Source organism: Martes martes (genome assembly GCF_963455335.1).
Source record: "Martes martes genome assembly, chromosome: 6".
Taxonomy (NCBI): Eukaryota; Metazoa; Chordata; class Mammalia; order Carnivora; family Mustelidae; genus Martes; species Martes martes.
The window spans coordinates 92,927,827-93,072,005 of record NC_137893.1 but is presented as its reverse complement, the minus strand read 5'-3'; the positions used below and the strand labels follow the sequence as shown (position 1 = coordinate 93,072,005).

General features: G+C 42.7%; 1 protein-coding gene across 1 annotated transcript; it reads left to right on the top strand.

Moving 5' to 3' along the window:
* Window positions 1-41,556: 41,556 nt before the first annotated feature.
* TNFRSF21 (TNF receptor superfamily member 21) lies at window positions 41,557-107,908 on the top strand. Its single transcript, XM_080807101.1, has 6 exons — window positions 41,557-41,988; window positions 60,935-61,583; window positions 63,116-63,610; window positions 85,815-86,080; window positions 104,922-105,150; window positions 106,476-107,908. The coding sequence occupies exons 1-6, from the start codon at window positions 41,902-41,904 to the stop codon at window positions 106,703-106,705; spliced, it is 1,956 nt and encodes a 651-aa protein (XP_080663227.1). The 5' UTR covers window positions 41,557-41,901; the 3' UTR covers window positions 106,706-107,908.
* The last annotated feature ends 36,271 nt before the right edge of the window (window positions 107,909-144,179 follow it).

Sequence of the window (144,179 nt, the reverse complement as noted above, 5' to 3'; positions counted from 1 at the left end):
TTCAGGTGCATGGTGGTGGATTGAATTAACTCGGGGAATGGGTAGAAATATTAGGTGGTACTTGCCTAAGTATGCAGATTTAGAATTTAAAACAAATTAACAAGATAACTGCTTGGCAGCCAAGTATGAGAAACCCCAGACATCTGTCAAAAAAAAAAAAAAAAAAGACACTTTGTTAAACTTTACTTCAACAGTCTTGTAAAAGGCTGTGTTATGGTGTTTGCTTGATTTTGGTCCCAAGGACAAATTGCCTCAAACAGTAACTGTATCTGTTAATATGTGAAACAGGTTGCTAGGCCTAATCTTGTCATCAGAGGGAAAAAAAACAGTATTTACATGACCAATAAACTCTTTTTTAAAAAAAGATTTTATTTATTCATTTGAGAGAGAGAGAGAGAGAGAGCGCCTGAACGGGAGGGGGGCGGCAGGAGAGGGACAAGCAGACTCCACATTGAGCATGGAGCCCAGTGCAGGGCTCTTAATGGCATCTAGAAACCAAGATGAGAAGTCATTTGATCCTTTCCAAGGTGGCACACTGTCAGGAAATCCGTGGAAAGGGAAGGTAACCTAATCTCTTCTGTGCCCGAGTGTCTTGTACTTCTGTGTACCATGTGCCTGTTAGCTTTTTAGCTTCCATCATGAAAAGGAAAACAAAGAAAGATCTAAGAGAGAGTCACAGAAGAGAGGCAATGTCTATTTTATTTTAGTTTTTAGTATTATTAACATATAATGTATTATTTGTTTCAGGGGACAATTCTGTGATTCATCTCTCTTACACAATACACAGCCCTCCCCAAAACACATACCCTCCCCAATGTCCATCACCCAGCCACCCCATCCTTCTTACCCCCTTCCACTCCAGCAATGAGAGGCAATATCTTTATCCCAGCGAATCTACTGCCAGGAAGGGAGGGAGAAACTGAGGGCTAGCTCATTGCAAAGGCTCTGGAGAATCTGAGTCTTTACTCCCCAGAATTCCACAGAGTTGAGTAATGAACTGAGAAAAATTCTGAGAATCAAGTCAAATGAGGGAGAACAAAGGGTTAATTGTTTCTCTTTGGAATCTAAGAAGAAAAGTGGACCAAAGGAAGATGATTTAGGATCACCAGAATTTAGTAAGAATGTGTGAAGAAAAGACAAAATATTTATTTCTATTCTTAATCCCTTGTTGACAGACTTAGTATAGTTTAGTAACACTTGATGGAGTTAGCTATTTTTACATGCAGTTCTGTTTTTATTTTATTTATGCCAAAATTTCCAACTCGAGCAAACCATGTCCATGGCAAAAAGATTCCTGTTTCTCCAGGAGCTTAACCAAACCCATGACTGTTTTCCTGGTGTCTAGAAACCTTCAGTAAGCAACATAGCTCAAGAGGAAATAACCTTTCTGGCATTAAGTTAACAACCTAAAAATATGGCATAATGGCATGCTGTACTCCCACTCTCAGACATCTTTGCTCTTCCTGTTATTCTAGCAACTTCTTTTTCTTAAATTCAGGTGGATAGCAGTGTGGGAAGCTGGAGTCTAGAATAACCATAGTGACTTTGATTTCTCGCTGTGAGGAAGAACATGCTCTTGTGGCCATCCCTCCAGCATCTTGATGTCTGTGGGGACAGGAGAAAACTACAGAGATCATGGAGGCAGGACATGGCAAGCAACCAAGCGGACAGCTGGACACTTTCTGTCAGTGCATTCTAGGGAGAGCTGGCCTCTGACATTCTCTGCGGTGGCCAACAGAAACGAATGGGGTCAACTCTGAAGAACAGTCACTTCTCAATTCGGAAGGGGGACAGGTTCACTGTTAAATGAATGTGGGCATTTTCAAGACTGAAGTGTCATAAATAAAGGCAGCAGAGTGGAGTAGAGAGGGCATGAATGGGCTTTGGAATCAGACAGCCCTGAGTTTAAAGCTAGACTTCCAATAACTAGCAGAATCATATATAATTTGTCACAAAACTACGAGACACAAATTTTGAGACACAAAATTTTCATCAAGTGAAATCCCTAAGAATTCATTCTTCTGTCAATTTCTAAAATGTCATAGCTCTTCCTGTGCCCACCAACCCATTGTTAATATTTTCAACCTTTAAATCATTTTTGTATTTAGCCTCTACACAAACCATTTGACTCTTCATACAAATTAGTAAGGATTCTCTAGAGAGACAGAACCATCCTAGATATATATAGGAAGAGATTTATTTATAAGGTAATTGGCTGAGAAGTTCCACAATCTGTACTCTGCAAACCAGAGGCCTAGGAAAGCCAGTGGTGAAATTTAGTTTGACGACCAAGGCCTGAAAACCAAGGGAACCAAGGACCAAAGAAGACTGATGTTGTCGCTCAAGCAATCAGGCAGGAAAAACCAGATTTTTCCTTCCTCTGCCTTTTTGTTCTGTTCATGTTCTCAACAGATTGTGTGATGCCCACTCGCCCTGAGGAGGGGACTAGCTTTTTGAGTCTGCGGATTCAGATACTGATTGAAATAATTTGATCTGGAAATACCCTCACAGACATATCCAGAAATAATATGTAACCAAATATCTGGCCTCCTTGTGATCCAGCCAAATTGACCATAAAATTAATCATCACATAATGTATATATCGATGGTATACTTACCATATTTTCCTTTTTTCCATGATGAAAAAATAGGCCCCATAGGGGCTAATAGAAAAGACTATATCTTATAACTCTTTATGTCCTCTTTGGCAGAGAAGATTTGTCCACTGTCGGGACTGTTTTCATCATTCCTGGACATTTAGCATCCCTGAAACTCAACCCTAAATACCAGTAGCATCTGTAAGTCATGGTGACCACAAAAATTGCTCTTATAAATTTCCAAGGCTCCTCATAAGGATGGTACAGCCTTTGACTGAAAATCACTACTGTGTCTAATACACTGTAAATGTATGTTCAACATTTTGATTGTTTCATTTGTTGAAGTAGGGAGATCCCAGTCTAAAATCCATTACTTCTTAGCAAAAAAAGAACTTGAGAAATCAGTTCATTTGATATTCTTTCAATCCTGGCTCTACCCACTAATCTTTGTGTATCATTTATGCCTGTGATGCAGCTGGCATTCTCTGAAGTTCTGATCTAAGACGCTGTACAGTTCTGTGTGTGTGTCTTTCTTCCTTCTTCTTTCTCCCCACCCCCTCCTCCTTCTTCTACTTCTTTTTACTTAGGGAGTTCTTTGGGGATCAATAATTGTTGAGAGAAAGGAAGAAAGGAGGATTAAGCAGAGGGAGAAGTTGGCAGAGTGTGATTCAGATTCAAGAAAGGCCAGAGCCCATTCCACAGGGCTCCAAATTCAGATGACCCTTCAGAGTTCTCCATGCTGGAGGAAGGGAGCCAGACCTTAAATCCTATGCCAATCTGCCCTTGACCGTAGACTGTAGAAATGCTGTGAGCTGGGTTGAGGTAGCTCTTTTCAACAGAGGGCTGGTATCAGAGACAGCTGAGAGCTGAGGGCTCTTGGTGTGTCTTCATGATTCTAGAGACCAGAAGTCCAAAACTGACGTGTCGACAAGACTATGTTTCCTCTAAAGGCTCTGAGGTTGAATCCTTCTTTACCCCTTCCAGGCTTCTGGTGGGTCTACATATTTCTTGGCTTAGGGTAGCATAACTCCAATCTCTGCCTGTTATTACATGGCCTTTTTCTTCTTAATTGTGTCTTCTCTTTTTTCTCTTATGAGAACATTTGTTATTGGATGTGGGGTCCCACTTTTTATGATCCAGAATGATCTTGGCTCAAATTCTTTAACTTAATTGGATCTGCAAAGATCCTTTTTCCAAATAAGCTCACAACAATACCAGGAAAATGACCATTAAACAAATCAGAAGATAACAGAAACAAACAAACAAAAGAGAGAGAGAGAGAGAGGTGAAACCAGAAGGAGAACAGAACACAACAATATACTGGATCCTGGGTGTATTTTGGTCTGTTGATTCTACAAGAAACTAGATCCCAAAATAGGAAAGAAAGAAAAACATGTATATACAAAAATAACATTGAATACAATGAAAGGCTACCCAAAATGAAAAATATATATATAACATATATGTAAAAATAAAAATTTAAAAAGAATTAAAATTAGAATTGATAAAATAAGAAAACAGCTTGCAAAAAGTGGTTGGTTTTCTATTTGTAGAACTGCAGCAGTTCTTTTCTCAAATCTCGGGTTAATTTTGCAGGTGTTCAGAATGATTTGCTAACTCTCTAGCTGAATTCCAGGGACCAGAAGAAATTACGGTCCCCTACTCCTCTGCCATCTTGAGTTCTCCCCAAAAAAGCTCACATTCACAGGTTCTAGAGGAAGGGAGCCAGATGTTTATTTTGGGGAGCAACAATTAACCCCTTACAAGGGGTTAAAGGTAAACGATCCAGCTTCCTTCTGTAGATCAAATATGCTAATTTTCAAAAGGAAAGAACTTCGATGTGAAATGCACTGTCACCTTGGGGGTCAGTTTTGAAAATTTGAGAGTGACCACGATTGTGGCACTACTGGTATAATGGCAAGGGTTTGGCAATCTTAGTGCCTTGCCACGTATGGGACACTCTGGCATAAAGGACTGACCCATGTTCTATATAACTTTTCAAAATCCTACCCAACTTGCATAAGTCCCCTAGGTCACTGATGTAGGTGAAAAACCTATTTACCGTCATCTGGGTCGAGCACATAACTCCATCTTACGAACAACAAGAAGGTTAGATCATCTGTGGATTTGACTTCAGAGTAGTGAAAGGGGCATTACAAAATATTTGTTGTAAAAGGGAGTTGTTGGGTCTGATAGGCCTGAAAGTCACTTACAGAAAAAAAAAAAATCCCCCTAAGGTGTTGTTCTCAAATCTTTTAGGTGAATTTTCTAGTTGGGAGTATTTTATTAGCATTTCCTAAAGTAATTACAACTGTCAGCCTCTCCTTGACTGAGGCATACTTGGATCCAACCACAGTTCATGGCAGTGTCTTGGAAACCATCTAGAGCTCCTAGCATGGGAAGTGGAGTACTATGTAGCGAGACCTCTTCTCCAGTTCTGTTGGGTGACCCAGAAACATGGTGACCAGCCTCTCTGACACTTAACTTTATTATCTTTCATGCAGAAATATCATACATCCAGTGATCGTTGTCTAAAGATAAATCTGATTAATCAAATTATCCCCAAATAAATTGTGAGGATTTAAATACTAATGAGATACCGAGAATTAGAAATCCTCTGAATGGAAGGAAAGCTCATCAAGGCTTATATGTTTCTCTGTCCCACAGCCTACCGGTGCAGACATTTGGAGATAAGAAAGTGGGGGAGGATAATAGTCCATACTTCAAAACCAAACTCTCCAGTGGTGCCCCTATAATTAACTCCATTAATGGTAGACTATGACCTATGTTTTTAAAATCTGTTCTCCTACTCTCACATTGAGTGTCAAAACAATATCTTTTGAAAGAGTTGGAAAAGGAGTGCCAGGGAACCCAAGACCTGAAAGATGCAGCTCCTCATGGATGGTGGCCTTCAAATGGAATCTCTACCATGGCCTAAAAGACTCTACCAGATCTGGCTTCCTGACATATCCTCCCCCATCCTGCTTCTCTGTCTCCCTCTGTCCTCAGTGTCTTTGTCTTGCTTTTTGAAAGTCAACCATGGTTTATGGTCCGTATCTCCCCTTGGAACTCTCTTCTCCCAGACATTTCCTCATGCCCCATATTTTATGTCATGTACCCTTTTTTTCTGATTTCTTTATATAAAATAGCCCTCCCAATCAATCAGATTCCTTTACCTTACTTTATTTTTCATCTTAACAGCTGACATCTCATTACACATTTATTCGATAATTGGTTTATTGCTCTTGTCTCCCACTGGAATGGAAGATACACAAGGGCAAGGACATTGCCTACTTCACTGCTTTATCCTTCATGCCCAGAACAGAATGGCATATAGTGAGCTCCCAGTAAATATTTGATCTTTCTTTCTTATGTTTTTTACCAGATCTATATTTAATTCCAGGTTGATACTTATTCAGAAGTCCCTTCTGCATGTTTTCTTTGTGATTTAAGTGATATTCTTCTCTAGGGGCAAGAGATTTGGTCTTCATTTTTGTTATTTATGGATTTCCTTTTGATAATTAATAAATAGCTTTGTCTGATCAGCTTTTATTTCCACTCAACCAATTTGTTGGTTATGGTTTAAAGAACTAGTCAGAAATCTGGCTACAGAGGTAAGCTAGGTTACATGACTCAGCTAATTCATTATGTAGATTTTGCAACCAGAGACCATTGAACATGGGCAAGATTAATAGAATATTGTAAGGGGATTTACTGCAGATGATGGGAATGTGGACTGCCTGAATTGTTTATTATTTATGCTGTACTGGGAAAAACAGTGGTTACTGGTTATCATAGTATAATTACTGGTTATTAGACTGTAGACTATAAGTCCATGAGGATAGAGATCTTGTCTCTCTTGATCACCTCTGTGTATTCAGGATCTAGAATAGTGTCTAGTATATGAGTTGGGGTTCAACAGATGTTTTGAATAAATCACTGAATGAAAGAAGGAATACTGCCATTGGGGGGGGACAAGAAGATACTCTGGAAAGTAATGGTGGTAATATTTCTTCTCTTCTCTTCTCTTCTCTTCTCTTCTCTTCTCTTCTCTTCTCTTCTCTTCTCTTTTCTTTTCCTTTCCTTTCTTTTCTTTTCTTCTTTAAGTAGGCTTCACGGCCAGCATGGAGCCCAACATGGGGCTTGAACTTAGGACCCTGAATTCAAGACCTGAGCTGAGATCAAGAGTCAGACACTTAACCAACTGAGCCACCCAGGTGCCCCAATACAGGTAATATTTCTTATGTATATGCCTTTCTTTCATACTTCTATTATCAGTAGAATAATTCAGAGCCCTATCGTCACATTCTTAGATTCACTGATGTATTTTATCTTAGTTTTGGAAAAACTTAGCTAACAGTATCAATCATCTCAGAATAAGAAGGGTTGAACTCTTCAAGTGTTACTTTTGAAATTCTTTCCTCACAAGATTTTGTGCTAGAACAATAAAAGTATTTTTTACTACGTGATCAAGTTTTGTACCATGATCACTGTAATAGGTTGAATGGTGGACCCCAAAATATATTTCTCTGTCCTAATCCCTAGAACCTGTGATTATTATCTTTTGCAGCAAAAGATGTGATTAAGTTAATGCTTATCATGCATTATCCAAGTGAACTCTAAATACACTCCCATACACTCCTCGTAAGAGAGAAACACAGAGGAGACACCTAGGAGAGGAGGAGACAGTGAGTGGCAGGACCACAAGTCATGAAATGCCAACAGTGACTCAAAACTAGAAGAGGCGAAGAATGAATTCTCTCCTGGAGCCCCTGCAGGGAGTGTGGCCTTGCTGACACCTTGATTTTGGATTTTTGCCTATAAAACTGTAGGAAAATACATCTCTGTAGTTTTAAGACACCTCACATGTGAAGATTGGATAGAGCAGCCATAGGAAGTGAATGCATGCACCAGAGGCTCTTTTTAAAAAAACTGAGGGGAGCCTGGGAGGCTAGGTTGTTTAAGCATCTGCCTTTGGCTCAGGTCATGATCTCAGGGTCCTAGGATCGAGTCCTGCATCCGGCCTTATTGCTCGGGCGGGGAGCCTGCTTCTCCCTCCCCCTCTGCTGCTCCCCAACTTGTGCTCTCTCTCTCTCTCTCTCTGACAAATAAATAAATAAAATCTTAAAAATAAAATTGAGTTGCCATCAATTTTCCTAAGAGTCTTTCCTAATCCTTTGGCATTCTGATCAATCTCTTTGGACAGGCTGATCCTGTCATTAGTGTTGGTCTTTTTTTCTCCCACTGTAAACCAGTAGCGCCCTGCCAGGGCCCGTTCACCAAGGGCTTTGGCTTGGGATGTGAGCAGTTTCCTATCAGTGAGATGGGGTAATCAGGTGAAGATTAATTTTATATAACAATTTATGTTTATATAACAATCCACTCTTCAGTAAGTGCTGCCAAATTATAACCCCTTTTGCTTCCCTGGCTCAACTCCTAAGTGGAGACTCAGAATGAAGGACCCGCTTGAACTCACTGTAAGGAAAGTTAATTCAGAGAGATCAGTGTGGCCTCCATAGAACAGTTGGAAAAGTCTTATCAAGAAATACTTGACCTGTGTCCCAAATGATGGACCAGGGGTTGGATTAGGGAGAGAAGGCATTGGAAAAGGGCATTCTAGGGCATTCTAGGCCTTAGGTGGCTTCTGATCTGAGCTGCATCCCCTGCCAATTGTACTTGGTAGGTTGCCATTAAATGCCTTACTCAATCAAGCTATGTCTGAGGTTAGGAGGCTCACTTGGGGCTTTGGTTATGCAGACAGAATCAAAAGCAGAAGAAGCAGGTCTGGGTGGAGCTTCCAGCCCACATTTTCACTCTGTTTACCCATCTCTTTCTGAGCACCTGGAGGGTGGCAGATGGGCGCCACTTAATTACCTTCCCAGAAAGGAAGTGAGAAGGACAAACCCAGTTTTGATCTGCAGTCAGGCTAAGTGGCATGTTCTGTTCCCTCCACCTACTGATCTCAGCTGTGCCCTGCTACCCCGAGCAGGCACTGGGATCCTGACCCAACATAACAAATTAATAGTGTGACCCTTTCGTTTATTTTGTAGGTACATTCCTAGTGCAGCCTGTCGATTAAGTTGACATAAATTGGACCCGATTTCCCCACATTTGGACACGGCATTGGATACAAAATTCCAAAAATCTGGGTCAGGTCCTGGTCAATTCGATTTTCTAGCCTTGTGACTCAGAACTTCCTTGAGTCTCAGTTTTTTGATCTCTAAAAGGATTACTCTCCCTTTCCCAGTGAGATCACGTGTGGCTATCTTTAGCAAACTTAGTATTCCAGGGGCTGCTTGAATAATATCGGGCCTCTCCCTTGGACCGTAAACTCCGCAGGGGCAGACGTTGTCTGCCTTGTTCTCTCTTGAATCCTCAGATTAATGGAGTGTGTTGTACACAGCAGAGACTCAACAAACACTTGTTTCAATGAATAAGTGAAACAGGTATCACTTCATATTCTCAAGGAGGTTGAAGTCAAAATGGGTGAAAACACACATCTTTGGTCTCCTGGACACAGAAGTACAGGACTGCTCTTAACACCAAAGTCAGAGAAAGCTCATACTCTGATGTCATACCATTCTTTATGTCATAGGCTTTGTCACCACTACATCATGCAAACTGTTCTATGCATCCTTACGGACCCCGGCGTGTTTTGTGAATGTTTTTCTTTTTCCCTGGGAAGGGTTTTTTCTCATCTGCCTTCATAAGTTTTCCAGTGCCACTGCTATCTTCAGGTTTCTTTGCAAAAAAGTGCGTATCTGAAGTCCCCTTTGTACATAAATAAACCATTCTCTGCCATGAAAGGGAACACTGAATCATATCAGCGAGGTCTTGGACAGTCTGGGCAAAAAGCATTCATCTAGCCGAGATAATCTGTCCCTCAGGAAAAGTTCTGAAATGTACCTCTAGATATCAAGCTTTAGAATAATGACATTATCTCAAAGGTAATCTATGTGAACAGGTACTCATGTAATGATGAGGCAATGGGAAAAAGTGGTAGGCTTTTCTCCACCTGTTTGTTTTGAGTGTGTCTGGTTCTTTCCCTAGTCCTCTGTTTGCCTGATCTATGAAATGGGTGTGTGAACACCACACCTTCCAGAAGGACTATAACTTTGACGTCAGCAAGCTTCATTAGTGGCTGTTTGCCTAACCAGAGAGAACATAGGAGAGGTGGAAAGTGTTTTTTAATTATCTGTCTCCTCACACGCCAGATGCCATGCATCCAGCTTTCAGACGGAGATTGGCATCAAATAGACCACCCAAGGAAAGAAACATGGGACAATAGAAACAAAAAGCAGAAAAAGGAGCCCCAGAGAGGCTGCTGAGTATCAGCCCTTTGGTCTGGGTTCTGTGTCTCAGGAGAGTGTGATTGAGACATCATGTCTCTGGAGACTAGGCAGGCTGAGCTTCAAATCCCAGATGAGGGCCTTTCTGTAAGTTACCTAAAGGTCTGAGCACTCTTTCCAAGACTAAAATGGGGATTGTCACCCAAAGGTTCTGGGGTTGTCATGAGAATCAAAGATACGTATGTAAACCACACACTCCATTGTATCATTCATAATTACCAGCTGATACTGTTTCTGACACTCGGGGAGAGAGAAGATATGGTTTGATGACTCCCTTTGTACAGCTCAGGTGGAAGAAAGTAGCCAATTGTTCTCTTAAATGCTAGGAGAAACTATGATCTACTAGTTACCGGTAGCTAGATTTTGAAGATGAAATTTTGCTTCAAAAATAGTCTGTTGTCTCCCTTACCCATCAGTTTTGTTTGGTTTTGGTTTTCTCTTGAAACGTCTCTCATAAACTCACCCTCGATTGTGGCTAAAGTCACTGAGCAGGAATGAACAATGAAATGTAAACTTGTCTCATCCTGATGAGTTTCTTCTTCCATTCCAAGTACCTTGGTGATGTTGTCGTCTTCTGCATGTCCCTGCTCACGCAGACACTAAATATGGACTCAAGGCTGCAGAAGGACGTTCTAGAGCCCGATCGACCACACAGGCTCTTCTATTTGCCTGCCTTGAGGGCTCCTTACCCCCAGTGTCTGTGAGCCTTCTGTTCTGTGGAAACGCTAAAATATTTTACAAGAACTCATGAAGTTTCCTGGGGCAAGAACTGCAGCTGTCAGAATCTTTTGTGAGACAAACTGCTCTTGGGCAGAGCCTTGAGGGAGCTAACGTAGAAATGAAGTCCTTTTACAAAGGTCAGGAATGGAGAACCCAAAGATGTAAGGGGCGAGTTGAAAAGACAAGGAGAAGTGGGGGGGGTTACAATTGGTTTAGCCCAGATATCACCCCATATATTAACAAGTAACCTTGGGCATGTTACCTAACCTAAGTCTTATTTTCCACAGCTTTGAGATGGGGATAATGAATATCTATCTTAAATGTTTATTACTGTGATTAAATAAGATAATGTTAGTAAAGTGCCTTGTAGATTACCCAGCACTTAACAGGCACTAAAAAATATCAACTGCCACATGCTTTCCACTGACCCTCTTTCTTGTATGGTGATGTGTTGCAGTTGGCTCACACTAGAGCTAGGGCCCGTTGCATGAATTTCTGCCCCACTTTCATTTCAGGGACATCATGTTTGTAGCTGGAAATTTGCTTTGGTCACATTATTTACACCATGGAAAGTGGCAAATGCCATCAGGCAGGGCTTTCTTATCCACTCCCCTCCCTGGAAAGCTTGCTGGTAGATATTTACCAGCCTATCACTGGGTACTGACCAGGTAACCGGATATTCCTGAGTCTCAGTTCCTTCACCTTTAGGTGAAGGAGAATAAATGCATTCTACCCATCTCACAGGGATTTTGTGTCACATAACAATGAAAACCCAAAAATGACTGAGAGTAGTAATGGTTAATATTAATGTCAGCCAGAGAAGGTGGTAATGGCATTTCCTCCACGGAAGTGCTCTCAAGTCCCAGTTTTTCTGAGTACCCCGAGGAGGTAGAAGGACCACAGGGTGAAAATCTCAAGTAGAATAAGGTTGGCATACCTACCTTCTAACCAAATACGGTCAACAAACATGTAAACCCTATACCAAATGCCAAGGATATAACAGCGGTGAAGATAGTCTCTGCCTTCAGAGGGATTATGGACCAAGCCAAGCTACGCTAGGAAAGCAGAATAACAATCCTGTGTAATAAGTGTTATGGCAAGGGTGAACATGGATGCTTCTCGAAATAACTGTGTGGGCTAATGCAGCATCCACTAGCCATATGTGGCTATTGAGTATTTGAGTTGTGGTTATCCCAGTTGAGATGTGCTGTAAGTGTAACACACCAAATTTTGAAGACTTAGTAAAAAGAAAAAAAAAGTAAGCCAACTCATAAATAATTTTATTATATTACTGACATGTCAAAATATTAATATTTTGGACATATTGAGTTAAATGAAATATATTATTAAAATGAATCTCACAAGTTTCTTTCTATCTTTTTTAATGCTACTGCTAGAAAATTTAAAACAGCATCTGTGCTTGCATTATATTTTTATTGGCCATTCCTATATCTTTGGAGAAATGTTTATTCAAATTTTCTGCCTATGTTTAAATTGGGTTGTCTGTCTTTTTGTTGTTAAATTATAAGTATTCTACTAGACTCTTATCACATAAATGATTTGAAAATATTTTCTCTGTGCCTTTGGCAGCCTCCCTGCTGAGCATGGAGTCCCACTTGGGCTCAATCTCATAACCCTGAGATCATGACCTGAGCTAAAATCAAGAGTCAGACGCTTAACCAACTAAGCCGTGCAGGAACCCCAAAGCTCCTTTCAAGATTGTTTTGGCTATTCTGGGTCCCTTGCATTTCCATGTGAATTTTAAGACCAGCTTGTCCATTTCTGCGAAAAAGGCAGTTGAAATTCTTATAGGGATCAACATTGAATCTGTAGATTAGAATATTGGGCCCTACTGCTATCTTAACAATATTCAGTCTTCCAATTCTCGAAGATTTATTTAGGTCTTCTTTGACTTCATTCTTGCAATGTTGTGTAGCTTTCAATGTACACACAAACTTGGTTGTATCTTTTCCTAAGAATTTTTGTTTATTTTATCGATACTATCGTTCATGGAATTGTCACACTGGGAATAGTGATTTCATCAGGACTGGCTTGGACCCCTTCCTCTAATCTCCCTGTTAAGGTGTCTGCCTCCGGGAGTTTCACACCCAGCTTCTGTGCTCCTCCAATTGCTGGCTGATTGCTCTATCGCTTAGACAATGTCCGGGTGGTCAACTAGCCCTCCCTCTGATCCAGCTAAATTTGAGTCTTTTACAGAGGTGGTTTCTGAGGCAAGTCTTTGAGGTTTATTTTGACCCCTGGAGGGCTCTCCTTCGTCGTTGTGTGTTTTCCTGGTTCTTTTTGATAAACCGCTGATCGATGGTTTAACTTGTCACTCTAATGGAACTACCAGCCTCCTCTTAATTGCTACCCCCCAAATCTCCGCCATTTTTAAGAGTGATCTTAGGCTTGAGATTCTCCATATTCTGTTTCAAAGAAAGTCAGTTCCTCTGGGAATAGCTTTGGAACTTTCTCTTCTTATGGATTGCCTCTCCTCCTGGGCAAAATCTCTGAGCTGCTGCTCGGGATGTAGAAACAGTGGCTCCCTTCTCCTGTAGTGATACTGCTGCTTAACAAGCAGGGCACTGAAAAAACAAAACAAAACAAAACCAAAAATGAGCAGGAGACTGGATGAGGGTAAGAGCTTCTGGTCTTTTTAGTTTTTCTCTCCCAGCATGGAGTCTCCGCCCTGTGAGTGAGCTAGGGCAAGGGTGGTCAGGGCCCCAGTGTTTTCCACCTTCTACTTCTGGGGCCAAGCCTGTGGCCCTGTAAGTGTGCGATGGATGGAGGAAGGGAGTCCCTTATCTTTGGGTCACACTCACCAGGAATTTAACTTCAGCACCTTGGAGATGGAGAGGATGAAAAATGCTGATGCTTTGCCCCTTCTGGTAAAGGGAGCCTTGTCTTCTGGGCCACACCCATCTGGACTGGAGCTTCTGTCATGGCACCGAGATAGAGATGAGGGAAGAAAGGAGAGGTGTTGGCTCAAGCAGACCCTCGGTGTTACTACAACACTGCAGACCCTTGGTGTTACTACTGAGACTACTGAGATTTAGTCGATTTTCTTGAATAAATGTTTCATTTGTTGTATGCCATTAGTGCAACTTTCAGAAACCATAAGTGGTTGTTTATATGCAATTTTCACCAAAATCAGAGGTGTTTCCTGTGGAATGAATCCACAGAGTTCCTCATGGTGCCCTTCTGGAAGTGGACATACTAATAATTTCTTTAAACAAAACTCCAAAACCTAAACGGTACAATTTATTGATACTATATTAGAATAAAAGGTTTTTCTTCAAGAATGGGTAGCCTATAGGAAGTGAATGGGTCACTACCAGGTGGCAGACTGTGATAAAATATTTACCAAAGACATCAATAAATAAAATATTGCACATTTTTAGTGGAAAAACAGAATATGTAGGCATTCCTGTAGATCTTCAAGGAAATGATGGGGAAACTAAAAATGGACTATGGATGGGAATAACCGGCTCACAGGAGGAGGAAACTCATAGAGCTAATAGGTTCATGAGGAGAGAAAGCCTCATTAGTAGTCATAAAAAATGCGGTTAAAATAAGATTCCACTTTAATCCCAACAACGGGAAAATTAAGTTATTTGCTGTCAAATACTGATGAGGGGTGCCTGGATGGCTCAGTTGGTTAAGCGTCTGCCTTTGACTCAGGTCACGATCTCAGGGTCCTGGGATCGAGTCCCGCCTCGGGCTCCCTGCCCATCGGGGAGCCTCCTTCTCCCTCTTCCACTGCTGCTCCCCCTGATTGTGCTCTCTCTCTCTCTCTCTCTCTCACTGTCAAATAAATAAATAAAATCTTTGAAACAAATAAACAAAAAATACTGATGAAAAATGGGGAACGAGAACCTCACATACCGTTGGTGAGATTGTAAGCTTTTGGAGAGCAATTTGGTGGCATTTAATACAATTGATTTTGCATTTAGCCTATGACCCAGGAAATTTCATGAAATGAAATTTCAAATTTCATTTGGTAAATTTTAAGTATTTACCAAAAGCATTTGGTAAATACTTTAGAAAATCTTCACAAAGAAACTGGGGGAAGGTGATTCATGGCAAGATTGTTATTGTTTATCAGAGTGAAGATCTGAAATCTGCCTCAAAGTCATTAACAGAGAATGGATGGACATGTGTGGTATAGGCATATTATCAAATACAGTGTATTAGTCAAAAAGAATGAACTAGATATATCAATAATGACAGTTCACTGATGCAATATTGAGTATAAAAAGTGAAAGCAAAGCAAAATGAAATGTCTAGCCTAATACAATTGATGTGGAACATGAAATAACACTTTATGTTGTTCATTGTTACACAGATTTGTGAATAAAGATAAGGATGGTGGAATGATATTCCTGATATACAGGAGCATGGGTACGCATGGTGGGAGATCAGATGGTAAATGGCAGTGGGTAGGGGAGGTGAAGATGACAAAAAAAATGTGTAAAAATTAAGTTAAAAATGGACCATATAAGGACACAGGGAAAAAAAAAAAGACTATGCAGATAGTGCTGTCAGTAATATGTCCCAAACTAAGAAGCATGATTAGTCCCATTAATGCAATTCTGTGTGCCCATGAGTCCAGTATTGTTTTTTGATGACAATAAAATGAGATGATATATGTATAAGTGACTAGCTGTGCTACCATCTTTGCTAGTTCTCCTTCCCTTTCTGAATACCTCACAGGTAGAGCAGCAGAATCAGGGAGATAAACACTCAAGATAGACTTTGCAGATTCCTGCAAAAATTATAGTTTGAATTACCTTAGTAAAAATTAGGCATGAATTACTGCTATAAAAATGACTATTCATTCCTCTAAGCTGGCCAGTGGTTGAGTCAAGTAGAGACCAACTGGGAGGACAGAGTTAAAAAAAAAATATTTCAACAAGGAAAGCGGTCAAGGCACATATGAATTAGACACAGAAAATGAAAACAAAAAATTCCTGGACAAAATCTGTAAACCTGGAAATATGGTCCAAATAGTGCCATCTGCTCATAAAATCATGGAGAGGCTGTTGGAACGTTCCAGCACTGGGTTGGATGGTCTCCACAAAATTCTGTGGCACCAGATCTTCAGGAGCATTTCCAAGGGAAGAAGGCCACTGGGATGCTTTCACTCTTCTTGTCTTGTTTCTGCACAGCAATTCTGAAAGTAAAGAAAGTGAGGGTTTTCCCTCATAAAACACCAGCCCAAACTAAACTTACTTTTACTGAACTAAATCCAGGAGTGTCCCTACTTGATTACCACCACCCATCCAAATCATAATCACTCTTCAAACTTCATCTCAGGTCCAAGAGAGAGTGGAATAAGAAAGGGCATTGGATACAGACAAACTTGGGTTCAAATTTAGATCAACTTATTGGCTGCATAAACTTGGGGCATAAGTTTATTTTATTTTTTGAGGTTTTTTTTTGTTTTTTGAGTTTTTTTTTCTTTTTTTTTTTGTTGTTTTTTTAAAGAGGGGCAGGGGGTTTGCAGAGGGAGAGGGAGAGAGAGAACCTCAAGCAGGCTTCACACCTAGCCTAGAACCTGACACAGGGCTCAATCTCACAACCCTGAGATCATGACCTGAGCTGAAATCAAGAGTCAGACACTTAATAGACTGACCCACCCAGGTGCCCCACTTGGGCATAGTTTTAAATATTACTGTGCTGTGATTTCCTGAATAAAATGGCAGGGGTGTAGCGAATACCTAACTTTCAAGTTGTGAGAATGAAAAAATCTGAGCAGATGCTTGAGCTAATATTTACACATTATTTCCTCTTTTCCTGCCTTGATTACTCTTGTCCCTGTCCATCTCTCCCTTTTTGGAACTTCCCCAAAACATGCAGGTGCAACTCAAAAACTTCCTTTTTTTTTTTTTTTTTTTTTGAAGATTTATTTATTTATTTGACAGAGAGAGTGAGAGAGCACAAAGAGGGCGAGCAGCAGAGGGACAGAGAAAAGCAGGCTCCTTGTGGAGCAGGAAACCTGACATGGTGCTTGATCTCAGGACTCTGGAATATGACCTGGGTAGAAGGCAGATGCTTAACCCACTGAGCCACCCAGGCACCCCTCAATAACTTCCTATTTGACTATAATCTCATTTCATGGTGTAAGTCTTATCTCACCAGGAAAATCTTGGCATGAACTTTCTTTCCCTTCTTTTCACCTTACCTGCTGCCTCCTCAACCCATTTCCCCCTTCCTGTGCTTAGCAGACCTGATATTATTAAAAACTTGTGGGCATCATGATAAGGATGCTCTCAGCCTTCCTAGAAGCCTCCAGGAAAACATCTCAGTCAGGTGCAAAATGTCTGGATGAGTGTGGGGGGAAAGCTCATTATCAGAAAGTGAAGAGAAATGTCACTGGTTGGACTGACAATCTTAATGCTGAGGTAGTACCAAGTGAGTCAACTTTGTCCTTATAGTGCCAACCTCAGGCAACCAAAGAAACCAACTGGTTTCTCTTTTCTCATCTCTTAAGACCCCAACTTCTCCTTATCCTGCTGCCATGAAGGGAGGTGGGCAATTTCTTCTATGATAAATCTAAAGTAAGTAATCACTTTTTTCTCCAGATAACAAGGCAACACTTGTAGTCAAAAGGGTTCTCTTTTTCTAGTTCATTTATTTTTTAAATTTTTTCCCATTTATTTTAAAAAGATTTATTTATTTATTTGACAGAGAGAAAGAGAGAGAGAGAGAGGTAACAAGCAGGGGGAACAGCAGAGAGAGAAAGAGAAGCAAGCTCCCTGATGAGCAAGGATCCCAATGCGGGACTTGATCCCAGGACCCTGGGACCATGACCCAAGCCAAAGGCAGACGCTCAATCGACTGAGCCTCCCAGGTGTCCCTCTAGTTCATTTAAACTCATATGATGATACACTAAATTACAGAAGTAGGTCAGTTTTATCCTACTGCTCCCAACCAGGAAAATAGAGTTTAATTGGTAAGGGAGGGTAGTGATAGCTAAATTTCCTATAAAATCTTTAAGCCAGGGGCACTAGGGTGGCTCAGGTCATGATTTCAGGGTAGTGAGGTCAAGCTTGTGTTGGGCTCCTCGCTCAGCGGGAAGTCTGCTTGAGATTCTCCTTTTGCTTCTTTCTCTACTTGTTCACGCAAACACACCCTCTCTTTCTCAAATAAATACATTTTAAAACAAAATCTTTAAGCCATATGAATGATTTCGTGACTTTCCATCTTCCCAGTGAATTTTTCCAGTGAATCCTTAAGATTCACTGGGAAAAGAGATGCTCCCTATTTTTCAGGTACAGAAAGCCAGGTGCTCTCCTTGTTGGGAATGCACATGGGATGCCATTTCAGTTTCCCTCTTCCCAGAGAGCTAGTGGTTCCCAGAGGACCAGTCACTCAGCCAGCTCCACATGTCCTATTGCCAAGGCTCTCCGGTCAAGGTCTTACCCCTCTGCATGTAATACAAATTTCTATGACAAGCTTATAACTCTCAAAGGAACTTAAAGTAATTATATTTTGGCTTTAATATGGATGCCATTTGTCCCACACATTTACATCAATCCAGTTATATTTCAATTTACACTATTGGTATTTGTGGAGTAGATACTGTGAATAAAGCATTATATAAATGCTTAGGAAAAGCAGTTCTCACTCGTGGAGGGAATAGAAGAAGGCTTGGAGAGCTTTTCTTTTCCTTTCTTTAAACATTTTTTGTTGAGGCTTAATTTACATACTTATAAAATTTACCCATTTTAAAGGTATAATTCAATGACTTATAGATGTTTGCAGATTTGTGTGAACATTATCACAATCCAATTTTGGAACATTCCCATCATGTCTGGAGTCTTAAAAAAATATGGATGCCCAGGACACCCAGACCCATGTAGTCAGACTTTTTAAATTTTTTTTAAAGATTTTATTTATTTATTTGACAGACAGAGATCACAAGTAGGCAGAGAGGCAGACAGAGAGAGAGAGAGAGGAGAAAGCAGGCTCCCCACGGAGCAGAGAGCCCAATGTGGGCCTCAATCCCAGGACCCGGGATCATGACCTGAGCAGAAGGCAGAGGCTTTAACCCACTGAGCCACCCAGGCGCCCCTGTAGTCAGACTTTTTGATGGTGATTTATGCAGCTTCCCAAGTGGTTGTGGAATGCAGAATGTGGAGGACTGCCACAGAGGATACAAATACAGGTGTTTCCTAGTTCCCACTCTTACGGAACTTATAGTCTACAACTGACCCAACCTAGGCACTAGTGACATTTTGAGCTGGATAATTCTTTCTTGTGAAGGGCTCTCCTGTGCACTGTCTGGTGTTTAGCAGCATCGTTGTTCTCTATGTACTAGTAACACTCTCTCCCCCTATTCCCAAATTGAAACCACCAAAAAATATCTCTAGACTTTGTCAAATGTCCCCAGGAGGAAATTGGCCCCAACTGAGAACCAATGGTTTACAAAGGCAACAAGACATAACTGGAAATATGCTGAAAGCTTGACAGAAACAGTAATACCATGAAAGATACAAAAACAAAGCTATAGCAATTTAAAGAAGAAAAGATCTCCTGTGTGCCTCAGTGTGCTACAGTGTCAAGATGGTGGGCTTTCAAGCAACACATGTTTAGACTGATATCCCGGCTCTGCCAGTGACTGGCTTTATGATCTTGGATAAGGTAGCCAAATTTTATGAACCTATTTTCTCATGGTAACCATTCAGGATATATGTAGCTTAATATTATCTGCAAAATGAGGATAATTTGATACCTTGGCAGGAAGTGCAGAGGTAGTGCACCAAGAGTTTGTACACAGTAGGCAGTTGGTAGAGTCTTACATTAATTGGGCATCTACCCTGCCAGGCAGTGTGGTAAATACATTACATAATATTGCATTTCATCTTTACTACAATCTTATTAATTCTGCATAATGATCATCCCTAGTTTACAGATCTGGATACATCTTTAAGCTGAAACTCTGAGTCGAAATTGATGAACTTATCGAGGTCTTGGTGTTTGGTAAAGAGGGAGGTTAAAGAAACAGATGGGTCTGAGTGTTTGTGAGCTCTGCTCTATGACAGTGCTTCTGAAACCTGCTCATCAGAAGAGCACCTGGTACATCATTAAAAATGCACAGCTACAGATTCAGAAGTTTTGTGACTCTGTATCCTCTACAAGTGCCACAAGTGATTTCTATGAACATCCCAGTTTGGGGGTCGTTGTTACGGTACTTCTCATAAATACTAAATAAGCGTTAAATAAGAAATAAGCCAGCCAAAAATTCTGGCTTGGAAAGTTAGGAAAATGGGTAGGATTTCAATAGAAATAGTAAGGAAGGAATAGCATAAACAAAGGTAAGAGGCTTACATGTGGAGGCTGTGCCTAGGTATTATAGTAACAAGAGCTAATGTTGTTTTACATTGATAGACATTGTCCTAAGCATATTACATATATCATCTTATTTAATTTTCTCAAACCACCTTGTGAGATAGGTGCAATTATTTTCTCATTTATAGATGAAAAAACTCAAGTGCAAAGAGGTGGAGTAACTTGTATAAGATCCTGTAGCTGGCAAGTGGTAAAGTTGGGATTTGAAAACAGACTTGCGTCCCATCCTCTTACCAACCGAATCAAAGTATCTGAGGCTCCAAGATGTATGGAACTTGCCCAACATAGCTGCTCATTCTCAAAGACTAGATGGACACCTGAATTTGTCTATTCCCAAATCTTGATTCTTCCACTACATCACAATTGTTTCACTCTAAATTACAGGGAGCTTTGGATACTGGAGCTTCCAAATTACTTAAAAAATACTTATTTCATGCCCATTCTTGACTCAATGAATAGTCACAGAGTGCATACAGTGGACCAGAGCCACAGAGCTGCACAGGCCTAAGGCATGGTCGTGTCCTGGGGGGATCACAATCTCATATGGAAGCAGATGCAGAAGCAATTAATTCTAACAGTAGGGAAGTGTGAAAAGCACTCTGTCTAGAGAACAGAAAGGACTAAACTCTGCCCAAGGTAGTAGAGACTTGAAGAACAAGCCCAGGAGACACGCCGAGGGCAGAGTCGAATCTTAATTCTTCAAATAATAGAGCACAGGTGAAAGCAGAGTCAAGATGGCATTTTAAGATTCATTGATGGTAGGATGGAAATCAGTTGTGAGGAGATAAATTGTTAGTCCAGTCGGGAAGTTATGATAGCATTCTGAGAATCAGACGGGAGACACTGGGGTCTTAAATTTGGGCCATGTGGGAAAGAGAAGGTGGGGGGAGATGGTGGAGAATATGTGCACTGTGAGCATGCAGTTAGTTACAAAGTCCTCCTATGTGCTCTCTACTGGGCAGGAGGACTTACAGCGGGAAAGGGTATGAATAATCATCCATCAGTCTATCCGTCCATCCATCCATCTGTCCATCCAGCCATGCAGCCATGCAGCCATGCAGCCATCCAACACTGACTGAGAGCCAGCTATGTGCCAGACACAGTCTAGCCATTGGGCATATAGTCATGAACAAGACAGCAAGGGCTGAGTCTGGTGGTGGGTATTACAGAGGGCACGTATTGCATGGAGCACTGAGTATGGGGCATAAACAATGAATCTTGGAACATTGGAAAAATAAAATTAAATTAAAAAAAAAAGACAGCAAGGGCTGTGCCCTACCAGGGTTTATATTCTAGTAGGGAGATATGAATTTTGACTGATGTCTTGCCGGAAGGATAGGGGTTCACTGTGTAGGTAAGGGAGTCAAGACTTTTCCAGTAGAGACGATAGGACATACAAAGGCCCAAATGTAAGAAATAGCATAAAATATAATTAAAGTCCTAAGAAACTTGATATGGTTGGCTCATAGGATATGTGGTGGTATGGCAAAGGTGGAAGGACATGAGGAAGGGCCCGTCAGGCACAGAACTGGGGGCTTGGGTATTATCCTGTGGTGAGGGGAAGGTTTAATTAATCGTGCAATGTCTCTGCCTTCCTCTTCCCCCTGCTGCTGTGCCCTCTCCTCCCCTGTATTCCAGTTAGCATGCATGCTTGTCGTTCCTGCCAAATGAGTCAGTGGAGATGGGAGCATTAATTTATTTGAGCAGACATGTGTCAACATCATTTGGAGAAAAGGCACCAGACCCATTACACACACTCAAATAACATGATTAGGACTACTTTGAAAGCAGCAAACCTCGGGCCTTTCTAATTCAGTCCTGATTGGTTCAGCCCACTCTGCTGCTCAGTCTGTCTCTTCACCAAATTTCTACTATCTTATCTTCCCACCCCTCATCCCTTTTTCCCCTACATGAGTGCGCGCGCACGCGCACACACACACACACACTTTGCCCAACTCTGTCTCTCTCCTGTTATCTTAATTCTTGTTAGGGCAGGTCGTAATACTCACTGGATTACCATAGCAAGGTGGGAGTAAATTCTTAGGACCTATCTCCCTCAATGTAGGGGAAGGTACTAAAATAAAAAATATAGCCTGATCCTAATCTCCTTACATCTCTATTAAGTTCTTGAAATTGTAAAGGCAAGATCTGGACAGGCTCTTAGAGACTGTCTAGTGAAATCTATCCCTTTCATTTTAGGAAAAAAAAAAAAAAGGTCTCAGAGAAATTTATCCAAAGTTAAGAAGGCTCTGGAGTTGAAAGCAACACAAGCACTTTCTAGTTTCTTAATTAATGGGGGATATGGGTGAGTGTGTATGAGTGAGTATGAGTGTGTGTGTGTGTGTGTGTGTGTGGAAGAGGAGTGTGTGGTAGAAAGCCTTGGGGCTATGTGGGAAAGTGGGAAAGGTGAGACACAATCTCAACAGCCACACAGCTAGGCTTTATAGATGCTGGAACATTCTTTAAGTTCTGCAGGAGTCGAATGAGCATGAAATCTAGGCCATCTGGCCATGCCCTCCACATCAGAAACTCTTAATTCCTCCTTAAGGGTTACACCGTGTGATATCCCCATTCTTCTAGATCTCTGTTTCTACTGTTCCAGCTGCTTCTTCTATCTCAGGATAATGACTTGAGAAAAACCTTATTTGTCTTCTTCATGGCTTATGCTGACTCTTGGCTTCTCCTGATTGTGGTTTCTGCTTGTTGGTTCTCTCTGTGGATAATTCAGTTCGAGCCCATTGCTAACTCTCTCTCCTTCTGTCTAGCCTTCAAACTCGCTAGGAGAGAGGGACTGATTGGTTCATTTAGTCTCATAGTTATTCTTTGTAGACAAAATTCTTGTGCCAGTGCATCTTGGAGACAGCCACCTGGCCTATGGATCCACTGTCCTTGGCCCTTCACCTGTGACCAGGGAGGCAGGAGTTCGCTTTTGTAAGATGGGACTGCGCAGGTGGCAGTGTTGAAACTCCTCTCCAAGTAGACTCTCCATAACCTTTAGTGACTAATGTAGGGCTTGAGTCCAGGTTCAGACTCCTACTTTAGTGCCCTTTCCATTATGCCAAACTGGCCTGGGTTCTCGATGGTTCTGTGTATTTCTTCCTCACCATCTGCCTGTCCCTTAGCTTCTCAAGCTATAGCATCCCATTGCATTCACTCTCCCATAGAGCAAGGTCCACGCTTAGATCCCAGAATCATTGAAAAGGACCTGATAGAGTAATTATAACTAAGAATGGCTTGGTCTCCTTCCTTGGGTATTTACATTTTAATAATGTCTTAAGCTGAGCAAATTACCCTCTAATGTGGCATTTCAGACTGCTCAAGTAGGAAAGAAGAATTTGGGAAGGAGCAAATTTTCCAGGGCTGCTCCAATTACCATATAAACAGCAACTTACTCTGTGTGCCAATAAACAGACCTTCCAGCCTTTCTGCATACATCATCTCCTCTGTCACCACCACCTTTATTTCACTGATGAAGATTAAGAAGTTAATAAATTTTCTGGGCACAACCCAGATGAAGGATGTTGAGACTGGCACAGATAACCACTTTTTATGCTCCAAAAGAAGCTTATGCAACACAAGGTGAAGGATGAAAAGTCCCAGTAGAAGGGAAAATTTTTCTAATTTAAAGAATTCTCAAACTTTCTATTACCCATTGCTTTCTCCTGCAAGGCAGAGGTACAGTCATTCATAGACCTGGAAGTAGTTGTCTTGTGTTTCAGGATACAGTTATTAATCAACAGCATTATCCTCATGGCTTCTACGGACTGGGTAAGATTTAAGAAGAGCCCATTATCACCCAGTACAGAGTGAGTAGTCCCCATGGAGAATCCACTGTAAATATATTTTTAAAAGATTTTACTTATTTGAAAGAGAAAGAATGAGAGAGAGAGCACACAAGAAGGGGGAGGGTCAGAGGGAGAAGCAGAGTCCCTGCTGAGCAGGGAGCCTGATGCAGGACTCAATGCTGGGACTCTAGGGTCATGACCTGAGTTGAATGCAGTCGCTTAACCAACTGAGACAACCAGGCGTCCTCCACTGTAAATATTTTTATTTTTACATTTATTTTATACATGTTTCAAATAAAATTGAGAATAGGTACATGTATATATATACATATGTGTGTATTAATATTCTATTTATCTAATTTCATGTTATATTACAGGAATTTTTATATAACTGGACATGTGAAAGATGTTATTTTCAAAAGATGTTATCCTAATAAACTACATAATATTTTACCATTTTGATACACTGTATAAGTTAAATATTTCCCTCTTGGTGGATATTTAGGTCATTTTCAAATTTTCACTATTACAATGATGCTGTAAAACATCCTTATTTGCATTGATTATTATTCCTTAAGATAGATTCTCTGATCTAGAAATAGTGAGCTGAAGAGCATGATGATCTTTTAAGCAAAAAATGTTGTCTTTGGGACGCCTGGGTGGCTTAGTCGGTTAAGTAGCTGCCTTCAGCTTGGGTCATGATCCCAAGGTCCTAGGATTGAATCCCACATCGGGCTCTTTGTTCAGCTCAGCCTTCTTATCGCTCTGTGTGCTGCTCCCCCTGTTTGTGCTCCCTCTCTCTGACAAATAAAATCTTTTTTAAAAAAGTTATCTTTGAGGCTGAGTTGTAAAGAAGATGCAGAGGCTGATCTAGGAACAATGCCAGGACCCTCATCTCAAGTATAGAGAAAACTTAACGAGTCAATACTCTTGTTTTCTCTATCATGGGAAGGGAGCTCACTTGAGGTGTGACTTCCATTTTGTCTACCTTTTTGTTGGAGAAATATGTGACCAGAGTTTGGAAAATAAGTCAGTCCTCTAACATCATTGGCCACCTCCCATTCTCTGCTTAAACCATACTCTCCCTTCAATAGCCTTCAGACTACTGTTAGAATACCATCCAGGGCCCACAAGATCCACACCGCCTGGCTCTAACTGCCTTTACCACCACCTTGTGACACTTTTCCCTTCCTTAGCTTCCTTCAGTGGCATGAACATGCCAAGCTCTCTTAAAAAACCTTAGTTCAGCTTTTTCTCTCTGTCTGGAAGATTCTTCCCCACACTATATATTTGACTTAGATCTCTCTTTTTCTTTAGGAATTCAGTTTAAGCATCCCCTCTCAGAGATTTCTTACCTGACCATGGCACTCAATCTTTGTCTACTTTTCAGAACTTACTAAAATGTGCAATTATTTTACTTATTTCTCTGTTACTGTTTTTTCCCCCCTCTGCTTCCTATGCATGATGGGAGAGCAGGTTCTGAGCATGCCATGTAAAATCTGGAGAAAACCTGGAGCTTAACAGAGTGACTGGCATGTAGTAGGCATTGCTTGACTATTTATTGTTGAATTTCTGATGCATTTGGCCAGTTGCAGCAGTGAGACAGATATAAGATACAAGTGAGCAGATATAAGAAAGAAATATGCTAAGGAATAAAATCCATTTCCCCATCCCTCCCCTAACTACTGCCAACCTTAAACCCTGTTTAGCCCGATTTGGCAAACCATGAAATAGGAAATGTGTATTTCTCTACCTGGCAGAAAACCCATGAAACTTCCACACAGAAAGTTAACTCTCAACTTTATTTTATTCATTTTTTATTTATTTAATTTAAAAAAAAGATTTATTTTATTTATTTGAGAGAGAGGGAGAGAGAGCATAAGAGGAGAGAGGTCACAGGGAGAAGCAGACTCCCTGCCCAGCAGGGAGCCCGATGCGGCCTCGATCCCCGGACTTGAGGATCATGACCTGAGCTGAAGGCAGATGCTTAACCAACTGAGCTACCCAGGTGCCCTATTTTATTCATTTTATTTTATTAAGGGTTTTATTTATTTTTAATTTTTAAAATTTTCTTCATTAAAAAATAATTACTTTTTAATTTTTTTAAAGATTTATTTATTTATTTGACAGAGAAAGCACAGCGAGAAAGGGAATATAAGCAGGGGGAGTGGGAGAAAGAGAAGCAGGCTTCCCGCCAAGCAGAGAGCCCAATGCGGGGCTCAATCCCAGAACCCTGGGATCAAGACCTGAGCCAAAAGCAGGTGCTTAATGACTCAGCCACTACGCGCCCCTTCATTTTTTTTTTTAAAGGCTTATTTATTTATTTGAGAGAGGAAAAGGGAGTGAAAGAGAGAGTGGAGGGGAGAGGCAGAAGAAGAGAGAGAATCTCAAGCAGACTCTGCACTGAGTGGGGAACCCTATGTGGAGCTCCATCTCATAACCCTGAGATCATGAGCTGAGCTGAAGTCAAGAGTCAGACTCTCAACTGACTGAGCCACCCAGGTGCCCCTCATTTTCTTCATCTTTAAGAGAAGCATAATTATAGTACCTGCCATACAAGGTTATTCTCAATATGAAATTAGATAACACATGTCAAATACTTACTTATCAAGGAACCTGGTATTAGGTAAGTGCTTGATAAACCTAAGCACTGTGGACATGTGGTGTTGGCGCTGGTGAGCCTGAAGATGCTAGTGATGAGGATGGTGATGATGAAGATGATGATTCAAGAAGACTGGCTTCCTGGTTGAACTCAGGGAACATCCTTGGAGTTAACAGTTCTCATACAGCCTTAAGGGAGAATTCTTTATTTTTTTTGGTGGGGGTGGGATTCAAGCAACACAAATTTCTTCTCTTACAATTCTGGAGTCAGAATTTTGAAATCAATCTCACTGAGCTAAAAGTCAAGGTGTCAGCAGGACTCGTTCCTCTTGAAGCTTGTAAGGGGGCAATCTGTTCCTTGGCTCTTCAGCTTCTAGAAGCAATCTTCATTCCTGGGCTCATGACATTGTTCCATTTTCAAAGTGCATCACTCTAATCTCTGCTTCTTTCATCACATTGCCTTCTTGTTCCTTTGCCCTCTTGCTTCCCTCTTATAAGAATGCTGGTGGTTACACTTATGACCTATTGGATAAGCTGGGATAATATCCCCAACTCAAGAACGTTATGTCTGCAGAGTCTCTTTTACAATATAAGGGAACATTCACGGGTTCTGGGAGTTAGGATGTGGATATTTTTTGGGGGGGATTATTCAGCCTACCACAACCACCCATCATATCCTCATTTCCCACTTCCCCAATGTAGATTTAGGATGATCTGTGAGGCCTCCATTGCATACAAGCTCAACACCCTTGTTCTCACTTTTGTTGTGAGCCTCATCCCTGGGTAACTGAACCTTCCACTGACTATGTGCCTGCATCCAAGCAGCTCAATGAGTCTGGAGAAAAATGCAATTGAGCCAGCAGATCCCACCTTAGTTTCTTTTTCTTTCTCTCCCTCCCTCCCTGCCTCTCTCTTTCTCTTTCTTTTCTTTTCTTTTCTTCTTTCTTTCCCACTTTCTTTTCCTTTCTTCCTTCCTCCCTCCCTCCCTTCCTTCCTTTCTTGTTCTTTCTTTCTCTTTCTTTCTTTCTTTCTTTCTTTCCCTCAGATCTGAGGCGGGCCCCCGCATTATGGCAGAGCTCTTGACATAGACCAGGGCATAGACAGACAAGGGAGAGAATCATTCACTTTGAGACAATTGGTAAAATAGAAGGGGAAAAAAAGGTAGAGCAGTTTAAATGGGGAAAAGATGATCCACATGGATTAAAAATCAATTGTGAGGAACGTTTGTCCTGACCGTGAGGAGGATAAAAAATACCAGTTGGAGAAAAATGCTGATAAAAACAAAACAGGGAGGAGGATGGGCCATAGCAGGAATTGCTATTTTATTTTATTTTTATTTTTTAAAAGATTTTATTTTTTTATTTGAGAGAGAGAGAGAGAGAGAGGGAAAGAAAGATCATGAGCAGGGGGGAAGGGCAAGGGGAGAAACAGACTCCCCACTGAGCAGAAACCCCAATGCAGGGTTCGATCCCACGACTCTGGGACATGACCCAAGCCAAAGGCAGATGCCTAACCAACTGACGCACCCAGGTGCCCCAAGGGATTGCTACTTTAGAAAGAGGAGTTCGAGAAGACTTCTCTGAGGAGGTGGCATGTGAGTCCAGGATGCAGTGAGGGAGTTCACAAAGAGATTGGTAGGCAAGAAGAACAGCAAGTGTAAAGCCCCTGAGGCAGGATTTGCTTGGTGAGGTTGAGGAATAGCATGGAAGTGAGTGTGACATGGGAAGGAGTGGTGTCTGGAGTTGGAAGGGTATCCAAGGAAGGTCTTCTTGGAGGACTTGATGTCTTTTTGCTGCTGCTCCTCTGGTCAGGGAGACAGATGCCCCATCTCCTCCTCTCAACTAGAGAGCCGTGCTACCTTCAGCCATGCCTGGTTCTCTGTCCTGCCTGCCGGGAAGCTCTCTTGGATGCCCTGGAAACATAACTAATCACAGCCTCCTGCCTTGTCCCTTGGCTCTGGAGTACCTCCCTATGGGTAAGTCATTGCTTCTCAAGATCTCAGCATCTGCACTGGACCAGCTCTACCTTTCTGTGAGAGTCAAAATGACACACATCTCTTCCCAAGTACCAACATATGAGTCAGCATCACATGTCAGATTTTTTAGAGGATTTACTTCTTTCTGTTATATTTGAAAAGAAATTCTTCTATTTCCTCCATTGTCTAGTTTTGTTTACTTCTCATATTTTTTCCTTTGTAATATGATTTGCGTTTTTCGCCTATAGGTTGAAGACAGACTCAAAAGTGTAGAAGGTACCAGGGAGAGGTGAGAGAAGAGGTTGGAACTTAGAAGGACAAGTGAGAGCATATAACTAAAGAAAGGGTAAAGAAACAAAATAGAGCAGAGGAGGATTCTGATCACCCCTGAGAAATAAGCTTCCACACCATTGCTGCTAATGCCTTCTTCCTGATCCAGGGGATAGAGGGGATGTCATGGACTATCTCCAGTAGGGGTGGCTTGGCATGGCCTGCCTCCTGCTGCTGAAATGTCAGAGGGCTGCGGGGCTTACCTTCAAGGATGTGGATGAGAAATGGACCTTATAGTTTTGCTTTTTGCTTGTTTGCTTGAAGAATCTTTATTGATTTTATGTTGTTCCTATGTTCTTATGTTTCATAGGAACTAGGGCCATAGCTCTATAAAGAAAGACATTCTGGGGACTCCTGGGTGGCTCAGTTGGTTGAGTGTCTGACTCTTGATTTGGCTCAGGTCATGATCTTGGGGTCGTGGGATTGAACCCCATGTTAGGCTCTGAGGTGAATGGAGAACTGCCAAAGGAATATTTTAAACTCCTGATAATTTCAAATCTCTTCCAATATTAAAATAATCCACAAATGATGAGGGGGCAACGAGTGTTTGACACCATGACCTTGTCCCTTATGTTTTCCTGACAATTTTGGAGCCTTGTGACATAGGTCTGTTTTTAATTCTTTCAGGAACCTCCATACTGGCTTTCTGTAGTGGCTGTACCAATTTACATTGTCACCAACAGTGCACAAGGCTTCCCCTTGTCTCCACATCCTCGCTAGCACATGTTTCTTGTGTTGTTGATTTTAGCCATTCTGAAAGGTGTGAAGTAGTATCTCATTGTGGTTTTGATTTGCATTTCCCTGATAGTGAGTGATGTTGAGCATTTTTTCATGTGCCTGTAGGCCATTTGTCGATCATCTTTGGAAAAATATCTATTCGAATCCTCTGCCCATTTCTTTTTATTGGATTGTTTTTATTTTTGTTTTTACTATTGAGTTGCATAGTTCTCTATACATTTTGGATATTAGCCCCTTATCAGATATATCATTTGCAAATATTGTCCCGCATTTGGTAGGCTGCATTTTCATTTTGTTGATGGTTTTCTTCCCCGTGGAGAAGATTTACCTTTGATGTAGTTCCACTTGCTTATTTTTGCTTTTGTTGCCTTTGTTGTTTGGTGTCAAATCCAAAAAATCATCACCAAAACCAATGTCAAGGAGCTTCCTACCTTTTTTGTTCCAGATGTTTTATGTTTTCATGACTTACATTCAAGTGTTTAATCCATTTTGAGTTCATTTTTGTGTATGTGTAAGACAGTGGTCCAGTTTCATTCTTTTGGATGTGGCTATCCAATTTTCCCAACACTATTTACTGAAAAGACTGTCCTTTCCCCATTGTCAATTCTTGGCTTTTTTATTGTCAATTAGTTGACTATATATGTATGGGTCTATTTCTGGACTCTATTCTGTTCTGTTCATCAATGTATCTTTTTTAATGCCAACACTCTACTGTTTTTCTTTTGATTACTATAGCTTTGTAATATAGTTTGGAATATATATTCTTATGAATTATATATATTCATAAGAATATATATATTCTTATGAATATATATTCATATATATATTTATAATTCATAAGAATATATTCTTATGAATTATATCATTGAAATTTTGATAGGAATTTCATTGAATCTGTAGATTGCTTTGGGTAGTATAGACATTTTAGTAATAATAATTCTTCCAATCCATGAGCATGAATATCTTTCTACTTATTTGTGTCTTCAATTTCTTTCATCACTGTCTTATAGTTTCCAGTGTACAGGTCTTTCACCTCCTTTGTTGGATTTATTCCTAGATATTTTATTATTTTTGATATAATTATAAATGGGATTTTTTTTCTTAATTTCTCCTTGATAGTTTGTTACAGAAATGCAACAGATGTTTGTTTATTTGTGCCTTCGGTTTTAAATTTGGCCATCAAGCTGGTCAAAATTGAGGACTTGAAGATAAAACTCAGTAGTAACAATAACATTTGTAATGAAAACAAAATGTAATTTTTGTTTGTTTATTTCTGACAGATCTCATCACCTAAAAAGAGTGCAAAGAGTAGTCCTGCTGGGCGGGCCTGGGTTCAAGTTCTAATTCTGGTACTTAAAAAATGTATAACTTTAGGTACATGGTTATATTTCTTCATGTCAGAGTTTTTCTTGTGTGTAAATATGGATAGAATATTTGGCTTATAAATGTGTGGATGAACCAAGGGGATCTATCTAGCAAGTTACCTAACCTGTAGGGAAGGCTCACTCTCCCTTCTTCTTAACTTTCCTTCCTCCTCTCCTCTCTCCCCCTCTTCCTTCTGATTGTTTAAAGAGCTGTATGGCATCCCAGAGAAGCTTACAAAGTACGAATGTACAAAAATAATTTTAATAAAAATGTGAAAGTTTTTCTCAGGAAACATGTCAGTGTTTATAGCAGGTGTCATACGAAACTCATAGCAATGATAAGATGAGGGAGAAGGAAAGGAAGGAAAACCTACATAATTTCCTCTCTCTCTTCCCCACGCCCGCCCCCTGTCTTTCCCTCTGTCTCTTTCTCTCAGAATATACATTCCCAGAGGGCAAGTTTTCCAAACGTATTTTTATATCAACACAAGTAATGTATTCTAGAAAAAAATTAGATTTACTGTTAATCTTAAATTAAGTAAGCAAAAGTTCTTCAAGCATCTGTATGGACAGCATTGTTCCAGGTGCTGTGAGGTGATACAAGCATGAATAAGAACGTTCTCTCCTTTCAAGGGGTCAGTACTCTAGCTATAGTCACATACAATCTTACGGAAGTACAGTAACTATAACGCAATGCAGACGGCCATGCATAAAAAGAGCATGTGTTAGAACCGAATAACCTAATTGTCCTTTCTACAAGTGTTTGAGGTTTTTATATCTACGGAGGGTATGAAGACGTGGGGCAAAGTTGGCACTCTTGACACCAGCTCTGGTCCAAGCCACCAGCCTTTCTAGTCTGGGTTATTTCAGTAACCTCTTAACTGGCATGCCAACTCCCCCACAGTCTCTCAACACAACAGCCAGACCGATCCAGACAAACACACTTCAGATCATGAAACTCTGCCTGATGTCTTCCTGATTCACTGAGAAAAAGCCAACATTTTATCCATGGTCCACAAAGCCCTGTGGGATCCTGTTCCCATTGTCACTCTGTCCTCTCTCCTACCACTTTCTAGCACTTGGCTTCCTTCCTTCCCTCCTTCCACCTTTCCTCCCACCCCCTCTCCTTCCCTTCCTTTCTTCCTCCCTAAAGATTTTATTTACTTATGTATTTGAGAGAGAGAGTGAGAGTGTGAAACAGGGGAGAGGGTCAGAGGGAGAAGAAGACTCCTGGCTGAGCAGGGAGCCCAACTCGGAGCTCAGTCCTGGGACTCAAGGATCACGACCCAAGCCGAAAGCAAACGCTCAACAAACTGAGCCACCCAGGCACCCCAGCACTTGGCTTTCTTAGGGTTCCTCCAGAATAATGGGAACACTCTTGCCAAGGCTTTGGCAGGTGTTGCTTCTCCCAGACACCTGCTTGGCTCCCTCCCTCTCCTTTCTCAGCTGTTTATGCAAATATGGTCTTCCTTGATGATCTTATTCAGAAACTGCAATCTTTCTCTCTCTGTGTTTTGTCTTGTCACCATCATCCTGTAGAACTCTATCAGTTTGCTGGAGTGGCCATAACAAAGTACCACACACTGGGGGACTTAACAACAGAAATTTATTTTCTCACAGTCCTAGGGCCCAAAGAAAGAGAGCAAGGTGTCTACGGGAATGGCTGCTGTCTCCCCGTGTCCTTATTTGGTCTTCTTTCTGTACATGTCTGTGTCGTCATCTCTTCTTATGATGACAACAGTCATATTGGAGAAGGGCCCACCCCAATGCCCTCATTTTACCTTAAGTATCTCTTTTAAGACCCCATATCCGAATACAGTCACATTCTGAGGTACTGGGGGGCCGGACTTTAACATATAAGTTTTGTTGGGGTTCAGTCATAAAAATAACTTAAGTATTTGTTTTCATCTGTTTCTTGGTAAGTTCTAAGACGCCAAGGGTTATCATGAGTTTTGTTTGTTACCATGTACCCAGAACTCGGAAAAATGGCTGGCGCATCAGGGATGATTAACCAACGTTTGAAATGACTAGGTGGTAAAGGAAAAGACAAGAAAGCAAAAATAATCTTTTAATAGTTTGGCAATGGAATGGCTGGGGGCAATGCAATTTAGAGAGCCATCTTCAGCGAGGGTCAACTGGTGAGGGGGAGACAGATCTCATCTTCTTCTCTGATCCTAGCTGATTCTTGGCTGGATAGCACTGCATTTCCAAAAATGTGTCATTTGTTCCTGCCACCAACAGGTGTCCTCCCCAAGGGTCTGGGAAAGAGTCTGGCTTGATCCCTTGACCACGTGAGCTTGGACTAGTTGCTTGCCTCTCTGAAAATCTGTTTCTTCATCTGCAAAATATGGCTTAGGATTCTTGTCTCACAGGATGAATAGAAGATATCTGTGAAAATGTCTGGCATATAGTATTCCCTCAAGCTAAAGTTTCTGACCCATGAAATTTCAAGTTATACCCTTCTCAGAGCTCCTCAGAGATAACACTCCGCCCCTTAACCCTGCCTTCCCCATTCTTAAGTCTTGTTCTCTGCCTTCCAAATCCTTCTATCTCAGCCCACTGACAGAAGAATTTGAGAAAGAAGCAATAGAAATGAGGGTGTGTTTTTCTTTCATGGCTTGTAAATAGATAAATTACTGTGTTAGGGAAATGGTAATTTAATGCCATAAGGTGAAACTCATTTTACAATTACTTTGAAGAGAAAAATTGCATAAAATACCAATTAAGAACCAACAAAATCATGTACAACCTTTGCATTTTAAAATAGTAAACAGCTTTATATTAAGGACAGAGTTTAACTGATTTGTGGAGTAGGCATGTAAGTAGGATAGCTTTTCAAACAACACTGTTCATGAGTCATTTCTAGAAATGACTCCTTTAAGATAAAATGCCTACAGTGTTCATCATTATGAATTCTTTATGTAGCATTAGTTTTAGTGCTGTGAAGAGGGAGGGCTAAAACAACATTTTTGTTTAAACTAAGCTTTTTAAATATTTTATTCTAGTTTTTATTATTTTTAAAGATTCTATTTGACAGAGACAGCAAGAGCACAAGCTGGGAGACAGAGAGAGAGGGAGAAGCAAGTTCCCAAGTGGGGCTCCATCCCAGAACCCCAGGATTATGACCTGAGCCCAAGGCAGCCACTTAACTGACTGAGCCACTCAGGCGCCCCAGCCTTTTAAATATTTTAAATATTTCAGTAAAATGATTCTTTTCCAAGCCAACTGTGGTTGTCCATGTTGCTGGAGAACTGACTTTAGATTCAAACAAATTACTTCAACTGAACCTAAGGCATGATACGGGCAGGATGTCCTAAAATCTTAACACAGTTTTAAGCTTTAATTACTGGAAAAGTGTATATGTTACAAACAACAATAACAAATCATTTGAAAATGTTATTTCAATTTTTTTGCCTTTCTGAAGTTTGAATAATCAATGTTTTATTTTAAGTTTCTCTTTTGTTTTGGTCAATGTTCGCCATCTTCAGTTAGAGGGACAAAAATTATAATTAAATGTGTATTATCCCCAAAAAACAAAAAAAAATCGTGACTATACAAAAAAAGTTTAAAAATTAAACTTTCAGTGTTTCTTGGTAGGTTTGTAACATGTAAACTTCTGCAAGTACTGACGTTTGAAACCGCGTTAAGACCTCTGGGGCACCGCTTGGAAAAGGGTCTCTGTACAGTAAGTGCTGTGAAGAATAAAAGTGGAAGATTTAATCAGAAGGGTTAATTTCCTCCCAAGAAAAAAAGAATCCCCTTTTCCTCAGATCGGTTGCTGCAGGCAGGGTACCAAAGACCAATCATCTAGAAAACCACAAAGGCCTTTGAAGGGGTGAGGCAGGGTGTGTGGGGGGTGGGGAATTGGAATATGGGATCATATTACTGACATTTCCATTGCTTAAATGACCCTGGACCCAGTTTTCTCTGGATGAAGTTAATGCTGCCCTTATCATTTATAGAAGCTGAAAGAATAGCCCAAGAGACGTGCTACAGTGTCTGTTTATCCAAGCGATTTTCTACAACCAACAACCTGTTCTGGTGAGATAATCTATGTATTGGCTAAGTGGGTGAGCTATGAAGCCATAAGACCTGGGTTCAAATCCTGTGTCCACCAATGTCTGAGTAGGTGACCACAGGCAATTACAAAAGCTCTATAAGACTCAATTTGCCAATTGGTACAGATGGATGATGAGGGGCTCCTGGGTGGCTCAGGTGGTTAAGCATCTGCCTTTAGCTCAGATCATGATCCCAGGGTCCTGGAATAGAGCCCTGAGGGTCAGGCTCCCTCCTCAGTGTAGAGTCTGTTTCTCCCTCTGCCCCTCCCTGTTGCTTGTACTGTCTCACTTTCTCACTTTGCTCTCTTCAAATAGATAAATAAAATCTTAAAACAACAACGACAACAACAACAAGGGGATAATGATATCAGTAGTACATACCCCAGAAGTCTGCTGTATGGATCAAAGGAAATAATGCATGGGAAGGGCTCCTGTGGCATCTGATATATGCGAAGTGTTCAATACACGTTGCTGACTGTTAGTGTCACTCTGATTACAGTGCCCAAACCCTGTCTCTGGTCCCATCATAAATGGAATCATGTTTCTCCATTTGAAGTTGGCAAAAGGAGAAAACTGCTCCGTCGTTTTGCAAAATGCCCAATTGAAAGGCAAGGTTCTCAGTGTCAACGCAAAGGAAACTAAAGGGCTGTACATAAAAAGTGAAAGAGGGACGCCTGGGTGGCTCAGTTGGTTAAGCAGCTGCCTTCGGCTCAGGTCATGATCCCAGCGTCCTGGGATCGAGTCCCACATCGGGCTCCTTGCTTGGTGGGGAGCCTGCTTCTCCCTCTGCCTCTGCCTGTGCTCGCTCTCTCTCTCCCTCTCTCTCTCTGACAAATAAATAAATAAAATCTTTAAAAAAAAAAATAAAAAAAAAATAAAAAGTGAAAGATTTCTTCCTTAGGATGTATAGATTTTTCCATGCAAAATAATTTGGGGTTCTCTTAAGATAGACCTTAGAAAGGTTTGGGGAAGTTCAGGGAGGCTAGGAAGATGTAAGATGCTATAAAGGCCTCTATAAAGAGGGCTGGTCCAAGAAGCAAGGTGGGAATCTTCAGGGGAGAGAAGGCCGCTTTGCTCAGGCTCCCTTGAACAGGCAAATGGACCTCAGGACAAAAGCACGTAATCTAACCTTGTGTTGGATGGTAACCACTACATTGCAGGGTCTCCCTCTGCCGGAAATCTGACTCTCTTTAGGCCTTCCCAGATGGGCTCCCACTTGAAATGAAACTTTCTTATACTTTTCTGTCACTCTACATTTGCATCTAATATAACAATTATTTAGTCATTCAGCGAACGTGCATTGCATAATCTGTGTGCCCGGCTCTGGCTAGGTATTTAAGGCAGAGTGTCAAAATCTGAATGTATTCATATGCTTCCAGTAACACGTCTTTCAATAATAGTGTCACCCCTTGAAGGCAGAAGTCACTTTTATTGTATGACTTACTTTGTCATACATTGTATGACTTACTTTGCCTAGCATAATGCATTGAACATAGTCCTCAATAGATGTTTGCTGAATTGAATGGAATTAAATAACAGAGACAAAACATTAAGATGAGTCTTGATTGATGATTTCAAATGGTAGAGATTCCAGGCAGAGAAAATGCACTCCACAAAATTACTTAGGAAAATGCATGGTGCGTGCTAGGAACATGAGAAGTTCTTATTCTCTATAACTAAGGGAGTGCTGGAGGATGATGCAGAAAAGGAAGGTTGAGGCCATACTGTAGAGAGCTTAAAGCCAAAACAAAAATTTTATACTTAATTTTTCAATCAATGGGGAGCCATTGATTGTTCTTCAGCAGATGTGAGGAGTAACGAAACCCGTGATTTAAGAAGCAGACTTTGGCCATGGTGTCTAAGAGTGTTAGGGCAGATGAGCTAAAGAGAAATAGGCCAGTAATCAAACGAATTAGTTCATCTAAGCCAAGATGTTAAAACTTCGATTAGACTGTTTATAGAGAGAAATGGAAATAGATGCAAAGACAAAAGAGACTTTGGTAAAGTACAGGTCGTAGGAGCACAGCAGATGGGAAAGTTGGGAGGTGGGAGAGAGAAGGCAAAGAGGAGGAGGAGTGAGGGATGGTTTGGGAATCCAGGCCTGTGGATGAGAAAAATGTGGTGCGAGTAACAAAAACAGGGATTGCACAAAGAGGCATTGGTTTATTTAGGAAAGAAATGGAGAAATGAAAGGGTTTTTTTTATTTGTTTGTACATTTACTTACTTTACTTATGTACTTAAGGATGAAAATCCTTGGATATTATAGGGATGGGGAAAACCAGAAAAGAGAGATTTTTGAGATGCAGGGTGAGAAAGAGTGATGACTTAAGAGGCCAAAGAGGGGAACTCAAGACCATGAAAGGAGGCATCAGCCTTGGCAAGGACAGGTGCTTCAAGCGCTGAAAAGGAAGTAAGGAAAGAAAAAGAGGTGAAGTCGGAGGACAATTCAGGCTCATGGAGAAAGGAGCAGAGAAAGCTCACCCTGCAGAACCATCATCAGCAAGAGGGTCAGAGGAAGGTGAAGGGGCCAAGGTGGAGTGAGAGGATTTGAGGGAAAGAGAAGAAAAGAAAGAAGCCTCGTCGCCGCCACAGAGCCTGCTCACCCTAACTACTTGGTCACTGAGTGGGTGAAAGTTCAGGCAGAGAGAGAGCAAGTGAGGAAAGGTGAGAAGCCGGTGACTTGATAAATCCCAAAATGGACGAGCAACTCTTGAACAGAAGTGAATTGTGCTCGAACGTGATCCCCCCACACCTCCCCACATCGGATCGGACGACCTCCTCCCCAAATACTTTCTTCTTCAATTTTCGATGTCCTCAGATTTTAAACAACGTGAACCCGTCTGGGCCAGGAGAAAGTATGTTGTTGGAGCCAATTAGAATCCCAGGACTTTGGGGCACCTGGGTGGCTCAGTGAGTTAAAGCCTCTGCCTTCTGCTCAGGTCATGATCTCAGGGTCCTGGGGTCGAACCCCACATCAGGCTCTCTGCTCAGCAGGGAGCCTGCTTCTTCCTCTCTCTCTGCCTGCTTCTCTGTCTTCTTGTGATCTCCGTCTGTCAAATAAATAATAAAATCTTAAATAAATAAATAAATAAATAAATAAATAAAAATCTTAAAAAAGAATCCTAGGACTTTGGTAGTCGAGAGAACCACAAATGATGACTTAGTCCACTTTATCATTTTGTACATCAGGAAGCTTGAACAAACCCAAACAGACACAGAACAGTGCAGTGCCTTGTCCAAATTTGCACAGCTGGCTAATGCCAGAACCAAGACCAGGGGTCAGATTGCCTATTGTTCCTTTCTCGACACTACATTGCATTATATCAGAATAAGCAATTTTTAAAAATTCTGTTCTAACCCCAAATTCTAATGTGTCTGTGAAGAAATAGTACACTTCCCCACCTTTCTGTAATTAGAATAGTTTGTGAAAGATTATCCTCTCAAAAGGGGACTGGAGAAGGGGAGTTGATTTATTGAGTACATACTAAAGGAAAAGCACTGTGCTAGGAATTTTACATATTTTATTCCATTTATTCCTCATATCACCACTGTGAGATAGTTTTTATATCTTACTACTGGAAAAGCTCAAAAAGATTGAAGTACTTTCTCATACCCACCCAATTAGTAAGTGGTATAACAGATTTGATCCCATATCTGGTGACTCCTCAAACCCATTGTCTTTCGATTAAACTAGTAAATGTTAAATATAAAAATATACATATATTTAACAGATATGTAATATATATCTAAAATTATATAATAATATAAGTATATAAATACAAAAATTAGATATAAAACTATTAAACTTTCTTAGCGACTCTCACATGAACTGAAAAATTATTTTTTAAAAAAGCTATGGCAAAATGAAGATATTATAGGCATGGACTCCTAAGGTGCATGGACAATGGGCAATTCAAGGTGAGTCCCATTTTCCCAGCGCCGACGTTCTCTCCTTTAGGGTCATGAACTAGCTTAATCACTTCACTGTTCTTGGGAGTAAGACTAAGTTGCCATACCTTCAAAGGATTGTCTATTTTATTTTTCAAATCATCCCTTTCTTATCATCCAAGAGAGAAGGAAGCTTCTGGAACAGTGTCTATTTTGCAAGTCTATTCCCATTTGATCTTATCCAAGAGTGCCTTCTTTGTAGAATGTCACCATGGAGACCTGATCAAACTCATGCTCATGCACTTAATCTTGTAATCTGTTGCTGAATGGCTGAAATGCCTTCTTAGGCCAAAGAACGGCAAGCTCGTAAATGAACTTTTGAAGGAAACAGAGCTGCGGACAAAATATTTAACCTAACTATGGGACATGGTATTTTGATAATATACGAGATTATACCTATTGTTGCATCAAACAACTCAGGATGTTTAAATTAAGGCTTGGAAAAGGAAAATGTACAATCAGGTGTGTTAGCTATTCTGCTGCTTGTCAACTTCTCCAAGATTGTTTCACTGAGCCAATATTTACTGAGTTAGGTAAATATCTTGAATCTTGATCATGGCTATGGAGATTTGAAGATGATTAAGATAAAGACTTTGGCCACAAAGAGCTCAAGATTTGGATAGGGACATGGAGAGGTAAGAGAACTATAGTATAATGTCATACATGCTGTAACAGAGCGATCTGGGAAAAAAACGAGAGGTACAAGCAACTAAGTCTTTCCAAGTGAGGGTAGAGAAGGTGAAAAGAGGGCATCACGGAAGCTCCTAGGTGAAGTAGTGCTTGAGCTTGGTCTAAAAGGGTGGATTCATTGGAATTCCAAAGCAGAGGAGGGGAAATGAAAAGAAAACACCTCGCAAAGGTCTGGACGAATCACAGGGACGACGTAGTCAAGAAATACAGTGATCTAAGGGGATTGCTATGCCCACCTTGGGGTCTGTAAGGCTTGGCAGCAATGGGGATAGAAAACTGAGCTGGATATAGGAAGTAAAGGCTCTGTGTGTCATATTTGTGATGTTTACTCAACCTTGTGGCAGCGGCGAGGGTTGAGTCATAACCAGAGTTCAGAATATGAATAGTTTTATTAGGACTTTGAACTTCAAATTGGGTATAATGAGGGTTCTTTGTTGGGCTTTCGGCAAGGGAATGACATGATCAGACGGGTTGTAAAAAGCTCCTTTTCCTTAGGGTGTGAAGAAGAGATTTACTGCAGAACTGAGAGGTCCAGGCAAAACCAGAGGCAGGGATACCAATCATGAGGCTCATGTATAGGTAAGAGGTGGAAGGGATATAGAAGAGGAGCAACGGGGAGAATTTTTGGTATATTATGGCTATCACCAACCTCCAATATTTATGGATAATCATTTTCTATACTAATAGATGTTTGAAATAAAAGATTGGAATAAATTTTCATATTTTTATTATCTTCAAAGCATGCACAGAACAAAGACCAAAGCAAATATATTCATCAGAAAATGAATAGTTTACACTTGTATTTAATAGAAGGTTATCTTCAGGAGTACTGGGTAGTGAGTCTTGAAACAGGTAACTGAGAAAGTGTGTTTATCTTGAAACAGGGTCGAGAAAGCTGGAATAAGCCCAGCACCACCAAGGCTCACGAAGGACTGGGGAACCGACATGGTGAAAGCGGTAATTTCAATATAGCTTACTCTGAACGGTCAGAAGCTAGATGATAGACACCACTGTCCCAAACATGGTGGTCACAGTCAGGGGACTGACTCCCCTGCAGGTGAAACAAAGAAAGGGATGTCAGGTCCTAGCTCACATTCAGAAATGTAGGAGATGTCAACCAGCCAGGATAATGTTCTGGTTGTTCTTACTTCGGAAGCAGGGTGCTAAAGTAGTTTCCACCCGCCCACAACCCACAAAGGCATTTGAAACTCAACTCAAAAATTTTTAACACTGTTTGGGGAGAAGAATCTTTTTTTTTAAATCTCTGTGGTAATCAGATTCAAAACACTGGATACTTAATTAGAAAGATGCACCTGCCCATACATTTCAAGGATTTCCAAGGCCTCTTGAAGACCACCCACGGACCCAGTTCCAGGGCCTCTGAGTTTGGAACTCTCAATCTGGATTTCCTTAACTACATTTATTAGCCTAGAAGTTTTCAAATTTCGCCCTATATTAAAAACCACCCCGAGAACCTTTAAAAATCCCGATGCTCAGACCACAACCCATTTTCGATTAAATCAGAATCTCTGGTGTGGGTCTATTCATACACACATATGTTTTCAACCCTCTAGGTTATTCAAAAGGGCAGCCAGGTTTGAGAACTAAGTCACTGGTATAATTTTGGCACGCCTCTGATCTAGGTGTTCCATGGTCGTTGGCTGTTTTTAATCACTGTCATCAAAAACAGCAGAACGGTGCCTGTCGCAGAAATAATTTACTAAGGATCACGTTAGAAAAAATAAGTAAATTTGGGTCAGGGGCGTGCATACCTCCGCAGCGGCTTCCCTGGGTCAAAAAGCAGCTGCAATTTCTTCAGCCAACGCCAAGGGGCACCCTCTCCCTCCTCGCTCTACCTGGAACGCCTTCCCAGTCCGATCGCACAAAGAGCCCGGCCTCCTCCCGGGTGACATCACAAAGGGCCGATCCCCCGCCCCTTCGGCGCCACCACGTGTGTCCCCGCGCCCGGCGGCCACCCGACTCAGTCCCTCGCCGGCCGGTCTGGGCAGCGGTGGAGGGTGGTTGGCAGTGGCTGGAGGCTTCGCTATGGGAAGTTGTTCCTTTGCTCTCCCGCGCCCAGCCCTCCTCCCTGGTTCTCCGCAGCCGCTGTCGGAGGAGAGCACGGGGAGGCGCGGGCTGCAGCGGCCGCTGCCTCTCCCCGCCCGGGCGGCCGCACCGCTGGGCAGGTGCTGAGCGCCCCCGGAGCCTCCCTCGCCGCCTCCCTCCTCTGCCCGGCCGCCCGGCTGCCGCAGTGCACATGGGGTGTTGGAGGTAGATGGGCTCCCGGCCCGGGAGGCGGCGGTGGATGCGGCGCTGGGCAGAAGCAGCCGCCGACTCCAGCTGCCGGGGGGCCACGCGCCCCGGGCGCCCCTGCGAGCCCCGGGCTCAGCCATGGGGACCTCCGCGAGCAGCAGCACCGCCCTCGCCTCCTGCAGCCGCGTCGCCGGAGCTACGATGATCGCGGGCTCGCTTTTCCTGGTGAGCGCGCTGGGGGACCGGGGACGGCGGCCGCGCCGGAGCCGAAGGCGCCGCTCTCTGGGAGCGGGGCGGGTCCCCGGGCCCGGCTGCGGGAGGCGCGGGGTCGACCCGGCTGGGGTGGGGGGTGGGTGGGCTTGCAAGCCGGGAAGGTATCCGGGTCGTTTGGGGGAGCCACCGGACTCAGCCGGGACTCTGGAACGAAGGCGAACTGTTTTCCTCGCAGTCTGGCTGCGCTGGAGGAGGCGCTAGAGGTGGCCACCCGGCTTCCTGCGCATTTCAGGGCTTTCCCCCCTACTCGGACCCCTGGTGCCCCCACCCCCTCCACACAACCCCACAGCCACCGGCCGCTGCCCACTCCGCGTGGTGCGGGGCCGGAGCTGCTGTGCGGGGCTGCGAGGGCTGGCGGCGGCCGCCGCTTTGTTGCAGCTGCAGTGTCATGTCGGGATGCTACCGCAGTGGGAGAGTGGTACCGGTGCGCGCCAGCCGCCGGGGACCCGGGGGCGCCGGCGCGGTGCATTCCCGAGCAGGGCGCACAGCCCCTCCCCCACCTCGCCTCCTTGGCTCGGGTGGGTCCCAGTTTCTGCACGCCAAGAAAAGAACCCTTAGACCCACTCTCAGGCGCCTCCAAAGCGCCGGCTGCCAGCCAGCCAGCACGCGGGCCCTTGAGTGGGGGGAGGGGGAGAGGGCTCTGCATAAAGGAAGATGAATTTTTCCAGTCTGTCCTATCCCTTCTTTACCTGTGGCCAGGCAGGTGACCCTGCAAAGTGGAGCAGGTTCCTTCTTAAGCACCCAAGGTGCATTTAGTTACAAGGCGTGCCCTCTGCCTCGTCCTCCCTCACTTACCTACCTGGTCAAAGCCTGAAACCACCCTTGACCCAGAACTTATCCCCAACTTCCCCCAGATCCCTTCCCCTTTCTAAAAGTTAGAGGGGAGGGGCCGGGTTAAGTGGAAGAAAATTTATATGAGATCAAACCCTTGAGCCACCATAAGCTTCCCATGCCTATCTTTTTGTCTACGCAGGGAGAACAGAGATTCTTAGCTGAAACTCACACAAAAACAAAAGACAAGAGCCTATTTTCACGGCAGGGCTGTGTAAGGGAAAGGCAGGCTTGCTGTCTCCTTCCCAAAAAGGGCTTAATGTCTGGTCAGCCAAGATCTCTTAGATCCCAAGGCATTGCAGTTGCTATGGCCTGGGAATTCATCCTACAGACGCTCTGGTTCCCTGTGTGAGTGTGGGTTTTAAGGGGGTAAGAGAGACTAAAGAAAAGTTTGGTGCTGTTAGCATTTATAATGAGGCAAGTCCCAGTCGCCTTTCAGAGACTTCCCTGCCCATTTATAGTAATGTCAAAGTCAAGATCTGTATCCTTGAAACAAGTGTGGGGGGCTGCTGAACAGTAAGTGGGGAGTCTTCCAGAAATGCATCTGGATTGACAATGTTGGTGTGTAGAGAAACCCATTTCAGTCCATGACCCTAACATCAGTGGAGTTAAATCAATCCTTGAGTTTCCTCCTTCCATCTACTACTCTACCTGCACCCCGCCAGCCCCCACCCATGCCTATCCAGTTCCTCTAAATATCTGATTATTACATGCCCTACAGAGTGCACTCCTAGATTAAATCCTAAGTCAGTGTGATATTTCATTCATTTTACAATTGAGCATGAGATAGATAGATGTTCCAAAGTAAAGTCTCCATGTAAGAAAGTGTAGGTTGCTTTAACCAACTGAGAAAGAGCTCAGTTCCTTTTCTTAAATCATTAAACTCAGTTTATCTAAAAATTGTGCACTGGATTTGCAGCTAAAGACCTGAGAATTTAAGTTTGGCTGTCTTTTTTAAAAAATGAAATTTGTAACGGAGCTTAGAGGCAATCTCATGTTGTTAACTAAAATAAGAGTCCCTCTTCTCCTGCTAACTAATAGAAAGGCTCTACTTCAGTCCATGGAATGGTTTGGGGTTGACCCTGTTGTCCTGAAGGGTGATGGAGAGGGTGTACCAGGGATCACCAGGGATTTTGCTGTAACCTTGATGTAAACAGGATGGGGAGGCAATGTCTTTTCTTTTTTCCATCCCCAGTCTACAAGCTCCAGTCCTCAGGATAGACATTGTTCATGTATAAAACAATGCTGTCATGATATTGGTATAAGGATTATTTATCCCACTGGGATTCTTAGCCATGTGAAAATGACAGACACCAGGCACTGGAGCCCAGCTAAATATGGCAAGTACTCAGAACACCGCGGGATAGCAGGGAAGTTAGTGCCCTACCCATCCATTGCAGTTAGATTAAAAAAACAAAAACAAAAACAAAAACAAAACAAAAAAAACCCCTCAATAATATGTCCTGTTTATTATGGCTTCCAGTTACCATTGCTTTTCAAGTATCTCCTTTTTTGTGACAATATTTGTTATCGTCATCATTTTTGACACTTTTTTCTCGTGACAACCAGCTAACTGTATGAAAGAGAACTTTCATATGGCTTTAATAAGCTTTAAAAAAACACATGCTATCTAGCATATAACGCCACACACACACACACACACACATATATATACATATTACTATGTGTCAGCATATAACTATGCTTTATATACAGTATCTCATTTACTCCCAACATCTCTGTGAAGCAGGAAACTGTTGTCTCCATTTCACAGATGAGAAGATGTAGGCTGGGCAAACTTCATTGGTTTGTTCCTGGCCACACAGCTCACCAGTGATGACGCTCAGGCCGGGAGCCGAGAGCACCTGACTCTTCAGCTCATGCCCTTGCTCCCTCCTGTGCCACATTGCCTATTTCACAACTCCGAATTGCTAGACGATGAAATGTAGGGGCAGAGAAGGCTTACTGGAGCAAAGTTGAGACTGGTGGTTTGGTTTGTTGCAGAATATTAATGAGAATTACATGAGTGCTTTTGGAAGAAAGTGTTCTTGCTCCTCGTACTTCTGTTTCCGATGAGTTGGGGTGTCTGCATGATACTGGGAAGTAAACCACAAATGGAAAGATAAAAACTTATGTGTTCCAGGCCAAAAGTCTGGAGGGGAGATAAGGGAAGCCTCTAAGTTTGTGTCAGTGCTCAGAAATGCCCTAGAAAGGCTGTCCAGAATGACAGGACACTCTCAGATGCCTCTTGCCCTTAGGGGGCTTGCTTTGCCTGGACCCACAGAGTGTTGGCAGTGAGGCAGTCAGAAGAGAAGGGAACCATATGGATAAAGTCCCATGTTCGCAAACCTACACTGAGCACCCACTCCAACAGGGGCACTGTACTAGGCAGTGGGAACCCAGGGATGAATTAGGATTTGGATCTCGCCCCACAGGCACAGTTTTTATGGTATGTAAAATGTACCTGGCTATCACGGGGGACGGTTGGGTTTCATGAGCTGATATGGAATCAGTGGATGAATGTATTCAAAGTAATATACAATATGTGGTTGATGTTAAAATCTTTAAACTACTTACAGTAGATCTGGGCTAGTTTAGTTAATATGAAAGCTGGCAGAAGAAAAACCTTCCCGAATCTCAGGATAACATGCATTAGCATTGGTAGGGAAAGCCACTTATACGCAGAATAGGGAGGGCTGACATGTACTGGAATGCAGGGTTTCTGACTTATGCCATGAAGCTGCCATCCCTGTTGCCAAAACGTGGAGGATCAAGCTTTCAAATTAACTAAACTAGCCCAGAGCTAGCCCCAAACCCACAGACCTCCAGTATAAGTCAAATACACAATCAAACCAAATCAGCATGAAAAAAAAAAAAATTCCTTGTGATGGAATGTATACTATACTACTTTACATTGAAGAAAAAACCCGAGACTGAATAGATGTAGATCCACCAACCAGCTAAAGGACATATTTTAGTATGACCACATTTGCACAAAGGCAACCAAGCTTGATGTGGTCCAAAGGGTTAATGCCCTGTTTTCAGGACTGGGCGCAGAAGGTGCCTCCAGGTGTGCCTGATTGGATAGAGGCAAGGTGTCATGGCCTAAGTAACAGGTGGTCTGTGTACTTAGTGCATCGTAGATCAGAATATGGAGACATCACACTTGAACTGTACCTTTGATTTCCATCTGCCAAGATGAAGGGTGAAGCTTCTTTGGTGACTCCATAGACAAGCTGCAAATTGGTTTTGTACTCTGCTGGCCCTTTATAAAGCATAATTGACCTAAGGAAACTTGACTGATTGACTGATTGATGCTGGGAAATGGTCAGAAGCGTCGCCAGGCTATTCAGGAGCCCACATGAATTGAGTGACTTTTTACTGCGTAAGTGGCGGTGTCTGTTTTCCAGTAAGCCCTCAACGCTGTTGGCTTTCTTCCCCCAAACAGGCCTGGCAAATTCTGCGGAGGCCGGGTCACCGGCAACTTCCTGGAAAACTCAGATGCTTGCTCTTCTGTGACAGAAGGAGCCCTGAGTATGTCATCGCCTTTGGGCATGTGCCCGATGACCATTTGAAGCTGATTCAGTCTGGACCATCAGGCGCAGATTCGTGTGTTTGATGGAATGAAACCTGAAGCCTTAATAGGAGTCAACTTGTTCCCCAAAATTGAATCCCCATTTGGTGTGAGGACGCTGGGTTTTGGTGCTGCTGGGATAGTGGCTATTGAGCTTTGATTTTTTTTTTTTTTTTTTTTTTTTTTTTTTTTTGTTAGGAAGGGGGTTGCAAATCATGAATAAATACGGGCCTTACCCTAGTGTTTGTATTTGTCAAATACCAAAAAATAAACAAAGAATCCTAAATTGGCTTGTATGCTGCCATCTGGCTTTCCCACCAGCTCCCATTTCCAGGCCGAGTCCAGGGGCGAGGAGCCGGGTAGAGGTTAGAAGCAGGGAGGACCTGGCAGATGTCAGGGAACGTGTGCTCACCTTGGCCCGGTAGGGAGGTGGAGCGCACTCGTATTCAGGCTGTTGATTCAAAGCTGTGGTTTCACTGATACGAGGCTGTTGACCTCATTCTTCAGAGGGGGAAAGGCCGCCAGGAATGGTCCAGTCTTCCTGGATTCTGGCTATCCGGTTTCCTCCCCCTCCCCAACAGATGACAGCACATGGAAGGTAGAGACTGACGCTTGCAGTGGTGGGAAGGTTTGCTCAGAGGGACCTCAGGCAGGGGGAAGCTGGGCCTGGTTGGGGGGAGGAGTCAGGCCACTGAGCTAAATGGAGCCCCATCCCCTCTTTAGAAGATTTGAGAAATTTGTGTCGAAGGCTTTATTCTAAACTAAAGAACAAAACCAAACCCACAGAAAAGGAGCAGGGGCTTGGTAAGTGAAGTCCTAGCAAAGCTCATTCTCTGATCTTTACAGAATTTTCCCATTGCTCTTCTGCCAACGGATGGGCTTGGCGGATCCACGGCTTGGAGCTGTATGCAGATCCGTTTTGGGAGAAGAAACACGAATTTAATGGCTTTAGGAGGAATGGGAGGAGTGAGTCTATGAGTCCTGGGATCACAGGAGAGCCACTGTGGATTCAAGAGGGCTTTGAAACAGAAGCCAGAGGGGAGGAATATTAATGGCTGTTAATATTAATCATTTATATTGAATTACCGAGCTCTTATTTATTGAGTACTTACCACTGACATTGTGTCGAATACCTTCTACAAAGTATCTCTGTAAATCTTTCAAGTCCATGATGCAATGGTATTCGCCCCATTTTGTAGATGAGGGTTTGAGGCGTAAGAGGAGTCAGTTAAGAGGAGTCAGTTAAGCAATCGGCAGCTTCCAGAGAGAGGATTCACATCTAGGTCCCAGGGGCTTGATACACATTGCTTTGTTTTCTGCCAAGTTGTGGGAGGAGACAAATAACCTTAATTTACTGGAATTTTTTTTCCTTTTTCTTTTTTTTTTTTAGATTTTATTTATTTGTTTGAGAGAGAGAGGGAGAGAGCGCGAGTGCGAGAGCCAGAGAGAGCGCAAGTGGGGGGAGGGGCAGGAGAGGGAGAAACAGACTTCCTGCTGAGCAGGGAGCCCAGTGCAGAGCTCCATCCCTGGACCCCAGGATCATGACCTGAGCTGAAGGCAGATGCTTAACCGACTGAGCCACCCACGCGCCCCTGGAATTTTGTTTCTTGTTAAGGGACTGATTTTACCTGAGAGCTGAACATTCCTTTTCTCCCTGGGAAGCAGTTTGCCTCCATGATGGCGCCTGGAAGTTTAGCCAGAGGAGCCGATTCTGTAAGGGAGAGCAACCTGCGGGTGTGGATTGAAAGCCGAGGGTGTGGAGCCACTGGCAAACATTTTCCTATGGTGTGACTCTGACAGGCAGTGGTGCCATGGTGAAGATGGAAAGATACTCTTGCAAATTGAAAGGTTAAAAATAGGGAATGGATGCTTTGCTTGCCTGCTAGTTGGGTCATTTTGAAAAATATTTGCTTAGTGAGTAACAGTGGGCCATGGGTTCTGCTTAGCAAGGAGTTTTCCCTCACTTCTCCTGAGAATTTGACGACCAGGGCAGGGCTTTCTTTGCTGCCAGCCTGATTATTTGTGTAGGACTAGAGCATACGTTTGTCTCATCTGCTACTAGTATTTACTTTGTTAACTTTTTGGGTCTCATAGAAACTGGTCTGATGTCCCGATGTGCATGGGCTCATAAGTCACGTTTTTGTGCATGGTTTATCCCATGCACTTTTTAGCGTTCTCGTCAGCAGGCTTTTAAACTTGTCTCTTCCTAGGTTGCAGATGCTGAGCAGACTAAAGAAAGGCAAAGAGTGAGAAGAAACTTAATCATTGGTTCTGGGAAAGAGGATGGAATTCTGCTTTCCCAAGTAACTCATGAGACCAGACTATTATTTGACTTCATCCTAGGTATGGCCAGATCAGCGTAACCAGGGTTAAGAGAAATGGGGGGCAGGAGGTGGAGAAGATTTAAAGACACATGATGATAGGTTTCCAGGATAATTTAACTGGTTATTATTCACTCCTTGCTCTTTCTTTACTTCTGGGAGTCCATGGCTCCTCTCTCCTTTTTGGTTTGAATCTTGTGTATCTGCTCTAGGAGAAAAATACCAAATTAGACAAGGTTTGGATGTGCTTCATTCCTCATTTGGAATGCTCAAGGCCAATATTGTTATCCCCATTTCAGCTTCTTAAAGACAACATACAATGTGCTATTCCTCTTCGTGTTTTTGGCTTGATGCCGTGAAACATACTAGTTAAGCAATAAATGATTGTTGAATGAATTCCAGAAGGATCTTGCTCTAAACTAACTGTTCATTCATTCTAGACAGGTTAAAGGTAGTTGGATCTTGAGCTACATCTCAATACTTTGAGCTACAGCTGAAGGGTACTTGAGTTATTAACAAAGAACATTTTAAACTCAAGCAAATTGGCAACTAGAAGAACCTAGTGGATATGGATTTCTCTTCCCAATTCATTTTTATTCTTTGACACTACACAAACATTTGTGTATGGTAAAAACTAATGTCTACATGCTTGCTTGTATGCTGCTTTTCTTTATGTAGCTATTTTATCTTACAGAGATATATTTATATTTTTCATTCAGTTTAATAAGTATTTCTGGTGCATTGCTAAATTACTTTGCAAAATGTCAGGCATTGCTAGACTTTGGGTATATGATAGTAAAAGGCCACTTGTGGTCCTTCCCTTTTGGAGTTAATAATCGGAGATGAGAGAAAGGGTGATGTTCTAGAAGAGCAGAAGGAAGAGTACGCCAGTGAGAAGGAACAGCATGTACAGTGGGCCAGAGGTAGGAAAGAACCTACGTGCTCAGAGAGTAGAAAGAAGGCCACTGCAGTTGGAGCTCAGCAAATAGGGGCAAAGGGACTGTGTATTGAAGTTGCACAGCAGGCAGGGGCCAGATAGGACAAGCCTTTTAGAGGTTTGAACATGTCAGGATGTTGTTGGGTGTACAATTGTAGGCAAGGTTATAATATGATTTTTTTAAAATTTTAATTTTATTTTTTTCAAGTTTTTTTTTTTTAAAGAGATTTTATTTATTTATTTGGCAGGGAGAGAGAGATCACAAGTAGGCAGAAAGGCAGACAGAGGGGGAGGGGGGAGCAGGTTCCCTACAGAGCAGAGAGCCCGATGCAGGGCTTTATCCAGGACCTTGGGATCATGACCTGAGCCAAAGGCAGATGCTTCACCGACTGAGCCACCCAGGCACCCATATAATATGGTTTTAATGTTTTTTGTTTTTTTTTTTAAGATCACTCTGGCAGTTCTGTGGAGAATGGATTTGAAAGGGGAAGTGGAGATGCAGGAGGCCAATTGGATTCTTGTACAGTTAGCTCAGAGTAGGGGGAGGATGATGGTTCTGTGGGGGGAGTGGCAGGGAAGGTGAGGATTACTAGATAGATTTTAAAGGTTTTGAACAAGGTCTACTGCTGGTGAGACGTGAGAGGGCAGGAGTCGAGGGAAAGCATGACCACTTTCACTTGGTAGTCAAGGCTGGCTCCCTGGTTCCTGAGCTGGTGGTCTGATTACTCTGAAGGGCAAAGCTGAGGAAAGGGTGGGCGGGCTTGGGGACCCCAGAGTTTGCATGCGTGTTAGTAACTTGAGGTGCCTATGATTCCTGCAGTTCAAGCTTCAGGCCTGCCATGCCCTCTTCCCCGGGTTGGCGGTGTGTGGAGCCATCCTGCTCTTGTTGGACACTTGGGTTATTGTCATTGTTCTGCAGGCTGGCAGCACTGATGAAGTTGTCTCTGTACAGATCAGTCGCTCTTTTGCCTTTTGGGTTGTTCCCAGAAGTGAGGTATTTTGGGGTATATTGCCCAAAATGGATTGCTGGGTCACGGGAAATGAATGAATGGTTTTATGGCTCTAGCAGCACATTGCCAGATTGTTTTTAGAAAGACTGAATTAATTTAGACTGCCACCAGGAACCATAAATGTGCCTTCTAACCCACAAGGCTGCCAGCATTGGACTTTATCATTTTCATTTATTTAGGCTGCTTTAATATAGATAGGTAAGGGTCCTTGGTTGTGCCCATGTACATTTCAGGAGTCTAGGGATGTCCTAAGTTTATCCATATGATAATTACCTTTGTGATTACTCATGTCGCCCTCTGTCTCAACTATTGAGTGGAATTTATGTTAACCTCCTGAATATTTTTGGTAATAAGCTTTTATTAGCTGTGTAGGACATACATTTTTTTAAAGTAGGTCCTGATCTTTTTAATGTTGGGTTCGTTGACTTTTCTGGACGTCCCCATCATGTTGGTGGTGGAAGCTGGGTCTGCGTGTTCTGCAGGATGTTCATACCTCTTGCACGAGTAGAGGATGGCATGGCCAAATACTCTGGGGAGATGCCAGATTCAACAAAGTCACTGTTTTCTGCCTCCTGGAGCCTCCTGGAGCTATCAGCCCATTAATAGCTAATGTTTCCTCAACTTGTAGGCCAGGGCTTGGTAGAATTTATCTGTAAAGAGTTAGGTAGTATTTTTGACTTTGCCGGCGGTGTGATCTCTGTGGAAACTGCTCACCTCCGCCTTTGTACTTTGAACGCAGCGCTGGGCAGTACCTAAAAGAAGGGGCGTGGCTGTGTTCTAATAAAACTTTATTTGTGGAGCCCGGAATCTGAATTTCAGATTGCCACGTGTCCCCAGATTTTATTCTCCATTTGATTCCCACACCCTGCTGCAACTGTTTAAAATGTAAAAGTCATTCTTCGCTTGTGGGCTATAAAAACGCAGGCACGTGGGGGAAGTGTGTTCTCTGGTGTTTGTACCCGGGGTCCTCAGCATCCTGTGGGACTCGGTCAGGAAAACTCACTCCGGAAAGTGCTTGCTGAGATTCTGCTCCATTTGTCTCAAGTGTACTTTGTCAGTAGGAAATCCTTTCTTCTCTCTTGTTCTTTCTCATTTGCTACATGTTGTTTATATGTTAAGCCTTTCTTGAAGGTTTTACTCATTTATTTTTTTGAGAGAGAGAGAGAGATCCAGAGAGCAGAACCAAAGGGAGAAAGACAAGCGCACACCACGCTGAGCACAGAGCTGGGCGCTGGGCTTGATCCCATGACCCTGAGATCCTGATCAGACCTGAAATCCAGAGTCAGTAGCTTGATTGCTCCACCCTTGTTAAGCCTTTTTTTGAAGTGTTGGTTGGCCCTTGTTTGTCTTTTAACTCATCACCATGCAGTCTATACTTTGTTTTTGTTTTTGTTTTGTAGAATGCTCCAAGTCTAGTACGGGATGTTTTAGGGCAACAGCTTCATAAATTTGGAGTCTCTGATACAATTCTCAGGAATTGGACATTTGCATTTTAATTGGGGTGTTTTAAAAGATTGCCCAATTCCCGGCACCTGTGTGGCTCAGTCAGTGAAGGGTCTGCTTTGGGCTCAGGTCATGACCCCAGGGTCCTGGCATCAAGACAGAGTTGGGGTCCCTGTTCAGTGGAGAGTCTGCTTCTCCCTCTCTCTCTCACACTCTCTCTCAAACAAAAACACTAATCTAAAAAAAAAAAAAAAAAAAATAAAGATTGCCTAATCCCAAGGGAATGAAGCTATATTACAGTAATACCCTAAGTAAGAAGGAGTGATCATTGAAATAACTAAACTATATGGGGGACTTGTGTCACGCATGTCCCACGTGCTTTACCTATCTTAATAATTCTGAAAACAGTCTTAGGAGGGTGGGTATTACCATTGTCTGTACTCTACTGATGAGGAAACGGAGACACGGGTTGGGTCACTCCCCGACATCGCCCAGCTAGGACCTGGTAGGCAGAGCCTGCTGAGCACATGCCAGGCTAAAATAGGTTTTGTTGATGCTTTCTTGGCGGAACTGCTGCGCTGGCTGGTGGTGGTAGTTTTGCCTTGGTTTATAGAAGGATTCTATAAATTCTTAGTGAGCACAGAAGAGTATTTCCCCCTAAACCTTTATCACTGTCTTGTTTATAACGTGACTTCTCCAGGTAAGTGGGGGTTTTAGCTTACAGAAGTAGCCATGGGCATGGACGGAAGGACGAAGTCTGTGGTCCCAGGACTCCGTGCCGGGTGCGCATGCTCCTCTGCATTGCAGGTTCCCGGGAAGATAGCATCTGGGTTAAGTTGTGCCTGTTTTTTTCCTTTTCCCAGTGTGCCCTGAGCTTGCCTCCTTCCAGTCCTGGAGTCAGCACATTCTAGCCGTGGTGTTCTTTATATTCTCTGGCATTAACAGCAGTCCCTGCTTTTGCCTTAGCAACAGAAGACTTTTTTTTAAGTCAGGGAAGATAATAGGAAATGCAAGATCTGACCAAATTTATATAACATACCTAGGAACAGTGTGGTCTGTGTTTTGGGGAAGCTTTTACCCTTGGAGTTTTCCTTTTTGTACCCTTCTCTTTCCCCTTCGAATCTGGAGAACTCCTAGCAGTCAGGGTCTTGTTATTGTAAATTTAATGTGATTCTCATAATAAAATGGCCAGATATTCTAGGGGTGCCTCGCTCTGCCTGGCTTTTGCCTTTTCATCATCAGTGGGCATATTTTATGGTCACGTCTCAGGAATAATTTGCTTGCCTTATCTTTGTCATAATATCGCAGTAACTGAGATCCCTCTTAAAGTATTAGTTTTATGCACCATTAAACATTTTCTGTAGCAAACTCACAGTCTGTCTTCCTGCCTTTATAGCTGGTCATTCGAGAACTACCTCTTCTTTCTTTTGAAATTTGCTTTGTCCCAGTGTGTACCTTTTGGTTGCTGAACAAGTATTTATAGCCCTCCTATATCCTGTACAGTTTGGGATGGCACACTGATACTTGGTGGTTTATCCATTGTTGTCCATGAAATCAGTTGTCCTGGATAAATGACATTTTCCAAATAACTGAAGTTTAAACCAGGACGGAACATAAATGACTTCTGAAGAATAATCTCATTATATTTCTCACAATTACAAGTAACAAGTTAGTGTCATTTCTTACAGGATGAGGGGGGATGTTTTAAATTCTTCATTACATGTGCTTGTCATCGAAAGCACCCTGCTGAGTGTAATTCTTGTACACCAGTTATGGTTCTATTAAAACAGTGATGTGGCCTTAGGGTGTTTGAAGGTGAAACACACTGTTTGGCCTTCTACTGAAGGGTGCCAGACAGCTTTACCCCTTGAATTATTATGGTTACACTGTGGAGGCATTTTGGTTTTCTCACACTTGCCTCTTATACCTGTGCTCTGGCAACCTCTTCTGCCATCACCCTTTAATTTGTTGCTTCTGATTATTTATGGTCTGAAAATCTGTTCATTCAGTCAAGAAAGACTTGTCAGGTAGATCATGAGTTGGGTACTGGCTGTGGGGGCTTGGATAGCATCAGTACGTAAAATAGACTCCTTGCCCTCACAGAGTTTGCAGTCCAGAGGGGAATACACAGCACACCGGTAATGTACAACTACAAAATGATGGTAGATGTAGGGGAAGAAAAGGGAGGGGAGAATGGGAAACCTGTTTCAAGTTAGGAAGAAGAGGGCAGGGAGGATCTTTCCCTGGAAGAGTTTGCATTTCATCTTAAGTCCTATATAAAGCCAGTGAGTTTTAAGCAGGGAATAAAAGGATCAGATTTGGTGTGTGAGTTGGAATGCCAATAAAGGAAGCCAAGAACTCAATACTCGTTGCTAGACTCTAGAGGAGGGCTGAGGGTTCCTGTGAATGAATGGGCTCCTGGTCCTGGTCCTTTTTGACATTTCTTTGGACCGCTCAGAGCAGGTATTGGCTGGCTTTTTTTTTTTTTTTTTTCTGTAAAGGGCCAGATAATAAATATTTTAGATCTGTGGGCCATATGGTCTCTTTTGCAACTAGTCAGCTCTGCCATTGTAGTGTGAAAGCGGCTATAGGTGATTCTTAAATGAATGGCTGCATTCCAATAAAACTTATTTACAAGAATAAGGGCACCTGGGATTTCATTTGGTGACCCCAGGCTGCTTTGTTTATGATTTCCATGGTCTTCATTATTGAGGTGGTTGGGCAAGAAAGGAAATGCAATCTACCTGGTTGTCCCTGGCCTTGAGCTGCTTATAATCATTATGGGAAGATAAATACATGCACCTGTGAGGCCATCAACAAACATTACCAGCAAGATGTAATTAGGCACCAAAATGAAGAACAGAAACAGGAAATGTGAGAAAGAGTTTACTCATCTGCTTGGAATCTGGGTGTCTAGGATGAATTGTAAAGCCTTTGTGGAGAAGGTGGAACTGTACCAATAGTCATAGATACCTTGAAGGTTCGAGTTCAGTATGACCTAGTCCAACATACTAATTTTACACGCAAGTAAGACAAGGTCCAACTGATCTTAAGGCAGAGCCTGGACCAAAACACATCTTCTGTTTTCTAAATCTTTGCCCAAGTGTTCTTTCTTATTCAGGTCTGGTCCTCCCAGAGGCTGTGGACACTAATATAGTAGACTCATCTTAATAGGGAGGAGGGGTGTCAGTGAGAGCTTCCAAGGTATGGATTATATGGAGGTTTCTTTTGTCCTTGAAGGAAGTGATTCTTGAAAGACTGAGAGCAGTGTGTCGGTATCTGTTGCTTGGGATGGGAAAGACAGAGAAAGGAAATTGGGGTGTGGAGTGGGAAGGCAAAGAGAGGAATATGGAATGCAGAAGAATGCATGGATACCCTGACATATGGATAAGGAGGCTACTCACATGTTCTCAGTCGGAAAAAATCTCTACATTAAGATGCAGCCATCCTGTTGAAGAGAACTTGGCCCATTAATAAGGAATAAAATAGACTTTGTGTTCTGATAGGGAAAGATTCCAGTGATGAACAATAGCAAATCACAGAACAGTTTGTATGGCCTGTTCCTTTTCGGTATGTGAGACAAAGCAAACCCAAAAGTAATAGAAACGGCCAGCTTGAAGTTCAGGGGTATGTATTATGTGTGAAAGCTCAGATAAAGGTCTGAGAAGATACGCACTTAAATTACCTGTGAGTTTCTCTGAGGAGGAGTGGGTTTAGGTAGAGACTTAAGCATTTTACTCAATTTTATAATTGTTGAAATTGTTCCAAGAAGGTTGATTTTTTTGTTGTTAAAACAATAAAAAGTATAGCAGGTTGGGTAGGAGGCAAAGAAAAGGACTCTGGCATTGGAACTGGGGGTTCTCCAGAGGAGTTCTCAGAATCAGGGAAGATTAGAGAGCCAGAGGGGTCCTGCCTTAGTACATGGAGGCCAAAACTTGGCCAGGGCATCAGAATCACTTAGAAAGCTTAGAAACAAAATACAGTCCCAGTTCTATTGCAGACTCACAGTAGTCTCAGATGGTGGGACTGGGGATACGGATTTTTTTTAAAAAGTTTCCCAGGTAACTGCTTTGATATTGTGTTTGAAGCCTGAGGCTTTGGGGGTGAATCTCTGATTTAGTTTGTCTGCCTATGTACAAATGAGAGAATTAAAGATCTTCATCTGGTGGAACCAGCCTCAAGTACTCTGTTTCCCTCTCTTGAAGTTTTCAATGACTGTGTCTCCTGATTCAGGAGTCTTCCTAACATTCGCTTTTAGGTATCATCTAAATTTGTTTTTACATTTTGTAGGGAACATTTTTTTTTTTAAGATTTTATTTATTTATTTTACAGAGAGAGAGAGATCACAAGCAGGCAGAGAGGCAGGCAGAGAGAGAGAGGAGGAAGCAGGTCCCCCACCGAGCAGAGAGCCCGATGTGGGGCTCGATTGCAGGACCCCGGGATCATGACCCGAGACGAAGGCAGAGGCTTCAACCCACTGAGCCACCCAGGCGCCCCTGTAGGGAGCATTTTTTTAAAAAGATTTTTATTTATTTGAGAGAGAGAGAGAGTGAGAGCTGGGCGAGGAGCAGAGGGAGAGGGACAAGCAGATTCCGTGCTGAGTTCAGAGCCCAATGTGGGGCTCGATCTCAGAACTCTGAGATCATGACCTGAGCCGAAATCAAGAGTTGGACACTTAACCAACTGAGCCACTCAGGCACCTGGAAACATTCTTAAATATTGTTTTTTTGAACTTGATTTACCCCCTCTCCACTGCCCATTGCTTCAGCCCCAGAACTGTCTTTGGGAATGATGTTTACATCATTTTTACAAAGTTGAGGACCTGCTAGTGGGAAAAGTTCTAGTTGTAGACCAGCCTTCAGGCAACTAAAAGGGTTTAGGGCAGTAACTTCTCAGGGGCCACCCGTGTCTCTCTTAAGAGAAAGGGATGTTGCCACCTCTTCCCTACAGGAGGGTTTTCGGTGATCATGAAGAACCCAAGGAGCAGGACCTCCAGCTTTGTAGCTCAAATGGGTTTTGCCATTTACTTTGGAATTGGAGATTTTAGAGGCCCCTCAAGTGCCATGATTTTCAAACTTCTTTAAGGAGTCATCCTTCCTTCAAAGGAATTCTTACTTGTCTGCCTCACCCCTCTTTAGCAAATTGGTGAATTGGAGCTCTTGTGTTTGAGGCAGAAATGGGGAGTTCAGAGCCCTACCTCCGGACCCTGCCATGGGCCCACAGGTGCACCCTCCCGGCTCAAGAATGGTGTCCCATCCTGGGGTCTCCTGAGTCCAATTTGAAGATTATTGATTTTTTCCCTCTTTTTCCTTCCATAGGTAATCATTCACCAAATCTAGCTGCCCTGACCTCTCAAATCTGTTGCGGTCTTCTCTTTCCATGGACCCCCTTAACCCAAGCCACCCCTGAATTTCACCTTCTGAGTGGGGTTTTTCCATGCACTCTCACCCCAATCACTTTTACCTTCTGCTCTCCTGCCAGTTAACTTTTTTATTCACAAATGTGTTTATATGTCTCTTCCTCTCCACCCCCCGATATAAACGAAGAGTGACTTCTCATTGCATTTTGGATTAGGATCAAAACGCGGAGCCTCTCCAGATTTAACTATGGCTGCTGTGTTTCATTTGAGGGAGAGCTTCATTCTGCTTCAGATTTTTGGCTCCCTCTGCCTAATCTGCCATCCCTTCTCCCTGCCCAGAATTAAATTCTGCCTCTCTGTCCTTCAGAATGAGTCTACACACTTCTGCAGCATCCCTCAGCTGGGAAATACCTGCTCACCTGCCCCTCACAGGACTCTTGTGTTTCTCCTCAGCAGTAATCTCAGTTCTAATTAAGTAATTCCTGATGTAATTAGGTGTTTCCGTCTGTCCTGCTTTAGAAGATGTACTCCGTGGGGCTGGAATAGAGTTTGCAAGGTTCTGTTGTCAGCCTGTGGCATAGTGCCTCGTACACATGTAGTAGGTCTTCAACAAATACCTGTCCAGTGCATTCGTCATGCCTGGTGTTTGCCCAGATCTCATTTCTAGTGTTCAGTCCAGGTGAGATCCTGAGGCATCATTGTTAACTCTGTGTATAGGAGCTGGAATTGCCGCCTGTGAGCTAGGGTAATGAAAGGTCCGTTTACAGAGCCACCTTGTCTAAAGTGGGTTACTTCACATGATGCCGTTAAAGAGCCCCGGGCTTTGCTTTAGTTAGAAACTTGATTGGTTATTTTTAAATGAAGCAGGAACTGAAAAATCTTGCTTAATGATTGGGGAAGAGTGTGGGTGCTGTGGGATTTGGAGGTGGGTTTTGTGTGCTGCTGGAGGGGCCTCTGGTAATTTGGTAGTCGGGGGGGCTGATGGATCCCCAACAAGTATGTGCCCTGGGGAAAGAAATGAAGCTGTAGAAAGACAAGCCCCAACCTTATGCCTGGGCATGTGCACTCACACATGCACACACACAAGAACACACACACACAAGCGCACACATGGTGCTGTTCACCACCACCCTGTGCTCGGGGTATGTGCTTGGCTGACTGCCCAGCCTCCAGCACAGATAGGGGGCCAGACTCAGAGCCCACAGCACAGCAGGATGATGTTTGTCCCCGACCTCCGCCCTCTGACCAGATCTCCTGTTACTTTCTCTGCTTTTAACTCGCTTGCACAAGTGTAATAACCTGCCATTTGTGTTATTTATACATCTTTCAAATTCTAGAACCCTGTGGCCATCTAAAAGTGCTTTTGCACTTAGAAACTAGATGGGAAAGAATTCGGAGAAATACGGAACAGGGGCACTTTTGCGACCTCCTGGGGGGTCCTTAGCATCAAGGAGACCGGGAGGAGATTTTCCTTAGGTGCTTGCCAAATGGAACCCAGGCTCCACATGATGGCGGTGGCTTTCTGCCCTCCATCTAGTACACCTGCCAGATGCAGAAGAGGGTGGCTGGGCTCATTTTGCAAATTGAGGGGCCAAGAACAGGAAAGAAAGCCAGAAAGCAGAAAGGGGAGATAGTACAAAATTTACCATTATCAAACAAGAGATTTTTTTTTCCTTCAGTCCAAAATGCCATTAAGTTTCTCACTGAGAAAAATTGACCACTAGCCCTTTTTTGTGTGTCACACATTAAGGAAAGGGTGAATAGATTCTCACAAGCCAGAAATTTGTTTTCGGTATTATTGTTTAACTGGAGGCAGGTCTGGGACAGGATAAGGGACTTCAAGGGAGATACTTTTGACTCAAATCGTTAAATTTTGAGGTGGAGGGGAACTGAATCTTGGGTTAACTTTCAAGGTGCTAACAAGACGGGAACTCTGATCAATTTTGGAAGAGATTCTTGTTTTATTCTGTTAGTTCCTGGTACTAATTTGAAAGGAGCTTGCCCTGATGGACATCTGATCGTATGGGGTGGCCACTATTTTCTTTCTTTCTTTTTTTTTTTTTAAAGATTTTATTTATTTATTTGACAGACAGAGATCACAAGTAGGCGGGGGTGGGGGGGTGGGGGGGGTGGACAGGCTCCCTGCTGAGCAGAGAGCCCTATGCAGGGCTCCATCCCAGGATCCTGGGTTCATGACCTGGGCCGAAGGCAGAGGCTTTAACCCACTGAGCCACCCAGGCACCCCACGGCCACTATTTTCTTGACACAAAATCATTCTCCATTTTGTAGAAGACCATGGAAACTTCCCCGTTGGAACCTCTCAATCTTCATTCATGCAGAAAAACTCTCTCTCAATATTCATTCTTAAACATTTCCCCCCCGGCCCTCAGAAGGACCTCCGGATTTACTACCACAAATATAATTTCCTATCTCCCAACTTTTCACCTGGGAAGGTACTATAAAATCCTGTCTAGCTGGGAGAAGTTTCTGTCCTGTGAATTAAATTTACTTGGGTGGAGTCCCTGCTGGGCCCAGCTTTGTGCCCGGGCCTCCTAGGTGTCTGCAGGGTGACCATGGCCTTTAGGGGCTGAGCGGACAGGATATACCTCTAAAAGCAACAACACTGTTGTTTAAAGAAAATTAAGAATGCCAAGGGCCTGCCTCTGTTTTGCAAGTAAAACAAAACCAAAACCAAAAGATGTTTGGCTTTGCATAGACAAAACCTTTGAAAAACTCCAACATTATCAGTGAACTCCACGTGCATAATCTGGTGCTCTAGCAGAAGCAGCCTGACTGGATTCCATCCCGCTTCTCCATTGCTTCATCCCGGTACTAAGAAATGACAGCATTTGCGCCATGGGAAGGAAGACAGCTATTCAGCAATTTATTTTCTTCTTGCATTAGAATTTTTCTCTTCTATGCAGCAATTTAAAAAAAAAATTTAACTTTGAAAAAAAAATTTTTTTTTAAGTAAACTCTATGTCCCCAACATGGGGCTTAAACTCATGACCCTGAGATCAAGGGTTGTCTGCTCTACCAACTGATCCAGCCAGCACCCTCTGTATAGCATTTTGAAAATAAAGAAAAGTGCTTACATGTTCATATTCTCAGTTGAATTTTATAATCGATTTGAGCAGTTTTGTCGGCTTCATTGAACAGACAGAAAAGAAGGAAGTTGAGGCAAAGGTCATGGAAGAAAACCAAAGCTTTGTAGCTAGTAGGTCAGGCCCCAGGATGGAATTGGAGTATTTCTCTCCTTCTACTGTGTCGCTCTAGTAGTGTTAGGAGGTTGCAGGACCGGTTAGATCTTTAATGGGAATGATGGTGGTGGTGTTGGGATTGTTCCATCCTTTCTTCTGCTCTGTTCCTGTGTAACCCCTTCTCGGTTTTTGTTCCTTTTCCCTCCCCTTTTCTTTCTTTCAGCTCGGATTCCTTAGCACCACCACTGCTCAGCCAGACCCGAAGGCCCCAAATCTCGTTGGCAAATACCGCCACGTCGACCATGCCACCGGCCAGGTGCTAACCTGTGACAAGTGTCCGGCAGGAACCTATGTGTCTGAGCACTGTACCAACACGAGCCTGCGTGTCTGTAGCAGTTGCCCTGTGGGGACCTTTACCAGGCATGAGAATGGCATAGAGAAATGCCATGACTGTAGTCAGCCATGCCCACGGCCAATGGTTGAGAAATTACCTTGTGCTGCCTTGACTGACCGAGAATGTGCTTGCCCACCTGGCATGTTCCAGTTTAATGGTACCTGCGCCCCCCACACGGTGTGTCCCGTGGGTTGGGGTGTGCGGAAGAAAGGGACGGAGACCGAGGATGTGCGGTGTAAGCAGTGTGCTCGGGGTACCTTCTCTGATGTGCCTTCTAGTGTGATGAAATGCAAAGCATACACAGACTGTCTGAGTCAGAACATGGTGGTGATCAAGCCGGGGACCAAGGAAGCAGACAATGTCTGTGGCCCACTTCTGTCCTCCAGCACGACCTCACCTTCCCCTGGCACAGCCATCTTTTCACACCCGGAGCACATGGAATCCCATGAAGTCCCTTCCTCCACTTATGTTCCCAAAGGTAACTTAACCTTATGCGTTAATTATTTGAAAAAGTCTTTGAGCCCAATGAAACTACTCAACATTGGCTTGTATCAAGGATGTTTTCTCCATTTTGTATATTCCAAAGTCACCCCTTGTAGAATGGGCCTCCATTTTGTGGCTAATTTAATCTGTCTTCTTTGGATGTATTAGAAACATTTAGACTCAGATTTTCTGTTCGGGGGGATCAGATACCTAAAAACTAGGTCACATCAAGCTTTAAAAAAAAAATAACTGAGAGAAATAAGGACAGTGTGTGACCTTATGTAAGTCACTTCTTCAGGCCTTGGTTTTAAACTTGTCAAATACATGAATGATTTAGATGTTCAAGGTTCCTTCCAGATTCAAAGCTTTCCAACATGGAATCAATCCTGGATAGGCATAGCCAGAAGGAAAGAAGGAAGAAGAGGTGAAAATACCATGATGCCTGGAAGGGAGGGATAAATATTGGAACTAAGGTGGGGCAAAAAAGGGGAAAGGAAGTTAGAAGCTTTGGGAAACAAACACGTTTGTAGCCTGCTGAATATAACTAGCATTCACATCTGGAAAATAATAAGTTTAATTTTTTTGAACGATTTCAATTTTATGCCCTTCATCGAGTATCCTAGCTGTCTTCAGGATTTTGGGTCTCAGGCAGAATATAAAATTTATTCTTTTTTTCCCAAATCCTTTTTGGTTAATTTTCTTGAGGTGATTGCCAACTTGAGTTGTGCTTTCTAGCATACTCTTCATGTGTGATTACATTGGACCTTCATGATAACTCTGTAAGGAGGGCCTTATGACCGCCATTTTGAAGTGAAGAAACAGGCTCAGAGAGCTCGAATGACCTGTGCAGGTTTTCTCACAGACTGATGCAATCCAGGTCATGTGTCTTGGGACTTGAAATACTTGGCTTTCACACTCCTTAGTGAAGACTACTGTGGAAGCTTCTCTGAAGGAAGTCCACTAAGCTGTCAGCCCAAAACTTATCTCTTAATAATAGATCCTAAGAAAGTCCTGCCTTGTTTTATTCACTGATTGGTCTCATCAGAGCTTTCACTGGTCAGATTTGGATTTAAGTTTGAGCTCTTTCCCCTAGCTTAGTCATATTCTCAGTCTTACCATTGTGTCTTGAAATGGCCAAAAAGCGGTTAAGGAAGAGTAAAGGGATTAAATTGGAACTAGTTTTGTGCATAATCGACCCAATTTTAAGAGCTGACTAGAGCCCTGAGCATACATGAGTCTGCTCTGTATGTGAAGCACCGGGGAAGCTTCTGTGAAGTTCAGATGGTGGATCCCTGAGATGCTGTTGACTTTGCCATGAGGAAGCAAGTTTAGCTGTGAAGTTCAGTTCTTACCTTCCACATAAATGTGCTGTTAGAGTCTTTATGAAAATGTGCAGTATAATTTATTCTTAATCTCCAAAGTTCATCTTTTCTTTCATTATCTGGCCTGGCTTGGCGATGAGCAGGAAGAGGAGGCATATACAGATCCCCAGATATAGAAAAGCTCTCCCCCCTCCTTTTTTTCTAGGCATGAACTCAACAGAATCCAACTCTTCTGCCTCTGTTAGACCAAAGGTACCGAGTGGCATCCAGGAAGGGACAGTCCCCGACAACACAAGCTCAGCGAGGGGTGAGGAAGGCGTGAACAAGACCCTCCCAAACCTCCAGGTAGTCAGCCACCAGCAAGGCCCCCACCATAGACACATCCTGAAGCTGCTGCCGTCCATGGAGGCCACTGGGGGTGAGAAGTCCAGCACGCCCATCAAAGGTCTCAAGAGGGGTCACCCCAGACAGAACTTACACAAGCATTTTGACATCAATGAACACTTGCCCTGGATGATTGTGCTTTTCCTGCTGCTGGTGCTTGTGGTGATAGTGGTATGCAGTATCCGGAAAAGCTCAAGGACTCTGAAGAAGGGGCCCCGGCAGGATCCCAGCGCCATTGTGGAAAAGGCAGGGCTGAAGAAATCCACGACCCCAACTCAGAACCGGGAGAAGTGGATCTACTACTGCAATGGCCACGGTGAGCCTTTTCTCCTTGCTCACACATCCCCCTGCCTTTCCTTTCTCAGTCCTTGCTGCCAGAAAGAGGGGGAAATGCTAAGCTTCCAGGTGTTCCTATCCACCAAGGGCCATTTGATCTAGTTGTGTTATGAAAAGTGACGTGGTCAGCATTGGCTATAATATGTTCAGAGAGAATAACTACTCTGCCCTTTTCTCCCCTTGACACATTTAAAGGAGACTGTTGACACACCAGAGACCTAGGGACTTTGTTCAACCGTGTCATTTAACGAGCGAGGAGGTAGTGTTCGTGGAGGTTTGGCAGTGTCCTTGACCCAGGCTGGTGGTTTGTTCAGGACGGACGGGCCTGACTCCACGTCTCCTCTTACTGTTGGGTGGCTTCCTTCTACAATACCAGACTACTGAAAAGTTAGAGGGCAGAAAACCCAACTTGTTTTAATTAAGTCTGCCTTTTTGAATCGGAACCTTGCTTAGAGATTCCTATTACTTTCTCACATGTGCTTTTCCCCTCCTTGAATTTTTAGGATCCCATTTCTATCAGGAGGATAGAAAGTTCTTTTAGATTTTAGAGACCCTAAGCTTAATATACGGGTTATCATCTGAGGCCGGACCCTACGTCTTCTGCCTAGCAGCCAGCCTTGATACAGGCCAGGACATTTCAGTTTTTCCTTTTCTGAAGACAAGCAACAACTTACAGAACTTGTCCTATAGCGAAATTTGGTCTGAAGACTGCAGGTTTGAGCTTGACTCAGTAACTTCCCTTTCTTTAAATCCTCCCTGAGCTATCAGCCCCAAGTTTTGATAATCCCCTTCGGGTGTCTCCTTTTTCCTTAAAGACAAAGGCATAGGCCACATATTTTTTAAAAAGTCGTTTGACCTTTTTTTTGCACTGAACCTTAACAATGTTTATACCCTTTGCCCCAGTAACTTAATTTTGTGACTCTGTCATAAAGGTATAAACCAGAAATAGTAAAAAAAGATTTAAGCACAAAGGTCTTATGCATTTAACTCAGCATTATGTGTAATAAGTAAAAATTGAAAATAATCAATTGTCCAGCTTTAGGGAAGTGAATAAGTAAATTATGGCATATCCATATAGTGGAAAACTCTTGCCATTGAAGAGTGAATCAAGTTTTTTTTTTTTTTTTTTATTTTTTACCCATGACATAGGAAAATGTTAATACTAGGTTAAAGGAAAACAATAAAACCAAAACAGGCTACACACTTCATACAATATAATCCCAATTCTGAAAACTTTGGGAAAAAGACTGAAGAGAAATACACCAAAATAGAAATAATGTTTCTTCCAGTTTGGTCGGATATGGTGGAATTTATGTATGTTCCGTTTTCTTTATTAGTTTTCTGTTCTTTTCCCCAAATTTTCTATAATAAGCACATGGAATTTTTATAATCAGGTATTTAGAGAAAGTTAAAAAAAAAAACAAAACAAACCTTCATTTTGCTTCCTTTTGCTAGTCTGTGTGAATGACCAAACCAAGAGAAAATCAGACTGAGGCCAACATCCTACCTGGGATAGAGCCTGCATAGACTTGAGTAAGACATCTCTTTGCTGGCAACCCAGCTGGGGAAGGAAGGCTTCAATTCTCCCCTCCTTTTTAATAAAATATATTTTTGACTGGATGTAATTTCAGACTTCAGAAAAATTTGCAGTATCTCTGTGCCTAGATTGAACTATTGTTAAATTCTGCCCTTTTGCTTTATTATTTGTACTTTTTACATAAAAATACAGACTTTATATTATGACATATATATATATAATATAGACTAATATGTTACATATAATGTTAGTTACATATAATGTTATATAGTATGTATAATATAATTTTTTTTAAGATTTTATTTCTTTATTTGAGAGAGAGCATGAGTGAAGGAAAGGGCAGAGGAAGAGGGAGAGACAGCCTTCCTACACAGTGTGGAGCCCAATGTGGGGCTGGATCCCAGGACCCTGGAATCATGACCTGAGCCGAAGGCAAACTCTTAACAGACAGAGCCACCCAGGCGTGCCTGATGTTTTATGATACATGAAATACAGTATATGTGTGTAGACTGTCCCCGACTTAATGATGGTTCAACTTAAGATTTGTTAATATTATGATGATGCCAAAATGATATGCCTTCAGTAGAAATCAATTGTACTTCAGATCATGAATTTTGATCTTTTCCTGGGCTAGTGATACACAGTATGATCCTCTTTCATGATGCTGGACGATAGCAGCTCCCAGTCAGCCATCAGATCCCATGGGTGAACAACCAGTACACTTATAACCATTCTGGACCCAAATAACCCTTCTATTTTTCACTTTCAGTTGAGCATTCAGTAAATTACCTGAGAGAATCAACGCTTTATTTCAAAATAGGCTTTGTGTTCGATGATTTTGCCCGGTGGAGGTTAATAGGAGTGTTCTGAGCATGGTTAGGGTAGGCTAGGCTAAGCTGTGATGTTTGGTAGATGAGGTGTATTTTTTTTAATTGAGCATAATGGGTTAGATGTATTAAATGCACTCACGACTTACTGTATTAAATGATGTTTTCAGCCTGTGCTGCGTTTATCAGGATGCTGCCCCATCGTAAGTCATTATTGTACATATGTACAGTAATTTTTCTAAATCATTGCATGGCACTTTATGCCTAGAAACTTTGGTATGTATTTCCTAACAATAAGGACAGTCTCTTTAAAAAAAAAGTGGTCATTTTCATCTCAATCGATTTAATATGGATATGATATTTTAATTCACTGTCCACATTCCAGTGTTGCTGGTTGACCCAGTAAAGCCCTTGATGGATAGCATCTCTTCTTCCTCTGGTCTAGGATCCATTCAGGATCAGGTATTTCATTGAATTGCCCTTTAAGTGGCTAGTCAGAGCACTCATTCTGATCTACCTCATTAGGAGAAAATTAGCAGAGAACATCCTGCTAGATTTGTAAATGTCTGGAACTCTCCTCCCACTTTATTAAAGAAGTGACTCTGTTGTTCTAGTGGTTGCACTTACGGATTAGATCTCGATCAGCTGTATTTCTAAATGCTCTTTTGCAGCCTAGTTGTCTGAATTCTTGAGAACACCAAGAGTTGTAGAAGTAAAACTGGGTCCAGCAGCAAAAAGCAGCCTAATGCAGGAACTTAGATGTTCCTATGACCACTGTCACCTTGTAAACTTCCGTGCCTGTGTCCTTGAAACAATATCCTGTTTCGTAAAAAGAATACCAGTGCCAAATCAAACAAAGCCGGACCATGCCTCCTAGGATAGCAGGACCTGGGTGAGATGCTTTTCCAGCTAAATCACAGTAGTCTCATTCAGGGGCAACCCCCTCTTCCCATAGATTAACCTTTCCCCCAGGTTTTTGCGTCACGATGTTTATATTTAAGGTGTTTTTTTTGTTTTGTTTTGGTTTGTTTTTTTTCCTGAGGAAGGTCTCCTCTTTCCAAATTGCTATTCTCGAAGGTACAACCAGGTAAAATCCCATTACAAAGAGAGGTTCTGTTTCATAAAAACTGTCCCAGGGGCTCAGAGAGGCCTCTAGAAACTCTACCTGTTTGATCTGATCGCTGTGAGTTCTGGGCAGCCGATGATCCTGTATAATAAGGTCTTAATGTGGTCCTCATCCATTTTCCACTGAATTGTTCATGAGGATGAGAATGGGGATACGATCACCTAGCTCTGGGGCGTGCCCTATAGGAGGGTGCCCTATAGCAGGCCTGTCCAAGATCCTGAACGCCTTATAGACCATCTGCACTCTGAAACAGGGGTCTTGGTTCCCATCTTTGTCACCAATGACAGCCTCTTCTCTGTTAGGCCCCACTCACCCCTCTCTACCTCCTGTGGACTTAGGGTTTTTAAAAGTTGAACTCTAGAAAACTGCAGTCCCACTTTCACAGAATTCTAGTGTTGGAAATAGTGGGTGAGACACTATGTAGCCCGGAGGATCGAGGAGCGAACGTGCTGTGGTACCTTGTGTGCTTCCTTCCTTTCTGAAGTCATTGCAGTGTTGCATCTGGTAGGTTGGGACTGTTCTGTGGTTCCCTGTAATAGGTCTCCAGCAGCAACAGAATTAGAAGTCCCTTCAGAATTTTTAGACACAAGAGTCTGTGTGAGAGTTCATTGCCGGGTCCGAGTGTCATCAAGATGTACGTCTATTGTTAACGCTCCATTGCCATGTTTCTGTCACTTTTAAAGAACTTTAGTTCTTTCTGTAGTATAAGCCCAACACAATGAGGCAAGTGGTGCATCCAAAATAGTCCATTTGAAGTTAAGAACGAGTGTGGGTTCACATTAATTGGGAGGTTACATGGGAAATAGTAGCTTTTGTTTTGTTTGTTTTGTCACAAAAGGCACAAAAGTGAAGATAGTGAAATTTGGTCTGTACTTAACTGGCCATACGTTGCGATGCGAGAGGCTCAAATGATCTCGAAATAGTCGTGCCATTCGCTTCCTGGTAACCACGGAAGATGGAGAACTGTGGTCCAGGCCCCCTTGAGAAGGGGGATGCTGAGGACGGCCATCGGCTGCTGCTCTCTCTTCACTGTTCCCTTATGGGCCATTTTTTTTTTTTTTACCTTTCCTTCCCTTTTTCCTCTTCTCTCTCCCTTTCCTATCTGTCTCTCTTCTTCCTTCCTTTATTCCCCCTTCTCTTCGACTATTTGCAAAAGGTTGAAGCTGGCTTCCCGGCCAATCAGTTGGCCCAGGTCTTCGGAGGGCAAGTTCGAAAAACAGGTCAAGGAGTAGAAATCCGCCTGAAGATGCTCGTGCTGATGAGAGGAACATCCGGGGAGGAGGGCCCTGCAAAGTGACAAAAGGAGCAAGAGATGGACAGTCTTTCTCCCTGATCATTTTTTCTTTTTCTCTCACACTTAAGGCTATGAAGAGAAAATAAAATGAGAGAAACAGGAATTGGATTTATCTTGTTTGCACCGAGCTTAGCTCCTGATTAGCGCATTCTTCCTCCCGTGTCTTGGGGAGATAGTAAGCATTTGCAGGGGCGGCGACCCTTCGGGTGTAGCTACTTCAAGCACAGGACCTATAAGGACGGCAAAAGCGATAGTACAAGCAGCTGGTGCGTTCTTTCTGTAGTTGACTGTTTTGTAAACCCAGTAGCCAAAGGGTAAAGGACTCTTTCTGTAGAACTAGGTTCTAAGATGCTGTTTTGTAATTCCCGTAGCTCTTACTGTCACTGCTGACTTGTGTGTGTGTATGTGGTTTGTCTCCCCACATTGCTGTGAAGTCCTTAGAGAGCAGACAACTGGGTTTTACTGTGAGACCCCATGCCTGGTTAGTAGCACAGGGGAGGAGAGATCACCTGGGAGGGGTGATCTGGAGCCCAGCTGGCCCATATGGTAGCCATCTGCCCTGTGTAATTTAAAGATGAAATGAACGAAAATAAAAAAATTCAATACCTCAGTTGTACCAGCCCCAGTTCAAAGGCTCAATGGTTGCATGTATCTAGTAATGACCGTATTGGACAGGACAGGTAGAAAACATTTCCATCATAGAAAGTTCTGCCCATGAGCTAATTAGTCTACTTAATCCTTTTCAAGGTTGGTTGGTTTTCAACCCACTGAACTATTGGATTTTTTCCTTTTGAGTTGTAATAATATTTGATGTTAGGGATTTAACATAAAGATCTGAAGGTGAGTTCTTGACACAAGATTGCCACAGATACCAAGAATTAGTGTTCAGAGCTAAAGGAGGCTTCCATGATAGCTGTGCTTTAAAATATGCAAAAAACAGCTACAAAAACTGCTGGTATTCCTCCATCTGATTTGCTTCTTCGAAGTGGAACCTTTGACCCATGGACACTGGGGAGCTGGGAAACGTGAAGAGGGAGAAAACCGCTAATTCGCGAATGCTTCCATGCTTGTGTTTAAGTAGAACGGAGAGAGGGCTTGGTCTGGTGGGGAGACCTTAAGCAGGGACACGTGTGGGAGTCCTGGGGTTGGGTCTGAGGCAAGAGATAAGGGGGCCTGGGGAGGAAAGCCCTCTCTCGAACTAGAAATGACAGCAATAAAGCTGGGTTCTCAAATTCTAGATTTTCCATTCCCTGTTCTTTTCAGTGAAGACCTTATACTTCTCCGGGCCTCTGTTTAGAAGGTTGGGAAAAAAAGGTGTTATCATAAGCGCTAAAGAGCAAAGACTCTGGAATCTGGTTCCACTTACTAGCTACGTGATCCAGGTCCCATCAGTTAACCACCCTGTGCCTCATTTTCCTTATGGGTAAAATGGGAGTCGTAATTGTGCATGGTTTGTTGTGAGAGTGAACTGAGTGTGTGCCCAGCGTGCAGTACGTTGCTGGCCGCAGGGCCAATTGTCTCCAAGTAGTAGTTGTGACCCGGGAGGTTGATGATGGTAGAGACGACTCATGAGCCCCACTGTCCCCTCTGGTAATCTCTCTGTTTGTTTCCTGATTCACCCCCAGAAAGGATGACCGTGAAAAAGGCTGAAGTATTTGCCCTTTATCATGGGCGCAGCTGTACTTAAGGAAGCAGTCTATTTCTTCCTGGAGAGCTTCTTGAGTTCTAGCCATAAGTGTTCTGTCGTATATTTGTATTAATTAATATTAATTAATTAACATGATCATTTATTTATTTATTTATTTAATATATTTCTATTAGACTGTTGTCCAGTCCGCAGACCGCTGAAGGGATGAGTTACAAAACAGGACCATGAGATACATGTGGGAGTGAGGAAAAGGCGGCAGTTACCCGTATTTTGCTTAAAAATGGCTCCATTTCTCCTTCGTGCCCTCCTGAAAAAAGACTAGTTTTTACCAGGACATCTCGGTCTTACCTCACGGGTCTGCCCCACAGAGATACCAGGCAGTTGCTACAACATGTCTCTCAGGCACACCAGAGCCATGGAGGGAGAGTCGCTTGGGGAGCTGTCTGCACCCCCCCCACCCCTTTCGTCTGCTTGCGCAGGGAACCGATAGACATTGAGTGGAGAGGGGCCGAGAGAGACAGGAGACAGATGCAACCCGCTGTAGACTCCAGCGCACCCCTGTTGTCCTCAAAGAGAAACCGAGAGAGTGAACGACTGAATATCCTAGTTCAGTGACTGACTGGTGCTGTGGAGGAGAGTTGGAAGGGAGGCATGCCGGATTGCCACACAGGGTCAGGACGTCCCAGATGCCATCCATTTTTTTTTTAATTTTTAATTTTTTTATAAACATATAATGTATTATTAGCCCCAAGGGTACAGGTCTGTGAATCGCCAGGTTTATACACTTCACAGCACTCACCATATCACATACCCTCCCCAATGTCCATAACCCCACCACCCTCTCCCTACCCCCCTCTCCCTCCACCCCCCTCAGTTTGTTTTGTGACATTAAGAGTCTCTTACGGTTTGTCTCCCTCCCAATCCCATCTTGTTCCATTTATTCTTTTCCTACCCCCCCCAAACCCCCCATGCTGCATCTCCACTTCCTCATATCAGGGAGCTCATATGATAGTTGTCTTTCTCCAATTGACTTATTTTGCTAAGCGTAATACCCTCTAGTTCCATCCACGTGGTCGCAAATGGCAAGGTTTCATTTCTTTTGATGGCTGCATAGTATTCCACTGTATATATATACCACATCTTCTTTATCCATTCACCAGATACCATCCTTTTAACAAGGATGAGCTGGCTGAGTGGAGCCATGGGCTAGTTCTTCCGAGTCTAGGCTGCAGCCCACAGGAGGAGCCGTGGCGGCAGAAATGACATTGGCCAGTGAGACCTGAAGTCCAGATCTGGTTCTTCTCAAACGCTGCATGGTCCCCGGCACAAGACTAACTCTTTTTGAATCTCAACTTTGTTTGTAAAGTAAGGGAACTTGAACCCTTCACCACAGGGTCGCCTGATTTTGATCTATGTGGCCATTTTGCTGTGACCGAGTACACTGCTGTCCCATCAAAGTCTGTCTGGGGAAACACTGCCTTGATTGATCCTGCGGGTGCCGGAGAGTAGAGTTCAGGGGCTGCAGGGCAGGGATAAGAGGCCGGGCTTATGCCCCACGCCGATGCCCGATGCTGAAGAAGGCCTGTCTGTGTGCTCGCTGCCACACGGGAGAGCTTGCCCTCGTGCTTACTAGAGAGTAAGGTCAGGATAGTGAGAATTTTCACTTAAGCCAGGACACAAGTTGGGGAGGCCTAGGAGAACGTGCGGTAACAGTGCAAGCTTTCAGGGAGAGTGTGAGACGTTTTGGTAGCACGGTAGATAGAGACTGAGCAGCAGTTAGAGAACTACTTCTGGATCTTTCAGTCCCTTCAAGTGTGTCACCTCGATTGCAGTGGAGAAGCTGTGTCCAGGGCTCTCATGCATTTCTGAATTTTTATGCAGAGGGAGACCTTGGTCTCCTCCTATGAGTCAGGAAACCCCAGCCACAACAGAGTTCCTGAGAACAGCTTTGCACTGGTCACAAGGAGGGCACACTTGGTAAATCCTTTCCTGCTTTGGAAAAGTTACTCCACTTGTACTGGCTGGTGAGAGGCCAGCAGCTCACATCCAGCTATCAGGGGTGAGCGGCTTCTAGCGTACACGTGTTCAGGCAGTATCCTCCTCTCAGTCTGAGCAAAGAAGTTCAGACCTTCACTGTACTGAAACCCTCTTTCACTTCCATGTATTCTTGTTAGTTCTTATTAGCTCGTTAGTGTCAGTGTTGCTCTCCCCTGTAAAGAAGTTCTTAGGGGCACCTGGGTGGCTCAGTCAGTTAGGCATCTGCCTTCAGCTCCGGTCATGATCTCAGGGTCCTGAGATCAAGTCACACATCGGACTCCCTGCTCCTCGGGGAGTCTGCTTCCTCCTCTCTGCCTCTGCCAGCCGCTCCCCATGCTTGTGCTCTCTCACTCTTTGTCAAGTAAATTTTTTTTAAAAGTAGTTCTTAAATTACACGTTTACCACAGATCCATGTATCTTTGTAATTCATTGGGGCTTTATGCTTGAACTTTTACAAGATAATCCTTGAGGATGGGGGAAAATGTTACTCATATAAGAGTGGAAGGCAGGAGTTACAGAAAGATTTTATTTCACTGTCCACAGGATTTGTCTTTAGCTAGGACAGCCATGAATTTCTTCAGGGAAAAATGCTGGGAGAGATATTAGACTGAAGAGGAGCTGTTCTCCATCTTAGTTACATGTTTCTCTCTCTCTTTATGGTCTTTTGCTGTATTATCTCCTGTTTGAGAGTTGTGCAGATGTTGAATTGTTTTCCTAAAGAGAAACTCACTGGTCAATCTGCCTGATTCTTTGGCTAAAGTAGGAGACGATAGGATCTGAAGTAAATTTTCCTGTTTGTAACCAGGTTCACCTTTAAGGAATCCCACAGCAAAAAGAAGAGAGAAGATAAGGAAATTTCAAACAGGACTCATTATTAAACTGCTTAACTTCTGTTATTTTTCATTTAATTACATGTATGTGAACACCAAGTTCAAGGTACTGTCCTAGGACTAGGCTCTAGTGTAACATAAAGGGTGTTTGTTTTAGTTTCTTTGGAGAGAGCTTCAAGTTGGAGAGCAAGTTGGAGATCATCGAGAAGTGTGTGTGTGTGTGTGTGTGTGTGTGTGTGTGTGTGTGTGTGTTTTGTGTGTGTATGTGTCTAATCCCTCATTTTACAGAAGCTAAAACTGAATCTCAGGGAAGAACAGTGCCTTGCCCAGGGTTATATGGCCATAACTTAACCCCTGGGACGGTGATTTTTATATTTTCCATGTTGCTTCTCTGCTCAGAGGACTACAGGGTTCTTCCCAGTACAAAGGCTGTTGTGGTTTGAAAGCATTTACTCCAGTTTCTTGAATGACAAAGTGGAGAGGCTGTTAGCTTGTGAGGCTACTGAAGGCTGTGGCTGTGGGACCCAAGAACTTAGTTAGCCCTTTGGCCTCAGGGACTCAGGAGTGAATGAGGGAGAAAGATGAAGGCGTGTTTCAGAGGGGGACATCTTCTGGCTTGTTTCTCCCTGGATTGCCTTCATGGGAATGCTGATGGCACCTAGGTGGTCATTCAGTGGGGGCTGGAGGTGTTCAGCTTAATTAATCATCTTAATGGGGTGATTTCAGACTGAGAGAAGTAAAGGAGCTGATGGCTGGAGATGACTTAGATCTGGGCTACAGGTGAAAGTCAAGACATGCTTGAAGCTCTTAAAATCTACGTGGAACATTCCCACCTTGACCTTGAAGAGGCAGAATCATCCCCCCTTCATTTATCCTTTCTTCACACCCTCTTAGCCTGTCTCTCAGGCACTTGAGCACCTTCCTGGTTGCTCTTGACATTCTCTGACTTGAACTCAAGTTTTACTTGTCTAAGCAAATTGCTCCAAGGGAATCTGTGTAAAGCCTTATTATTGACACACTGGTTTGGGGGAAGAGGGAGAAATAATACTTCATGGTTATTGAATGCTTAGTGTGTGCCAGCACTATTCTGTGGTTATAGGTACTTTCTTATTTAATTCCTAGAACAACGTTCTAATGTCAGGATTATGCCCATTTTACATATTAAAAATGTAGAAGGCACAGGAGGGTTGCATGACCTGACAAAGATCATACCTCAAGTCCATGGTGAGCCAAGGACTGGCACTCAGGCAGTTGGCCTTGAATTCTGAGCTGGTAACGAGTGTGCAACACCGCTGCTCACTTGTGTCTCTCCAATGTTTGGAGGAGGAGGGGTGTGGTATGGGCAGACAGTTGAAGCCTAGACTATTGCAAATATATTGTTGTAACACATTTGTCCATTATTTCCATTTTCTCCTTTTCTTTGATGCCATAGAGGGAAGTAGGAGTTGGCCGAAGACATATTCAAAACATGTATGTTCAAAGAAGCAACCAAAACTCAGGAAAGACGGGGTTGGTAACGCAGTGCTTAGCTCCGGGAGGCAGCATGGTACTGTGAGGGATGAGGGCCGATGGGTCGGACTCTCCGATTTTGACTCTCAGCCCTCACTAGGCAACTATGCCAAGCTACTGAACCTCTCCTCAGTTCTTCTATCTGGAATGTGGACATAAGTCCCGTCCCATGGGGTTGTTTCTAAAGATCAAATGAGATCGTCTATAATATTGATCAAGCTGCCAGCTCAGCTTTTTTTTCTTTCTCCCTTTCCTCACAGGATAGTCAGGAAGTTGAGCTGTATTAAGCATTTATGCAGAGCTGATGTCAGGGTGAGGGACAGTTGTATCTCATGTTCAACACAAGTAGAACTCCGTTAAGTGTGAGACTTAGTGAGTCATAGGGGCCAGGAAAAATGGCTGCGGAGAAAACATCTATACTAAGAACGTTGGCCATAACACGCCTCAAGGCCTGACTGAGCAGCACAAGAAGAGCTTGAAGGGAACTGACGGTGTGGCACATGGCATCTGGTTCTCAGCATTCTTGAGGGTGAGACAAAGGGCTTTTGCTCACCCAGCCTGCCCCCATGGTGTGAGGAGCACTGCTGAGGCGCTAGTGTGGCCTGGGGCCATGGGGGGCGGAGAGCACCCTATGCCTGGGGGACAGGTGCAGTGGGCCACCGTTGACAGAGAGGGAAGCTGTGGAAAGGGATGGAGCTTGTGGGGCCTGGTGATGCTCACTGGTGTGACGAAGGACTTTGATTCAAGTATCTCTAACATCTTCCATTCCGAAGTCCTATCCTTCAGTGTTGCAGAAACTGAATGGTGAAGTTAAACACAGTCCACAGCCAAACTGCTTCCGTATCTCAGGCTTGAAACCCCAAGATGAAGTTCAAGTGTGGACTAGCTGGCTTGCGGGTTAAACCTCTTATTTGCATAACTCGATTACATAACTTTATTTGTATAAGATTGGTATCCCAATCTGGATGTATAGACTGTTCTTTGAGGGAAACAGTGCTGCTTCAGAACTGGGAATAATTTGCTTGTGTAAAGTTCAGACATAGTCCTTGAACCGTGCTACCTTTTAGGTACGGAGAATTTCTGGTAATATATCTTTTGTTTCTTCCATCTTGTCCCCTATCCACAAGCCACTGCTCAAGCAGAGAGATACGTGACATCGTCCCACATTACCTAGCAAACAAGCAAAACCTATCCCTTCTCATCTGCGTTGTCTTTAGGTTTTACTCAGGAACAGCATTCTTGGTTCTAGTCCTTAGGAATTCCAATGATAGGTTTAGGAAATGTGTTTCCTTCCTTCCCAACCTGTGGTTCCTCCTTTAGGATGGGTCAGGTATAGGAGAATTGGTTTTTATGGGGGTTGTGAAGGAAACCCTTCTCTTGGATTCCCAGCTCTGCAGCCTTCTTCCTCTTTCCAGGGAGGCAGTCTAATTGGGATGGTGTTTCTGGCACCATCTTTGGTCTTGGTCTTGGTCTTTCCCCAAAGTTTCAGTGACTGGTTAGGGGACAGATGTCCAGTAACCAGAAGCTGTGCCCCATATGTATTTGAACAGTATCAATATTCTCTTCCATCAGGTTTCAGGAATGACTTAAAACATTTCAATTGAATTGTGAAAACTTCTCTATGCAGCATTCAGAGAAGAACAAATGACGTGTGTTAGGAATTGGATAATAAGTACTTCTCCACTCCTTTTTTCCCCCTCTAAAGTGACACTGTGGGGTGTCTCTTAGTATTGACATAGGCAAGATCATGAAGTGATTCTGGGATGCAAACATGACCTCTTACACTGTGATTATGAAATCTATTTTTCTAACCTTATAAGAAAGGTCTCTCTCTTGCTGCCATTAAATCTTGTTTACTTTTCTTCAACAAAGACTTATCTCATGCTGACTGAGTGCCATATCCTGCTCCAAGTATTTTCTAAATATTAACCTAATTTCCATAACTCTGGGAGGTAGGCCACTATCATTACCATTTTACAGATGGGGAAACTGAGGTGGAGGGAGTAACTCACTCCAGGTCACGCAGCTAGGAAGTGGCAAAGCCAGGTTTTAAACTTGGGCGCCAGTCTGACTCTAGATACTGCCCCGTGATTCTTACAGTCTGGATTTCCCATGAATCACCTGAGGCTGGAAATGGCTAGGTTTCTATGGCTGATTTCTTTTTTTTTTTTTTAATCATGCGGCATTAAGAAAACGTTATTGCCCTTAGCAAAGCCCAGCTTGTTCTGAAGGAAAACAACTACAAAATTGTCATCGGTAAAGAGTTGTCCTTTGTAGAAGTCACACTGATTTCCTGCTTTTCCATTTTTTTCTTCGATTGCTTGAAAGGAGAAAATTCGAAAGCCAGATACCCAATGGGATTATGGCTCCGAGGGTTCTTGTAATACATAAGGGCTGTGACCAGTAAGTCAGAGGTGCTTTGCTAATCAGAAGCCACATCTGTTGAACTTGGGTTTTCCCAGCCTCAGAGAGCAGACAGCTGCGAGCAGAGAAACCTTCCCTTTTTGCCTGAAGCCCCCTTGTCAAAAATTCCAGACAGTCCCCTTACTGTCAGCCCACATTTCCTATGAGAACTTGACGTGGAAACACCAGGAAGCTGGGCTGAAGGGAGTACAATGTCTCACTAAAGAGGCCACCGTGTCCTTTGCCCCCTCCCCGGGGGCTACCCTACCACAGTGATTTTCCAGTGGCTGGAAGAGGCTTTTTTCCCCATGAACCCCTCACCCCACTGCCTTTTCCACCCTTGTGTCCAGTGATGCCACTTCCGGCAGACAGCACCTTTCTGGTTAACCTCTGAGGATGTCTGACAATTAGACAGCGGACAGAACTGTTGCAAGAGAAAAGCTCCTCTTATCACTGTAGCCTAAAAAGCATCATCTCGTGCACAAAGTGGCCAGAGAGGGGCATTTGCCCTGCGGTGTCACAGGCTGCTGTCCACCCCAACTCCCTCAGGCTTGCCCAGTGATAACGTCTTCCTCTAGGCTTTATGGAGAAGGTATTTAAATTTTAAATACGTATTTTATTTTGTAATTTACCTAACTAGCAGCTTTTAAATTTAAGCTGTTTGGGGGTATTGAAACACAAATTAGCGTTTTCCCCACATAGGACTAAAATACAAATAGAAACAAAAAAATTCTTAAAAATGAATGCTCTTGAATCAGCCTGGTCAGGTGTTATGTAAGCAGATATTGCCGAGGAGGAGGAATTTCTAGATTTCTGTTGATCGTTCTTCACGAGTAACTGGTTGTTAACATCAAGGGCTATGCGCAGAATTTGACACATTAAGTATGTTGATGTTATGTCGACTTCTAAAATGTAGCCGGGTTCAAGTTTATATGTTAAAAAAATAATGACTCTTACTATGTTTTATCAGATCTAAGACACCACTGATGGTGACATACCATTTTTTTTATATTCCACTAAGGAAGAAAACCCACTGTGACCAAGCTAGGAAAAGGCATTGATTCAAATACACATTCAGATGTCTTAGAATCCGTGAAATATGGCAGGATCTTAGCCACAATCTTGCATCTTTTCTATAGAGTCTGACAACATGATTCTAACTGAACTGTTAGTTTAGTTTCCTGTGCTTGGCCTGTCGCCAGCATTTAACACCCTTGATTCCCTTCTGCCCGAAACGCTTCCTTCCCTTGGCCTCCAGGACACTGTTCTCTGGGGTCCTCCTCCCACTTCTCTCACTACTGCTTCTCCATCTCCTTGCCTGACTCCTTCTCTTTCACTTGACTTGTGAACAGTAGATGGCCCCAGGGCTGAGGACTGGCACCTCTTTTCTGCCTGCACACCTTCCCTCCCGTGGTGACCCAGACCTTTAAAGACTATCCATCTGCTGGTTATTCCCAAGTGCATAGATCCAACCTGGTTCTTGTATCTGGACACAACATGCAAATATCCTCCCCCTTGCGTGACCAACCCAGACGTCTAGATGTTTGACAGCTAAGATGTCTAAACCAAATTCCAAACAACACCCCACGTCAGTCACCCATTGCAGAAGGAGGCCCCTCCAGCCTTCCACTGCTCTGGCCAGAACGTTAGAGTGCCTCCTTCCCTTTCTTTCACACCCCAGAGTTAGCAAACCCGGTAGCAAATCCCATCAGCTCTTCCTTCAAAATGTATACAGGAGTTGACCATATCCTATCATTTCCACTGTGGCCCCTCTGCCCCAAATGAAGTCAGTCCCCTCCCTTGGAGGATGTCTGTGGGCTCCTCCTCTGCCCGGGCCCTTTCCGTGTATGTATTCCTGACATAGCATCCAGAATGATCCTGTCCACATGGGAGTCAGATGATGTCCTTCAAAACTGAGACATTGAGACTTTGTTTAAAAGTCTCCAGTGACTTTTTTTGCACCCAGAGTAGCAGCCTAAAGACCCAGAACAATCCATACCCCCTTTGTCTCTCAGCCTGTGACCCCTGTCACCCTCCCCCTTGCCCACTGGCTTCCGCCGCAACGGCCTCTCTGCTCCTCCTTGTGTATGCCAACGCCCTTCCTTCCCCCAGACCCGCTGTTCCCTCTGCCTCGGAGTCCATTGTCTCACATACCTGCGTGACATGCTGTCTTACCTCAGCATGATTTAAATGTTTTTTAATTTAAATGTTACCTCAGCGAGGCCTTCTTTTAGCTCTGAGGGAGGAGGCCCCAATTCTAAAATGTCAGTCCTGCCCTCCCATCCCTGGTCTCTGATCTGTTTTTCTCTTTAGCATGCCTCACTATCTATCACTAAATATTTTTTTACTTCCCGTGTCCCCCAGGACAATGAAAGGTTTTGGTTTTGTTGTGTGTCCCGCCATGCTTCCGGAGCCTAGAATAGTGTCGGGGTGGTCACTGCTCTGTACGTTTTTGTTAGATAAATAAATGAACAGCTTCAGACATAAACTAAGACCAGGAGATAGGAGCCATTTTTGACCTTGTTCTTTTTGTTTTCTTCCATGGGATGAAATAAAAGGTTATTGGTTTTCCTCACAGCCTCAGTGGTATCTGTTTTTTTCCATCTGGAAAATTGTCTATTGTTTCAATAGAACTTGTCATGGGTAAACAGTCCATCATTAGCTTTATGTGACCTTTGCACTGTGGTTTTAGTAGCTTCTGGGCTTCATCTGAGCTTATGATGATTGCCCATTGAACCTTCAATAAGATAGTGATTAATTCAGCTTCAGAAGTCATCTTTTGGGTTAAAATGAAGTCTAAGCAATTCCTCTAACATTTGTACTTCAACGAGGCAAAGACTATTTTTAACTTGGGGCATTCTGAGCTCCCAAGCACTGATAAAGCAGTTAGTTTCCTGTGTGATGCATTGGGAGTGATCCCTGTTGATAGCCCATTTTTAAATCATCCTATGATATACTAGTTATTACAAAACACATGCGCATGTTTCGGGTTTATTGCTCTTAGAAGCACTTATTGTGTAATCTGGCCAGACAGATCTTGGTCTAGACAGCTCCTCTCTGCAGGGTCAGAACCTGGGAGACTTTTCCTCTGGCTCCTGACATGGATGTGGTGGGCCACCCTGATGGGGGAGAGGGCACCGCCAGAGGGAGAGACTCTTGCATAAGAACTGGTTCCTGTGCCAGGAAGCCCAGCTTCTACCCATCAGGGACCACATGAGATCTGGCATGGCTTCACGACAAGGGAGTGTTGGCCTGTGGCCCCCCAGCTTCTCAATGGCTGCAGTTACAGAGATTAATGAGATGATAAAAGGTGGTGTAGGGGATCAGGAAAAAGGGGAAGCTAACAAAAAAGGGATTCATCCATCCATCCATCCATCCATCCATCCATCCGTCCATCCTATTCCTAGTATGTGCTAGGTGCTGGAGATAATGGTAGTCAAAGTCAACATGGGGATTGGGCAGAGGGTGGTCAGAAAAGTCATCAATGAGGACATTGCCATTGTGTTGGGAAGAATATCAATTCTAGGAAGGCTAAAGCCACGCTTGTATTCAGATTTCGAGCTTGACATATGTTGCTATGTATGTACTTTGAATGCGCTGCCCTGTACCTGCAGCTTATAAGCCTGAGGCCCCAGTGTGTGCTGATTAACAGCAATGTCTGGGGGCAGGAATTAGGGTGATGATAGAAGGGCGAGAATCTTAAATGTGTAAACCTGACGATTCACAGACCTGTACCCCTGGGGATAAAAATACATTATATGTTTATTAAAATAAAAAAATTAAAAAAAAAAAAAAGAAGGGCGAGAATCTTGAGCTCATTGTCTCCTGTTGTTTGTGTACCTCACAGGAGACTGCTGTGTGTACAGAAACCAGCATGGGGGTAACTGTGGAGTCATCTGTCCTGGGAGGAGGTTGTGTATTAATTGCCTCGATGGGAATTTTCTCATTATTTGCCCCTCTACCTCTCATTCTAGAAGAATAATGAGAACCAATGTTACATTTCGAGTATAGGAGATGCCGTGGGAATGTTCGAATCTTTTAAATGATGAGAATTTGGGACCATCACAGAGTTTATAACCTACTCACTCTCCCATGCACTCGTTCTGTGTGAAGCTGGGTGCGGAGTGTGGACTGGGGTGCTGTGTTGTGTGTTACAGACGGCCTTTGTTTCCTCTGGCTCCGTCATCCCTGGCCTTCATCCCTCATCCAGTGAGGCTTTAATGTGGATTCTTAAGGAAGGCACTCATTTTGGATATTTATCTCTAAAAGGAAAGAGCTTTAATACCCTCTCTGATGATAAAGGTCAATTCAGGTTTTTATGAAAAGACGTGGAACTCTATTTTTTTTTTTTTTTTTTTTTTTTGCGTTTTGGAGCTGACATGGAGCTTTAAAAAAAAAATGAGACTCAAGTTAATGTTGTTACCCAGATGCTATCTAATTCAGGATTTCAGAATGCACAAGAAAAATGCCGTTTCATCCACAATAGCCCGGTCGATGACTTCATGCCTTTCTTATGTTCCCTGATAGGGGTCTGGGCAGTATCAGCACTGAGTACTGATGGGACACCCTGCATGTCTTTTTCTTGGACTTTTGCCTTTCTCTGAATGGGGCCCTTCTGTGTGGTGGTACTTTTGACATGTACTAGAAGTTCCAGAAAGCACAGGAAGCCAGGATTGTGTCTTTTGCCTTCATGGTTCCATACCTACAGTCCTGGCGCTAAAACCCAAGTCTCTGCAAAACTCCTGCCACCTCTTAGGTCCATTGCCCTGATGACTTGTCTGTGCAGAGATGGCGGGGATGGAGGAAGTGAAACCGGTGTGTACTCAGGCTCTTGGCTTACCAGTTTTACTAACTGATCCCGTAAATCACCTTACCTGCCCTATGAGAGGACAGGTGGTGTTGTCCTTTTATCGATGTGGATGCTGAAACTTTAGAGATCATGACTAACAGGTCACGGTATTTGAAACCATATCTCGTGATGGCCAAGTTCATGATCTTTCCACAACCAGCACCTTACAATTCAAAAGCTCAATCCTGGGGCTAGGGCCACCTTCTTGCATGCAGCTCCTGGTGAGAACAGCGTCTGGTGGATGGGGGCTTGCTTGACTCCTTCTCGGAGCTCCAGGACCTGACATCACAGGAAAAGCAAAGTTAAGCTACACACCCCTATCTGCATTTCGGTGGGTTGAGGGATGTGGTTTTTTTTTTTTTTTTCAACTGAAGAAAAAAGATATTTGGCTTCATTTGCAGCTAAAGGAGTCAGATGGATTCAACACATCTGTCTCTAGTCTGGATGAAAACTTGGAACTCTGATGCGGCAGGTGATGGGGGCACTCTGGCAGCCAGAGAGTTGGTCTCCATTTCCCTCACCCTCATGTCACAGTCACAATTGGGGCGGGAGCTTGCATTATCTTGTGTGTGTGTGTAAGGGTGTTTTTTTTTAACACAATGCTTTTCTAAATCTTTATGCCATTTGATAATTTAGCGATGGTCCCTTAAAATTGCAAGTTTCAGGGGTTGGTGAACTATCATCTTGGTGAACCATCTCATATTGCAGGAGGAATTGCAAGAGACCTCCCTGTACTCAAAACCTAATACGTTTACTGTTGCCCTTTACAGAAAAAGTGTGACCTCTCTCTCTTTTTTCCCCCCTAAGGTTACCATGCTGTAATTTTAAAGAAAAGAAATAAACTTTTTAGCCCCAGAGAAAACTTTCCCAACATCTGCTTGGTCAGTAATAACAGGCCAGGAGGAAGCATACACACCATATCCAACCCCAAGTGCATTTATAATTCCAGCATAATAAAGCTCCTCACTACACTACATGTACTGCCAACAGAGGTACCATTAACTAGCTAGCTGACCTTGAGCCAATCATAAAGTAATCAAGATAAAAGGAAGACCCATTTCCCCAGCATCTAGTTTAGCAAATAGAACCTTGTGACCCCCTTTAAAGTCCCTTCTGTTTCTTTACCCAGCAAACTCCACCTCCCACCCCCAGCCCCCAGGTTGCCATCTTAATTTGGTTTAATTATCTTCCTGCTTTTCTCTGTAGTTGTATTCTTTAGTTTTGCCTAAAACTTTTTTTCTGAACAAAGAACACTTTCAGAGCCCAACAAATTTTCTGTTGCTTTGGCATTACTTGATTTTCTTGGGGATTAATTCTTTCTGCATTAGAATTTTGTAAAGGTTATCAGTCCAGCAAACCCAGTAACCTGCAGTGACTGCTCAACAAATATTCTTGAAATACCTTGCAAGCTTTTCTTTCCCCTTTGGTGGGTGGGGACAAGGAACAGCACACTCAGGGGCCCCTCCCCTGCTGTGTTGTTGGGACCCTGCGCCACGTCGGAAGGCTGCTGTCTCTAGCCGTTCTCTCTGCCATCCTTGAATTTATCAACTGTGCCATGAGAAGGGGGTGTGGAGAAGAACACTGCCGACCCGGGGGCAGTTTCTGCGCATTGACTCCGTGTTTTCATAGTAAAAAAATAAGATGAGACCTGATTTGTGGGCCTTAAATTTAGTTTCCAGTCAGTGCTGGTTGACGGAAGATCTCATTGTATCCATTCTTTGTGTTTTTCTTTTTTCCTCTTTTTTCTTTATTTTGTGGCTGAAGAGAAAGTATAAATACTGGGTTTTGGAAGAGGGAACTGTTGTTATGTTTGAGCGCTTTAAACTCTGTAATTACTCTATAAAGGCTGGGTATTTGCCTCAGAAATGCATTTAGTCTTAAGTTTTAGTGTTCAGTATATGGAACATTTATAATGAAGGGGTACTTCTAAAAATAAATCAAGTCTATAGAAAATGTTAATCAGCTCATCCCCAGGGACTGTAGTGAGTATGTCCATTGTACAAATGAGGAAATGGACATGACAGTTAGTGGTTTGCCCAAAGCCACACTGTCATTGGCATTATGAAGATTTAAGCAAAGGTCCCATGTACAAGAAAATGCAGTCATGTTTTCATGTAAGGCACTGTGGGCCTTCGTCAAGTTAACCCAAATTAAGATTCAGGGACTAACATGCCTTTCGGTATTTGGAAGAACCTACCACATCAGTCACAAATTGCTAGTTTGCTCCTTAACGTTACCTGCAGGGTTTCAAGTAGGACACGGCATTTTTATTTTTATTTTTTTTTTTTTTAAGAGGAGTCTGTTGCTTGAAATCAAAAGCTCTGTATCTGGCCAAACATGGCCCTGAAAATTGAAAAGCAGCTAGTTCAAGTGTATTGAACACTGCCAGAGAAAATCATGTGGAAAGTGCACCCGTACCTCCCTCCGTGGCATTCTACTCTTAGAGTTGACAAGGAAGCAGCCTTCTCCTAGGAACTTAGTTTTCAAAAGCCGTTTGTGGGTGGTTGATTCAGGATGTGTATACACTCTTGGAGGTCATCCGCCTTTACAGGTTGGCATCACAGAGTGAGGATTTATGTTGAGGAAATGACAGGTCCTCCATTTCCAGAGAAACTTCTGAAATTAGCATTGCTCTTTTCTTAGGCAAAAATCGAGAGCTGATTTTCTAGATATTTTCACCAACAACGGATGGGAGCAAAAAAGAGATTGTTTTCCCCTGGCTCACCTCTAGTTAATTGAAAAATTTAGTTCTCTATAATAGGAAGATTTTCTTTATTCTCTTTTCTCTCCCCCTCCCCCACTTCACTTGGAAACTTGACTCTTTTTTTTTTTTTTTTTTTTTAAATTGTTAGTGTTTTAAAGACATTGTTGACTATTATAACTCTGGTATCTGGGCATGTCGGTATGGCTTCATTCAAAGACATGGTGTTGGCTGAGAGGACTCAACCACCCCCCCACCCCGTCATGTGGTAAACTGCCAGATCCCTGCCGTGAGGTTCTCTATGACCGCATGTATCAGTTTGGGCAAAGCCAGTATCTAATGCAGAGAGAAGGTGCTGTGAAGAGGAGGACACCACAGCGTGCCGCTCAGGGAAAGCCGTACCTCACAGAGGGTCGGTGCCGAGGGTTCCTCTTGAGCTTGCAGCTTCGAGATTGGATTTGGCATTGCACACTGCACTCATCAGATCTGAGTACTGCAGACCCACACTGACCCAGTTTACAAGTGACAGTTACAAGTGCTCCCATCAGTTGTTGGTGAAAATATCTAGAAAATCAGCTCTCGATGACAGAATGGCAGTAGAGTACACTGTCCAGTGGGTTGGGTTGCGCTCCCACCCGCTCCCTCTGTGATATTGGGCAAATCACTAGTTTTCTAGGTGTTATGTCTTATCTGTGCCCTTGGAATGTTAATGCTTTATAAAGATGTTCCAAGAGCCAATGCCTTAACATCAAACCCGGGAGACTCTCGTGATTGTTACTATACTGTCATTTGGGTTGTTGTCTCCATTCTAACTGTACAGGTCAGCTTACAAGACTGAATATATATCAGAAAGTTGCTTGTTGAGCATAGGATTGGAGCACCAGGAGCCAGAGGACCTGCGGGAGTGCCTCCCTGGGGCTGGAATGCCTGGGTACTGTCAGCTGACATAAAGGACATTATCGCTAGAATCTGAAGACCCTTTACGTAACTAGACAATGTTGGATCAACTCCATGTCAGTTTTAATTCGTGGTTTACTGTTTCCTTAATTTCATGAAGTCACCACTTTTTTGGTCTGGGGGCCTCTATTGGGTTACTCTTGTTTTTAGCAGTAACAAAGGAATCACTGATTATTTTGTTCGGGTTTGGCTTTCCAAACAGCTTTTTCGGGGCTGTATGTCGTCTTTCCAGGATTGGTCCTTCTTCTCACTCTGCATTCAGGAAGTGAACGTTGCAGGAGGGAACCCAGTTAGTCCCCAGGAGGGGCTTCGGATGCTGAGTGCTTAGAGAAGGCAGTCCGTTCCTTGGACCGATAACGAGAACGTGCTTCTTTTTTGAGTCCATTAGAACGGAGTAGCTATATATATAAAGACCTTCCCTCCCATGCCTGGATTTGTCTTGAATTTTATTTTCTTTCTGGTTTAGGGATTGACATCCTGAAACTCGTCGCAGCCCAGGTTGGAAGCCAGTGGAAGGACATCTACCAGTTTCTGTGCAATGCCAGCGAGAGAGAAGTGGCTGCTTTCTCCAACGGGTACACAGCTGACCATGAGCGGGCCTATGCCGCCCTGCAGCATTGGACCATCCGGGGGCCCGAGGCCAGCCTTGCCCAGCTCATCAGCGCCCTGCGCCAGCACCGGCGTAACGACGTAGTGGAGAAGATTCGGGGATTGATGGAAGATACGGCCCAGGTATTGTACCTGGGTTGTTGGTCTTTCCAACTAACCTTTCACTCCTTGATATATAATAAGGAAAAATACATGTATTAGGTCTTTTGGTTCACACACTTTTCCTTTCGAGGGCTGTGGTTCTCAGTGGTTGTCCATTACAATCATCTAGAAAGTTTATTTATTTTTTTAAACTTGGATTTGTTTAAAGATTTTACTTATTTATTTGAGGGAGTGAGAGACAGAGAGAGAGAAGGGTGCACAGGTGATGGGAGGGGCAGAGAGAGAGAGAGTGGGAGACACAGACTCTCCTGATGTGGGGTTCCATCCCAGTTCCCCTGGGATCATGACCTGAGCAGAAGGTAGACACTTAACTGGCTGAGTCAGCCGGGCGCCCCCATCTAGAATCTTTAAAAAAATTCTCATACTTGGCCCCTACTGTAGACCAGTCAGATCAGAATCTCTAGGGGAAGGACCACAAATCACCATTTGAAAAAGTTCCCTAAATAATGCTGATGAGCAAAGTTGAGAATCACCGTGTTTGGGTACGTTCAAGCATCAGACTGTATGGCCAGATCTGCATCTTGTTATCTCATGTACAGTCTCATTTTCCATAACACACTTGGAACAAACACATCTAAGAAGGAAGATTTTTATTTTTATCCTTTTTCCTATTCTCACCCCGTTCCCCGGCCAATGCCCCCAGGATACTTCTTGTGATGTCGTTCAGAGATGCTCAGTCTTACCTTCTGAGGATGCTGGTGGTGCTGACAGCAGAGGGTAACAGGATTGATCGATCCTTCTTCTTGGGCTTGTTCATTCTGCACATCACATGGGAATTGACGGGACCCAGGAGGGGGATTTACTAATAGTGATAACTTAAGTAACTGGTCACTTAGCTTTGGCTTTGGACCAGCACTGGATTTGAATCCTGGCTCTGACATTGATTAGCTGGGTTACCAAGGGCAAGTTACTTAACTTTCTTTGCTTCCATTTTCTCATGTGCAAGCCAACCTTATAAGCTAATTAAGATTAGGTTACATGGGATGCCTGATGCACTGAAGGTGTTTTTTAAATGGTAGTTATGATCATAACATAACTGGTTTTTCTTAGCCTTTCCTTAATCCTGGTATGCATCCCTGAAAGGCCATCCATTAAGTACAAGTTTGGGTATGGACTTCTATATCTCACAAACTTCAATTAAAGTTTCCAAATAAATTCCCAAAGTAAAGAAAATGTTGCCACCGAGACCTGTTAAAACCCCACTTAAAATTTAAAAGGCCACTCTGTCGCTGTTATTTTTCAGGGCTCTAAATTCATTACCTAAAGAGCTGGAGAGAGACGTTCCCCCATCAACTCTAATTCACGACCATTATGTACCAAATTTTGTATATCAAGGGACTCAATTTTATATATTTGAGAGGTCCAAGTGCTTCTATTTTTTTATACCAACATTGTAGTCTTTCTTCACTATGGAAGTAAACAATCATCAGGAGGATCTTTTATTTAAGTGACTGGATAAAATTTATAGGTGTTAACTGATGCCGAAAGTAGTCTTTGAACTCCTGGCCTATTTTTAACTCCTTTGAGATATGGAATTTCAGAAAAAAAAATATTTTGAATAGAAGGGTGGTAAACCTGCAAAGGCACACACCGGTGTTTTGTGACTTCCTGAGGACGGTATCAGAAGTATGGCTCAAACGTGAATGGGCTTCCTTGGGATGCTGACTTTTAAGGAAGGAGCTGGTAGGGTGAGCAGCAGACCTGAAGAAGTATGGAGATACTGGAGAATAAGTCATCCCATCTTTTCAACAATACTTACAAGAAAGGGAGAATGTGGTTGATGCAATGTTAGGATTTCGTTAACATGGAATACTTGATAAAGTGGAAAGATGAGGGGCACCTGGGTGGCTCAGTGGGTTAAAGCCTCTGTCTTCGGCTCACATCATGATCCCAGAGTCCTGGGATTGAGCCCCGCATCAGGCTCTCTGCTCGGCGGGGAGTCTGCTTCCTCCTCTCTCTTTCTCTGCCTGCCTTTCCCCCTACTTGAGATCTCTGTCTATCAAATAAATAAGTAAAATCTTAAAAAAAAAAAGGTGGAAAGATGATCATAATGAATTTTTAAGGGAAAAGGAGGTTTCTCAGTATAAATATAACCATGGGAAAACAAAAGCATGGGGAAATGAAAAAGCATAAATGTTCATGTTCTAGTACTAAATCCAGGTGGTACGATTAGAAGTGATTTTTCTTTTTTATTATTTTCTGCAATGAAAACACATTACTTTTGTGATTTAAAGTATTTCTTCAGATGACTGAGCTGAAGGGGCACCCGAGAAAGGATAGGTAGGGCTTTGTTTGTGCTAAATTGAGAGAACAAGGCCCTCCTCATTGTGGTTTCGGGAGAGCAGACAGCGGTTTGTGTGCCAGTCCATTCTTCCCTGTTAGGATTGACTGAGGTTTGTGATGTTGGGTCAGATTTGGTCCCCCACCCCCCAAAATTGCTAAGATTTACTTCGCTTTTGTATTCTGCAAGTCTGTCTCATTTTTCGGTTGTACACTCAGTATTTAGAGTCTGGTTCTCATCTTCAGGGTTACTTCTTGTTTGGAGGGGGTGGTGATGATGGTAGAGTATTGACTGTAGCACATGACTTGTATGTTTCTCTGATAATTCTGTTGCGGTCCATGAATGTCTACTGAGCACCTGCTTTATTCCAGGCAGTGTTATAGGTGCTGGGAAAGGTGGGCCCAAAGTCTCTGCAGAGGAGACTGATCAAAAAACTGATTCAGGGGCACCTGGGTGGCTCAGTGGGTTAAGCCTCTGCCTTCAGCTCAGGTCATGATCTCAGGGTCCTGGGATCGAGCTCCACGTTGGGCTCTCTGCTCAACGGGGAGCCTGCTTTCCCCTCTCTCTCTGCCTGCCTCTCTGCCTACTTGTGATCTCTCTCTATCAGATAAATAAAAATCTTAAAAAAAAAAAACAAGAGACTGATTCATAACAAAAATCATGGAGTCGGTGAATGAGAAGCAAAACAAAATACGTAGTCCCCAAGTGCAAACTCTTGTACCCTTTAGTTCTTTCCTCTTACCTCGTCTATATCCAACAAGATTCTATTATCTATTTTGTTATTTATTTTTTAAGGGAGAGTGGCATCAGTGCATCCTACAGCTTTCTCTGTGGTCCTAGTGTAGCCTGTGTGTGATGACGGAGGCTAAGAAGCCAATATTAAGTTTCTCAGTCTGTGTTTTAATAATGCCCATCATTGTCTAGCAACACTGTAGACCCAGCTCTTGACTCTAACTGGAATAGCCAATGAGCGTGGATTTCTGCCTTCCAGCTCTTATTAGTCGCACAGTATGTAATTGTCTGCAGGTTATCTCTGAGATTAGTTCAGTCAAACAAGACACAGAATGCGGGGGACATAATCAAGACTTATTCTTCCCACTTTATGATGGATTTGTATTCTTTGTGTATTGTGGTACTGCTGGGGACTTGAGACTTGGCCCTAGGAGTTAATGGAAACTTAATGTGTAAAAATGACTGTGTGTGTATGTTTGAAAATGGTTAATGTTTTTTTCTATTCATGAACCGGAGAGCACCCACGTTCTGTTCCACTCAAAGGATTAGCCTGGTGGTACCTTTTAGCTACCTCTGTCAGGAACAGCTGGTCCATCATTAACCACGGTGGCCTATTAGCCATTTTTTAATTAAACACATCCAGAGTCTGACTTTTTCTTCTTCATGTACTAAAAATATTATATAGGAATACTCACTTTTTGGTGTACTGTTGAGTCCTTTTTTAAAAAAATGAAATTTCAAGAGCAGTTTTAGGTTTAAAACAAAATTGAGAGGGAGGTACAGAGATTTCCCATACACCTTCTTCTCCAACATATGCATAGCCTCTCCCACTGTCAATATCACTTACCAGAATGGTGCTTTTTTTTTTTTTTTTAAACCAAGGATGAACCTACATTGACTTATAATAATCACCCCAAGTCCACACCGTAGAGCTCAGTAAGTTGTGTATTCTATAGGTTTGGACAAATGTATAATGACATATACCTATCATTAAACTGTCATACAGAATATTGAGACTGCCCTAAAAATCCTCTGTGTTCTGCCCATTTATCTCTCCCTCCTACCCCACCCCTGACAACCACTAATCTTTTTACTGTCTCCATGGTTTTGCCTTTTCCAGAATGTCATATGGTGGGAATATGCAGCCTGTAGCCTTTTCAGATTGGCTTCTTGCACTTATTTATTTATCCATTCACCTGCCTGATTCTTTATCAGAGGTATGAGTTGTATTTTTCGAGGTCAGCCTCTGAAGCCTTCCAAAATCATACGCGTTCTTCCCGTCCAGGGCATCAGCATTTGGTAGAAGCAGCAAAGCAGTGGGACAATAGTTGGAAGTTATTGGGACTTTGCCAAAGCTATTTAAAAACCCTAATACAGCTTTCCAAATTGTATGCTCTCTCTTTATTTCCATCTTTTTACTTTGATTTTTTTTCCCCCTGAGGCTTTATTTAAAGAAAGACTTGTAAGTAGCATATATTTAAGGTTTCAAAAAAATCTAGTCTGACAGTGTTTGTCATTTAATTAGAAAATTTGAGCGTGGTTACATTTCTTATGTAATTCCTCATATATCTGGCTTTAAATCTACTGGCTGATTTTTTTTTTTTTTTAAATTTCTCCTGTCCCTCTCTTTTTTCCCCTCTTCTTTCTTGCCATCTTTTGGATTAATCAAGTGTTTTTTTTATTATTCCACTTTTCCTCCTCTTTCAGCTTGTTATAAATGTTTTACTTTACCTTTAATGGTTCCCATAGAGATGACAACTTGCACATTTAAATTATGGGAGACGTTTCCTCAGTGTGTACTTCTTACTATATCCAAACAGCACAACGGCCTTAGGAGACTTTAATTCTATTTATCCTTCTCTTGCATTACATTTTTTATTGTCATGAATTTTAACACCACGCATTTCTTAGCTCCCAAAAGGCATAATTATTACGATTGTACACAGTTGGGATTCATGTGGATTTACCTGCATTTTGATCTTTTCTGTCATTCTTCATTCCTTTCTGCAGCTTCAATTTCTACATGAGGTCATTTTTCTTTGGCCTCAAGAATACTTAGTGCAGGTTTCCAGCAATAAGTTCTGTTTTTCTATGTCTGGAAAATGCCAACTAAATAAATAAATTGCGTTATTCCCCCCCCCCCCACTCTTTTTAAAGATTTTATTTACTTATTTGACAGAAAGAGAGTTCTCAGAAACAGGGAGAGACAGAGAGAGAGAGAGAGAGCATGAGCAGGGGGAGGGGCAGAAGGAGAGGGGGAGGGAGAAGCAGGCTCCCTGCTGAGCGGGGAGCCCCATGCAGGGCTCCATCCTAGGACCCTAGAGATCATGACCTGACCGGAAGGCAGACACTCAATGACTAAGCCACCCAGGTGCCCCTCCCCTTTGTTTTTAAAGGATAGTTGGAAAAGAGAATTGAGTTTGACTTATTTCCTTTCGTTGCTTTCATATCTGGATTTAAGTTTCCCCTGCTAAAGAGCAAAGAGGATGACGTGACTTTCTGTTCATATCCATATTACATAACAAATTAGGTGTATAGTATTATACCAGACACTTTGGGTAACTCATAGATGAGTATAAGACAGGGTCACTGCTGTCAAGGAAGCTTACAGTTGAATGGAAGAAACATATCTACTTACATAGTTTAAGGCAATAAATCCACAAAGATGGGATGAGGGAAAGTGCTGGATGTAGAGCTAATCGGCTATTATGACTCCACGTGGGAACATGAGTGTGGGGATGTGTGCCAGGTTAAATTCCTGCCCTGGCAACATATCACTTGGGAAACATTCTGGTAAGTTACCTGGCCTCTCTGCCTCAGTTTGCTCCTGAGGAAATGCCAACACGATGAGTGCCTATCCTATGAGCTGTTGTGAGAATTAGTTGAGTGTGCCCCGCAGTAAGTACCTGGTGAATGTTTATTCATAGTTGCAATTATTTCCTGGCTCTAGAGGCAAGAGAGGTGGAAGAATGCTTCTGAGTAGCCCCAAAGCATACACATAATAGGCCCTTTAAATCCTGAATACCGAGGGGTTTGTTACTGACTGGTGGGGAGGTACCTCCATGCAAAACTGCTTACAGGGCACGGCCGGACATTGGGGTTGCCATCTGAGTCCAGTGCCTAAGAACTGGAAATTCCAGCTAATGGTAAATATTTATTTCTTATTGCCTGAGCAAATGTTCCTAGGCTGGGAATGTTTTCACTGGGAAGAAACAAAGGTGATGGTATGTGTGAAGATAATGGTCTGCTTTCTCACTGGCTGTCAGAAAAAGGGCAACAAAATTGAGAAACTTAATTTCTAGGTTTACTCTTGCCTCACCTCTCTTCCCCTCTCCTCCCCGCCATCCCCTCCTCCCTCCTTACCTCCCCCCTGCCCCTTTCCCTCTACTTTCTTTTCTTTCCTGGACTGGGTATATTCAAATAAGCTTAACCAGTGCAACCTTTTTCTTTTCTTTTTTTTGGCTGCTTCGAGGGGGTGGGCTTGTTTTTTTTTCTCTATAGGAAACCTTGGGTAAATGATTTTTTGGATTCAGATATTTCCATTTAACATGGGAAATCAAGTGGTTATCCGAATTAAATGAGATACTGTTTTGTTAAACTGTGAGATATAAGAAAGCAAGGTAGTAAAGCAATGTTTATGGCTAGCTCCGGCAGTAATTGTGATCTGAATTTCAGTATTCCTCCATTGTCTCATTTTGATAAGGGATGGAAAAAGGAATTTTATCTACATTAAAAAATGATAATCTTAAAAACAACCACAATGATTTAAAATAACATAAAGTGTCACTCCAGCTGTCTGCTCTGACCATAGATTCACAAATGTAAAGAATTGGTGCTGGTTGGAGGTGCCTGGGTGGCTCAGTTGGTTAAGCATCTGGACCCTTGGTTTCAGCTCAGGTCATGATCTCAGGGTCGTGAGACTGAGCCACACATGTGCTTGAAATTCTCTCTCCCTCTGCCCCTACCCCCAAATAAATAAATAAATAAATAAACTAACTCTAAAAAAGAATTGGGGCTCATCAGGCAGGGGAGTTGGGCATCTTTTCCCTCCTTCCATAAGATTAGATAGAGTAAAACTCCACCATAATTTAACTAGCGGGCCTGGAGCCAAGGTGGTTGTTGTGGGCGGCTGTGTAGTGGAATGATCCTTTGTTAGAGATTCTTGAACCCTCCCAGAAACCACGCAGAAGACCCATGTTCCAGAGACCGAGTCTTCCCCCCGCCCCCCGACTAGAGTAGCCCGTGTTTGGAGACTGGATGGCTTTTGCTCTGTAAAATCAACAGGGAGAATCTTGACAGCGCCCAGAGCACCGGGCATTCTGTTTTGGCAAGGACAGCGCCGCTGCTTCTAGAAGAGCAGAGGGAACTACGGCTGCTGATTTTTCTGTTGTTTACCAGCTGCAGGATGCAGCTGTCCTTATCTACGGTCTGACTGAGACCAGCTATTTTCAGAAATTTAATACAGTGAGGACGAGTTGAGGCAAATAGCAGCTGTACGTTGAACTGCTGACTTTTTGGCTATTCAAATTTGTCTTTGTCTTTAATTTGCCAGTTGGTCCTCTCTGAGGAAATGGGGATTATTATCCCCAGGCCGTAAGTTGTGAGCTGAACTCGCCTGGATCTTGTGCCCACAGCGCTGAGGGTCATTTGAGGTCAAATTACTTCCTTTGCAGGGCCTGACTGTGGGCTCTAGGGAACCCCTGGTGTGGTGAGAAGGGGACTTTATAAAGGGATTGCTGCCACAGAACAGGCCCGTCCATTCAGCAGTGCTTGTGTGGAGGGTGGTCATCAGTACAAAGAAGTGAGATCTGTGACTAAGCCTTTAGGTGTTTGATGTCATTTCAGGCCATTCTACTTATTATCATATTCCAAGGTTTCATTCAATTAGTCAACAATCTTTACAGTCTTTTGTGAGCACCACCTGTGTGTCTGGTACTATGTAAAGAAGGAAGATGATCTCTGGGGCTTTCAGTAGCTCAGTCACCGAGATGAGGACTCTTAGGCAAATAATGACAATTCAGTGTGATCAGCGGGTGTTAGAACAGAAGGGTACACAGGAAATTATCAGGTTGTACTGGGAGGCAGGGGTACTGACCCACCAGAAAACACAGAGAAAACAAGAGCAGACATGTGTTTGTCCATGTGAAAGTCATTTATTTTTTAAAGATTTTATTTATTTATTTGACAGAGATCACAAATAGGCAGAGAAGCAGACAGAGAGAGAGGGGGAAGCAGGCTCCCCGCTGAGCAGAGAGCCCGATTCGGGGCTCGATCCCAGGACCCTGAGATCATGACCTGAGCCGAAGGCAGAGGCTTTAACCCACTGAGCCACCCAGGCACCCCGTGGAAGTCATTTTTTAAAGAAAAAAAAAAAAACCTGATCGTAAATTCTTTCGAGACCAGGTTTTGGCCCTCATCCCTGAGATTTTCCCATCTCAGGGAAAGGAGGTTCTGCCTCTGGAAGAAGCCGTTGACTCTGCAAAGAACACTTGTTTTACTGAGAACCTTGTTGTGTTTTGCTCAGTTGCAAGCTTTTCAGAAAGCTTTCACTGTTGTGCAGTATGAAAAGTACAGGAATAAAGGTACAGTGTCTCACTTGAAAGACTGGAGTTTGAACTTTGAATCTCTAAGAACTAATAGAAGAGACTGGTGGATCCAACAATTTGACTTTCGACTTCTTAAATTCACAGCTGGCCTGTAGGCATCTGGGAAGGATTAGAGACAGAGCGTAGACACTGGAGATCATGAGGATAAATGCCTCCTCCTGCACTTGACATTGAGTAGGGGCTCAGTACATGTTTGCTGCTGTCTTCTGTATTGAAATTTGAATTCTGCGTTCTCCTTTTTTGACTCAAGAGCAAATGGTACCCCTCTGCACATTAAGAAGAAAGGGAACCAACATTTGCTGAGTACGTGCTGTGTCCCAAACACCGTCCGGGTGCTTGACACCTGTGATTACCTAGCAAGCTTTTGTGGTCCTGAGAGGTTTTGGTCAACATTGGAATTCAGACATATTTCTGTGTTGTGTTGAAGGCCATGTTCAGTGTTTGAGGCACCACTCTACACAAGACTAAGGAAGCTAGTAAAACATTACCTTTTATAGTTGTAAGATAGATCCCTATTTGAGAGGTGTTAAAAGGTGAAAAAATTTATATCATAGAATTGATCAAATATGATGTAGTTGAGGTTGAGTGTACAGTTTATAAGGAGAAGTCTAGAAGCAGATTCGTGGGGTCTTGAGAGCGATACACTCTCTTTCCTAACATGTATTCACACAAGATTTTTTTTTTCCTTTTTAAAATTGTCTTTAAGGATAAGATGGGATTAACATAAACAACGCATTTAGTAAACACTGATGGAACACCCAATATGTTTTGAGCCCTGTACCAGACACTGGAGATACTAGATGAAAACACATCCATACCAAACACACACAAAACAAAACACAAAAACAGGGAATCCTCCCTGAAGATGCTGAGAGTTTTATAGGAAGGATGGGTGTGTGAGCCACAATGTAGAGGACATTCTGTGGACTTGAAGTGGGCTTTTATTTTTTTCCTGAGACACAGTGTCTCCGTGTTCAGAAAAGGCCAAATTTATTAGTCGATTTCAACCCCTTAATCCACACCCTTGCTGGCTTTCTCAAAGAATCCACTGAGAGGAAATCAGAATCAGTATTTGTGAAAACAAGCTTATTTTCTCCATTGACTACCAGTACTGGATATCATATTTTTATTTATTTTTGAGGTCAAAACTAGTATCTGGATAAAGCTTCATAGTTCCAGTTTGGGCCTAACTTCTCCATCCTTTGTTTACAAAATTGTCTCTTGATCTGTCATAACTCATGTGCCAATAACATACAATTGATAATGAGAAATTGCATCATGGTCAACAGCAGGTTTTATGATACACCAGTTGATTTCAACATTTTAAGTACATATTCCTCATATTCTTTGGGAGCATCAGCTGTCACTCCTGATTTTCCCATTATATTTTTTTTTTCCACAGAGAAACTTCGATTTATTCATAATTGGGTTTTTTCAGGGGACGGTTGGAATGACCAACCATTGAAATGACTTGTCACCAAAAAAAGAACTAGAAAAAAACATGGGGAAATTCTTCCTTGTTTTATTCTCAGAACAGGAGGTAAGTCTCTTCTGACAATGATAGAAAACACTAAAGTCATACAAGAAAGAATCAACTTCTTAACAATACATGTACAAGCCAGAAACCATCATAGGCAAAATCAAAAGACAGAATAATGACTGGAAGAAGTCATTTGCAAGATAGGGTTAATAGGCTTAAAAAAAAATGAAGAGCTTTTACAAATGAATTAAGAGACTGATGACCCAAAAGAAAAATGGGCAGTCTGTGAACGAGAGAGTTCACAGAAAAGGAAATACTGAAGAGTCTTTAAGGTGGGTTTTCTAGCCTTGTTCAGAATAGGGAAGAATTAAAATGGGAACCTATACTGAGATACAGTTTTAAGCTCTGAGATGGTAAAGAGGGAAAGGTATGACACCATTTTTGTGTTGTGAGGGTATAGGAAAAGAAGCGCAGTGTTCGTCCTTATGTGTGTACACTTCAGCCCAGCCTTTCTGGAGAACCAATTGGTATTTTCTCCCAAAGAATATGGCAGCTGACTACTGACCTTGCACTCCCAGGAATATGTCTTACCTCTCGTCCCTCCTACCTCTGCCACGTGTGTAGAAGATTGCAAGCCCAAGTATCCCTCGTAGCATCCTTTGTAATAAAAGAGTGGAAACAGCATAAATGCCCTTCAACAGATAACGGGTCATGTAAGTTGTGGAACATCCACACAGTGGAACAGTCTGCACTTGTCGAAAGGAGTCAGTCAACCATTTATGTGCTAACCTCGAGAACTGTTTTTAAATGATAAAAAGACAGAGTGCACAATATTGGGTGTGCTCGGCTGCCATATTGTGTTAAAAAAAAAGTGAAAGTAAAAAAAATGTAATAAGTGCAGAAGAGCTAGGATTGGGTGGAGAATACATATTACCTATTTATTGGTGTATCGACCGTGTGGAGGAAGACACGAGGAATTGGTAAGAGTCACCACTGGCAGGGGAACTGAGTAGCTGAGGGAGAAGTATTTTTCACGGTAGCCCTTTCGTACTTGTGGAATTATATACCAGGTATATTCTGATTCTAATGGTATGCATCCAACTAATGATCTTATTAAATAATACTAATTTAATCAAATTGAGCAAGTTCAGAAACACTTTGAGTCACTGAGATGAGCATGAGCCTTCTTACCGTATTAAGGTCATAGGTTTCCTATTATGAAGTTACTTTCTATCTTCCACGGCGCCTTAAGGCAAGCTTGTAAGATTCATGCAACTTCTTTTCATGGTTAGAATTGTTCAAAGGCTGTTTTGTGGGAAAGGCTTCCTCATGGGTTCTCAGTGAGTGAAATTTAGGGAAGCCCACGTCATTTCCAGCAGCATGATCTCCTCATGTGTCCACGGGACCGAGCTCTTGTAAGGCTCAGCAGTATGTTTGAATATGAGTGAGCTCCAGCTCTGAACCAAGAGAGCCCACTATCATCACATCCTTTTTCAAGAAAGCTAGTCAGTGAGTCAGCTCAGGGCTGCAACATTACTGTTGATGTCAGCAGCCTGGACAGCTTGCAGACACATGTGCCAGCAGCTGGGCGGGGCTCACCCTCCCTTCCTTCTCCCTCCAGAGCCAGCTGGTTCTTACCAGCTCTGGCAGCTTCGGACAGCACTACTTGTGGCTTCCTGTGGCTTTTCCCCCTCTGCATCCAGGAGAGGAATGGATCCCTTGTTTAGGGCGACGATTAGCCACTCCACTTAAATGTGGGTGGATTTAAGTTTTGAAGTTAACTCTTAGGAATGAACAGAATGGATGGATTAGCAACTACCTTGACTTGGGCTTGGGGTAATAAAGGGAGAAACACACTCTGGCCAGCTAACCTGGAATAAAATTTAAAAATAGCCTTAAGTGAGGTTGCAACTGATACAAAATACTTTCATTATGCTATGCTTGAATAGATGTAGGGGGTGTGTGTGAGGTGTCTTTTAAAATAATTTCCCAGTGGCTGCCATTTTTTGGCCAGTTTAATCCTCTGAGCCTCCCGAGGGTGAGTTCCTTCTTTCTGCAGGCTCTGCTGGGGCTCCCGGCTCTCAGGGACTCAGTGTCCATTCAGCTCCACTATGGCCGTGGTCTGACACAGGGCTTCCCAGGGAAGCTGAGCAGGGCTTCTTGGCACTGCACTCCTCTTCCTGCTTGCATCCCATGACCTCCAGGGGCCCTGGGGGGAGCTAGATCACATAAGGCCAGCAATGTCCACTTGGCAACTGATGATTTTGTTTTAAATGTTAGCCCATTCCCTGCTTATGCAATGGAAGCACCTCCCTGTCTCCCTTTCCTATAGCAGGGGCTGGGCAAGAGAAGAAAGATGGAAAGACAACAGACTAAAGAATCAGAAGCCTAGGAAGTTTGGGGAATTTTTGTCTTCCAGTTATTTGGCTCTTAACCCTTTTGTAAAATTATTTTCCAAACTAAAAAATAAGGCTTATGAAACAAAGAAAAGTTGAAAACATAGTAAACACTCCTAAACTTAACACCGTCTAGATTTAATAGTTAATTCACATTTAACATCTTTGCTTTATCTATATACATGCATGTATATTTCTAGCTCATATTTCCATTTCCAAGACTTCCCTCCAAATGTCTTCAAACTGCTATCACTTCTTCTAAGGGCTAAGGAATCAGCATCTTTCCATGTCCTCCTTTTTTCACTTTTTGTTTACAAAAAAATTTTTTTTACTCTGAAAATTTGGCTTATTCTTGCCAAGACCTCTTACCCTGAGATGGATTTAGTAAGAGTTCACACTAGAAGAGTAAAGTCATTGTCTCCTACCCATTTTTCCCTTTTATTCCTTTTTTTTTTTTTAAAGGGAGTAATCATTGTATATCTCAGGTATTATTCACTATCTGAACTTAGGAACTGAATAGATTCAGGTAATTTTTTGACAGTTGGTAACTGTCATCATCTGAACCCCCATTTATGTCTGAAATCCTGAAATTACATAGATTGAGATAACAAAGCTCTCCTTGTTATCTACATTCCTATTCTCTAAACGTAGGAACTACATAGAATCAGATAGCTAGATACTCATGGCAAGGGAGATAGCCCTTGCTTTTATCAGAGCCTGTTCTTATATACCTACTAGACCTATAGGAGGTCATGAAATCTAATTTGATTTCCATTACATGGCCATATGGGAGAACAGGGGAAACAAGCTTGAGATGCTATCATCATCCTTAAATAATTTTAGTTATGTATTTATTTGTGACTGTAATTCCTTTGAGATGAAACTTCAGTGGCAATTGAATGTCTTTGTTTTTTTAAACAGTCGCTGGTCTGTTGGGATCTGGAATATTTTCAAATACAAAACCAAGTTATTGGGCCACAGTTGAGGTGTCTGATATTTGCAGAATCTCTCATCTTTATCTCAGGGCCAGAGCACAGGCCCTGCCTTTTGCCGCTTCCCTCAGAAGCCAGAGCAGCTCCTTGTGGTTATGTGGTTGCTTGTGTTGGGCTTACGGGGGTTTGACATTTCCTGTAAATGTCCAGTGGGTCCAGACAGAGAAGTGACAAAGCTCAGCAAAGAAGATCGCTTGGAAACTAGACAGGCCTGATCTTGAATCCTCGCTTTGTGACCTTGGGCAGGTTATGCAAACCTCTTAGAGGCTCAGTTTTCTCATCTGTCAGATGAAGCTCAGAAGAGATAACCTTCACAGCAGATGGATTACTTATATTTCATGACGAATCATTTTGCACAGTACTGGTAATGGTTTATTTCTTAAAGTCTCCATTGTTTACTGGATCTGAGCAATAAACAGGTCAGCTCAGATGGAATAGCAATTAGTTTTCATTGAATTTAGCAAATGGGCTTTTAAAAACCGTTATTAAAGTGATGGAAAATTTCACAAACGTGGCACAGGATTTTCCCTTCGTTTTACGTGTTGGGTGAGATCTGGAGGGAAAGTTCAGTGGAAAGGGTAACCTTTGGCTGTAAGGAAGCTTCTTCTTGAGTCTCTCAGGCATATCTGGCTATAGAGTGGAGAGAGGGGGCCTTGTGGAATCCAACTGGGTAGTGCCAGGAGCCAAGGGGTTAAGTTGAACCACTTTAGCAGATTGGCAAGGAGCATCTAGGCTGGGTAATTAATGCTTCATTTCAGGGGGTCATTGATGCATCAAAGTTGTTAATTAGTTTTATGAAAACAGATTGTGCAACCACAGGGAGATTGTAATTGGATAGTAATTGAAAATAACTCAGTGGTAAACCTTAGTTGAGTGAACCAGTTGGGGCTAAGTTGGAAGGAGAGAGGGAGTTGGGGTGGGTGGGTTGGGCGCGGGGAAAATGACGTAGCAGGGCTGACAATAAATGAAACATAAGTTAACAGAGAAGACCTGGTCTAATCTTTTTTGTTCAGAAATGAGGAAACCGGTCTAAGGAGGGAAGGGGTTTTTCTAAGACCACACAGCTAGTTAGAAGTCTTTTTCCTATGCGGAACATACCATGCACGCTGGAAAAGACTTCCCGGGTGTATACTTAGGAAAGCTGCTAGATCACAGGAGGGAGGAAAGGAAGTCTTAGAACCTCATTTCATTTGTAAATCACTTTTGCCATGACCAAGATTTGCAAGGATGTTCCTTTACCGCCCACTATTGGACCATCGTCCAGGACTAGAAGACTCTTCAGGCTTCCACAGTGTATCCTCTTAGGAAGGACCAGTCAAGGGGGAAAGTGCTTTTTGGTTTGATATTAAAAGAGAAGACTTTATTTTTGAGCTTCAGTTTCAGGCTGTAATTTAGCCGAGCACCAGAGTGGGCACTTGGCTTTGGAACCTGTAGGAACACAGGATTGCAGGGACACAGCTGGAAATGGCTCATTCCAGTGTACCCCAAATACAAGTTCAGTCAACGTTCTCACAAACGCTGCTACAAACCTCTGTAGCCCAGGGGTGTTCAAGCCCCCAAATTTCAATCAGTACCTTGTTGACCTCATCCATTTGGCTGGTTCCATGCATGTGCTCAGTGGTTCTGGTAATCAGAAAGGAAAACAGGTCAACAGAGGAACTTTAGGTGTGACCCAGCCATGGAGTTGAGGTGAACCGTTTATCTCTCTTCCCCTATCACCTGGGACTAGTATCTGGAAGGACTAAGTGGACTTGCATGGAGAGTAATCAGGAGGACATTTGGGGGCTCGTTGGGCCAAAATAAATGGCATGCTCTTTAAGGTCACACAATAGAACCACCCGTCTGGTGTTGGCTCCCTGGGGAGCTCTCCCCTCATTATCCCTGCCTCCTCCCCTTTCTTTGTGTCTTACCATCTCTACCTCATTTCCCCAGTGAGGCTTCCAAGTGAGCATGATGAGCTCATGGCTGGAAGGCAAAAAGAACTGGCTTTTTTAAGTTCCTGCAAAGGGACTTTGATTATCTGGTGGATAGTGGCCCCCACTGGCCAAGTTTCCGGAGAGGCCTTTCTCTTAAGGCTTAATATCTACCTTACTACAATAAGTTGGGGGGCAGTGTTGCCCCTTTGGGCCCGTGAACTCTTCAGAAAAGTCTAGAGAGGCACTCAGCCAAGTAGGTGATCCTCAAACTCTCCAGTTCCTTGGCTACCAGTGTAAATAGAAGCCACAGCAGCCATAACATTTTCAAGTTACCAAAGGGAAAACATACTTATCAGTGGTAACTGCTTTAAAAATAACATGTATTGTTTTTATAATCATGAAAGTTAATATTTCCCTGTAGAGAACTTGGAAGGCCCAAAGATGCATAAGGAATAAATTAAGTCACTTGTAATCTATTTTGTGAATGTTTGGATAAGTTCATGCTTATAGCTTTTGCAAGAGGATGAGACCCTTTCCTGGCTTTCTTGTTTAGAATATTTGTCTTTCAGTATCTAAATCTTGTTAGAGGTATTCTTCATTTGCTGTGAACTCAACAGTGAACTTTCTGAATCAATAGAGAATTCATTCATTCCACATGTCCTGATGACTTCACTTCCGGTTAGAGCTATCAGAGGTCGGACAGCGCTTGAGCTGCTGTGCTGCAATGCAATTTTGATGGATGTTATAGATAGTGAGGTCAAGGGAGGAAAGAAGTTAAGTATCTATGAGCCGGGTTTTCTTTTCCTATAAGAAAAAACTGCAGACAACTGGAGAAATCTGGAATGCAGCTGGCTGCTGTGTATCCTGGGTAAAGCAGGGGATGCCTATACTTAGTAGCTGAATAGATTTTCTAGAAAGATGATTGTCACATGATCTTGGACTTCGGTTATGGTTGTTAACCCCACTGTGGCGACACTAAAACCATTCTTAGGGGCAGTTTCATATGCACTCGACTCATTGTTAATTACAAGAGAACATTCTGCAACAGTCTGTCTTTCTGAATGACGTTGGAAATCGTGTACTTAATTTCCACGGATAGGGTCCTTTGGCAAAAGTGGGGGGGAAATTAAATATTTAAAGTTTTGAACTAAGTTCAGGAAATGGGTGGGTGGACTCCTTAGTCTGTTGGCATGTGATTTGTGGGCAGGAATTTCTCTCTTTAAGGAAGAACAGTGCACTATATTGACTGACCATGTTGTCCAATGTAATGTTGTTCCTGAGAACCAAAGTGTAGACAAGTGCTCTTTGTCTAATTGAGTGAATAAAAAATGTGTATTGGCATGAATGGCCATGTGCATTTCAGGAGGAGGGGCACATGCCAGGGCCCTATTGAATTAAAATATTTAAAAGCACATACATAAAACTTTGTGGATTGGAAGGGGCAGCTGGGAATGCATTACCCAGGTCTTAAACTTGCACGGGAGGCAGAAGCGGGGTATGGGTGGTTGTACAGAGGACAAATGCTGTTGGAACGGTAGACACGTGCAGTAATCGGTGGTCTTTGGAATCTGCAGTCAGTTGTAAGAATTTCTCAGGCCTTACAGGTTGTAAAAGAGACAGTTGTGTTTGCTTGGTGTTTTTTACAACCTTTCAACCTAATACTTTGAAATGAGGGTCATTGTCTTCCCGATTGAGGAACTCGAAAATGTTTTGCTTGTCACGTGTGAGTGAACTCATGAGGGTTCTAATGAGTGGTGATCAACACGCCCTAAACCCTGTCCCGTGGGATCTGGCCACCTGGCTCCCGGATTTGCATCCCTGCCAGAAGAGCCAATAAAAAGATTAAGGTCAATGGACTTGGTCCATTAAGGTCAATGCCACAAGTGCCTGCCAGACTTTGAAAGCCTAGCGGCAAATGACAAGCATAGTAGAGGTATTGAGCCGACTTGAGCACTAGCCTTCTCCCCATGGCTGTATGCCCTCTCTGGGCCTTAGTGGTTTCACCTGTAAAATGGGGGGGAATATCGCCTATTATTTCCCCATTCCACACCTGGGTGCAAGCTGTGGTTTTTACCTCCCCCAGCCACTGTAGCAGCATCCTAACTGGTCTCTCTATTTTGCTTCTTGCCCCCCTAAAATCTATTCTCCACATACCAGCCGATGCTCACGAAGCTCACCATTTCCATCTGAAACCTTCTTGTTTGTTTGCTTACTTGTTACTGTCTTTCTGACCCTCCCCTCCAGAATGCGAGCTTCATGAAGGCCTCCATTAAATCACTTGGAGCTGTACCCTGGCTCCCTGGGGGGCGGTCCTCACTCTCTCCATCCAGATGCTTTTGCCTCTGGTGTTCTCGAGAGCTGCTCTGAAGTAGGAGTTAGGAAGCCTAGGGTCTAGCCTTAGTTCTGCCCCTTACTGAGCAGGAGCCCATCATTAAGAAAGTCACATCATTTCTCTAGACCTCAGTTTCCTTACTTGTAAAGAGAGGGTGTGTTAGTTTGCTTGGGCTACCGTGATGAAGTACCACAGACTGAAACAGCAGAAACAGGTTTTGTCACAATTCTGGAGGCTAAAAGTTTGCAGTAAAGGTGTCCTCAGGCTTCTCTCCTTGGCTTGTAGAAGATGGTAGCCTTCACCCTCTGTCTCACATGGTCATCCCACTGTGTGTGTCTGTGTCCAAATGGCTTCTCATAAAGACACCAGTCATATTGGTATAGGACCCAACTATCCCCTAATCCCCTCTTTTTAAAGTTCCTTAGTTGGCCCTGTCTCTCTGTACAGTCACATTTTGAGGCTCAGGAAGTTTTGACTTCAAAATATGAATTTTGATGGATATAATTCAACCCATACAGAGGAGAATGTACTAGGTATTATCTAAGACCATTTCCAGCTCTATCAAATTATATTTTAAGTTGGAGATCTTCTTCTTTACTCCCTTGTCCAGTTCCACTCCTGTGAGGTAACGGCTCGGTGCATATACTTCCTTTTTTTTTTTTTTTTTGTAAGATTTTATTTGAGAGAGAGAAACAGAAAGCAAGCAGGAGGGGAGAGAAGCAGAGGGGGAAGCAGACTCCCCGCTGAGCAGGGAGCCTGATGCAGGGCTCAATCCCAGGGCCCTGGGATCATGACCTGAGCGGATGGCAGACCCTTAACGGACTGAGTCACCCAGGCGCCCCTGCTTCCTAATGTTTAATGCTTACACATAGCTCCATGTATATTTTTGAAGGGTTTAAAAGTCTCTGTGTGTGTATTTAGCAATAATGTAAGTTATGGACTGTCAAAACAGCAGAATTTATATATAAAACAAACGGAACAAAGAGAACACCTGGGGTTTCATTTTTTTTTCTCTGTAATTTTTGAAGTATGTAATAAAAAACGTTTTTGTTTGTTTCCTCCCCCAGCTGGAAACTGACAAGCTGGCTCTCCCGATGAGTCCCAGCCCCCTTAGCCCGAGCCCCATCCCCAGCCCCAACACGAAACTGGAGAATTCCACTCTGCTGACGGTGGAGCCTTCCCCGCTGGATAAGAACAAGGGCTTCTTCGTGGATGAGTCCGAGCCCCTTCTTCGCTGTGACTCCACATCCAGCGGCTCCTCGGCGCTGAGCAGGACGGGCTCCTTTATTACCAAAGGTACGGACTTGGCAGGATGGTTGCAAGACGTGTCCTGTAAGCCTCCCTCAGAGGAGACCCTGGGGTTTCTCCCCCAACAGTTGCACAGTCCAGTGGTAGCTGAGTCATTTGGGTGACCTGCCCAGGAAGATGTATCATAGACCCCAGGATGATGGGTCTACTGGGCCTGAGAGAAACCACGTCACTCGCCAGCCACGACCCACCCAGAAGGTCTTTACAGCTCTGATTATCTGGCGGAGAGTCTGCATGGGTCGCCCTTTATCCTCATGACGCTATCAAAGGTGTTTCAGGAAGGTCTGATAAAATGCAGTCTGGCAGGTTTTGTTGAAAATTATTTACCAGGTTTGTAGAATCCAAGGATTTAAAGTATAACCTATCTTGAGAGTCAGAAGTGTAGGTTTCAGTAACTCAAATTAAAATTAATCCTCTTAAGAATCCTTGCAAATAGCAATGTTTTAAGCATTGTGGGTTAGTATTTTGGTAAATAATTTGCCACTCGCGGTTTTTAATAGCACAATAGGGATCGGCATGCACGCTGTATTGATGACAAATTTTTGTTCAGAATTTCCCGGTTTGGGGAATTCCAATTATACTTTTGTGAAAGGGTTATATTTTATGTTTATAAAATATGTTCTATTTTCTATACCGTACCTATTTAGATGATCTCTTTTATATTTATATGAAAGATTTGTATTTTACTTTATATTTTATGTTCCATGTTATATTTTGGAGAAAACTTTTTTATAATAGTAATAAAAGTTACAGTCCTTCACCACATTGTGTGAGGTCTGGCCCAAGAAGCAGTATTTTCTTATTTATGTGCTTTTGCTCTTAGCAGCTTAGTTTTAAAATTTGGCAATGTTATTAGCAGTCAGATGAGCAGACTACATTGATCTGGAATTTTTGAGAGCCAGGGTGGACTGATGTCTTTGTTTAGTAAACACATTACAGATGGGAGAGGGTTGTTTCGTTGTGTTTTCATTTTATTTAAGTTTCTGTAAGTATTCCAGCATTCTCCTGAGTTTTGGAAGAATCCAGATGTCTTTTAAGTTGAGGCAGTCATGCTAATGAAAATCAACAACCCAGTCAAGTGGTTCCCTGTCTGATCTCCAGGACTCAAATCTTGTTTGTTATCTTAAGTGCAAGGCACATAAAAACTACTGGGTTGTTTAAAATGTGCCAGAGGTTCCCTTACTCACCTTGAGGATGGGGGTGGGGACAGCCTTCTAGGTGGGGAGCTATCCCTCCTAGCTCTCCTCCTCTCCTTGGTTTCCCCAGTACCGTCCCTTACCTCTGTCCCCTTCCCTCCCTTCTCCTCCCCGCAGAAAAGAAGGACACAGTGTTGCGGCAGGTACGCCTGGACCCCTGTGACTTGCAGCCTATTTTTGACGACATGCTCCACATTCTGAATCCTGAGGAGCTGCGGGTGATCGAAGAGATTCCTCAGGCTGAGGACAAGCTGGACCGGCTGTTTGAGATTATCGGAGTCAAGAGCCAGGAAGCCAGTCAGACCCTCCTGGACTCTGTGTATAGCCATCTTCCTGACCTGTTGTAGAACCCGAGGTCTGCTACGCTTTGGAAGTGACTTGGTTTAGTGGCAGGGTGGTTTTTCGTTGGTTTTGTTTCCATTTTTCTAGCTTTTTGGGTGTGTGTGAGTGTGTGTTTGTGTGTGTGTGTTTAACAGAGTATCTGGCCAGTGTTTTGAGTTCTTTCCTTTTTTAACCCTTCTAGGACATTAGTCTATAAGCCTTCTCGAGGTGTAACTGTTGAAAAATACCCACCACTAAAGTTTTTTGGGTTCCATATTTTCTTCGTTTTGATTTCTTACGTATTTTCCGAATTGTTCTGTGCACTTTAAATTCACTTAATGGACCCCAAATGCAGTGTGACTTTCCTTGCACACTGGATTGTGAGGCTCTTAACCTCTTAAAAGTATAATGGCATCTTGTGAATTCTCTAAGCAGTCTTCATGTTTCAACATCCACGTCTGCTTTTTTTTTAAAGATTACTATTTTTATTATTAATTGTAATTTACAAATTTTGTTAAGGGTTGAAGAAATGTAATACCCCATTGAGTTACTGTAATACAATCAGACTTTGAGTTCTCTTTTTAATATGCCTTGGTGTACAGTTCATATTCATGGCTGAAACTTGACCACACTGTTGCTGATCGTATGGTTTTCACTTGAGCACTGTGTAGAATGCTTGATTACTTGTGCTCCTCTTATGCTAATATGCTCTGGGCTGGAGACATGAAATCCTCAAGCCATCAGAACTTGCTATTTAAGTGGCTTGACAACTGGGCCACCAAAGAACTTGAACTTCATCTTTTTAGGAATTGAGCTGTTCTGGAACATACTGCTGCACTTTGGAAAGTCACAACTGAGAGCCAGTTGCACCTTTTTTCTGTCGGGAATTTGCCCAGCTTTGCTTTAAAAGATGTCTTGTTTTTTTATACACACATAGCCGGTAGGTCCAGTCCACCTCAAGGCCTTGGTCTTGGTGGTCTCCTTCGTCCTTCAATCACTTTAATTAAAAATGGCTGCAGCTGTAAGAACTCTTGTCTGATATATTTGCAACTCTGCTCCCATTTATAAACCTGTGCGCTCTCTAATGTTCAGTTGGCAGACTCGCATGCAAAGGTGGTGTGGACTCCCTTTGTGTGGGCGGGGGTTGTGGGTCATGGTGAGGGACGGATATCAGAAAAATGCCTTCAAGTGTACTAATTTATTAATAAATATTAGGTGTTTGTTACTTGAGTAGTTTGAGTGTGTTTACTACTTGCCTTATACATGTGCTCAAGTTGTAACCCTTTGATGAGTCTCTTGGAAAAGAATGTGTGTATTCCAGAAATCTAAGCATTTCTGATCTGTAAATCGTGCAGATTAACAAAGCTTTGTGTCTGGAAGAGTATCTGGAGGTACATAGAGAAGGATGACCAAGCGTTAAAGGTGACTAAAAATTCCTGGGTCTTTTGAGGATAAATCGGAGGCTCCTAGGTTTGGAGTTCATCCCTATTTTAAGAAATGAGGATTTGGAGGTGGACAGGTGGAAATGAGGAGCAGGCGCTGGAGTATATTCTTACTTGTGTCCATCTAGGAAGTTTACAACTCATGGGGGGTCTAGACCAGTTCACAGGCTTCTGTGTGAACCTTCTTTCTCCCTGAGTAGCTTCGGGGGGCTTTCTTGGCCATTGGGCAAGGTAAAGTCTTATGTTGATGGAATATATTACATCACCTTATATGTATTTTTTTATATTACATTGTATCTTATATTTGATCACATAACTGCCTTAGCCTGAGAAACCCCAGCTCTATAGAATTCCAATGGCTAGGCCATCAGCAATTTTGAGTTCCTCTTTCAGTGGGAAAGTAGAAGTAGATGGCCTGTCTGAACGCTTTGACTCCCTTGTCAGTGACATTAAAGGGCTTTTCTGCTTTCAACCACTTCCACGTGGCTGGTTTCTAGAGAACACTTCTGGCATTTGGTTTTATGGTTCTCAGGCCAGGTTTCCCTTCCTCTTTTGTCAACAGAAGGCAGAAACTCTTTACAAACAGAAAAGCAAACTAGAATGGGTTAGAGATAGTGGGGGAGGAGACAGAGTGTGTTTTTTTTTTTTTTTTTTTTTTTAAAGATTTTATTTATTTATTTGTCAGAGAGAGTGAGCACAGGCAGACAGAGAGGCAGGCAGAGGCAGAGGGAGAAGCAGGCTCCCCGCTGAGCAAGGAGCCCGACGTGGGACTCGATCCCAGGACGCCGGGACCATGACCCGAGCCGAAGGCAGCCGCCCAACCAACTGAGCCACCCAGGCGTCCCCAGAGTGTGTTTTTCAGATGGTTTCAAGACTGCCACTTCTTTTTGTGGGGGTTGAAAACATAAATCAGTGTTGTGGTTATTAAGTTTGTAAGTTATTCATAGCTTGGGGATTATTTCTTAACCATTTATGCAGCTTTATACTTTACAAAGTGTTGTTTACATTGTCTCGTTGAAACCTTATAACTATCTTTACAGGTACCGTTGTTGTACCCATTCTGTAGATAAAAAATAGGCTTGTGAAGGCTAAGGAGCTTGCTTAAGGCTCTACAACAGAGTTGTACAGATCAGACTTGAATCTGAATCCCAGGCTGTTTACTCAGGACTGATAACCAGAACTACTTTGTCAGGCTGAGCCAGTGAGCACAGAGATCACAGTGATGAAATTTATTTCGCTTATAAGGAAAGCCTAATACTTAAAATTCAGTAAATAATTGCAAAAGTATAGAAGTGGGGCAATATCTCTTGATGATCCAAGGGAAAGGGACATAGAAGTTGTGGTTAAACAGAAGCTTAATATTGAATTAACATAATGTAAGCAACCCCAAGCTGCATTATTCTCTCTCTCTCTCTCTCTCTCTCTATATATATATATATATGTAAAATGTTTGAGTCAGAGTTTATGACAGTCTGATTCATATATTTTTGCAGCTCACTTTGGAGGTTTTTTCTCTGATTTGAGCTGCCCGACTTTGAGGGCTATGCTGAACTACAAGGTTTCCAATGTGGGGGTTGGAGGGATCACCAGAAGAGTAAGAAACAGAATCAGGAGCAATTGTTGAGAAATATAAACCTCATGGCAAAGATCATTTGGGCAGGAGAAAGACTATCTTCAGTTATTTGCAGGGCTAAGGAAGAGACTATTTCTTTTTCTTTAGAGAGTAATACTGTTTCCTCTAGGCCAATTTAGGTTAAATGCAGAGAAGCTTTTAAACAATTAGATCAGGCTGCTTTTCAAAGGAGAAAATGACTCCTACTCTGGGGAGAAGTTCCACGTGCTTCAGTGATTCTCAGCCTTGCATGGAGATAATCACCGGGGAATGAGCAGTCTTGTAAAGGCCGGGTCCCAGAGAGTACAATTCAGGTTTGCAGTGAAGGAGAGAACCGGCATCTCACACCTTTTTTTCTGGAAACTCATGGTGGGATAAGGGCTTGAGATCCTTGCCACTGTGGACCGCCACAGCACCTGGGAGCTTGTTACAATGCATACATAATTTGACGCCACTTTGTTATGCTCCTTAAACTTTAATAAGCAAGTGAAACACTCGGGGATCTTGTTAAAATGCAGATTGTTTCAGTTGTTGAGAGGGGTGGGGACCTAGGTGATGTGGATGCTACTGGTCTCTAGATCACACCTAGGAGCCCAAGACTGTGCCTCGGTTTCATGCAGAGTAGTGCCTATATAGGAGAAGATGACACCAATTCCAAAGCAGAGAAGTCAACAATTTCTGATGATCCGAAGAGATTTCAGAATCCAGCAGTCCCGGTCAAGATCTACAGCAGTGGTTCTTGATCCTGGTTGTGCGTCAAAATCAGCAGGGGGAGCTTGGAGAAATCCAGTGCCCTGGGCTAAACTCCAAACCAGTTATGCCAGAGTCTAAGGGCCTGGGACCCAGGCATGAGAATTTTTTAAAGCTCCCCAGGAGATGCCAATGTGTAGTCAACTTGGATGACCACTGATTGCAGAGTCTGTGAGGAGAATACTTATCAATCCTCACCCCAGATCTGATGGATAAATCTTAACAGGGAGTTAACCCGGAAATCCACAATAGTGATTTTGCGACACATAGTCCCACTTACTTTCGGACCCGTACCCCTACTGCAAAATTCTATGTAACTGTTAAGAATTGCTACACTACCAAGCATGGATGGGACAACATCTTAAAGTTTTATTGCACTGATGAATAACTAATTGATGCAACTGATCAATTCTTCATGGCTTTGAGCATTATGTATAAGGTGTGATTAACCAAGAATATTTGGGATGTGACGTTACTCTGATTTGTGTTTCTATATATATTGGATTGAAGGTTTGCCAATTTTCAAAAAATAAAGTAAGATCTGATGAGTCATAAACTGCACTGACTGTATCATAAAATCTCAGATTGTTGTAGCCCTTGGGCTCTGGGAGCATCGGTCTTATTGTACAGTCCTTTAGGTGCATCAGGCACCTTTCTTAAACTTGGATTTGAGCAAAGGAGACGTGATTCATCTCTTGGTTAAAAGAATTTGTAGCCCTTACCTTCGTAAGGAAACTTGGACATTCGGGAGAAATCGTGGGGTTTTCAGGTGGGAAGTGAGGCTCATTTCTGCTACATAATGACCTTAGTCCCTGCCAGCACTCTTTCACTATTTCAAGATCCTTATTTTACCTCTTCTCTTGAAAGGAGATAGAAAATGCAGGTAACGATTTGAACAAGAATTATTTGAATTAGAAATCCAAAACAGTTTTTACCCTAGTTGACTTCAAGTAGCTGACGATGTGAAGCATGTTGGATGCCAGTGTCTTTATTATTTCCAAAATACAGATATTCACAAAATACCTTACAAGGACATATCAAAAACATGGCAGCGGATACCTCCAGGGAGCGGAACAGGCTGCCCAGGAGACAGGAAGAGGAAAGGAAGGACATGTTCTTTTCATGATTTGTTCTTTGCAGCCTCTTGAGGTTTACACCATGTGCATATGTTGTGGAATTTTAAAAACTATAAATAAAAATTATTTTTAGAATATTTCTGAAGCATCCAGGGAATGTACGCTCGCGAAGACCAAGGTAAGAGTCGTGTGAACCAGACTTAAAATGTCAGTAATAGTTTTGTCAGGGGCATTTTTGTAAAATCTGCAAAGGGAGACGGCATCCGGCTCTGCCCACCACCAACCCCAACCTCTGTGATTTTAGATTCTTTTCCTGGACTTGGCTCCCAAACAGACATAATTAATGCAAAATTGAAATGGAGAGACTTCAAACTTAGAAATTTAGAGACATGGAACATTGCAGCGATTTTCTGGCCCATCTTTTTATATTTCCCAATATAGGAATCACTTGCAGTTAATAGCTTCAGGAGGAAAAAGGTCAGAGATTTCTTAAGAGTCTTTGGGTGGTTCTTGATCCCTACAGAGGAGATACTCCAGTTCTGCCCTGGCTTTGTCTGGTTTTCACTCCTCTCTTGCTGTATCCATAGCTGGAAGCCAAACTGGAGATCAGGAGGGAGGTGGAAGAGGCAAAAAGGTAGTTCATTTCCAATAGTCCTATGACAATTGTTTCTCATTCTCTTTAGAAATTAGAAGAGCTGGAGTGCCTGGGTGGCTCAGATGGTTAAGCATCTGCCTTTGGCTCAGGTCATGATCTCAGGGTCCTGGGATCGAGCCCCACATCAGCTCCCAGCTCCGGCAGGGAATGTGTTTCTGCCTCTCCCTCTGCTTGTTCTCTGTCTCTCTCTCTCTCAAATGAATAAATAAAATCTTTAAGAAAGAAAGAAAGAAATTAGAAGAGTTGATTTCACACTAGGGTTTGGCGCATTTTGTTCAAATACAGGGTTCCCACCGACAAGTGTTCATTTTACCACTCCACTCATCCATCCATAAAACATTTGAGCACCCGCCATGGGTCAGGCACTATGTCCGAAACTAAGAATGCAAAGAAGAATTCCATACAGGACAGTAGCTACCTTCCACACCAGGGTATTTGTTCATTGCTGACCCTCGGCATCTAGAACAGCGCCTGGAACGTGGTAGGTGCTCCTTACTGCATGTTGAATAAAGGAAAGCATGCAGGCCCAGAGCTCAAGTTCACATGTCAGAAAGGAAACAGACCTATGGACATTATCATCCGATGTATCTAAGTGAAATGATAGAAATACAAAGGAGGTATGAAGAGAGTTAGAAACTGAATACGAATTAAGGAAAAAGATCACAAAGTTTTTTTGGTGGAAGCCTTTTTTTTTTTTTTTAAGGTATTATTTATTTGACAGAGAGAAAGACAGCGAGAGAGGGGGAACACAAGTCAGGGAAGTGGGAGAGGGAGAAGCAAGCTTTCCACTGAGCAGGGAGCCCGATGCGGGTCTCGATCCCAGGACCCTGAGATTATGACCTGAGCCAAAGGCAAGATGCTTAACCCAGTGAGCCACCCAGGCACCCCGGAAGTCTTCAAAGAAAACTGTGCCAAAAACAAAGGGCTGACAGTTGCAGTCTCGTATATTTCAAAGCTCTGGGGAGTGAGATAGCTTGAAAAGAGGAAGCAATTTGAGAAATAAAAGGAATGTTTTCTTTTTCTTTTCGTTTTTCTTAACGTGATCTCTAAAAAATACATTCCTATTATTCGGTTTGTTGAAGTGCAATTACTTACATGACTATGGCAGAAGCAAAGGGCAAAACTCATTTTCCCCCTACATGGACACAAGTGTTCCCTGCATTACAAATTGCTGTGGGAGGTGTTTATCTTGCAATTAAATAAGAATAAGGAGAATGTTCTGAAGTTATTGCTTAGTGTCCCTCCCCAACTCCTCCCCCCATATCTTTTCTTAAAGATTATTAAAACCAAGGCTGAAAGTGGCTTTGGTAAGGTAGAACTCTGATCTTAAATAAATTAGTGAACACTTCGCAGAGATACGCGTAATCACCTGCATTCTACTTTTCCTACCGCACCTAGGTGTTGCAGACATTATTTTACAAGCAAGGAGTTCATATTGTTTCTACCCTGGCTGACGATCATGATGAGACATGAGGCCAGTCTTGTGACTGCTTTGCACGTATCACATCTTCAGAGGACAGAACATATGTGCCCCTTCATGGAACTCCCCCTCCTCCAATAAAGTACCCAAAGCACTTAGTGTAATTCACTCTAATCCTCACCTGGTTCTCATGATGCAGGAACTGTGAGAACTTCCCTTCTGCTGATGGGCAATCCAATGAACAGAGAGATTGTGACTTCCCCCACATCACACAGCTAGTTAAGTGGCCGAGCCAGGACAGCTGTCTTAGAACTGTGTGAGCCAGGCATGGTCCTAAATGACAAAGAAAGTGGACTGGATGCCTGCCCTTCTAGAGCCTCTCATCTGGATTCAACCAAAGTCGAATTGCTTTCTTTTCATTTTTTCTTTTTTGGCTTTCTCCCTGTTCTTTCTTTCTTTCTTTTTCTTTTTCTTTTTTTCCTGCTTTGAAATAATTTAAGAAACACAAGAAGTTCCAAAGTGATATAGGGAGCTCCTACCTACCCTTTCCCTAGCTTCCCCAGGATAACATCTTTAATAGCCATAGTATTACCCAAGCCAGGAAAACATTCACACAATTTAATTAACCGAGCTATAGACCTTACTCAGTTCATACCAGTGTTACATGTGCTTTGGTTGGTTGTTTATTTATTTATTTATTTATTTGCTGTGTGTATGGTACTATGCAATTATTACATATGTGGATTCATGAAACCACAACCATACTCAGAATACAGAACTGCTTTTTTTTTTTTTTTTCCCAAAGATTTTATTTATTTGAGAGAGAGAATGTGTGTGAGCAGGGTGATGGGAGAAGGAGAGGAGAGAGAGATTCTCAAGCAGACTCCACACTTAGCACAGAGCCTGTCAGGGGGCTGGATCTCACGACACTGAGATCATGACCTAAGCCAGAAGGTCAACTGACTGAGTCCCCAGGCACCTCAGGAATTGCTTTATTACCACAAAGAAGCTCCCTCCTGCTGCCTCTTTATAATGACACCTTCCCCTCCGCCTTAAACCCTGACCACTGTTTTCCATCACCAGTTGGTCATTTAGAAGGTGTTATATAAATGGAACCATGCAGGATGTAACTTGAGATAGGCTTGTTTTCACAGCATAATTCCATTGCCATCTAACCAGATTGTTACACCTCTGAACACTTTGTTCCTTTTCATTGCTGAGTAGTAGTCCATGGTAGGGATGTACCACAGGGCCTGAAACCATTCATGCATTGGAAAACAATTGGACTGCTTCCATTTTTTGGCTATTACCAAAAAAGCCGCTTGCACCATTTGTGTACAGACTTTATGTGGAAACAAATTTCACTTCCTTAGGATATTCAGATGTAGAATTGTTAGATAAAATGCTAAGTGTATTTTTAACTTTATTAGTGAACCGACCAACTGTTTTCACAGTGGTGGGACTGTTGTATATTCCCAGAATGATCCATAACAGATCCAATAGCTCTGTATCCTTGCAAGTCCTCGATACTTTCTGCATTTTTTATTTTAGACATTCTAGTATGTGTGTCTAGTAGTACAAACCTGAATTCATACTTATGAAAACAGGCAAAAAGAATAAGAATTTAAAATCGAAAAGTGCTACCCTTCAGATGTTCACTACTTTTTGTTTTGTTTTGATTCTTTTTTTAAAATTATTTTAATTACGCATAATGTATTATTTGCCCCAGGGGAACAGGTCTGTGAATGGTCAGCCTTACACATTTCACAGCACTCACCATAGCACATGCCCTCCTCAATGTCCATAACCCAACCACCCTCTCCACACCCCCCTCCCCCTGGCAACCCTCTGTTTGTTTTGTGAGATTAAGAGTTTCTTACGGTTTGTCTCCCTCCCAGTCCCATCTTGTTTCATTTTTTCCTTCTGTACTCCCCAGACCCCCTGCTCTGCCTCTCAAATTCCTCACATTAGGGAGATCTTATGACAATTATCTTTCTCTGATTGACTTATTTCGCTCAGCATATGTTCCATCCACATTGTTGCAAATGTCAAGATTTCATTTCTTTTGATGGCTGCATAGTATTCCATTATATATATATATATATCTCCACTTCATTCATATATATATATATATATATATATATATATATATATATAACTTCTTCTTTATCCATCCATCAGTTCATGGACATCTAGGTTCTTTCCATAGTTTGGCTATTGTGGACATTGCTGCTATAAACATTCGGGTGCATGTGCCCTTTCAGATCACTATGTTTGTATCTTTAGGGTAAATACCCAGTAGTGCAGTTGCTGGGTCGTAGGGTAGCTCTATTTTCAACTTTTTGAGGAAACTCCATGCTGCTTTCCAGAGTGGCTGCACCCAGCTTGTATTCCCACCAACAGTATAGGAGGGTTCCCCTTTCTCTGCATCCTCGCCAACATCTGTCGTTTCCTGATTTGTTAATTTTAGCCACTCTGACCGGTGTGAGGTAGTATCTCATTGTGGTTTTGATTTATATTTCCCTGATGCCGAGTGATGTTGAGCACTTTTTCATGTCTGTTGGCCATCTGGATGTCTTCTTTGTAGAAACGTCTGTTCATGTCCTCTGCCCATTTCTTGATTGCATTATTTGTTCTTTGGGTGTTGAGTTTGATAAGTTCTTTACAGATTTTGGATGCTAGCCCTTTATCTGATATGTCATTTGTGAATATCTTCTCCCATTCTGTCAGTTGTCTTTTGGTTTTGTTGACCGTTTCCTTTGCTGTGCAAAAGCTTTTGACCTTGATGAAGTCCCAATTGTTCATTTTTGCCCTTGCTTCCCTTGCCTTTGGTGACATTTCTAGGAAGAAGTTGCTGCAGCTGAGGTCGAAGAGGGTGCTGTCTGTGTTCTCCTCAAGGATTTTTTTTAAAAATATTTATTTATTTATTTATTTGACAGAGATCACAAGTAGGCAGAGAGGCAGGCAGAGAGAGAGAGGAAGGGAAGCAGGCTCCCTGCTGAGCAGAGAGCCCGATGTGGGGCTCGATCCCAGGACCCTGAGATCATGACCTGAGCCGAAGGCAGAGGCTTTAACCCACTGAGCCACCCAGGTGCCCCCTCCTCAAGGATTTTGATGGATTCCTGTCTTACATTGAGGTCTTTCATCCGTTTTGAGTCTATTTTTGTGTGTGGTGTAAGGAATTGGTCTAGTTGCATTCTTCTGCATGTGGCTGTCCAATTTCCCAACACCATGTGTTGAAGAGACTGTCTTTTTCCCACTAGACATTCTTTCCTGCTTTGTCGAAGATTAGTTGACCATAGAGTTGAGGATCTATTTCTGGACTCTATTCTGTTCCATTGATCTATGTGTCTGTTTTTGTGCCAATAACATACTGTCTTGATGATGACAGCTTTGTAATAGAGCTTGAAGTCTGGAATTGTGATGCCACCAACTTTGGCTTTCTTTTTCAACATTGCTTTGGCTATTCGGGGTCTTTTCTGGTTCAATATAAATTTTAAGATTATTTGTCCCATTTCTTTGAAAAAAATGGATGGGATTTTGATAGGAATTGCATTAAATGTGTAGATTGCTTTAGGTAGCATAGACATTTTCACAGTATTTGTTCTTCTAACCCATGAGCATGGAACGTTTTTCCATTTATTTATGTCTTCCCCAATTTCTTTCTTGATAGTTTTCTGAGTACAGATTCTTTGCCTCTTTGGTTAGGTTTATTCCTAGGTATCTTACGGTTTTGGATGCAATTGTAAATGGGATGGACTCCTTAATTTCTCTTTCTTCTGTCTTGCTGTTGGTATATAGAAATGCAACTGATTTCTGCGCATTGATTTTATGTCCTGACACTTTACTGAATTCCCGTATGAGTTCTAGCAGATTTGGAGTGGAGTCTTTGGGTTTTCCACATAAAGTATCATATCATCTGCAAAGAGGGAGAGTTTGACTTCTTCTTTGCTGATTTGGATACCATTTCTTTCTTTTTGTTGTCTGATTGCTGAGGCTAGGACTTCTAGTACTATGTTGAATAGCAGTGGTGATAGTGAACATCCCTGCAGTGTTCCTGATCTTAGTTGAAAAGCTCTCAGTTTTCCCCCCATTAAGAATGATATTCTCTGTGGGTTTTTCAAAGATGGCTTTGATGATGTTGAGTGTACCCTCTATCCCTACACTTTGAAGAGTTTTGATCAGGAAAGGATATGGTTCTTGTTCTTTCTTTTATTAATGTATTGTATCACATTGATTGATTTGTGGATGTTGAACCAATCTTGCAGCCCAGGAATAAATCCCACTTGGTTGTGGTGAATAATCCTTTTAATGTACTGTTGGATCCTATTGGCTAGTATTTTGGTGAGAATTTTTGCATCTGTGTTCTCAGGAATATCATTCTGTAATTCTCCTTTTTGATGGGGCCTTTGTCTGGTTTTGTGATCAAGGTAATGCTGGCCTCATAAAATGAGATTAGAAGTTTTCCTTCCATTTCTATTTTTTGGAACAGTTCCAGGAGAATAGGAATTAATTCTTCTTTAAATGCTTGGTAGAATTCCCCTGGGAAGCCGTCTGGCCCTGGGCTTTTGTTTGTTTGGAGATTTTTGATGACTGCTTCAATCTCCTTACTGGTTATGGGTCTGTTCAGGCTTTCTATTTCTTCCTGGTTCAGTTTTCATAGTTTACATGTCTCCAGGAACGCATCTGTTTCTTCCAGATTGTCAAATTTACTGGTGTACAGCTCATAATATGTTCTTATAATTGTTTGTATTTCTTTGGTGTTGGTTGTGATCTCTCCTCTTCCTTTCATGATTTTATTCATTTGTGTCCTTTCTCTTGTCTTTTTGATAAGTCTGGCCAGGGGTTTATCAATCTTATTAATTCTTTCAAAGAACCAGCTCCTAGTTTTGTTGATTTGCTCTACTGTTCTTTTGGTTTCTATTTCGTTGATTTCTGCTCTGATCTTTATTATTTCTCTTCTCCTGCTGGGTTTAGGTTCTCTTTGCTCTTCTTTCTCCAGCGCTTTTAGGTGTAGGGTTAGGTTGTGTACTTGAGAACTTTCTTGTTTCTTGAGAAAGGCTTATATTGTTATATACTTTTCTCTCAGGACTGCCTTTGCTGTGTCCCACAGATTTTGAACAGTTGTGTTTTCATTTTCATTTGTTTCCATGAATTTTTTTTAAAGATTTTATTTATTTATTTGACAGACAGAGATCACAAGTAGGCAGAGAGGCAGGCAGAGAGAGAGAGGGGTAAGTAGTCTCCCTGCTGAGCAGAGAGTCTGATGCGGACCCTGGGATCCCAGGACCCTGGGATCATGACCTGAGCCGAAGGCAGAGGCTTTAACCCACTGAGCCACCCAGGCACCTCTCCATGAATATTTCCAATTCTTCTTTAATTTTTCTGGTTGACTCATTCATTCTTTAGTAGGATGCTCTAAAGGAACATTACCAAGGCCAGCATTACTTTGATCCCAAAACCAGACAAAGACCCCATCAAAAAGGAGAATTACAGAACGATATCCCTGAGAACACAGATGTGAAAATTCTCACCAAAATACTAGCCAATAGGACCCAACAGTACATTAAAAGGATTATTCACCACGACCAAGTGGGATTTATTCCTGGGCTGCAAGGTTGGTTCAACATCCACAAAAAAATTAAAAAAAAAAAAAAAAGTTCTGATTTTGTGCTCTGCTGCTCTACAGCTTGCCGGGAGCTGGCCCTGTCCCCTGTGGTCTATCTTCCTATTGCTTCAGATCCACTTCTCCGCACGTCCTACCTTTCAGAAAGTGGTCAATTTTCTGTTCCTAGAATTGCTGCTCTTCTTCTATCTCCTGTTGAGTTTGTATGTGTTCGGGATAGTTTGATAAGTATTTAGCTGAACTCCTGGGACTTGATGTCATTTCAATCTGCTATTCCTCCACCATCTTGCCTCTAATATCTTCACTTCTTTTTAATTGCCATAATTTCATTCTTTTTAAAAATTTCATTTATTGGATTCTTAAATATGAGATCAACCCCCACTACAAATATTTAGGTGCACAATATCATTACTATAGGTGCAAAGTATACAGTAGATCTCTAGAACTTATTCATTTTGTTTAATTAAAATTTATACCTCTTGATTAGTAATTTCCAATTTCCTCCCTACTTCCAGCCCCTGGCAACCTCTATTCCACTCTTTGATTTTATGAATCTGAGTATTTAGTTGTGTCACATAAATGAAATCGTACAGTGTCTTTTTGTGACCAGCTTATTTTCCTTAGGCATAAACTCAAGTTTAATCCATGTTGTTACTTATAGCAGAATTTCCTTCTTTTTTAAAATCTAAGTAATATTCCATTGTATGTATATACCAAATTTTCCTGATCCATTCATCTCTCGATGGAAATTTAGTCTATTTCCATATCTTGGCTATTGTGAATAGGGCTCAATGAGCATGAAGGTGCTAGTATCTCTTTGAGATCCTGATTTCAATTATTTTGGAGAAATTCCCAGAGGTGGGATTACTGAATCCTATAGAAAAGTCATTCTATTTTTTACTTTTTTGAGGAATATCCATACTGTTTTCCCTAAGGGTTATGACCAATTTATTGACCAATTATTCTTATTAATACTGTACAAAATTCCCTTTTCTCCACATCCTCACCAAGATGTTATCTTTTGCCTCTTTTAAAATTGAGGTATAATTGACATACAGTGTTATGTTAGTGCAGATGTACAGCATAGTGATTTAATATTTGTATATATTGCAAACTGATCACCACAATAAGTCTAGTTAACATTTATCTCTCTTAACTTTTTGATAATAATCTCCTAACAGGTTTGAGGTGACATCTCACTGTGGTTTTAATTTGCATTTCTCTGATGATTGGGGACACTGAGCATCTTTTTATATACCTCTTGGCCATTTGTATGCTTCTTTGAAGAAATGCCTATTTGTGTCTTTAGTCCATTTTAGGGTTATTTTTTCTACCAAGTTGTAGGAGTTCTTTATATATTTTGGAAATTAACTCCTTATTTGATAAATGGTTTGTAAGTATCTTCTCCCATCCCATTTGGTTGCCTTTTCTCTGTTAACTGTTTCCTTTGTTGTGCAGAAGCTGTCTAGTTTGATGCAGTTCCATTTGCTTGTTTGTTTGTTTGTTTTTTAAGAGAGCAAGCATGAGCCAGGGAAGGGGCAGAGGGAGAGGAAGAAAGAGAATCCTAAGCAGGCTCCACACCCAGCGCAGAGCCCTAAACAGGGCTTGATTTCAGGACCCTGAGATCATGACCTGAACCCAAATTAACAGTCACTTAACCAGCTGAGCCACTTGGGTGCCCCCACTTGCCTATTTTTTCTTTGGTTATCTGTGCTTTTGGTGTCCTACCATGAAATCATTGCCAAGACCAATGTCAAGTTTTCCCCTGTGTTTTCTTCTAGGAGTTGTATAGTTTCAAGTCATATATTAAGGTCTTACTCCGTTTTGAGTTGGCTTTCGTGAATGGCATAAGGTAAGGGTCCGGTTTTATTCTAATTTGGGGGGAAGTCTTGACTCACCTGCTCTAGTTATGTTAAGTCTGAAAGAAATTTGTTCAGGTGACTCCAGGTCAGTGTCAAAGAAAGGAGCTTAAGTCTGGTGACATGTTTAGAGTTGATCCACAGGAAAAAAATTCTACAGGCCAATAAATTTGAAAAAAGCCACATACTCTGCTTCTCTCCTCCCACGCCTTGAATATTACAATCCCCATTAGTAGCATATTAGGGGGCCTAAAAGTCTTGTAATGAAGTAACCCATTTAATGTTTTTTAACTCAGCATTTTCCAAAGTCACATGACCACAAAAACACGCACATATAAATGCCTTTCAGTGAATTCATTTGCTTGTTCTACAAATGCCTATTGACTCCTGGAATAGTAATTTTTACAGAGCAGAGTCTAGGAGATGCTGCAATAGCTCACAGCATTGTGGCATATGGAAAGAGCAGTGATTTGGGATCAGAAGATCTGGGCGGTTGGTTAAGACTGGGACAGTCTGAGCACATGTGAGCCAGCTGTGGGAGTAAGGCAATAACCTGCTGGTTGAAGAGGCCCTGAGAGTTCCACGGAAGCAAGAGGCATAAAATGGTCAGGTCAAGCTCTTGTCAAAGACCAGCAAAAAAACTGATAGCCGGCAAAGCCAATTAGAAAGTGATAAAAAATAATGTGGTGCTGATAACCAAGGCAAGACTCTGACAGAGCCCGAGACCTTACCTTCACTTCCGGCAGAAGCCAAGGCCAGAATCCTAAGTGGGGCCCCTGGCCTGGCAGGGGCTGGGACAGACTGGGAATCTGTGGGGTTCTGAGCACAAGGTGAGATGTCAAGTCAGGCCTGAAGATCTACATGGGAGCCTAGCCGGGAGATATATGGAGGCATGGTTCTGGATAGGATGTGTCTCAGGGATCTAGAATTTAGAGGACACAAGGACAATTTACAAAACCTCACAGTTTAAAACCCAATGGTGGCTTTAAGTAGGAGTAGGGTGGGAGATCAGCCAAGGTCCAGAGAGCAGGGTGTTAGTATCCAGAAGGCTAGCAGCATGTGACAGGTCAGCAGCCCTGCAAAGATGGAAAATGGGGGCAAAATCTGCCGTAGTGGTAGTCTGAGAGTGGGGGCATTAAAGAGGATTTTAGGCTCCAAGAACCCCTAAATAGCCCTTCTTCTCTAAGACTAGATCTATCCCTGGGGGACACAATTGAGCTTAAAGATGATGGTGAAGGATGGCTGAAGAGAAGCCCAGCAAGGCAACACAGCCAGGGCACTGAAAACCACGGGCCACAAATGAGGAAACCAGGCGAGTGAGCCCCTGACTCAAATGGGGGCCAAATGAGTGGAAGTGAAGTCATGTCTGGATACAGGGGACCTGGTATTGCCCTGAAACATGGTTCTAAATCTCAGAAAGTATGAAAGCAGATCTCAGCGTGGTCCAACTCTCCCCCACACCGTTCCAACTGGTCAGTGACTCACCTGCCTGAAGCTTGGTTAACTTTATTTTAGAAGAAAATGATTATAGTAGTAACCTCAGGTAGTAACCTCAGGTATCTGTGCCCCAAGGACAGAGGGTTATGTAAATGAAGGAACATTAGAGGTCACTTAAGCACAGTTCTCACTCCAGAACTCCCTATCGCATACTTCACTGCCATTCAAATTCATGACCTCCGAAACTAACAAACATCCCTCCAGCCCCTTGAGCTCTGAAACCAGTCAAGGGCAGCCACTCAAGTGCAAAGTACCAAGCAAATTGGGGCAGTGAGGATAGCCAGAATAGGTAATTTCATGGCAATGATTATCCACGCACCACAATTCAATTGCCAAATGGCAATTCTAGCTTTCATTCTGAGTTCTACAACTCTTGCTTAAAGTCCCAGCTCTGTGAGTAAATAGCTCTTGCGCTATGAGGCGAGTATTTGCAAATATACTTCCACAGGTGCAACTGCCAATACAGTGAACCTAATGATAAGCACAGTAAAAACAATTGGTCTGCATTACCACCCTTTCATTCCAATTAGCAGTTGTTTTGTTGCACAAGTGAAACAAATATATGAAAATAATAAGGTCTGGTCCGTTTTCTGTTTGAAAACATTTTCAGAGAAAACAAGTGTTTGCAAACTAAATAAATGTGCATGCTTAAATACTATGCCTAGTCAGGTAATTAGGTTTCATATCAAGAAAGCATCTTTGGGAGACACATCAGTCTTTAGTAAATTGTCCAAGAGATATGTTAGTCCTTGGAGGCCATGTTCTTACAGGAGATGTTGCAGAAGGTGAAAAGTGCCATGTTGAATCCAGGAGCTTAGGGAGGGCATTATGGCTGTGTTTCCATCCTACTAGGACTCCTCTCTCCCTCCAGCCCAACTCCAACCAGCTCCCATCTAGATCCAATCAGTACTGTCCTCCATGGACTGGACTGTGCATAATTCTACATTTTCAACCTTCATTCTTCTCCTCTCTTTGTCTACTCCAATTTGTTGCTCCAGCCCAATGATATATTTTGCAGTCCCCCATAGAGCCCCCAAATTTCCTTCATCGACCCTTGTCAGGGCTGCTTCCTCTGCCTAGAATGCCCTTCCTGCACCCTCAACTGCCTCCAACCTCCTCCTTTCTGGGTGAATTCATCCTTCCCCAGCAATACTCAGCTGCATTCCCAGCTTTCTGCTACCTCTCAGACTCCAGTGGTCCGCCAACTGTTCCCATCTTATTTTTGTCAGCTGTATGGCAGGAGCTGTGCCCAGTAAATTCCAGTTGATAGAATTAATAAGAGGAAACTTAGGAGTCATTACAAGGTTAGGAGGAAGACTGAACATTAAGAAGGAATGGAGATAGGTAGGCCAGATGTCATATGGAGCACCAGAACATACAACATTAAATTCAGTGAGAAGAAAATGTGGCTCCTGCTAGCAGGTGTTTCCAATTCAATTGCTGTTGGTGAGGCAAAGCCAAGTGAGACTATTAAAGCTACAAATTACAGGGCAGCCTATATAACAACGATAAAGAATAAATGGAATAAATGCATGGCAGAGAAGCAATTAAAATGGTGTAGAATTGGTCACTTTCTGCCCATCCTGGCAACTGGGTGTCTTGCTTTCCTTTTTTGCCATCGCCATCCCTTGTTTTAGGAACAGAAAACTTTATGTAAAAAGTATGTGTCCCAGGTGCCTGGGTGGCCCAGTAGGTCAAGCCTCTGCCTTTGGTGTAGATCATGATCCTGGGGTCCTGAGCTCGAGTCTCACATCGGGCTCTCTGCTCAGTGGGGAGTCTGCTTCTGCCTGCTGCTCCACCAGCCTGTGTTCTCTCCCTCTCTCTGGCAAATAAATAAGTAAACTCTTAAAAAGCATGTGTCCCTTCTCCCTTCCCTTTCTCTTAAAAATATTCTCATCATGAAATGATATGGTGTTTGGGATTTCTTTCAAAATAATTTGGGTTTGGGAAGGGAGAGAGTGAGACATACATGAAACATGCCTGGCCAAGAGCTGATTTTTCTTGAAGCCAGGTGACAGGTACACTGGGGCTTATTAAACTTTTCTAGTTCTGTGTAAATTATTCATAACAAAAAATACGAAGTAAATTCTCATCAGGAACCATGGATTCTGCTCCAATTAAATAATTCAGCAGACTACATTAAATACTAATTGGATGTTTATACCTGTCTTCAACAAAATTTCATGTACATGTGAAATGTGTCAGATAAGTGATGAGGAACAAGATACTTACTGTGATGAATGCAAGTGTCCCTATGTTTCCTGCTTCCTCCTCAACCTGAATCCTGGTTTCTCCTGACCCTCAGTTCAGGGTTGGAACCCCCCATCCCCAACATATACTTGATGCCTAGATGGCCTTAGACTATGACTACTCTAGCCCTCAGATATAATTTTTCCCCACAGTTAAATTATTTTTGGTTCTGGGGCCTTTGAAATTCCGGTTATAAGATGTGGTGCTGTGACAGCAAAGGACGAAGAGAAGGAAGGAGACATAGCTGCTATCTTACCAATGCCCCTTCTTCTTTCAAGAAACAGTTTGCTGAAGAGGTAGAGGAGGCTAATGACAGTAACAGCCAAGGATTTAGTGACCGCTCAATGGATTCTAATGCCCAGCCCTTTATAGCATTTATACTTAGCTCTTAGAACAATCCAGTGGGGTAGACACAATGCTCCCCATTTTACAAGTGAGGGGCTGAAACTGATAGAAGGTAAGGACTTTGCCTCAGGTCACACAGCTAGTGGGCAGCAGAAGAGGGATCTGCACCGGGGCTGCTGGGTACCTTTGTGCAGGTCTTGCTGATGGGCACGCAGGTGCAGTGCAGATTAGCAGAAGCCCTTGGGAACCCAGGTACAGTTGACTTGGCATTCAGAGTTTGGAGTCTTGATTCCCCCGGGGAGTTAGCGTGAACTTTCTACAGAGCTTTGACATTGGCTGGGGTACACTGGATTTTGCAAGGATATTTTGAGAAGGGAGAGGTCAATGTGGACTGATAGAGAAGTATTCCTAGAGGAAGGAAGCCTAAGCCACACATGGATGGTCAGGCAGATCATTTCTAGACAGGGGGAGAAGACAGGATTTCCTCAGGTAAGAGAAGAGGGAATGAGGCAAGAGAGAAATGCACACAGAAAGCATGAGGAGGAGTAAAGAGCGGTTCTGACCAAAGTGGGCATGCAAGAGAGGGGGGTGCCAAGGGTGGGGAGGAAGAGCTGGACTGGGGGCAGAGCAGTTTGAACTTGAAGCAGGAGACAGGAGCCAAGGGAGTGCTCTGATCCGGGGAGGGGTGAGATGAAAGCATTTTCAGGAGGATTAAGCTGGCTGAGGCACAAGATGACTTGGTCTTGGGCAGGTTCAGACTGAGGGTTGACAAGAAGTCCCGAAGGAACCACCTTATTCTGAGGTTTAGCCCAGCTTTGGTCTCGCAGTTGTGGTGATGGCAGTCTTCATGAGAAGGCTGGAACAATCAGGGGACCTTCCTGTGTGTCTCTGGGTCTCGTCCTTCCACCACCTAGCCTCTCACCTGACATTTCTAGCTGATGCAGACCAGAGGACTCAGGAGGCTGGGGTTTTCAGAGGCAACTCCCTGAATTTGCCTTCTCTGGCTTTTCTCCCCCGCAGAGAGGAGAAAACACATTGCTCAACTGGACCAGGGCCCTTTGCAGTCATGTGGCCACAGCTGACCTGGCCTCTTCTTTGGCTCAGCTAATATCCCCGTCTCCTCTTGTGTGACCCTTTCTCCCACCTGTTCATTCACTGTACTTAACTTCAGCCTTCTCTAACCCTCTAGGGGATCTGAGGAGAAATCGTGCTGCCAGCTCCAGCAGCAAGGTTTAGAAAGACACTGTGTTCTGCCAAGCCTAGGATGGGGACTTAATGAGAGGTGAGTCTCATTACACCCACTCTCCTTCACTGGCAGTGGTTTATGGGTGACAGAGAAGACTCCAAGCAGGCATTTGTGCCCCACCCCAAGGCAGGTCGGGAGTGGGTCTAAGTTATAGCTCTTGCTCAGCCCTAGCCTGATCCAAGCTCCGTACCATCTCCAGGTCCCACTTCTCCATTGGTGCTACAGGGAGGCTTCAGGATCCCCAGCCTTCAGGATTCCCTGAGCACCTTCCCATTCTCAGCTGGGTAGAATCCTGGCTCCATCTGGGGCTGTGGCTGCCCAGTGTGGGTACACGAAAGTGACTACCATGTAGGAACCCCTCCTACAAGCAACAGTCACATACATGCTCACACTGACGGACACATGCACATGCTTTGCTTCCTGTGAACTCTGACTCCTCTCTCTCCAGAAAGGATGAATGAGAATAACATTTTCCCCAAGAAGCTTCAGTGAACAAATTACCTGGCCCTTGTCATGAATCCTTCTGTCTGTGTTAAACCCCTTGGCTGAGATAAAGCTAAGGGAAATTCTATGTTGAATTTGCCTGTGTGATCCCTAAGTCATACCACTGCCAGGTCTCTCTGCTCCGTTGCCTTGAATTGCCAGACTCTTCTCTGTTGTTCTTAGCCCACAGCCCCAACAATCAACAAGAGATGCACATCCAGATTGCTGTTTTAGAGGTGTGCAAGCCAGGATTTCGGGTGGAAGGAAGATTTCAGTCTGGTTATGGGAGATGGGTACCAGCCTTCACCCCTACATAGTGGTTTCTGTGGTAAATCCCTAGGAAGGAGAGAGGCCACAAGAGTCCTCCTTCTAGATGAGGAGCAGACAGGCCCAGGGAATTTTTCCAGAGAATGGTCATGCAGTGGAGATGTGAAGGATTGGGAGGATTTGGTAAGTGGAGTAGTCACAGGGAGATTTCCCAAAAGAAAAGGAGCCAGGGCACATGTCAGAAAGAGGAGATCTGTGACAAGCCTGACTTGTTGGTTTGAGGCAGTTTCATGGGTAGTGGGAGATGATGTTGGAAAGATGTTGGAGAGAGAAGAGGCAATCTGTCAAGGACACGGCGTGAGCCCACTGAACAGCCTGCCTCTGGAAAGGTGTGTGTGTGTTGTTACTAAGGTTCTCATGGGACAGTCGATTGCAGTGACTCGGTTATCAGCACTGCTAAGGAACCCTAAGACAGCTTTGAGGCAATGAGCATTGACAAGAGGTCAGTTTGTTTTTTCAGCCAATGTCTTGCCTTGGAGCACGGTTGAACTTCCTTCATCCGTTCCAGTCACTACAGTTGTTTAAAGTGATGCCTCACAGATTTTGAACATGGGTTTCCTGCGGGCAGGACAAATTGCTGGCGATATTAGGTGTGTGTGTGTGTGTGTGTGTGTGTGTGTGTGTGTGTGTGTGTGTATGAGAGAGAAAAAGAGAGAGAGAGAGAGACAGAGACTGATAGATAACACATTGAGGTTGAGAAGGGAAGAAAGAAAAGAAAAAAGTGTAGTGTCTTACCGCTGATGGTCTGTAAATTTCAGTGCTTAATAAATGCTGCTGTGTTGAACTCAAGAACACAGCAGAATTAAAGAGCTGTGCTAGGACCACAATATTCCTTTTCTTGTTTGGTGGACTCTTCACCAACCAAGTCATCACCATGCAATCATGCCCATTGCAACAGAAATCCTGGCAATAGGAGGGAGTATCTTGGAAGCTGATGTCTTTGGAGATAATTTTGCTCTTTCTTGTCCTTAGGTTCTGTGGTTCTTTCTAGTCTGGGATTTATTAACTTTGCTTCACTCCAAGGTTATTAGCAGTACCCATAACCCTGGGCGAGCCACTTTCTAAATGGAAGGACCCCTGAGAGTATGATTGGCTCCACATTAAACTGTCACCACTATTGAAGTCGCATAAGGGTCTCCTGAGTTTGGCCCAATACAACCATGGTCAGTAATGAATGGAAGGTGACATATGTCATCTTTCCCTAGGGGCTGGGCTTTTATTCCTGTTAAACAAGCAACCAATTAATCAAATAAATACTAATTGAATGTCTATTGTGCCTCTCAGTATTTGGAGGCAGCCTATCGTCCTTTGATACCTCAGGACTTTTAATTCTGACTTGAGCTTGGACCTGCTCTTGCTCCAGAATCACTTGAGTTCTCTTAACTAGATTTGTTTCTTCCTCTAGAAATTGAAGACGGTAACTCTGACCTTAGTATTCATGGAACAGTAGAGAAATGGGATAGTTACAAATCGTTATAAGAAATTCTCTCAGTAATTGAGTTCTCAAGTAATTTTGGACCACATGGATATTTTTCTCTCATTCATTGGTATGAAACATTTCACACCAAGAGAAAAGAATAGATAGTAACATTGCAATAACTTGGATATCCAATATCTGGTTTTGCTAGATATTAATGTTTTTCTATAGTTGCTTCAGAACTTTATTTTTTGAAGAAATTGAGCTTTGTACTTAATCCCAATTCTACGATGTGACTTAGGAATGAGTTGGTTATCTCTGTGATTCTAAGTGCAGTAAAATGGAGGGAGGGAGGTGACTAGAAGTTCCAGATTCTGTTGCAGAAGAATTATAAAATATGCTTAACAGAAATTCTAAAATGTTTTTAACAGAGTCTATCAATTGTATTCATCAAACAGAGTTTAAGTGGATCTTAGTTTCCCTAACCACTAAAATTTTTGGACGATTTGGCAAGTCTTTCCATCTACAAGATAACAAATTCATCTATCATTCTAACTATTGTCCTTGCCTTCCACAAATTAGTATATCCAAATGATCATCAGGCACTTAGAATTTAATAGTATGACTTATTCTTTTTTTGTTTCAGTCCTTAGAAAGGCAAAAGGTCAATGTCCCTTTTCTATTTTGGCTTGGTTTAACAATTTCCTAGGCTGTTATTTGAAAAGAGAGATATGTGTGAATATTAACTCAACCTCATTAATGAATGGCTACTTGAGTACTCTGAGCTGAAAAGTTGAGTGGGCTGTTTCACTTGAATCAGAAAGTTGTTTTGTAGCATATTCATTCATACAGAGAACCAAGCTGGTAATGATCTACAGCATTTGGAATACGCAAAACATGTGAATAATAGTGGACATATTTTGAAAGATTAAAGATAACCCTAGCAAATCCTAAGATTTTCCATTCTCATTATAGATACTATTAGAAATCATTGTGTCCAAGGACAAAAATCATGTCATATGTAGCATGTGCTTACATCAATGCAAGAGAGAGAACAGTCAGTTGAGTTCAATTTAGATGACAACAGTGCCCAATGCACTTAGTTGGAAACTATGAGAAGTTCAAAGATGACTAACACACAGCTATCTCGCCATCAGGTTATGAAGTCAGGGAAACAGGTGTGTGCAACTCAATAGACCACAAGTTAGTAAGTAGCAAGTGCTATAACAGATGTACAAGGTAAATTCCATGTAATCAGTGAACACACTTTGCTAAGGCAGCAACAATGTATGTGGTAAGTATCCAGTAATCCATTCGAAATGCCAGGAGTGCAGGGAAGCTCAAGATGTGATAGTATTTGATTTGGTCTTGAAAGATAGCCAGCATTTCAGTGGGAAGGGAATTGGGAATAAGAGTATAGGCGAAATAGGGAAAGAGGCAGGACAATAGGAAACTGGTACAGAATAAACAAATGGCATAAAGATGGAGTGAGTTTTGAATTTCCATAAAGATTTTTCTAGAAGTCTAGTCTTCAGCACCTTACCTTCCATACATTTCTCTTTTCACTGCGATCTAGCCTTGCCTATATCGCTTGCTCAAATGGCTCCTGGACAGGTTATTAGCGATTTTTCCACTCTAAAACTAATCAACACTCTAGTCCTCATCTTATTTGACTTTTTGGCAACACTGTCGTCCACTTGCCTTCTCACTCATCCCTTGGCTTCTGCAACACCTTGTTTTCCCTCATTTTACTCTGATCTCTATTCTCATGTCCCTTTTCTCTGGCCATCCTTTCTTGCCCCAAGTCTTTTTCATACTTTTTCTCCTGTATTAATAACAACCATTCCTCTTATCGTATCTGAATAACTCTTATTCAGCTTCAGATCTCTGCTCAGTTATTACTTCCCTTAGGAAACCTTCCCTACCGCCCTATTCCCCAAATCTTGCCCCTGTGCAGTTAGGAACCTCCAGGTGATTGTTCATGGTACCCAGCTGTCCTAGATTAGTACTTACCAGGCATTGTTTCACTGATTGTATCATCTAAATCTAAACACAGAAGTCATGTCCTCCATTATATTTCTAACACTTGGGACAGTGTTGGGCTACTACCAAATGTTTAACAAATATTTCTTGAATGAGTAAATGGTTTATTCAGGGGCCATCCAGAAATTTAGGCAGGTTAAAATAAGGTGTATGTAAGAACAGGTGAGGGGAAAAATAGGTCAGGAGAGAATCTTGGACTTTAAACTAAAATGTTTTAACTCCATTTTGTAGGCAAAATACTTGGAAGAGCCCTCAGCCTGAAAATGACATGGTCTAGTAATAGCCTAGTAGTCTGTTTTGTTGGTTGGTATAGCCCATGAGGTGAAGCATACAGGACAGTCTGGTTGGGCAACTGTAAAAACAGAATAGTGACTTATTGAAAGGGCATGGTGACCAAATGTATATTGGGAACGATGAAAGAGAGAAGGGCATTGGAAGTAACTCTGATCATTCTCATCTACCTTTCACTGAGAGAAGGCGTGCAGAGGGAGAGCCAGAAGAAGGATGAATGAGCTCATTTTTGAGATAATTTGCTGGACCTGGTAGGATATTATGGGGATAGCGCAGAGACATTTGGAAATTCCAGCCTGTAGTTCTGAGAAGTTTTGGGCAAGAGAGGTGGATTAAAGAGACATTTGAAAAGAGGTAATGGTTGAAGTTGTGAAGTTCACCAGAGAGAGAAGACAAAAGGAAAAGAGTTAACGGCTGCACATGGGACCTTGAAGAAATCCCACCCTTTTGGTGGAGGGACACAAAGATAGCAGAGAATGAAGGAAGAATTTTTCGAAAAGGAGAAGGTAGTCACATTCAAATATTGTTAAGGTCAGAATCTTCAGAATGTGGAAAAATAACTTGAAATTTGGAAGATAGCAGATCAATGATGGAGAGAAGGTGATAATCTGATATGGGTTTCAAAAGAGGAGAGATAGTTAAGTTTAGAAGGTGAAAAGCAATCCAAAGATGATCCAGAGGCAACAGGGGAGTAGAAGGCAATGAGCACGTGCCCACTTCGTGACTTCGAGGTAAAGGAGAAATGGAAGAAGAAAGTAAACTCTATTCAAGAGGGCAAAAGCCAGGTTAAAGAGAGAGTTCAGGTTTTCAGGAATGGAATTAAGTGGAAGAAGGAGGAAAAGATGAAAGTGTTCAGGGCAAAGGTCCAAAGTGTAAAGGAATTTATTGACAATGGAATGAGAGTTCCTAAGGTTAGAGTAGCAAGGTTTAACCAGTCAATAAATTTCCATTGGGTCAAGTCAACCTGACATCACAGTACATCTCATCAGCTATTTGCCCAGGTATGTAAATAATGGGTCTGTCAACTTTTATCATAGTTAATTACATGCTTCATCAAGATAATACTTAGTCATCAACATTCCACCTTCCTGATTCTAGTTTTTCTGGAGAACCATCCTCCTATTATTTTCTTTAAATGGACTTATTGTTTCCTTATCCTTATTCTAAACAGTAATATCCCTGAAATCACTGGCTCATACTTATATTTTTATACACTACAAATGAAGTACATAACTTAAAATACAAACTGTTTATACAGGTAGAGCATGGGAACTGGCACCCAACAACTTGCGTCAAATCTTATCTCCATCACTTACTAGCTGTGTGACCTTGGGTACCTCACTTAACCTTTCTGTGCCTCAGTTTTCTCTTACATAAGGTGAGAATGCTGGGTGCTCCAGCCCACTATGATCTTCTTCTCTCAAACTTTTTAGTAGCTCTTTCTATATTGTTCTCTGTACAACTTGTTTTTCCCTTGTTAAAGAACAAAATTCAATGGAGTAAACTTGAAGATCTAATTGGCTTTATTAAGTAATTTGTGAATCAAGCAGCAAGAAGAGGGAGCTCCTAGGAGTTGTACAGAATGGAAGGCTTTTTTTTTTTTTTTGGTTGTTTGTTTTGTTTTTTAAAGATTTTATTTATTTATTTGACAGACAGAGATCACAAGCAGGCAGAGAGGCAGGCAGAGACAGAGAGGGGGAAGCAGGCTCCCTGGCGAACAGAGAGCCGGATGTGGGGCTCGATCCCAGGACCCTGGGATCATGACCTGAGCCGAAGGCAGAGGCTTTAACCCACTGAGCCACCCAGGTGCCCCCAGAATGGAAGGTTTTTATAGGTAGGAGTGTAGGGCAAAGAAGCTATTAGCAAAATAAATAATAAAATAAAATAAAATAAAATGATGTTCCAGGCAAAGTCATCTTGGAAAGGCAGGGGGTCTTATTAGGTAGATTACCTCATCTTTCTTTCTTTGGGAGGGCTCATATGACATATGACTAATGGGGCTGATCAGAAAATTCGTGACTGACCCCTTAAGATTACATTCCTCTGGGAGGTTGAAACTGACATTAGGTTAGATATCAAGCCCCAGTCTGGTTACTTGGCCTAAGTGAAGCCATTTGGGGTCCGTGGCTTTCTTTCTTTCTTTTTTTTCCCAAAGATTTTATGTATTTATTTGACAGACAGAGATCACAAGTACACAGAGAGGGAGAGAGGAGGAAGCAGGCTCTCCGCTGAGCAGACAGCCGATGTGGGCTAGATCCCAGGACCCCGAGATCATGACCTGAGATCATGAAGGCAGAGGCTTTAACCCACTGAGCCACCCAGGTGTCCCCGGTGGCTTTCTTTTAAACACCGCTATCATATACTACCTTCACTCTTTTTCCTCCTGAGAAAATTGCTGAGTGCTTATGACGTGTGTCACTGGGGGTACCTTCTCTGCATGCACAGAAAGTTTTTACGCCCTGAGCAAGGCTTCTTGCTTGAAGAAGCTGCAGACTTCAAAAGCAGTCCCTCGTGGTCTTTCAGCTCTTCAATCTTTGTTGAATTAAATTTGGGGAACCAAAAAGAGCCCCATTTCCTGTTCAAGCTCAAGGCAGGTACTGGCTTTTACACAAAGAGGGTTGAAACTCTTCTGGAATCTGTGGACTGCCTGGGTAGATAAAATCTTCTAAGATAGAATTAAAAGGGACGTTTCCAAGGGGATTTCAAAGTTTTTACTCTAAGCAGCTGAGGAGCCTGTAACTGAGTCTGAACTTTGCTTTGACTCCTGGCCTTCAGGGCTGCCTTTGAATAAACACCAGCCACTTCTCTGACTTATCTCTGAAATACAAAGAACCTGTTTGTACCTCAGGGTCCTCACTGCCTGAATTCTAGAAAGGAGAAAGTGAAAGGGATGAACGCATCTTATAGCACTCAGGACCTGGATTTCAACATATAATGGATTTATTTATTTATTTTAAAATTCTGTGTATCAGTACTGTACACCGTAAATCCAAATCAATACTAATCAACAATACTTAATTATGAACTGGATTTAAACTAAGTTCTAACTAAGCATTACTGGACATCGATAACAAACTGTCATTTTATACATGTCATCACATTTAATGATATTAATCTTCACAACAAACTAGTGAGATAGGTATTATTAATCCTGTTCTAGAAATAAAGACACCGAGACTCAAGGTCACTTAGCTAGTATCTTGTTCTACTTGTAACCTGAAGAAAATACTTAAAAAAAAAAAAATACCATTTTCCGGGCGCCTGGGTGGCTCAGTGGGTTAAGCCTCTGCCTTCAACTCAGGTTATAATCTCAGGGTCCTGGGATCGAGCCCCGCATTGGGCTCTCTGCTCAGCGGGGAGCCTGCTTCCCCCTCTCTCTCTGCCTGCCTCTCTGCCTACTTGTGATCTCTGTCTGTCAAATAAATAATTAAAAATCTTTTTAAAAAAAAAAACATTTTCATACAGTGAAACTCAGGTATCGTGAACAACTGCAGAAACATGTACCAAGTCATATTTTTATAGCTGTAAATTAAGGGTAGTGAGATGAACTGTCACCTTCTTGAGCCCACAGGCTATTTCTTGCTTTGCTTTTTATCCCTAGATTCCAGTGTGAAGAGAAGTTTTAATAAATGCTTGTGGAATGATGTGGGTAAATACTAATGGTTTCCTTGGGCCTTGGGTAAATGTATACATTTGCAGGAAAAAATAGAATTCCAGAATTGGAAGGGATCTTAGAGCCATCTGCACCAGTGGTTCTCAAGCTTTAACATGTAGCTTTAGAATCCTCTGGAGAGTTTGTTAAAACACAGTTTGCTGTGCCCCAGCCCCCCAGAGTTTCTGGGTCACTAGATTTGGGATGGGACTGAAAATGTGTGTTTCTAACAAGTTCCCAAATGAGGCTGATGCTGCTGGTCCAGGGACCACACTCTGAGAATCACTAAATCTGCTACAACAGTAACATTCATCAAGGGCTTATTATGTGCCAGGCACTGTGCTAAGTGCATTAATTACATTATGTCATTTAATCCTTACAATAAATCTAAGGGTGGTGATGTTATTAGGATCTCCATTTTATTTATAAGAAAAATGAGACAGAGAGGTTGTCTTTTGTCCAACTTCACTCTTCCAACCAGTGGTGGAAACAGGGTTAGGAACTCAGAGGGTCTGATGCTAGATCTGGCACCATCAATCACGTGATGGCATAGGACCTCCCAGGGTGAACGTCTCCCCGAATCAGTCCAGGTGCTTAGCTCAGAGTCATGCAATGAATTGAAAGGCAAACGTGAATGAGGACACAGGCTTCCTAAACCAGTATCTTGTAGGCTACCTTCTATGTCTGACATAGAGCACGAGGAGCAAGCAAAGACTCCACTCCCTCTTCCAATTTGGATTCCCAAGGCGGTCACCTTCTCACCCATGTGAGTGGCACAGATGCCTTTATGGTGTTCTGATATTCTAAAGGTTCCCCCCACTTACCCACTATCTCATCTGACTGAAGGAGGTGGTGCTTGCTGTGTAGGAGAGAGTAGGGGGTGATGGATGCATCCTGAGGACGGAGGCAACACTTTCCTCCAGAAAGGAAAGGGGTTAATCAAATTGGAGAAAGGCTAGAGTGGGTGGAAGGAAATGTCTTCATGTGTCTTGGCAAGTCCTTGGTTATATCTCAACCAACACTTAGAAAATCCAGCTCTTAGGGATTTTAGGTCACTGTACTTTGACCTCCAAGTCTCCCTGGGATGCTGGGAAGGAAAATTAAGAATGTTTGGTTAGTGGAAGATTGGGCCCGGGAGGGCTCATAAATCTTAAAATCAGTCCCCCAGAGGCTCTATGTATCCTTAGCTGTGCTCTACCCATTGCCCCAAAGTGTGCCCTCTTCTGGGGCAGCTGTTGGACAAATATTTACAAAGAGAGGCAGCACACTTCACTGGACAGAGTGCTGGCCTTGGCCAAATGCCTCCTTGCCACTGACACCTTCATGAATCTGAGTAGGACAGTTATCTTTCAGAGCTGGCTTCCTGGGTAATAAAAGGGTGTGTTATAAATAAAGTAATGACCTCCCCCAAATGTCCACATCATAATCCCTGGAAGCTGTGAATATGCTACCCTAAATGGTAAGAGGTGATTTTCAGATGTGATTAAGGGTCTTGAGATGGGTAGATTATCCCATGTTAACTAGGTGAACCCATCGTGATTACAAGGGTCCTTATAGAAGAGGAGTCTGCATTAGAAGAGATGAGACCACAGACACCGAGGCTGGAGTGATAGGGTTGCTGGCTTTGAAGAGGGGACCACTATCCTGGAAACGCAGGTAGCCTAGGGATGCAAACTGGAAAAGTCAAGGAACCGATTCTCTCCTCTGAGTTTCCAGAAGATGCACAGCCCTGCTGACGCCTTGGTTTAGTCCCTTAGGAACCATTTAAGAATTCTGATGTACAGATACTGGAAGATTATATATATTTGTGTGTGTGGTTTTTTTTTTTATTTATTTGGCAGAGATCACAAGTAGGCAGAGAGGCAGGCAGAGAGAGAGAGCAAGGGAAGCAGGCTCCCCGCTGAGCAGAGAGCCTGATGTGGGGCTCGATCCCAGGACCCTGAGATCATGACCTGAGCCGAAGGCAGAGGCTTTAACCCACTGAGCCACCCAAGTGCCCCTATATTTGTGTTTTAAGCTGCTTAAGTCTAAGTGATAGTAGCAGTGAAACTAATATAGGAGGTGAGTGATGCTTTCCTTGTCTGCTTCTTAGGGTTGCTGTGAGAGTCAAATGAAATCATTTATGTGATATCACTTTATTAAATATTGTAACCCGCCATCCAAATACAGGTTTCCCTGCTACCCATAACTGGAACGTTCCTATGAAATCTTTCCTAATATGAATGGCATAAAGGGAGGAAACAATCACCATTAATTTATATGCAAAATTTTTTGAGTGTTCCCAGATGCCCCAGATAATCTCTCTTAGACCTTTCTGATACTTCAGGACACATCTTGCTAGTGCATGGAAAGGGTAAATGGAAATAAAGTACAGATGCTCCCAGACACAGTTCAAAGTTCTGTCAGCTTGGTGCTGGGATGTTGAGCGTAGTTCCTGGGGAAGGAGATTGGCGGGACCACTCTTCCTGCCCGGGGTTCACTGTCTTCATAACAGCTTGTTGAAAAAAAACAAACGCTGAATGCTATTTTTGCATTTCTCCTTTTTTAGTAAATACAAAAATCCTCTTTGGATTTCTTTCAGTTAACAAAAACAAGGACTAATGTAGGTCTTGTGTAAAAGCCAAGTGGCCTAACACACACTTTTGCAAACTGGGGGATACCTATAGAAGGCCCTGTCATTCTCAGCATTAGAGTGATTAATTGAGACAGGAACCATGGATGGATAAGCAGAGTGGTGTGTTGGTAAAAATTTAATAACCAGATCTTGGGACAAAGATTAGGTACTGATTTGTAGCATTTACCTATTACCTCAGTATAAATATTCCCATGATGGCTGAGTTCAGTCTACAACATGAAGTCACTGAGCCAAGAGTTGGGGGAAGATAGACAGATCAGCTCTTACACCACTATAGAAGCTCAGATTCTGTCCCCACCACAAAAAAGAATGCATGGAAAATGCTCATTTCTGGGGCGGGGGTTGGTCTCAAGGTTATCCTCACCCAGGAAGACCAGAACATTACAGTGAGCTAGTGGTACCATCAGGGAAATAACCTGCTTCCAGAATCTGCACTGGGTTGGGGTTTGTAATTTTCTGCATGGGAAGATCTCTGCCTTGAATAAGGGAAGGTCAAGAGGGAATGTGGTCAAAAGGTAAAAATTTCTAGTTATAAGATAAATAATCCTGGGATGCAATGTACAACAATGTGACTGTAGTTAACAATACTGTATTGTATGTTGAAACTTGCTAACAGAGTAGATCTTAAGGGTTCTCATCATAAGAAAAAAAATTTTAACTATGTGAAGTGTGAGATGTTAACTAAACTGGAGGTGATTATTTTGCATTATATAGATTTATTAAAAATTTATCAAATCTTTGTATTGTATGCCTTGGACCAATATTAATACAATATTATAGGTCAATTATATCTCAGTAAATTAGGGGAAAAGAGTCAATAGAATCCTTACATAGCCTCAGGAAGAATTCAAGTTTGGTTGAAGGAAGTTCTTAAATACAAGGTCTGTCTCTACTCTGTCAGATTCCCACAGAGAAAACAAATTTGGGGATCTGGGAGATAGGTACTCTTGAATTGTGGCTCCTTGTTTGGGGTTTTAGGAGATTCCATCCAGCAAATATAAATTGGACACACACTGTGTTCTTGTACTGCGCTCATGAAAAGGTGTAACAATAATTAGACATGGTCCCTGTCTTCAAGGAGCTCACAGTCTATAGTAAAGTCACCATTCAGGTCTCATACTTATGCCATCATCACACATAGATGTCATCACTTGGGTCTTATATTTATGACATCATCACACTTAGATTTCATCACTAGTCTCATTCTTAAATTTTTTGCATAATCATGGGTTACTGATACTTACATTTTCTAGTTGAAAATTTTAAATATTAAGTACAGAATTGGAATTTGGCTGGATATAAAAGTAACCCAACTTCAGTGGCTTAACCCAACAGGAGATTGTTTTACATGTAATAAAGAGATGACAATCAGAAAGTTCGAGACAAGGACAGCTGCTCAATGAAAAGGCCTTTTTCTTCTTCCTTCCTCTCTCATGCATAGTAGCTTTATGGTCCAAGGTATCTATACCTCCTCTAGCCATTTCACTGGGCTTCCAGAAATGGGGTGATCCAAGAGAACTGAACAGAAAAGACATCTGCCAACCATCTGACCCTTTTTATCAGGAAGACAATAGTTTCTCTTAAATTCTTCTTCAGTAGACTTTTGTTTACATCCTATTGGCCAAAACTGGGTCATATACCACCCATAGCTGTGAGGGATCTGGGGAGATGAATATTTTTTAACTACAAATACTGCTACCTGAACAAAACTTGGGTTCTGTGAATAAAGGAAAAGGATGAGATGGTCGAAGCTAGTGGAAAAATCCATCACCTGATCAGTCTCATTTAAGAAATATCTGTATAATCACGTACTTCTGGGCCAGTTTGGCTAACACATGTTAAAATACAAAACTGAGATTAAAACCTTAAATGCATAGCTAGGAAGAATTTAAATAGCAAACATAGGAAACTGGACTGCAACTACCACGGGTTTTTTGGATTGCTTTGCGGGGATTGTAGAATTTGCTGAGTTCCCTTCCCGGGCCACAGGCTTAGCCCAGGCTTCAGATGAGAGATGATTTCCAAGGGCATGTGGCAGGAACTGGCTCTGAGATGTAGGATCAGAAAGCAGGAATTAAAAAGAAGTTTTTTTTGTTTTTTTTTTTTTTAAATTGAGGTATAATTATATACACTAAATTGCATGAATCTTAAATGTACTATTTGATGAGTTTTAACAAATGTATGCCCTCTGAAACCAATACCTCAAATGAGACCTATTTTGACCACCCCAGAAAATTACCTCATGCAATTTCTAGTCAACCTTTTCTCCACCCAGGTATAATAATATTCTGATTTGTGTCCCTATAAATTAGTTTTGCTAAACATGGGTCTTTGAGCCACATTCAGGGTGGTCAGGGTAAAACAATTATTTTTTTTAGAGACAGACAGAGAGCAGGGGGAAGGGCAGAGGGAGAAAGAGGATATTTAAGCAGACCGGGTGCTGTGGGTGGAGCCCTATGGAGGCCTCCAACTCACCACAATCATGACCTGAGCCAAAACCAAGAGTGGGATGCTTAACCGACTGAGCCATCCAGGCATCCCCAGGGTAAAAATATTTTAAGGGAGTTTAACATCAGAATTAAAGAAGAAACTTGCCCAGTTTTCAAAGATACACAGTACATGACACCTAGCAGATTCTGGCAAATGGCAGTTTCTTTGGTGAGGTTGCTAACCTGGACTGTCCTTTCTCTGACCAGGAAAGTTTTCATTCAATACCCAGCCTACAAGGAGCCAATTTCCTAAAAGGGTGTCCTCCCCCCACGGAACACCATGCATGAAGCTCTTTAATATTGAGATTACCAGCATGGTTTTTAATGGGACAATTTCCTCACTCCTTCCACGGCTTCACATGGATGAGTAAGCAGACTGATGCCTACGTGGTGGGCAGGTTTGCTCTTCGGGATGAGAAACTCTGTGAATGTGCAGTCATTAAGGTACCCTTAATGACTTATTGGTAACGAGCAGACGGGACCCACTCATGGTTTGTCCACGTTCCCTGCCCTGGGCCCTCCCTCCGCCAACAACTCCCCCAACTCCACCCTCCACAGGTGGAACAACTGGGTGGAAAGACATTTTTGCAACCAAGATAAGGTTAGAATGACTATTGCTGTGACCCATGCTTCAACAGGAAAGCTTTTTCCTAGTCAGCATAATCTTGGATGAGCTTGTTAAACCATGTTTCTCTTTTTCTCTGACTTTACAGTGGAGATGTACACTTTTACAGCTTTTTTGGTAAAAACCAGCACCAAGCAGATGCAGTGCCTGGAAGTCAAATGCACCTTTGGCCAATAAAATGCAACAGACCCCTTTGGTTCCCAGCCACACTAAGTTAGACGTGCTGCGAGTTTCCACCCAGGGTATGGATGTGGAAGTGGTGGAGACAGCATTTGGCCAACTGACCGGCTTTGTGACCCCTGTGGTGGTCTTCACCCACAGCCCCCAGAGTTTCTGGAATCCCTCTATTAGTTGTGGTTTGGGCATGTAGTGTCCTTGGAAGGTTGTATCTTTCCTTCCCAGCTCCTTCACTGGGTCTTAATTAAGCCCACAGGACCCAGCCAGGTATTCTGGTCCCTGGACAGTCAGTTCCCAACCAACTGTTGTCACTGGCTTCTACCCTGAGCAGACCTCATTCTTCTCTAACTAGTAGAATGTGATAGGCATGGACTCAGGAGACAGAAAAACCTGGGTTCTAATCCAGCTGTAATCATTATTCCTAGCTGTATTGAGCTACAACTACTTTTCCCCACCCCCATGCCCTTGCTTACATCATTATCTTGACCTGAGAAGCAGTCTCTCTCTACTCCTCATATAGGCAAATCCTGTTCACCTTCTAAGGTCAAACACAAATACCACCTTTAGCCCTTCCTAACAACTAGGTGGGATCTCTCCTCCTGAATTATCTGGACCCAATCTGTTTGTCATTTTCCATATCTTGATTTTAATTGTTCCTAGAGCTTTCTCTCTTCCGCATTTCTACCTTGATTCTCTGTCATAGAACCTATCACATAATAGGGTTGCCAGATAAAATACAGGACACCCAGTGAAGTTTAAATTTCCAATAAGCAATGAGTAAATTGGTTTAGTGTAAGTATGGCTCAAGTATTGCATGGGAAATATTTATATTAAAAATTCCCATGATTTATCCAAAATCAAAATGTAACTGAACACCCTGTATGGCACACACACTAAATCTGGCAGCCCTTCACACCTGACTTTTTTTTTTTTTTTTTTTTTTTTTTCACACCTGACTTTTTTAAACGAATAGCTGGACTCTTGCTTCTCTGGCTCCTCCACTGGGTCCCACATTATGTGTCAGTAGCAATCTTGTCTCATTTATCTTTGCATTCCCCATTGTTTTTTCCTTCAAGCAGTTGCTTGGGAAATCTTCATTGACCAGTGTAGGGACTGTCACACTTGCAGATCGGAGCATAGAGCCCAGTTTCTAAGAGCCTCAGCTTTGGAATCAGATGGACCAGAATGTGTCATGTTCCCATCCCTGGACTAACTATGTGTGCCTTAACAAGTTACCCTGTTCTCATATATGCTCATCTGTAACATGGGAAGAAGAATTTACCTATTCCGAAGGCATTACCTACCTTCCTTCTCAACATGCATATAGAGGACTTAGCACAGTGTCTGGTCCATAGGAAAGACTCATTCATTGGTAGCTCTTCCTATTGGAAATGATGAAACACATTCAGACCAGCTAGCTTGGCTTTAGCAGCAACTACTTTCCTACAAACAGTCAAGGCTATATAAAGGAACTAACTGTATGGAGTTTGGAAACAAAATGTAGGACGGACCCTAGTCTTCCTCTGGAGAGAGTTCTTCACTCCTTTGGTTTCCCTTTCGTTTCCTAGGTCAAGGACATGTTCTGTTCTCAGGCTGAGGCCCTTGTCTGCCCTGCTAAGATGTCAGTTCATCTCTTGCGCTAAGCCTGCCTTCCCCGGCATGCTGAGATGTCATAGCTCCTCACCCAGCCCTTCATGACTATGTTTTACTTTCCTGTTCTCCCTCTCCCCTGGTCCTGGGGGCCCAACCAGAAATTATTTGCAGCTTCCTTTGGATAGCATGGCTGTGTGTGTGTGTGCATGTGTGCGTAGATACGTGTATAATGGAAGAAAAGGGTTGTTGTAGTGTCTCCTAGTTCTCCAGGCACAGTTGTGTGGGTGGCCATTAGCAAAATCACTTAAATCGGAGAGGTATTTATTACTACTAGACTATGTGAACAGAACACCCTCAGTGACTTTAATGGGGCCTCTATGCTCCAGCAGGCATTATGACCGATACTTTGTTTATATTGTCCCACCAAATAATCACAACAGCTCTATGCGGTAGATGTTCTCATCTCAATTTTGTGAATGAGGAAACAGAATGAGGAAGATTAGGAACTTCCCTTAAGACCACAAGGCAGGTAACTTCTAGCTGCAGTTCCAACCCAGTGCCCTGACTCCAACCCTCAGGGTCTTCCTCCAGTGCCAATGGTTCTTTACCTTAGTTGCTCATTAGAATTGACCCAGGACCCAGAGAACTTTTCCAAAGTACTGATGTCTAGACCCCTCCCCCCAGAAATTCTTATTTAATTGTTTTTGAGAATCATTGCAGTCATTGAGAATCATTGGTCCACCATCAACCCATATGCTGGGACATGAATTAAAGTGGGTCCTAAAGCTTCCCTATGATTTTTATCGAAACATTTTTTGTCTCAATTGTTGTAGATTGATCCCAAGTATATGCATGCTGCATGTAACTATAGAAATGTGGGTATAATAGAAGTGCCAAAGTAGAAGCAATAATCCATGTTGCTCTTCTGTTAAGTGAAAAGAGTCTTTAAAAAAGTATTTTGATAATCCCTCCCAAGTTTATTTCACATTGCTTTTTTTTTGAGGAAACTTTGCTGCAATTTAGCCAGTTTCCAGAGATTTGTTTCTTTTTGGCCAAACTTTACTCCATGAGCTACCTCATCTTTCTTTAGGCCAGGGTGGAGCAGGCCACGGCTAGATGATTTGTTTTCTGTGCTCAGTTGAATTTGTCTTCTCTTTTGTTTTTATTTTAGTCTAAGGATTTTTTTTTTTTGCTTTCAATATACCCTAGAAAGTCTTCTCCATCAAAAAACTGTCATGTGGGGCGCCTGGGTGTCTCAGACGTTTAAGCGTCTGCCTTCAGCTCAGGTCATGATCCCAGGGTCCTGGGATACAGCCCCACATTGGGCTCTTTGCTCAGTGGGGAGTCTGCTTCTCCCTCTGCCCTTCACCCTGTTCATGCTCACTCTTTCTCACTCTCTCTCTCAAATAAAGAAGTAATATCTTTTTAAAAAAATGTATCATGTGCTATTTTCTCCCTCTACTCCTCACCCTGCTCGTGATCGCTCTCTCTCTTTGTCAAATAAATAAACAAAATCTTAAAAAAAAAAAAAAAGAAAGCTGTCATGTTCTATTAATGATCTGTATTTGAAGTTGCTCTTTGTTTCAATACCATCGGCCTACTAATTAGCAGTATAATCTGGGGCCAGTTTTGTTTTTCGTAATCTCAGTTTTGTTCATTGCTAAATTGGGGTTAATAAAAATCTACCACCCATGATTTCCATGAAAATTCATTGAGCAAACAGAATCGGTGTGTTTACTTGTTTAATGCATCTCCACTACTGTATGCTCTTCTAGGCATCAACTCTGTTTTGATTTCCATTGTGTGTCTGGTGCCTAGAATTGTGGTGGGGTTTAGGAGATGCTCAGTAAATATTGGTGGAATATTGATTGTTGAGTGGACTTGGGAGTCAGACATGCTGAGTTCTGAGCTTCTGCTGCATCACTTACTAGCTGTGTGGACTTGAACATGTTTTTTACCTTCTCTATACCTTCATTTCTACATTTGTAAA

What these genes read in the sequence shown, in the direction of transcription:
- TNFRSF21 (XM_080807101.1), top strand. Translation starts at nt 41,902, where the DNA reads ATGGGGACCTCCGCGAGCAGCAGCACCGCCCTCGCCTCCTGCAGCCGC. An exon ending in TCGCGGGCTCGCTTTTCCTG is followed by an intron (nt 41,989 to 60,934) that starts GTGAGCGCGCTG and finishes TCTTTCTTTCAG; the next exon opens with CTCGGATTCCTTAGCACCAC. An exon ending in TGATGGAAGATACGGCCCAG is followed by an intron (nt 86,081 to 104,921) that starts GTATTGTACCTG and finishes TTCCTCCCCCAG; the next exon opens with CTGGAAACTGACAAGCTGGC.